The sequence below is a fragment of the Anomalospiza imberbis genome, chromosome Z (genome assembly GCF_031753505.1).
Source record: "Anomalospiza imberbis isolate Cuckoo-Finch-1a 21T00152 chromosome Z, ASM3175350v1, whole genome shotgun sequence".
Taxonomy (NCBI): Eukaryota; Metazoa; Chordata; class Aves; order Passeriformes; family Viduidae; genus Anomalospiza; species Anomalospiza imberbis.
The window spans coordinates 67,273,412-67,417,590 of record NC_089721.1 but is presented as its reverse complement, the minus strand read 5'-3'; the positions used below and the strand labels follow the sequence as shown (position 1 = coordinate 67,417,590).

General features: G+C 40.1%; 1 protein-coding gene and 1 long non-coding RNA gene across 2 annotated transcripts; one reads left to right on the top strand and one right to left on the bottom strand.

The window, feature by feature from the left end:
- The first annotated feature begins 59,695 nt into the window (after positions 1 to 59,695).
- Positions 59,696 to 136,335, top strand: MAP1B (microtubule associated protein 1B). Its single transcript, XM_068177416.1, has 7 exons — positions 59,696 to 60,052; positions 64,660 to 64,761; positions 110,358 to 110,440; positions 114,038 to 114,178; positions 121,072 to 127,618; positions 129,732 to 129,970; positions 131,745 to 136,335. The coding sequence occupies exons 1-7, from the start codon at positions 59,875 to 59,877 to the stop codon at positions 131,898 to 131,900; spliced, it is 7,446 nt and encodes a 2,481-aa protein (XP_068033517.1). The 5' UTR covers positions 59,696 to 59,874; the 3' UTR covers positions 131,901 to 136,335.
- On the bottom strand, positions 83,151 to 87,923 carry LOC137464957 (uncharacterized). The gene is made up of 4 exons (XR_010994502.1): positions 87,776 to 87,923; positions 86,195 to 86,303; positions 84,628 to 84,658; positions 83,151 to 83,801 (listed from the first exon to the last, which is right to left on the bottom strand). It is a non-coding gene; the product is annotated as an uncharacterized lncRNA (long non-coding RNA).
- Positions 136,336 to 144,179: the final 7,844 nt, after the last annotated feature.

The window sequence follows — 144,179 nt, the reverse complement described above, 5'->3', positions numbered from 1 at the left end:
ATTCAGCTTGACTGCTTTGTATGCAATTACCATAAGCACATTAGGCTGGGGTGCTGTATAAATAGCCATGTATGCAGAACTGAGAAATGTTACAAGGCCAAGCATCAGTGCCATCCATCTGAAAATTCATGCTCAAACATTCCCTATTTCCAGTTCCAGACTTACTGATTAGTTAATAACCTGTTCTAAAGTTTACTGTTCTGCAGAGAAAGGAAGCCAGGTCCTGTGCCAGCCATGATCAATCACATAGTGAGGAATGAATGGCTTCACATCAACTGATCTTGTACACAGTACCAGAAGTGAACATCTAGAATTTCAGAGAAGTGGGATTTACTGGGGGAGGACAGCTGGACGTTACCACAGAACTGCAATGTGTTGATGACCTTTACTGGTGCATGGTGGAGAGATCACAGAAAGGAGATCTCTGGGCTGTTTTCTCCCCTAGAAATAGTGTTTCTTATCAATTTATCGAGTGAAAAAAAACCCTTTCTTTTTTGTTTTGAAGGACAGTCGTGTTTATTTAATTGCAGTAAAAAGGTAAAAGACAAATGGAACTGAATATACAATGTTGGAAAAAGACCTAGATAAAAATTTTTTCTGGAGTTGCAGTTTGGGAAAGGTCATGAGATTTTATTTTTGCCTTGGAGAAAGCTATAGCATTGTTAAATGTTTGAAACTGAAGGAATTACTCCTTGTCCCATTGTTCTAGCATCCCATTCACCCAAGAGCAAAGATGGCTCTGGAACCAATTAGTGTGTCATGTTCCAAACCTCCTCCTCCACTGAACAGGAGTGAGAAGCAGCTCAGCCTGCCCTGCCAGCACTCCCCTTGTTGGTGACCTGTTGATGACCTGTTTGATAATAATGCCAGCATACAGGCAGGAAAGAAGGGTGCTGCTGCCCTTATCCTTTTACAAAAAAACTACAAATAGAATCAAAGTAATGTATGAAAGCCTCTTATGAAACCATATTTCATAGGAAGGAGGCTCATAACTAGCTTTTACAGGACAGAAGAGAAATTAACTGAAGTGAAATTTCTTTCTTATTTTATCACAGGTGGCAGGATTTGTGCTATGCTGGAATGATGAGAACCAGAGCTGTTCCTTTGTATAGTAGATCAACTTCATGTGGGAAGTGGATTTTTTTCTGTTGAACTCAACACTGGCAAAACAACAGAGTGTTTGTTCAACAAGACTAAACCCGTGTCTGTTTTCCTGCCCAGAAATATCTCTCACAACTTATCTTGTGCCTGAGGTCAGCATCAGATAACTGAGTCCTTGTCTGTGCCTCACTGTGGTGTGAATGAACAGGCAGGGAGGAAGATTTGCTCCTATTCCCTAAGCTCCCACTGGGAACCTATGCAAAGCAAATGTGTCACATGCCCCTAAGCCCCATGGTGAAATTCTTCACTATTCTTATTTATCTAAGACCCCACTTCATTTCAAAGACCACTCCCACCACTTTCAATAAAAAACAAATACAAGAAGACTATAGCTCTTGTCTTTTAACAGTGCTGCAGTACTGCTGGGGTATAACAAGCATGGCAAAAAAATACAGCATGAGGAAAATATATCAACTGCTTTAGCTGATAATTTTCAAGAAATTTCACCTTTGAATTTTTATATGGACTTTCTTATAGTTATACTGAGTAGCAAATTACTTCTGAGTACATGCTGCAGAGATGTAAAAGCAAAATTTCTTTTTGAACACAACACTTTAGGCAGAACATGTATCTGGATAGAGCTCCCTAATAAAATTCCTCCATTGAGCTACATAAGTAGATAATAACTGTACAGTTCTGAAGCCACTATAGCCTGAATGATGGCTATCTTTTTTTTTATTTTGCAATAACAACAGCAGTATAGAATAAGTCAATGTATAGGTCTTGGGTCCTCTTTGAAGAAATCATGTTGCAGATCACATGCTGTGCCTAACCACAAAAAGTTTGCCCACTTTAGAAGGGGATTGTAAGTAACTTGGCAAAGTGTTGTAAGTCTTTGGAAGCTTGAAAATAGGATGAAAGATCACAGAAATTTTGGAATTCCATGCCTTTCTCATCCTTAATATCATATCCAGTGATCTGGATGAATGGCATCTAGTTGAATGGCAGTCATGTGTTTGCTACACCTGTGAGATAGTCAGCTAGGACTCTGTCTATATGCTTTACTTGCCTGTACATTTTTGCTGGAGGTTACTGTGGAGAAAAGACATCTTGAGGATGGATCAATAAACAGGAAAAGGAAGTAATCAAGTCACGACTTGGCATGTATCCCTAAGCAGTAGTGGCTGGAGAGGTCTTTGCCTCCATTACTAGCCCTTTCTTGTTGCAGAGTGATGTCAAATAATTGCATCAGAGATGCCCTGACACAATTTAGGCTCCTCTCCTCATTGGCTTCTACATGTAGTTTATGGCATCTGCCTTTTGCTCACAGCGAAGGAGACATTACTGTAACTTAGCACCAGCATAAATTGGTATGGCATCCTTGGCCAAGATGCACTCCTCGGAACCTAGACTGCCTGATTTTTCAGTTGAATGTCATCAAAATCCAATTAGTGATCTCATGTTGTCTGAAACACAGGTTCAGTACTGAACTGGGTTCAGTGCTTGATAACAAAGAGCGCGGGGCAGTTCCTATGAACAGCATGTATGCTGATCTGCTAACTAGCACACGTGTTCAGGCAATATGTTTGTTGTACTGTACAGATCAGTTCAGTCTGGCTTCTGGTGTTCTCATTTCTTAGATGATATGTTCACTCGTACAAGGATGGAAATTTCTCTGAGGAGATGGGATTTATCTAAGATGACAAGGCTATTCCTGGGATTTAAAGGGAGATCCAGAGTTCAGGCCAAACCTTTCATTTCAGAAAAAAAAAAAACCCAACAAACAATTATTGACTTTTATGAAGCCATTTCTGCCTTCTTTTTCAACCAATATATCTTTTGCACAGCAAAATGTTATGTTGAACACAGAACTTTTAATTCTGCAGAAGATGGACATTGCTCTGAAATTCTTTGAATACCTCTATACTAGAATGTTCTTCCTCAAAAGTCTGCTGAAAATGCTGTGAAGGCCTCAGGGTTTAAGCCCTCATTTCTAAATGCAATGGAAGTGATAAGCAGTGGACCTTTTAATGGACGAGAGGGAATGTTCCAGACTTCCCTCATTACTATTCAGAGTCTGTTTTGAAAGGTAAGTACATAGTGGCTTGCTGTCCAGAAGGGCACATGCCCTTATTCTCTTGTAAATCTACCCAGGGAGCATTCCACAGGACACCAGCCTGAATTATATTGCTCCTGACAGTGATGTCATAATGAGCAAATACTGAGGTCATCGACAAGAAATGCTGTCAACATGGCACAGCAGTGTTCAGCTTGTAGACCCATGCTTTCCTTGTCTTAAAAAATAAAGACAGCAGAATAACTGCCTTTCAGCTTCACACAATAATTGCATGAGCCTTTGCCTCTGGCTGCAAACAGACAGGGCTCCCTGGATGCCTACCTGGGCCTGGGGCTGCTTCCTCCTCTTGCTGCCAAAGGAGTCAGATGCTTGTGGGGAAAAATGACAGGGGTAGGGGCAGCCTCTGACCCCTGGCAAGGCTGTCTGCAGCCCTGCTGCCTGCACTGCCTTTCCTGGGGTTTCCTCCTGATACTGTTGTTGTCTTATGTCTGCAGGAGTTGAACCCACAGTGACCTGCTTTAGTATTTCCATGTTTCCCTTGTATTTTTGTCCCCCTGAATTTTTCTGAAAAAGAACCTGCTTTGATTTTTCTTTGACATGGCACCTTGCTCTGTAAGTGGCCACTTGTAAAGGTGAAGTTTGCCCTCCAGGACAGACCTCAGCGGTTTTAAAATCTCTTCGCCACAGCATCACACTGTATAAAGTACAGCTGGTAGCAAACACTGCACATCCAGATGTTGCTGGGAAGCCGGCATTGCAATATTCAAAGTCCAGTGAAGCAAAAGCTAAGTGAGGCTGAGCATCTGGGTGGAGAGGTATGGTCATGGGCATAGAGCAGGCTGCACACTGACTGGGTCCCATGAAACGATGGCTGTGCTAAAGAGCAGGGTGCTTGGCTCAGAGAGAAGTGGTTTCCTTGAGGCAAGATATGCCCACAGTAGGAGCAGGAGCTCCAGTGGAGTTCTCCTGTCAGCTTCAGGGACAGCAGAGCAATGGAGGGGGGGCACCATGCAAGAAGAGAGGAATGGGTTTCATCCTGTCTTCCCCTGCCTCTGCCTGGTTTCATTCACAAACAGAGCAAACACGTTTTCTACACAGAGCTGGTCTGCTTGGGATGGGTGGATGTGTCTGCTAAATTTGGGTGGGGTTTTGATCATTATCCCAAAAGGGAGAGGAATTTTCATCATAACTACAAAGCTCAACTCTCTACTGCAAATCAGAGAGAGAGAAGGATCAGCAGACTTTGCAGAAAGTGCATGGTAAACACCATTGGCAGCTGATACCTGGTGAAAATCTTCAGCATCTCCAACTAATCTGCTTTGCATGTTTGAGGTTGCATGTCACAAAACCTACAACGTGGACATTTCAACTACCCACTGCAGTGAACCCAGTTATACTGTTTCCAATACATTTTCAAAGCTATTTTTTACACTGAAGAGATCTGGCCCACCTCCTGCTGTTCTTTGCTTTCCAGCCTTTCCAGCATTTCCTTGCTGCTTCTGTGGCATGAGGGTAAAGTTAATCCTTATTTCTCCTAATGCAAAGCTGGTCCCTGAGCACCCCTGTGTCTCTCCCTGCTTCTGCTGTGTGGTCCTGCTACAGGGCAGGGTACCACTATTTTGATACAGAGGAAAGTTAAAAGCTTTGCCTTCCCTGATGAGTCTGGCATGGCCTGTTGTAACTTTGAGATTGACCTAGGGATGCTCTGAAGGAACAACTCCTTCTGGTAATAAAAATTTACCCTTAATAAAGAGTAAATTTACAGGTAATGAAAAAATTACCCTTAGGGAAAATAAGTGCTAGAATTTGTAGAAGAAACAAGAGTGGATGCATCTCAAGGTTTGTTTCATGCTCTCAGAGGTGCGGGGAAAATGTAGGTCTAGAGAGCAAAGCATACTCTGGCCTCGTGAGATTAGGCATCTCTTACAGAAAAGGGGAACAGCACTTAGCTCGGAACATGCTGTCTGCAGGACTCTGCAGCCTCTGCAATTGAGAAAGTATTTTGCTACCTATGCTAAGAAACACAGTGCTGTGACCACTTTAGTAAAAGTTCCAAAATTAAGCAATTTATATGCGTCGATATGTAAGCATTCCTTATGTAGTGGTGGGACATGTTTCTCTGGAGCTGCAAACTGCATTGCCACCAGCTGTCCCACTGATGTCTCTGCCAGAAGCCACTCACTGCCTCCATCTTTAGGTGAATTAACAAACACAAGCTTGGCAGCATTCTGTTTTATTGGGAGATTTTTTTTCTGCCTTTGACGAGAAAATGACACTACATTATTGAATTGAATTATTGAATATCCTCTCTAAATTTAGCACAGGCACCTAGAGTACTAGTGCTTTACGTTTCTTTGAACTGAGACAAGTCATGTAATTGAGGAGTCACGCCAAAATGAATCTGCTGTTGAAGCAGAAGAATTGAGTGTAACAAATACCCCCATATGCTGGAGAAGCCAAGTCCACTATCTTCCATTCTCCATGTTAGACATAAATTCAGAAAGTCATAGAGAAAAACATGCCATCCATGCATATCTAAAGTCTTGTTGAACTGTTTTGTATACTGTTTCAAATTCTTTAATGAAGAGGCTGAGACAAGAGAAAGATTAGCACTATTTTTGTTTCTGATAGCCTGATATTTCTCACAACATGGTGGGTCACCTGAGACCTCCAGCCAAGGTCAGGGTCTCTGTTTGCTACTTGTTGTACAAACACAGAGTAAGTAACAGCATCTATTCTGACTAGTATACTGTAGGTCAGTCAAAGATGTAGAATGAGAGCACAGTTTTATGGCCAGATATCTGAGGCACAGACGAGTTACTTGCCCAAGGTCACATTGGAAGTCAGCTGGAAGGTGAGGACAAGTGCAGCTTACCACAGTACACATCCAGATCCTCTGGGGAGCACCCAATGAAGGCAAGTGGCCTGTTTTGCCACATCTGCAGTCTTGACTGTAATTTGTGATTCTACACGTGGAAACTGTTTATCAAACATATCCTTTATAAGTACAATGAACAGTATATCTTTGGCTGTTTGTGTGTTCTTGGTTAGTTTGGGGGTTGCTATTTTTGTATTTTCATTCTGAACTACATGATGTGCAAGCAAAATTCTTGGTTTTGCTTTTAAAGCCCAGAGGCCCTTAGCAATGTAAAAAAAAGTTTTATTTCTGTTAGACAACAGCGATGAGTTTGTGGTTATTGACAAACCTGAAGATTTTCTTACAGTCTTGGTGTTTGATGCCTTTCAGGTTAGTAGACAACTGCCCTTAGCGTTGTTAAATCACCCTAATCTGAAGAGAGTGCACAGCACTTCACGAGCCATCCACCTCTTGACATGTTTGATGCCTTCTGAGTGAGGAACAGTCTGCATTCAGTTTCCTGGAGTCTAATGAAAGAAAATATTAAGTATGTTATTTTCTATCAAAATGGGTCAAACATTATGCTGTCAATTACAGAAAAAGGTATGAAACCAGAAAATCATCAGTTCCATTCTTATCAAGAAGGATCTTTCCCACCACCTTATTTACCCAAGGTAATAAAAGGTGACTCCCTGCTGGAGGAAGTCCAGGGGGCTGACATATCTCGAGGGAGGGCAGGCAGGAGTAACCCAACATCATTCATCCTGAGTTGCTTCCAAACAAGCTCCCTTCACTCAAAATTGCATTTCACATTCCTATTTTCCTTCTCACTGGTTGTGCTGTCTGGATGCTGGGACAGGCATTTCTGCTTCATGTCTTTATATTCAATTAGTGAATGCATCTATTGCTGTGTTTATACCTTTTATTTCTCCCTGGCCTTTCCTAGCACTATGATATGATGGTAGAAGCCCCATTTATAAATTTAATAATTTCTAATAAACCCTGTAGGTTTTATTCTCATACAAACTTCGCATAAACATGTAATGTGAAATACCTGGTGTTGAGTTTGGGTAGCTGCTGTATGCAAGGTGCTTACCTTAACAGGGAGGCTTCCTCTGGGGCCCTTTCCCATCACACTGGGAGGAAACTTTTTGTGAAATATTTCTGTTCAATGTGGAAGACTACTTCTGAAGCATACCTAAAGCATGCTGACTGCTAACTGTATCCATGAAGTTAATACCCCTTTCCCTCCTCACCAAGTCTGAAGACCTGATGCCAAAAATGAGTCTATTTATCAACAGTGCAGAGAAACTTGGACCAGTGATGGCACAGCCTGGTGATCTTTTCCAAAATGGCATCAATTCAAAGCCAACACTGCCATGTAGCCCCAAAGGACCTTGGTCCTCTGGGTAGTGAGGTGGATTGCTAGCACAATTGCTTTCTTTCCTTCTCTCTCTTCTTGCTGACATTTCCTTCAAAATTACCTGTTTTCTTCTGGATGTTCAACAGGTAAGACTGAGTGCAATCCTTCTTGCTCGTGATACATTATTAGTCAATGTAATTGGCCCCATAAAGCAGAATCAATCACTGCTCTCCCTTTACCATGTGCTGCTTAAAGAAATATGGTAAATGACCTGATTCCATCTGGTGTGGGTGTTGCTTACGTTTTTTATTGAGGTTCACTATGTAAGACCAATACAGATTTTTTAGACAGTAAATGCAAAAAAATAGGCCATTTCAAAATTGCTGCTTTTCACCATTACTGCTTTATCTTGCTCAATCTTTTGTACTAATATATGCCAGGAAGCATTTTACTTAGTGATGTTACTATTATTAGTTTATAGAAACAGCAGGCATTTCAGACATCTAGCAGGAGCCACCTCAGACCTAGAAAATATGCCAGGTTAAGAAAAGAAAGTCAAGTCTACGTGAATGATGCCCTCACTGAGCAAATCATATATGTAGTGTTTAGGCTGGCATATTTCATTAATATGTTCAGCTGCACAGAAATACCTGTGTGTGCTGAATAACATATACCCATTGGAACAGGCACATCAGCTAACACTACCAGAGTGTACATTCCAAAGGGTTTAAAATTCACAGTCAGGGAGATCTTACTGAAAACTAATTATGCATTTCAGTCTGAGTTTAGTACATAAAGTGTCAGTCTGGAAGAAATTTAGCAAAGGTGAGTGGACCTCCTGCTCTGCTCATAAATAGGTATGTATTCAGTGAAGTACATATTAAACATACCAGTTTACAGGATAAACACTGAAATATCAATCCTTTTGGCTCCATAAAGATAGTGAAAGAAAGATATTTCTGTCTGTCTTAGTCGATTAGTTTGCACAATTGTGACAAATCGGAGAAAATATAGGTGTCAGAAACATATGTACTACATATGTTTGTAAGAATTGGTAGAATTTTTTTAGTCAGTTAGCTTAATATGTACTTACTTAATAAACCATCTATTTTGTATCTCATGTGCCAGACTTCAGAATTGTGTTTAGACATGTAAAAGTACCTGTGCAAGCAGGATCACACTCATGCACATCAATATAAACACACAGACAGATCTAGGTAGATAAATATAATATACTATTTATATTATTAGAAATTATTACCAAATATAATATGGCAGAATGATTGCAATGGCAAACCATAACAGAAATATCCAGTGCATATTATGAAATACAGCAAAAATGTAAATGAGACATTATAGGAAAATCATTAATGTTTTCTATTTCTGTCTTTGGAATATGAATCCTGCGTTGCTCTGGGTCTGTTTTTCCCAAAGGTTAGTGAAGTGTTAATTACAAAGTGAGAGGAGCAATCAGTTTCCTTCAATGGTTTCAAGATTTTATTTTGAAACCATTTTTATTCTGAGCCTCCTAACTACTATCTCCACAATTACCCTCTTCAGTATTGTTCCTTCATGTTTTTTTTGGAAACTGTCTTTTAAGATTAAGAAAGCTTCAGCAAAAGATACTCATTCTGAAGCACTAAAGCAACAAAACATTTCTATCCAAAGAAACACAAAACTGAATCAATTAATGGGCATAAAAAATATAGTAAAAATAGCCTAAAAATAAAAGTGTTTCAAATGAAACTTTCAGGGATTGAGCCCACTATTATTTGTTTAAGCAGTAGATTTGGTGACCAAAATAAGAGCAGAAACAGGCATAGAAATCAAGCCATAGAGATGAATGAAGGAAATATGTATTTCTACAGACCATACATGAGACATTTTTAGCCAGAAATTAGTTTTCTAGCCTAGAAAAGCTCTCCCTCAAAATCTCTAAGTTTAAAATGTACTAACATTTTACAAGAAGAACAATAAACCTTTTCAAAATTTGGGGGGTGGAGGGGGGCAAGGGATGGGGTGGTGGTTGGTGTGGTTTAGTTTTTTGATTTTGTTTGGTTTAGTTTTGTTTTTAATAGGTCATTGAGGTTAATAATTGGGGTAGTCTGGTCCCATGAAAGATGTTACCTATATGATACAACACCTGAGAAGGTGTTGTATCATATAGAGGCAGAAGATGTGATGATTCACATGTGATGTGGAAAATTTTGAGTACAGGAGAGGAAAATGCCCCCAGCATACAAACAGTAACACAGCAATGAACATGCATGTATAGAGTAAATTATGCTATCCCAAGTTTAATCAGTAGCTATGGAAGTTACTGAAGATATGTAACAAAACACTTCAGAGAAAAAAAATTGAATTATTGAAGACATGTTCTAAAAGAAGGCAGGATAATATCAAAAAGCTTTTAATTATTTACACTTTATTGCACTGAGTCTATAAGAGATATGTCATGCTTTGTCTCCTACCTGAGCTATGTAGAGAGAGCAACCACCAAAATAACACCCCCAGAAATTTATCTCCCATCAAATATATGGCTAAATAGATTCCATTCCTCATTTACAAGTGACATTTCACACAGAAGTGACTTACTGAAAAGTAACCTCCTGGGAAAATAGGTTCATGATCACTGATCTGAGTCTGCATAGGCACAGCAGGCAGCTAAAAGGGTGTTATTGAGAAATACATTTTATTATTTAAAGCAAATGAGCTTCATGCCATCTTTGTCATTGTGAAATATAGTACTGTTTCTCTGACGTTTGTTTTCAAGTACTATTCTGATAGCTAGTTAGGCATACTCCATTCTGTAGTATTGGGCTATGATTAATTTGACACAGACAAAATGTTTAATTTTTTTTGTGGATAGCTCTTACACATGCTCTCCCCCCTCATCCCCCACCAACCGTGAGGTAAACCTTACATAATTGCAGCATGTCAGGGATGTTTGGCTTTGCACAGAGAATGGTAGCTCTCATTTGTATTAAGATTACACCCACTTTAATCATCTGCAATACTGATATATTTATGTGTGTGTTTAGATTAGACCAGAGAGCATATTTTTTTCTTTATGAAAAAATTAGAGCCAGGTGTGATATTTTAGTTCTTGCCTGGACTTTAAGTGTTTCTCTTGGCCATTTTCTTCCAGTAAGGTGGATGATTGCCTGGGGGAAATCCTTCTGAAAAGTCAGCACTTGCAGGTATTCTGCCTCCAGTCCTTTGCTCTCGACCAGGTCTTAGGCCCCAGCCCCTCCATTTCCTGATAGTATTTTGGCGATCATGTAGCCTCACTGCCTTGATGGAGGCAGAGTACACAGGGTGTGCTCCTTGCACCTTGGTACACCTTTCTCCAGGAACCCCAGATGGAAGTGCTGGTTCTTTCCTTGATGAAACAAAAATTGAAGTTTTTACTTGAAAGACTAGCAACAAAAATGTATTTGTAAAATAAATTTTAAACCACAATTGTAGCTAGAATTTAAAATGTGTTTAACAGTCGATTAAATAATACTTATCAATGCATGGTGGGGCTGGGTCTTATAGCTGTCTGAGACTACTGCTCTTTTTTGAGTTCATCAGCAAGCTGCTGCCTGGCCTGACAACATAATGCCTGTCAGAGGAGATAAAGGCTGCAATTATCCACATAGATTAGTAAAGCCATGATTTCTGAGAGGTTACCTGTGAGGTATAGCATCCACAACTGATACATAAATTATGCCAAGGACAGACTGATTAGTAATGTATTTTGCACTAGCATGTTGCATCTTCTAAGTTCAAAAGATTGTGAATTCAGTATGAAGGTTTCACACAACTAATGCATGGGTACATGGAATGCTCTTTTCAAAAAAGCAAAAATTTTGTAATTCCATTTTTTTTTTTTATTTACCCCACCAGAATCACAAAATCTAGAGTGCACTTGTCTATTTTTCTTGAGCCATGAAAACCCCAGCCTAAAATTATTTTTAAAAGCCCTGGGATATTCTACTTTAATCAGGCACTTCTTTCAAACAAATCACTTTCACACATTTATAAGTGTGTCTACAGAGGGGCAAGCACATGCTGCCATCCCATGTTTCTAATTTCCCACAACAGGTAACAGTGGAAGTTCCTGAGACCTGGCCATGACTTGTGGATGTCCTTTCCTCATTGCTGCCCCTATTTTCTTTTCTTTCATGTTTTTCAGTGTCCTTTTGTTAGGAGCAATTGCATTTATTTAATAAGCACTGAATTTAGGGAATTTGTTGTAGCCTCCTCAAAGGGGCTGGAGCCCTGATGTATGGAAGCATTGATAAGCCCAAATTCATCCTCAATGACAAAGGTAAATTCATCTTTTAGAAAGGAAATTAAAATCTAAATTTAACTGAAGTCAACAGGAAAAATAATCTGAAGAGACTGTTTAAGTGTTGCAAAATCATTTTCTGAACTGTGTGGAATCTTACTAACATATCTGGGGGGAAAGAAGACCACTGATATGAGATTCTGACCATGAAACATTCACAAAATTTCATCTAATTCAGAAAGATGAAAACACATGAAGACAAGTGTTTAGTGAAAATGGCTTGCTTTCTTTCTGCCCTGGAAACATTTCTGGTGGACTTAAAAACTCAATGTATGCATGTGTCCAGCAAAAGTTTGCATATGTGTGCATGCACACACTGCACACACTCACACATACCTGCTCAAATAAGGACCTGACAGGCTTTCATTTCTAACAGGCAACATCAAGCAGGATACAGAGCAGTTATGACATGTTCATATCTGGCATGCAGGTCCAGGAAGCTGACATGATATTCACATTCTGCTGGACTGGGGAATGAAGGGATTTTTTTTTTTTTCCTGTCTTAAGGAATTGATTTTTTATGGAAGGCTTTTCTCCACTGGGACCATGTGTGCAGTCTATAACATCTAGCATGAGTTCATGCCTGAAAACTACTATCAAGGGTGTTGTATCTTTCTGCTGATGCTCAAGTTTTCCATAAACACAAGTATTGCGATTACCTTTAATTTGAACAGCACCTTTACTTCAGTCAGGGCTGCTACTTCTGCCAAGCAAACACAAAGGTCAATGAGGAGTGTACAGGAATTGCACAATTGTTACAGAAAACTTCATGAGCTTTTGTTGAAGATAAAGTAACATCATGATCTTTTCTCATTATATGTGCCATTTTAGTTGGAAAGATGCTGAGATTTCACAAAGCTGTAAGCGTGTCCAATGCATGCAATAGCCTAGTTCTGCATTTGAGAACAGCCTCCTACACCTTCATCAGCCCTCTGACTATGCATTTCAAACAACACTTTCCAAGATCCCTCTATTCTTCTCCAAAGCTCCCAGCTTTTGAAACTGAAGTAATTAATCTGCTAGGGATCAGTCACTAATAAAATTTTATCAATACCTTTTCATCCCAAATTTTCAAAACCAATAGAAGGTAATAATTTTGCTTCAGCTGTGGCTCTTGAAATTCCCATGCCTGTGAAATATGGACTCCCCTGAGTACTGCCTGGCTAAAGAATTTTGGTTTTTAGAAGTCATGTCAAGACATGTCCCATGCTGATTTAAAAATACAAGAGAAAGATGGCTGTGAATGGTTTCATCTGTGTTCCTAACAAGTTTTAGAGGACTGTGTACATTCCCCCACACCCAATCACTTCTGCAAAAGCATTTTTTTGTGTTTGTCCTGTGTCTGATGAACTTTAGGAAGAAAGTAAGTAACAAAAGCAGAAAACATGCTTGTCAGCAAGTACTGCTTGTATGAAAATAACTCATAATTGTGCTAAATAAATTCCAGTCTCTCAGATTTTTCCTACTGTCCTCTCCAGTGGGCATTATACGATGAAGGCACATCACATACTGGATATCATAGGCATAATACTATGGGGAGTTATGAACCCTGTTTATATGGCCCTGGGTGAGGGTGCACTCAGGGTGCTGTGCAAGGAGAACAAGAGGAACTCTGAGGGTCTAGATGAGACTTAAAGTCCTAAGGCACATGGAAAGATGGACGGAGATGAGTCTGCAAAGAGGAGTCAGCAGTACAGTCTAAGAATTGCCTGCAGTGGTGCAAAGGGTGACTGCCAAGGCCATACAGCAACCAGTGAGGTGAGGCCTCAGTGTTGCAGCTTGCAAACTCAGGATGGGCATCCTACTCCCTAGGAGAGGATGTAGCACTTCACAGAGGGGTCTGCAACCTTACAGTCTTTAAAGGCTTGGCTAGGCAAAGCCCCACCAACCTGTCAAAGATATGGAGAAAGTCCTGCCTCAGACTGTGTATCAGAGGAAAGATCTCCAGGGTGCCATCCCATCTAACACTTCTGTGATTCTTGTATGAACATATGAACCTTGCCACTATGCCACTTCCGACCTTAAACGTACAAGGTATTTCACTTTCTTATTTAAAAATTAAATTCACACATTTTCTGCTTAAATTCACAGATGTTTTCTACCATCGTCAGTGCAGGAAGTATACAGCAAAGGTGCCATAGTTGTGGAGCTGGATTTTAACACTCTGAATGCACCTGAAGACAAATCATGGTACAGCGTAGGTGTAATTTTTCTTCAGAGCAGTGACATACCTGCAGATAGATGCTTCAGTGGCAGAATTCAGTCTGAGAGTTCATCAGGCTGTGACACAAGTTTCTCAAGCAGGAATAAATCTTGTGCTATGCACTAGGGAAGAAGACAATAAGGAAAGAGGACATTATGAAATAATGGAGAAGTGTGTCTCTAACTTCTCACAAATCAGTTTGCTCAAGATTTCTGAGATGCAGAAATTAATCTACAGGGAAAGTGATGAAGCAGGATCACACCAAGCCACAGGTGGAAATACCATAAATATGAGCACAGAGAGAGGATCTATATGTCTATTTATATCTGTCTATCTATCAGTCATCTCACCATGATACTTTTGTAGCAACCTCAAAATTACAGACCATCTAATGCCTGCACCTTGACTGCTAAAAATCACTCTTCTGTCAATCAGCTTTTGCAGCTTCCACCAGCATGAACCCCTTTAATATAAACAAACCATGGTGGTTATCCACATGTGAACCTCTAAATCTGCCTGCTTGTTAATTTACTTTTATAATTTTTATGGGCTTTCTTTCCACAGGAGAGTCCTCTGTGAAGACTTGTTAGCTAAGTTTACAGTGTAGAGAGAGGGAAAATGAGAATAATCACCAGTGGGCAGTATTTCAGTTTCTATAATTAAAGAGGATTAATTAAATTACATTAAATATATGGCATACAAGAATAGCAGTCAGGGTAAGTGACAAGAACAAAATGATGGGAGATGGTCTCTCATTAGCAAAGCAGTGATAAAAGAGAGGAGAAGAATCTAGTGGCAAAGATATAGGAAGTAAAAAGCACCCCTTCAGAGAAGTGTTTGGGTCTAACTTTCCTTTAAGATTGTTACTGTGCAGCCTCCTAAAGTCATTTATTATCAGTTAAAAACCCCTAATCTTCTTTAGATTCTATTTTTGATTATGCTTTTCAGTTACCTCCCAAACTGATGTGGTTGTTTGTTGCCCTCCTTGTTTTCTAGTGTTTCCAGTTTTTATCTTCTTTATCATACTTTCTTTTTTAAAATTAATTTTAAATAAACAAAAAGTTTCCAAACTACATCCGGGTTATCTACTGCCTTTTATCCTTTCCAGTAGGAGTAAATTCAAATCCAATACATTTTCTCTAGGACTTCACCTAAAACCAGCAGGCACCTTGCAATGGAAGGTAACAATCATCATGACTAATATCTATGCATTTTTCATATATAACACGTGAGTTTTTCAACTCCATCTGCATTTAAACATGTAGCATGTCATCACAAATGTCAGCCAGTTTCAAAGGAAATTCCAGAAGAAAAGAAAAAATTCCTTTTTCCCATGCTTTATCTCTGTAGAAGTTATCTCTTGTCTTTTTCCTCCTTATTATTAGCTCTGAAGGAAAGAACATTCTAGACTGATGCTTAGACTTCACACCTTTCTCAGAAAAGTCATCCTATAACCTTTCACAGATTGATACATGTGTGTTCACAGCATCAGGCTTGTTCTACAAAATTTACTGCAATTTGTTCCTAAGTAAAAGTAACCAAGTGACACAAGGACACCTTAGCTTTAACCTTGTTTTTACCCAAAGTTATTCTCTACCCACTACATAATTTTCTCTTTGGCTTTTGGTTACACTTCTTATGTACCCCTGCCTTCATGGCAGGAGCCTGCACAGCCATTACAGGGGTGTCATTGCAATGAGACACCTGCATTTTCTGCATAGTGTGTGCTCTTAAGATAGAATTTCAATATGTGCAAAAAACCACCATCTCAGTTGAAGGGAGTGGACTAAACTCCCTTGCTTTATAAGTGGATGGCTATTTTAGTTCTGGCTGCTGTCACTAAAAGGGTCCAGCAAATGTGTCTCTAAAAATACAGAGATTATTTTTCACCTATAAATAGATGCTTTGAGAAATGAATACAAACCTCAGAGAGATTCTAACAGTCACAGGCACATGTAATGGCTTGCCTGTGGTAGTTGTAAGCTACCTTGCACTTAGAGCAAGCAGTAAGAATGTGCAGCTGGGTGATGGATAACCACTGATGAGCTGCATTTTCTGTGTATGTGGCCTGAGTTTTTTGAGCAAAATAGAGCTACAAGCTTCAGTCAAAGACAGCATGTCAACCCCGTCAGTGAAATGGTGAGGGGCAACTCCACCAGGCCAAGAAGGTTCAGGCCCATAGTATACCCAGACTTTCAAAACCTACATGAAAGTCTGGAATAAGCACAAGGCCAGTGCTTGTCCTCTGGTCCACGGCATCTCCTTTACAGAAAAGGTCAAATAAATCAACCAGTCACAACCTGAACTGTATTTTCAACCCTTGCTGGGGTTTAGAAATATGCACAAATTTTCCTAAGCTTATCTCTCCAAGGTAACAAGCAGTGTTTTCTCCTGAGCAAGACACAGACTCCAAATGGCAGATTAGTATTTGAGAATTTCCTTTTTATTTCTCAAACAACAACAAAACTGCTTAGAAACTAAAAATGCTGCTCATTACAGGAACTGAAATAGCTAAAATTTTAAAAATACACATGCTTGCTATTTTTACACAAAAATGCAGATATGCCAGGAACTCCTAAAAGTGCATGAGGGATTTTGCTAAAACTTGTTGATTTATGTGGAAAGAAATGAAATGGTAAAGCTTTACAAATGCTTCAGATCGATACTGAGCTTGACTTGCTGAGGCCCACAAAGGAAGGTCAGGTTAGAAAAAAACAGGAGCTGCTGAGTCTTCTCTCTGTTGCTAAAGTGCTAGCTCATGTGTTTCTATTAACATCGGTAGTATTTTTAGAAATGTTCCATGTTACTCTTTTCACTTACCCTTTCAAACATATTTGTTTTCTCTTGACCTATTGGCTGAACTGTAGTTACTCTTTTCACCTTTTACAGAAAAAAATACTGACTTGTGGAGATACTGCAGCTTTCCTCTTGATGTCTCCTGTCTGTAAACTTAGGGCAGCTTATCATTAAAAGTGTCTGCTGTCCTTTCTTCTGATTATCACTGTTTCTTAGTCCTTAATGTTTACTAGGCCAATTAATTTTCAGTGTCTTGTCTGGTGCAGTGTGCTCAGATAGGATGTTTTGTGCTTATAAATATTTTAATTAAAGGTTAACTCAAATATCAGGGTTTAACAGCCTCTAGAACTCAATTTACAATATGTCTGACCTGACTAATCATACTGTGGGCTAATTAGCAACATGACAGGCACAGTGCTATTTGGGGGAATGATGGAAGAGGCAGGAGCTCTGTCCTGTGCAGGCAACCCAGTTTATTCAGTGATACTGGGAGAAGCACAGCTTTGCTTGGGGTAGAAGTCAGTGTTGTAAAAGATCAGGTGCAATGAACCTCATAGTTTAGCCTAGTGTCTATGAAAGTTTCCTTCCTGAGCCAGCTTTTGGGATTTTCTTTCAGAAAAACCTCCCTTTCTTTATGGACATATTCTGGATTTATAAAAATCTGGACTTTTTATAGTTTCCCTTAGTTTCTGGACTGAAGACACTATTGCTACATCCACTTGGAAATGAGATGGTTGTTTTGGATTAGGTCTTTGAAAGCATAAAAAGCCAGAAGCAGTCCAAAAAATGTAAATTTGTTTAGAATTAAAAATAGAGTTACTAGGAATGAGGATAGGACATATCTGCTTGTGATGCCTGTGTAATTCCTGATGTCCCCACATGCTGGTTATTCTGCCAAATTCTGTTTCTATGTCTCAACAGGGATATGGCAGAAATTAGAGTAGCCCAATCAGAGGCAGGGGATGACCAGAGGAAGGGCAGCCACTGCCCAAGGAATGAGAGGTTTTCACCTTGGAGACGAGCTGACAGGGTGTTGTTGAGAGGGCTCTGTAGACACTGAAAGACACCGGTATGTGGGCAGAGGAAAAAGAGCTCAATGCCTTTTTAATCACATGCTGTGCCGCAGGAATGCGGCTCTTCATGTGACCTGCAGCTGAGTGTGGAAGCTCCTGGGCACAAGGAGTAGCAGCAGGTAGGTGCTAAATTCCCACAGTAATGTAAAAGGCACTGAGCTTCTCTAAATAAAAGCCACTGGAAGCTGCTAATGACAAACCCAGCCACCCTGGCTGACAACACCCTGTGCTGCCAGTTCCTCCCAGGACAGCTTTCAGGTGCAGCTTCTCAACACACTCACTATGCCCTGCCCTGAGCACTGGATTTTGGTATCTGCCAATGATGGGACACAAGATGAGATGAAGATTTGGTCTAGCCTGGTACAGCACTTGCTATGAAATAATTTATTGAAATTCTATACCTGCTTTGGTTTGGTGTTTCTCAGGAGAAAATGTGTTTTCCAGAGAGAAAGATTTTGTTTCACAAACAAGGCTGTTTCAAAGGACAAAATTAAATAATAGCTGAAACCTCAACGAAATGTTTAGAATTTACTTTTAGTATATTTTTTCCCCAGCATCAGGGAGATGCATTGTAAGTTGATTGGGGCAGTAACTGGAGAGCCCTCATTGCCTGCTTAGTCAGGCAAGTGGGAGGTTTCTGAATTCCCAAGCACTTATGTTGTAAAAGCCTATTAAATACTGTTCTAACACTTCTTAGTAAGAAAGGTTTCTCCACAAAGGACCACAGTTTTTTCAATGAGAAATGGAAACCAACCATTCTCCCTTTAAAGAGCATTTTCAACCTTTTTTCTACATGCACAGTACTAACTAGACTGGTACCAGCTGAACTGCCCCTCAGACATGCAAATATAAAACACAGCCAACATTATACCAACACCTGTGTAAAACACAGAATACAAGATCTATGTTTTTCTCAAAAAAAAATGAACTTAAAGGATAGCCAGTCAAAAATTTTACATTGATTGTAAAAGGGAAAAGAAATCTGTCAAGATAGAAAATCCTGTATTCCCCATGGAATCAAAGTGGCTTTTTGAATTCAGCATACACAAAGAAGATAAGGTTCTAACTCCTGTCACACTGGAGTGAAGGCAGTTTGCTATAAAGAATATTAATGCAGCTATCAAAGATGAAGTGTCATAGAATCATACCAGGCTACCTTTGTAGCAATGGGCGCAGCTCAGGATCTGACATGAAGTGCAGTCAGGGAAGTTGTTGAAAACAGCTGTAGATACTCAAAAACTGTAACTTCCTAGATTTGGCTAAAACTACTCTCAAATTGATAAGAGAAGAGATAAGAGATGGGATCAGATACTCCTATCATCAACAACTTGTTTTCTAAAGGCTTGGTTCAAGGAGGCTGCTATTTTCTTTTTGGAAAATTCCTAAGAGAGGGTGAGAATGGTAAACAGCATCTGCTTCAGTATAGGGACAGACAAGGAGTACTGTACTCCCTGTGGACTACAGCCTGCAATTAAAAGCTTCTGTGGCTGTTGAAGAGGAACTGAAATGGCTATATAGCCTCCCTCCTGTGATGTGACTATACAGAGTACCCTGCTTACACAGATTTTAAGAAACAGAGCCACACATCTTTTAATGGCTGAAGGATACTGCAAGGCTTTTAACTGCGGGCATGCAAACTATTGAGGCTCTTGTTTCTTTACTCATTTGAGATAGGCTGTGGTGGGAGTGCATCCTGTGCTGACAGCAGCAAAGGTCGCTTGAGCAGGCATGGAGCTGACCTAGGAGTCCAAATCTTATGGGATTTGCTGCAGTGAGGGGGTCTGTGGATAAGTCTTCTGCAAACACCATCAGGTTTGAATTCACAGATCAATGATGAAAATCTTGTTGGTGCATGACAAAATTCACTGCTACTGTAAGGGCAGGTGGCCAGCTGTCCACAGAAGCACGAGGCTATAGCCTTGTGAATGAGATTTATGGTCTTAACGTTATGTATTTCTGAACCAAAAATGGATGGCTGCCAATTGCAAAGGGAAGTGAAAGGCCATCCTTCCTAATAGAAGCAGAATTTTCTTCCGGTAACATTTTTGCAAGAATTAATTATGTTTTTCTAGACGAGTTTCTGGGGCAGTTATTTGCTCTTTTGGGAGCCATGCAGAACATTGTGTTACTCTGCTTAATGTCTGAGTACTGATGGTGTTTTATGTTTACATGCATGTAGTCTTTGCTCCAAAGAGCTGACGGGTTTATATGTGAAGAGTGCAAACATTTAGATTTCCTGCTGAAGAAGGACACTCAGCTATAATGTTTCCCAGATATGTTGCGTGACCAGGTCTGTAGTCCTGGTAACTGCTACAGTCTTCTGGCTACCTACAATACCTATTTTTCTTTTATTGTAAATCCCTGTTTCCCTTTTTTGGTGCCTTGTTGAACTTTTTTTTTTTTTTTTTTTTTTTTTTTTTTTTTTTTTTCCTAACATAGCACTTGCTTTGAAATTGTTTTTCTCCACTAAACTTTTCATTTTCACAGCACTGGATGATTTCTAGTTTCTTATCCCTGGCAATGACTACACTTAACTTTTTATATATTTCCAAGACATTTTTACATTAGGTTTTTGGAAGCTCTGTGCTACATTTTCACCTTTGCCAGAGGCCCCTGTTGGGAAGAATCTGTTTGGAGACTCCAGCTCCTTGAAGGAATGTGGCTTTTTCCAACAGGTATCTACCTGTTTCTGGTGGCCACAGAACAGGGACAAACTGTACTTAAGGATTTGTATACTGGACTCTATCACACTGCACTTTGCTTATTGCTAAGAGGTGTGGGGGAAGGTGGAAAACTGGGAAGATAGTGATAATGAGCAGGAGGAGGCCTGATGAAGGAGAGCTGACAGGTGATAATGACTGATATCATTAGAGTATGGATGAGGGAAGAGGAAGGAAATGAGGGAGCATCTGGAGGTGGTCTGATTTTTGCAGCAGCTGAGTATCTGGAGCCATGCTGCTGTTTGTTGCCCGTAAACAAAGAGGCCCCAAGAGAGCACAGCAGCCATTGCTGGTCTTGAGGGCAAATGGTCTCAGGGGAGGAGGAAAGTGGCTGAGCTCTGCAATGCCCTTGGCCCAAGGTCCCAGCAGGGAGGGTTCTCTTTCCCAGGCTTCTCACTGTCTTCTGAGCTTTCCTTAGGCTTGCTGGTTTATCTTTCTCCTGGTGGTATTTCTGTTTACCGTCTGTACTTGTTTCTGACAGGTTGAGCCTTTTGCCTCTTCTTGTGGTGCATAGAGGCTAGCAGCCTGCTCCAGGTATCCAGCCCTCTTCAGGCTGATTCCTGGCACTGTCAACAGAGAAGACTGCAGAGGCTGTCCTGTGGGAGCACTGTGCTGTGCCCAGCCTCTCTCTCAGCCTTCCCCAGCCACCCACTCTGGTCTCTCTAAGAGGTGTGTTACCTCTTAGATGTGGATGGATCTGGAAGTCAGATCTGCAGCTGCTGCTGTCATGATTTTTAAGTAGGCCATAGAAATTAACTTAGTTATTCCTACCTTAAGATCTTAACTCCTGACATATCTTCAAAGGAAAAAAAAAGGAGTTTTGATAAAACATTGAAGTGAGAACATTGGCCTAGAAAATTGCTCTGTTGGTTACTGGTTTTTAAACAGGAAGGTTTTTTTTACTGTGAATTCAGCTGGCTTCTGCTTCTAGCCATTGGATCTTGTTAAGCCCCTGCCTGCTGAAAGCTCTTTGCTCATAGTAATTACCTGCTCATGCAGCAATTCCTGGACAGGGAGCAAGTCACCTCTCAACCTTTTTTGGTTAAATTGACTAGACTGTGCTTCTTCAGTAAATAGCTTCTCCTGGACTTCCTGTCATTCCTCTTGTTTTCCTCTGAACTCTTTTCAGTGTTGCAAAGTGTCCATCACGGTGGTTCCCAACAGAGGTGTGGGATTCCATAGTTTTTGTGCAAATGCCACATATAGTTTTGAAGTACCACATCCCTACTTCTGCTGATAGATCTGTGCTTATTGCTTGTTTTGTTAGGTTTGCTGGAAGGGAAGGGTCAGTGGGTTAACCTGCTTGACTCTGAATCTTTTTGAATCTCGTGCTTCAAAACTATTCCTGTATTTGTGCATCCTATAGCCTTCAATCTGAGACATTATCTATAGATATAATGCAATAAGTTAATATGAAATTGTCTTACCACTGGAATACAGATCTGACAGTAGTTAAAACATCATCTATTCACCAGACTGCTCATTCTGCTTCAACTTACAACTTTTCCAGCTGTATGTTTGTCATCATCTAAATGAAAATACATCAAATAGCATTGGACTGTAAACAGACTCATTTGGCCCATCGGAAATGCCTCCATTTACCACCTGTCTTTGTAACTTCAAGGTCGAACAGCAGGCAGACCTCTGAATATGGATCTGCCAAGCTGATACACAAAGGTATCTGTGGACCAAGTTTATATTCGTGGGTAGGGATTATCCAGTACCTCATTCAAAACTGGTCTGAAAACTCTGCTAAAGTAATGCTTGGTAGAGATCCAGGATCTGCATATTTCTTGATTCATTCCAGTCTTCAGGCCATGGCCAGTTGGCTATGGTTGATTAACAGTAATTTTTCTAGTAGTTAAACAATGAAGTATGCATGGAAACATTATAAGACCTGTGGTGTCTCTGAGGAAGGTATGAATACGGAAATGCTAGCTTCCTAGGCTTGCCTTTCTGTGCAAGACAGAGACACAGTTTAGGGCAGTTGGTCAGATGCCCAACTGATCTGAGCTCCTTGCCTAGCTCTTGGAACTGTTTGCACTCAGATATCTGAGAACACCATTGGTGGTTAGTTCTGTCCCCTCTGCCCTCCAGCTCAACTGTATGGGCATGAAGGACCCAACCTGGCCCCAGGAATGTTTCTCCTTCTGCCTGCCGCTTTCTGCACTGTGCACAGAGGGAGCAGAGGGCAACCTACAACTTTGGGTGAAAGTAAAGGCTTGGTAGCTCTTGCAGAATGAAGCGGTAGAAACTTGCTTTGACACAAGAAGGACAGCTGATGTACTAGAGAGTTTGAGGATGAAGAGGGGCTGGAAAAGATAAACAAGCAGCCATACACATGGTGACAGTATCGTTTGAGGATCAGCAAGGATGCTTGAGCCTGTGTGGCGGAGCAGCAGGACATGAGGCTGAGGGAGCAGGCTGGATTGGTGGAACAGGTTGTTTTGAGCTGAAAGCTGTGTTGAAGGAGTGGAAAACATCCAGAGAATCTAATTAAATTAGCCTGTACTTCTGAATACATAATTATTTATTCATGCAAATATCCCAAGAAACACTTGACAAAAAAAAAAAGGGGGGAGGGGGTGAAAGAGGGAGTCTTTCACTCTGAGAAAAGAGGGAGCCCAGACAGCATATCAGAAACTTCTGACAAAAGTCCTCTATTCCTTTCAGTGAAGAGAAATAAAAGAAAAACCAGATTTGGGAGCTGAGAGGTGAAAATTTGAACAAAGTTCAGTGGGTTTGTGCCATTGAATGATTTATATTTTCTCAGCTCTGTCATGGTGAAGATAATAAAACAGAAATAGGTCACCATGGATTACAGGGAAATGATCACTGGAAGGTTACATGCACTGTGTTTTTCTTAATGTATTTACTGAGCACTTCACTGACTCAAGAGATTTTGCACATATCGTGGCTTTTTGTGATGTTTTACCTTTTATGTGACAGCTCTATTACCTACAAAGTCAATGCAAACAGCTAGTGCTTTTTTCTCTGTAGACACTGAGTTTTGAATTACTGGCCATCAAACTGCGACCTGCTAGACTTTTATGCATGTGATCTCTTCACCTCTCCTTCCCAATGGGCTGTAGATTGACAGTTATTTTTGTACTTAGTTTTACTATACCTATCCTTCACTGTGAGTTCTTCCACAGTGATAAGATGTTGCTACTAAAAATGAAGCTCAAACAGACTGAAATGAGTGAGTCATTTCTCACTTGTGGAAATCAATTTCCAAATAAACCCTACCCTTGTACTCCATTCAATGGTGGAAAAGCAAACCTGAAGAAATAATAATAATTAAAACAACAACAACAAAAACAACAGCAACAAAACCCAACAACAACAAAAACAAAAAATCCCCAACAAACCAAATAAACCAAAAACCCCCACAACAACAAAATCACACACCTACACACAACAAAGCCTAGCTATTTATTGTGCAGTGTATTCTAAATGCAGGAAAAAATACAAATGTCTTATTAAAACATATTCTGTATCTCAGAGGTACCATGAACAGCCATATGATGTGGTAGTTTCTATAGTGACTACTTGCTTTCCTTTGAAAGTTTGCTAAGCAATCAGACAAAACCAGAGCAACCGGCTGTGCTGCTGTGTATTTATTTCCCCCATCATCCCCCAAATATACTGAATACACAGCTTTTCTACCCTTGAATTGGAAATGCCCCTCCCTACAAAATAGCCTTTGTTGCATGAGAGAAAGGAGGGGGAGGTGTCAGAAACAGCTCAGCGTTGCTGTGGAGAGCAGAAAATTAGTCATGTTGCTGCTGAACTGGCTTCTGGCTCGTAGTCTGGCATCTGGCTGGCTCCAGCGGGACCCTCGGTGGGAGCGCTGCCATGCCATCCCTTCCCACGAGGCACCACAGCCATCTCAGCCGCGCTGCCGTCGGAGGCGAATTACCAAGCTGAGTAATGTAAACAACACTAACAGAAGCACAGTGTCACACTTGGGCTTTCTGAAAAACCTCTGGGCTGTGCCGTGGACTGACACAGAGTGCAGTTACTGATCTTGAGAGAGAGATACAATCGGGTAGTTTCAGGGGAAAATAAAAGATGGTGGTTTTTCCTGTTTTTTTTCCCTAAGCCCTTTGTTCTCTTCCAGCATGCTTGCTCTAGTTTAATTTGATAGGTGTTTAACAGCAACACTTTTCTGCTTTGCGATATGAGCACTTCTACGGTGGAGCACTGAGTGAAATCACATTCTTGACTCCTTCTGTAAGTTTTCAGCTGACTTTTATGAATACCTGGTTGAACACTAATTCCTAGAGAACAGAGAATCAGAGGCAGGCTCAGCAGAAGTTCAATTCTTTTTCCTCCCAGTGGCTGCTCCTTTATTAGTAGTGTTCCCCTTGATGTTGCCACTTCACACTTTAAGACCCACCAGACAATTCCCCGTGGCTGATTGACAAGAAGTGAATATAAGCGCTTTAGTCATTGGGAAAAAAACCCAATATACTTGGTCTCCAAAGAAATATGACTCACCTGACAGCACAGACTGCAGTAGCACTGAGTTTAACCTCCCTTCTAAAGCAATACTGTACCAAATATGTCCTGGGTAGTAGAGTAAATAATTCAGCAGTGCATGATTTATTTTATTTTTTCAGTGCTCCTTCTTCTTCCAGAATGGTAGTGAGACAATCCTTATTTCCTATCCTTGAGCTTAGTAAAAATTTCCCCTTCTTCCCTGAATTCTGGATTTATGGCAAACACATTGAGAATTCAGTGCTTAAAACTGAGACATGTTGACTAGACCATCAATTATGTGGCCCTGTTCTCTTGTGTTTAAGGCTTCATGGCTTTTCTGGATGAATATAGCTAGTGATTAAAAGTTTGGGAGATGATTTGGTTTGGAGAAGGGTGCTTTGGGTATCAAACCTGTGAATTTGACACTTGTTCTCTTCAAATACCATAAAAACAAGTTAAATGTCCCAGAAAATTAGCATACAGGTAAAAAGTGTACTCCAAGGAACAGTCAGAGAAAAACATATGCATACCTTTGTTAGTGGTACCTAAAAATAAGTTGGCACGCTGACTGTGAACTGTATTTGTGATAATTATTTTTATTTTTGCTGAATAATGTTCTGGAACTAAAGTGTAGTTATGCTGTGTATAGTTATGCTGTGACTTTGGAAGGACAATCATGGTTTTGATGTATTAATATTCCAATATTGAACAAGACAAAAGCTTTGAAAAGGAAAAATAGTTACTACAGGATGAGTTTTTGACAAGAGAAATATACTCAAAATTGTTGTTCTTAACATACACTGAACTTAGATAATGCTTTCATTAAAAGAAAAAAAAACATGTGCTCGCAAAGGATACCTTAACAGCCTTTAAATTGAGGAGATTGAGTTGTGAATGAGATTATGGTCTCAGTAATTCATCTTCAGTCTGATGTAATATTTTGCTTCTGCACCTGTGACAAATCCAGCTGTTCTAGACACACTTCATAAAGAAACACCATAAATTAACATGATGTCCACAAATAAATACTGAAGAATCAGTGACAAGCTGATAAGAATAGTGGCTGCAGCAGTGCTCCAGAAATTAGGAAAGCAAATTTTAATATCTCACTCTGCCATAGACTGTCTCTGAGACCTTGAACAGACCCTTTAACCTGGGTCAACATGAAGTGATCTGTGGTACATGGTCTGAGCTGCAACACTCTCACTGCCATCCATAGGGCAAGGTCCAAAGTTAGTCTGTACCTGGCAGAAGGTAATTTATATTTGACTGGCTTATCGCCTTCTCAGTGAGGAATATCCTTTATGGATAAGAACAATAATGTTCATGGCTGAGATTCTCAGTATTTGTCAAAGCTGACCTCATTTCCTTCTTTGGGATCAGAATCAAGGTAATGCAAGCTGGCTTTGAAAGTCTAGCTTTACAATGTCATTTGAACATTACTGCTAGCATCAACTGGTTTGTTTGCAAGAGCAACAGAAAATGCCATTCACATTATTTCTGTGATTTCTATATTGTTGATGTAAGAATTTTGGGAAAATAGAAATAAATAATTTCATAGAAAAGTTTTTTAGTTTACTACCTGGCAGGATTTGTTTACAGATTGTAAGTGGATATTCTAAAGAGGAAGTCAGCTATTGAAACGTTTATCACCTCAGCTGATTTCACCTGAGCACTGGAGGATTTTCATGCAGGCTGGAGAGGAGCTTGGAGAAATCTTGCTTTTTTTTTTTTTTTTTTAAGCACAGACAGGGTTTTGTGTGAAACAGCATGTTTATTTCAGAGATCCCCTTCCTGATACATATCCAGTCTTCTCAGGAGACAAGAGCAGTGACAGACCTTGCTGCTGTGACTCATGTGACAGCTCTGTAACCCCTTGCTTTCCACAACCTGGGAGTGAGCTGTCACTCCAGCATTTTCTGTGCTTTTAAGGAGTTGGGTTTCCAGGCTTATTTCCTCCCAAGCCACAGCCTGAGTCCCTCTCACGTAATGTAGTGCTGTCATCTACTAGTCTCAGGCAATTGGTGGATTGGGTTCGTTTTTCTCTTGCTATTTCACCCTGGTTGTGCTGATCAGAAATGCATCTACTTATTTCTAACATGTTAGGGAGGAGTGTCTCCCAAGGTCAAGGGTCTGCTTCATTCCACCTCAGGGTAATGGATCTCCCACTATATTTTCACTTCTTTCATACTCACTTTCAATGAAAACTGAGTTACTTCCCTGTTGTAGAATTGAATTTTAAATTGCCTGCAAGATTTTTTCATCATCTGAAATGAGAAGAAAAAAAAAATTATAACAAGATTTTTCAACTTATTAAATACACCTCTACATGTCACCCAATGCAAATATGGCCTTTCACCAGGGGCATTAAGTTTGCAGCGACCTTACCAGAAGGTCAGATGGGATGCAAAACAGGCAGCACTTGCTTCAGGCAAGGGCAGATGAAGGTTGTATACACTCCCTTGACTGATTTATATCTGGCAGCGGGGAGGAGGATTATTATAAGAGTGCTTTCCTGAGATGCAGGTGGGCTGTTGGGGCCCCTCTGAGGTAATTGCTGTACCATGCTGTATATCACTAGAAGAAGCTTGAGGGCTAAGAGTCATCAAAAGATAAACTGATAAGAGATAGGAGGCACAGTCACTGCTATGAATGTGTAGGTTGTAGGATATGGGACTGGTCTGCAGGTACAAGTACCCAAAGGTATCATGTCCCAAAGCTCTCTTTCCTGAAGTATCACAAGAAAATCTGATACACCTGTTATTAAAGAGACACCCAGGATTATAAAATACTCTGGTTGCAATGACATTTTCCTCATGCAAGTGGTTAAAATGCCCCATTCAAATTAATTCTTAGCATCAGAAAATATGAAAGCAATAGTAATTTTTTTAGATTAGGTGGAAAGATGCAACTGAAAATATCCTGGTAACATAAAAGGAAGTTCCCAAATTCATAATGAAACATTATTTGTCTCAGATGGTAATACTGCCAAAAATTGTTAACACGCTGAATTAGCAAGAATATTTTATAGCTAACTGTTGCTCTCTGTTGATACTTAAATTTTCTGACCAATGATGCAATATTGTCAGGTGTTGTTGGAGATATTAAAAGTTCACCTAGACATGATTCAAGGCAACATGCTGCCCCTGACCCTGCTGGGATCAGGCCTAGAGGACCTCCAGAGGTGCCAGCCAGTCCATAGTATTTTGTGATTCCTTTTTGCCTAGTGCTAAAACTGGTATTAACTACTCCCGTTCCCCTTCTTTCCTTTTCACCCCCTTCACAAAATAAACAGATTTGATAATCATATCTATCTTCTGGGTTTAGTGAGCAATTATAAATTAAATAGAAATTTTGAAGAGGGATAAATAACATTTTAAAATTAGTGCCTAGTCCAGTAGCCAGAGAGTGGATGCTGCTGCCATGGGAAGAGCAACGCTGGAGGGTACTGTGAGGATTTGGTTTATGACCATTCCTCCTGCACAGCAAAATTTCCTGCTTCTCTCTGAAGAGGTGGCTGGAAAGTGGAGGGGAGGCAGAGAAAACTCTCATCCATTCTGATAGCAAGATTTACTGGTTCTTGAGAATATTGCATTTTACAGTGACCTGCCTTTTCCAGTAAATGCAACTTGAATCTGAACCTGGAAAATTTATGATGCTTTTTTAGATCAATACAAGCCTGCCCAGAAGTACATCATATATGCAGTGACCAAAAAATGGATAAAATACAACTTGGGTATTTCAGCTGCAGAGCAAGGAATAATAAATAAGCATTGGAGATGAAGTCTGATTTTGCTATGGAATGATCCAGCTGTTTGAGACATCAAGAAGAGATCACAAAATATGCTATGGCCTACAAGTAATCTTGCGCAACTGCAGAAAAGAATTTGAATGAGAACAACCCAGAAAACCACCCTTTAAAAAAAATCTACATCATTCCTAAGGGAAGACAAGCATTGGTCCTAATAGCACAGCTGAGTTCTGAGAAAGAAATTTCCACATAAACATAAAATTTTCCACATAAAACACATTTTAGAAATCCTGTCCACTACTTATACCTTAATCGATCTTTGCTAGTGGGCCAGTGTAGGTCACTTGCCTAGTCTCTATCATGCTCAAGGCTATAGCTCATGATCTGAGAGGTAAAGGATACCTGTGCCTTCAAGGCAAGTTATATCATAATTATCAATTATGTTTTGTGGTGTTTTCTTTCTTTAGGGAGTGGGGTACAGATGAGAACATCTCCTGAGATGTCCTGCAAATTGTGTGCAGAGTAAGTTACCACAATATAAGACATTAAGCCATTGGACACTCCAAAGGAGTGTCATGAGCATGGTGAAGGGCCTTGAGGTAAACTTGTATGAGGAGCAGCTGAGGTCACCTGGCTTGTTCAGCCCAGAGGACACAGAGGGGAGACTTTACTGCAGTTACAACTTCCACGTGAGGGGAAGAGGAGGGGCAGGCACTGATCTCTTCTCTGTGGTGACCAGTGACAAAACCCAAGGGAATGGCCTGGAGTTGTGTCAGGGGAGGTTTAGGTTGGATATCAGGAAAAGGTTCTTCACCCATAGGGTGGCTGAGCACTGGAACAGCCTCCCTAGGGAAGTGGCCACAGCACCAAACTTGGCAGTTCAAGAAGCCTGTGGGCAATGCTCTTGGGCACATGGTGTGATTCTTGGGGATGGTCCTATGTAGGACCAGGGGCGGGACTGGATGATCCATGTGGGTCCCTTCCAGTTATGCATATTCTGTGATTCTGTGAAGAATTGTGTATATGCAGCCCTCCAGTTCTTAAAATGGTTTTATAAAAAAGATGGAGAGATTTTTTTACATGGGCAGATAGAGATAAGACAAAGAGGAATTTTTTTTAAACTAAAAGAATGGAGATTTGGATTAGATGTTAGGGGGAAATTCTTTACTGTGAAGATTGTAAAGCATGGCAATAGGTTGCCCAGAGACATTGAGAATGCTGCATCCTTGGCAGTGTTCAAGGCCAGGCTGGATGGAGCTCTGAGCACTCTAAACTGCTGGAAAGTGACTCTGCCTGTTGCAGGGGTATTGAAACTAGATTATCTTTGAGGTCCATTCTAACCCAAACCATTCTAAAAATCCCAAGGGCTCTGTACTTTTGAGTTCAATTCTTTTGTTTCAGCAGGGTTTCCTCTCTCTCCTCATCCCTGCTTAACCTTGATCAGCTGGATTACTCAGGTCCTCTAGTAAACTCTGGTAAGCATAGATTGTATATTTTCCTAGTGTGCTAAATTAACTCTGAGTTGTATGGATGACACATAAATGCCATTGTCATTTCCTTCCCTCTGGTTCTTGATTTTTTTCTCCAGAAATATGTTCCAAACATACTGTCAAGCCCTCAAAGCCCTCTAACTTCAGGATCAATAAAGGATCTGACCACTGCCAAGGTCATTAGAACTTGTGTGAATTGTCAGTAATTGGCATATAGCTAGCAGGACAACCTAATACCAGTTCAGTAGCCAGGTATACATAATAAAGCCTGTGCCACTGACTTTTGGCCCATTTTTTTGTGTTTCAGCCCTTTGCCAGTCTTGAAAGCTGTGCCCATTTAGGGGAAGCCATGAGGTTCCCATTCTGCTGCATCCAGAGGAATGAAGATATCCATCTATGGTCTGTAATGGGGGAAATTGCACATGACCTTGTTAGTACACTCTTGCAGAGCATTACCAGTGGGGTGGTGGGTAATAGGAAAAGATTTGCTTAACTGTGATTGCCTTCTACAAATTACTAAATCCCGTTTCATGTTCCACTTAAAATCCTGAAAAACTAAGTGGTGCTCTCAGGTAGAACTTCCTTAGCTCCAAGTCTGGGTGTGAAGAGACCCTCTTAGGAATATCTGCAGCAATATCTGCAACAACAGCATACAAGTAGTCTAATGTTCATCCCATTCTCCTCCTGATAAATCCTTCCCTTTGTCAGAGGCACTGGTGCAAAGCTCATCCTGCCCCTCTGTGAACACAAGATGCATGCATTTTTTAGACTATAGCATTCTTTAGACTGCTGGTAAACAATGCAGATGTAAGATGCTGATTGGTTAGTGTTTAATGGATTGTGGAAATAAAAGCAAAATGGGGTTCTGCCTCTTTTTTGTAACATGCCATGTCCCAGCATTGCAGTGTGGACCTCGCTGCCAAACACTGCTGAGTTCTGGAACTCATCCAGTCCCCATCTGGCTTCTGAAGCACTTCATGCAAGTACCTAGGGCCCACTGAGGAGAACTGTGAAATACTGAGAGAAGTAAAGATATGACAAAAATGACAGAAATGCTTATAGAAGAGACATCAAAAAAAAGTATTAGGGAAGCATCAAGAGAGTCATTCACAACTGGCCTTTTTTTTGTAGATTGGTGAGTGAAATGTGCCTGGAAATCCAAAGGTAAGTAAGGGTCCTGCAGAATAAACTTCTAATCCCAGGAATTTTATAGTTTTCCATCACTACCTCCCCGATACAGCTGCAATGGATTGCAAAGCATTTCACAGATGCCAAGCCTCTGTGATTCAACCCTTTTGCCTGACATTCTCCAAACAAATGGTTCATTTTCAATAAAGGTCATAAGTTAAAGGGAATCAGGAGAGCTATAAAATGAAAATGTATGCTATCTGAAACACTGTGACAGAAGCAATATAGAGGAGATATTGGTAATGCAATGTAAACATTGGATGCAAGTCAAGTAACAAAGATGGAAAAACAGCATTTCAGCCAGCAAAACCCTAAAAGAAGAGCTGGAAGTCTGAAAAAGGGTTTTAAGCTTGTCAGCCTCTGTTTTGCCCCAATGGTTTGAAATTGCAGCAGCAGGGGTTCTTGTTTACAAAGGGTCTCCATACTGCCAGAGACAGTGAAAAGCACCACACACCCATTTTTTGTCATGGACACTTTGAACAGTGAGGCAAATCAGAAGGGAAGGTGTTGCAAGGGCCTTTGTGAGAGTAAGGGTGAAATGCTACGGGATAATAGATAGTGAGCTGAAAATGAGCTTGCAGGCCACTCTTTACAGAGCCAGACCCTCTGCATTTGTTGCTGCTTTGTGATGGAGTGGCATTTCCCCAGGGAATATCACATGTATGTGTATGTGTGTGTGCCCTTGCTTTTCTTATTCAGCTTTCTCAGGAGCAGCCCACAGACGACAGCTGAAAGGCCCTGGTGAAGGTCCTGATTAGTGTCCGAGTTTTAATTGGGGGTACTCACTTGCCAAGGCTAGAGTTTATTTAAAAATTGATCGAAAGATTATTTGCTGCTTATTAGAAATTATTTGCTGTTTTTTAAGGTTTAGACACCATGAAGTGTGCATGAAGACTCAGCTAAAAATGTTTAGTGTAAAATTATTAGTTGCCCTTGGTCTGTAAAAGAATGTCAGCATATCATCAGTTTTACTTCTCCAAATGAATGGTAATTGTGTTTGCTGTGTTTCAGTTGGGATTAGTAATACTTTGTGTTTTCATCCCAAACCAATCTGAATTAGCTTCTCTCTGTCAGTGATTAAACAATTCCCCCATTTCAATAGTGTCGCTTATTGCTTATATATTGGATGAAAACAGAGACTCCCCCTCTTTTTATTTTTGCACATTTCTGCCTCTGAGTCTGAGCTGGTGAGTGGAAAAGGTCAAATGCCAGCAAGATTCAAACTGGTGTTTGAGTTTAAAGGTACATATGATAAACCTTCATTTATATCTGCTTTCATAAAGAATTAGCATTTCTGTATATATGCAAAGGCAAACTAGGAAGTATCTGACAATGAATGTATGAATGTGAATGAATAGATGAATAGATCCACTTACATGCAAAAAATATGTCTGTATGTTTCACATACAGTTTCAGAGGCAGGAGTTTAAAAACTAGTAATGAAAATAGAACCTTAAGGTAGGCAGTAGCAGCAAGAGGATGGAGCCAACTAAAAAGAACTGTAGAGCTGTCATGAAACAATATCTATGGTACCAAAGCTGACTTGCATCAGGGTGAGTGATAGAAAAATTACCATGGGTGGTTCAGTGTGTAATGAATTTCATGTTTTTAATGCTGTGTCAGTGATGGAGTATATTATTACATGGCCAAAGGGGGCTGATATGAACGCTTATTAAGTCTTATGACCCTTCAAGCAAATTCAAGCATCAACATGCCAAATCTGTTACCGAGTGTTATGCTAATCTCCCATTGACTTTTGTGGCAGTTTCCCTTTCAAAGTGATGGCAAAAGGCCAAGGGCTCTGAGGAGGGTGGCAATGTCCCTGTAAATGGACACTATAAATGGAAAAATAAGAAAATTTTGTTAACAATGAACTTTAGGCATGTTGGGATTCAAATTGTTCTGCTGTCTTTTAATGCGCCTTTGTGAGGCATACTGTTGGAAATACTTCAGTTGTAAGACTCTCCAACAATAGAAAGTGAGCAAATCAAGTGCTTCTGAAATGAGAGGAGGAGCATCTGAGAAAACTTTAGAGGGTAGGGCAGGAAATCATACACGTTTTGCTGCATCCAGGCACTGAGTGAAAACTGCCCGGGCAGCTCCTGCTCTGAACTTTTACAGTACAAAATCCCTTATCTTGGAAAATGTTGTAGCATCAGGCTTAAGATCCTCCCGTTTCATTGTTTTTGAAGCTTGTCCTGAGATACTAATTATCTATTGGTTTTGTTTCATGCAAGTGGGGCCTCCATTGCCTTGATTAGCTGATTCAGTAGAGCTCGGGTGCTCCTATCACACATCATGCTTGGGTGGAGGGCATTGTTTCATTATAGATCCACTGTGACTTGCAGTTTCCTATTTTCTTGCATTGCTTCTGAGGGCTGTGTAGCTGATTATTTAAGTGCCCTCTTATTAGCAAACATTCTCTTGTGTTAAGCAAACAGACATCAGCTTTATTAAATACAAATTGCTCTATAAATTTTAGTAATTAGAAAGCCATTAGAAAACATAACAGAAAAAAGTATGTTAAAAAGCTCATTTAGCAAAATGGGAATGTTATAATAATCATTACAAAATGAGAAGAGGTTTGATACATTTTGAAAGTTCCTTATTGACTGAAAACTAATGTTTTGGTGCTCACATTCTCTCTAGAGTAAACATGCAAAGAAATAGAGAGTGGTTGGAAATTATGGTGAAGACACTTAAAAGCGTCTAGTTACGAAACAGAGCAGAGGGGAGAGGAAAGTGGTGCTGAGAGGATATGAAAGATGGATTGAACAAAATTTAAATATCAAACACAGCCAGCCAGAAGGAAACAGCAGAGATGAGAAAGGTGGCACTTATAAAACTTGAGGCTTTCCTGCAGGCAGAGACCAGAGACCAGCTAGGATGCTGCTGGAGCAGAGGGGGTGGTCTGGTCCCTGTGATACATCACAGAGCTCACTTACTTATTTATATGCAAGTGATGAATTCTGCTCCTCTCTGTTGTTAAGTAATGAACAAAGGGACCAGCTCTCACCTGAAATCCACACAGGCCTGTGCAAATATTGTGTCTCCTGTAGTCTTTCAGATCTTAATATTTTTCCCACCCAGGATTTAAAATGAGATTTTTGTTGTTTTGGACATGGAGGAATACCTTAGGGAGTGAACAGTGTCAGAGGCAGGATACCTTTGATTGCTAATAACAGAAAAACTGGAAGCAGCATCTTTGTGCCCTTACATTTTGTGGGACCTTTGTGTAGCCAAAAGGTTTCTTGTGGAGTATAAATTAGCAGTGAAACATATAGGTGGGGCCATTTCTGAAATGTAATAAAAATAGGGGGCCTGAATTATTCAGCTCTGTATTTTGCTTTTGAAGTTAATTGGAAAGCATCATGTTTGCTTACAAAAGCCCTAAAGCTATGAAAATGCAAATGGGGAGCTGGGTTACCACATGCTCTTAAAGACCATTCACTTTCATTGCTCCTATGCAATTGGAAACAAATCTGGGCTACCAAGTTTGGTTATCTGCAGGACCAAGGGATGCTAACATGTTTGTGATCCTTCCAGCTCATTAATGTTTTAGAGGATGCTTCTCTGTGCTTGGAAGAGAATAGCCTTTATAAAAGCTTGGTGGGGTGATAGCGATGTGTGGGTTGGCAGAGGGCAAACTGACCAGGGCAGGACAAGCCCTTTCCTCTGGAAGCCAGCTACCCAAGAAGCCACAAGCCTAGCTCCTCCTGGGAGAGCAGTGTGAGTCCAGTTCTGAAGTCTGAAAACAGGAGCTGTATAAGAGGAAAAATGGCATAATCTGTTACATTTTTAGTCATCATTTTATTTTAAGCAGCTACTAGAAAATATAATTTGAGGGGTTACTCAAAGTATTTGTTTTCTTCTAATACAAATCCAAATAAGTAACTCATGCATTAAATATATTATGACTTTAAAATTTTCCATTAATCCTGTGACAATGCTATTTTCCCTATAGATAAGCTGTTTATTATAATAATTAATAACAATATGCTGAAACCAGAGGTTGGATTTTTTTTACTCCCTTTCTTTCATGAATGTCCAGATATACACTTCTAAAATACCTCTCAAATACTGTTATTCCTATGAAACTTTTACGTGTAGATGAATACATTTAGAAAAACGTGGGGGGTGTGTGTATAGTTGTTCATACACATAGAGATAGCACATGCATGCAGATACACATATTAGTTTCTCTACATAGCACACATATAAAAATACATAAAGAACCACAGTGTAAGTGTACAATGTTTAATTTTAGCTTGGCTAAAACAAAGGCACCCTGATAGGACAGAAAGAGAACCATGAACAAACTACTGTACAGGAAGCAGCAATTTCATCCATGTGCATCAGGCAAATTCTCACTCCTTTTTGAAACACAGTGCTGTGTTGAACATGCAGGTTAGGAGGAGGCAGATGGTGAGTTAAATTGAGATTAAACACAGCTAATCTACATGCACACCCTCTCAGGTTACCCTTGCTTTCATCTTTTCATGCATCTATTCGTTTGGGGCAATTGTTTAATTCTATTATTGGTAGAAATTTGTTGGTCTAGAATACTCCATAGCTCATGGTTTTGTAGGAAGAGCCAGGACGGAGGTCTAGAATACTCCATAGCTCATGGTTTTGTAGGAAGAGCCAGGACGGAGCCAGAGAATGATATTTTCATCTGTGTGAAGTAGTCACTGTTGTTTTCTTTCAGATTTCTGCCACATCCACCACAAAATCATTCACCCTGGAAGTGAGCTAGTGGGTAATAAAACAACACAAATGAATAATGATAGTAATAATTAAGCGTACCTGCATGCAAATGAAGTAAAACTGAATAATTCAACAATAACATATTTTTTTCCCAAGGAAGGTACATGCTTCTAGCCAGGTGGAATATAAACAAAGGCTTGTGGACCTCTGCGTGAGAGTTTCCCTGCTCAATATCGCACAATGGGCTTATTCCTTACATTAAACCATAAACCATAAACCATATTTTCTTTATCCATTTTTCTTTATCTTGAAGACTGGGAAATTAAGAGGTTTATGCTTTTTGTGCGGCTATGATAGGCTGAATTTCACAAGAATTTTTCATTCCCAGTTCTTTTGCAATAGATGTATTCTCTGAACTTTCCCAGATCATGGGGTGGGCAGCATCCCCACAAATATACACATTAAACTAGGAACTGGTTTCATGCCCTTAAAAAAACCCAGGAAAACACTGCTTGGACATGCTAGACTTCCAAATTCCCACTGACCGCTGGGTGCACAGTCCAGGGAGACTGCAATATAAGATGTATCAGGGATCACCTCATGTCATACCTGGCACACTGTTTTTCACACAGTTGGAGTTTCAGCATGGGTGGGGGGAAAAAAGGCTGTTGTCCAGCCTGGTTACAGCTGCAGGATGAGTACAAGGGGGATGGACAGGGGGCTGCACAGCCACTGGGGTCTCCTGTTCTCCCAGACACACATGGGGCTTGTGTGTATGGATGTGTGGTAACACAGATCATGTTTCCGTATCTTCCCCTCCTCAGTCTGTACAGCAAAGGACAAGCCTGACTTCACACACACATCAACTCAGAGGGGGGCAAAAAAGGGATAATCTTGAAAGGCTGTAGAGTAAGATGTGTCTAATACAGAAGATGGATGTGCAGTGGGAAAAAAGTTAATATTGGACTGCTATTTTTCTTACCATTAGAGTCACAATGGAACTATTATAAGTAGGTATACTGCTTATTATAAGTAGGTATACTGCATAAAAATGGAGGCAAATTATCTCAGTTCTGAAGAGTTTTTTTGTTTGTTTTCGGTTTGCATTTTTGTAAATGAGATGGCTTCTGTGCTATAGAAGCCCCTTTGAAGTTAATAAAGCTGTATATAAAAGGCTGGCACACATTTCATTTTAATATGCTATGCTATTCTATATTTACAACCCATATAGCAGGCAGGATGCTGATCTCTTCTCTACCTGTACACATCCAGAATAACTCCACCAGTCAATACATGGCAATGGCTTTCTGACAGCACAGTGCACTCATTTATTTACCAGCTGTCACCCACAAATTGTTGGCCACTTCTAAAATATTGTTTAGCCTTAAGAGCAGCAGGGCCATCCTAGTTAGTTCTGTGTCCTTGGGCCCAGGCTTTGCATATGTGCAATGCTGTACACATGCTTTACATCTCTGGTGGGACCTCTGTACCTACACAGAGCTACTCTGCCAGCTTATCAGCAAGAGCTGCTTCTGGGTACCAGCTCAGCTTGAGCAGCCTGCTCTGGGAGAAACAATCATTTTCAAAGCAAAAACTAAGCACCTGCTGAAGTGCAACCTCCAAAGTGTTGGGTGGGGTTTTTTGGGGGGGAGGGTATTCATGGAAATAGGATGGCACTGAGTAGAAGAGGCTCCCTACCAAAGAAGAAGAGATTTTAACATAGCAGACACTAAATGCATATTATCTTGGTTCATAAGGCCATTATTGTTTGAAGCCCTTAAATTCTGAAAAGCAGAGATCAGCCAGCTCTCCAGAAATCTCAGAGTCAGTTCAGACCCTGCAAGAGTCCCTTTTTAAAAATTCTGACAGATGGATTTTCTCTGCCCTGTATCCTAGATTTTTCTGAACCTCTTCTGGCAGCTCAGTGTAGAATCAGAATAGCATCACAAAGTTGAAACTCAGCACTGTTTCTTATTTCACGAATATAGATTTGACAAATGATGTAGATATTAAGATCAAATCCAGTCTCATCGTGATTCTTTCATGAATCTTCTGACCCGACTGCTACTAAACTTTGAGTATGCAATTAAATAATGCCTGCTCAAGGGATGGGATTAGTAAATAAGTATATGTCAGTCCAATGTAATTTGAAAGCAGTGCCCCATCTCACACTGATGTGATTGGCTGTGAACAATAAGACAGTGACTGTGTTTTTTTCTGTCAGAATAAAGACTGCTCTGTAAATTGGTTTCATTCTAGTGCATCCAACTGCTCCCTGCTTCCTCTTGCATCCACTCAAAAGCAAGTTCTTTTACATAACTCAATAAATAAAAGATCTGGCCAGTATTTTGGAATCCAAACATTTCATTTATTTTCTATTACTTTACTCTAAACACATGTCACAGAAGCTGTAGTTGCTGTGAATCAGTGTGCTGCTACTGAGATATGAAGCATATGTGCCAGTGCCTTGAAAGAAAGCACCACTAATTTGTAGATGTTTTCATTTTGCGAGTTAAAGCATTTTAAAAAATGATGCATTAAATTTAAAAGGTAAATACCATTTATCAGTAGAACACAATATGATCATCCTTTTTGACAGCCAAGTGATATCTCTTATTTATAGGAGGATCATTGTATGCATTCAACTTCTTTTTTTTTTTTTAATTATTGCATTTCCAACATTGCCAGCTGAAGCAGGAATGTGAAACCAGGAAAATTAAGGCCTCTGGGTTTTGGCAAACTACATGAAAGACTTTACTACATTGGTACTGAATAACAAATCATACCACTGAAGAGTCTATTAATGGGCTCCTTTTCAGTGAAAGAAAACAAATCCATAAGATAGCAATTGAAGAAATAAGGAAAAAGGACAAATACAATTGTCTCATAATGGTTCAAATTTATCAAGAAAAATGAACAAATAGCCTGCCTTCTTTCTTAAAAGGAAAGGAAAAAAGGTACCCATAAAGGTAGGGGTATGAAAATGTTCCTTTCCAGGACCTCAGTTCATAAGAGCATGATTGCTGGGTATAAAAATCAAAATTGCAAGGAGTGTCATGCCACAAACAAGAAATTCCATCATCAGCCTCCTGGGATATCATTACACTGATGGAGGACAAAATCAAAATGGTCTGGATAGTTTTTTCAGAGTTGTATTCATGGTATCCATCCAACAACTCCAGCATTACCCAGCATGCAAATTAAAGGGGAGCTGTCAAATATCTCATGGAATCTTATCTCATTGCATCTCACTTTATTTTTTCAAATGTTGAGTGCTGTTGTACACATATATGCAGACAGCAAGCATGCAGACAGCTTTAAACCACATTTTAGCTAGCTCATCCATCACTAGCATATCTTTTTGCTTTTTTTGTAGGGGGGCGGTAGGGTTGGTTCAGTTGAAAAGAAGGAATAATAATTATGAAGGATTTAAGTGAAAGCAAAATGCTGTTCGTGGCATATGCCCCTTGTTTGTAACAGAAGAAGGAATTGAATATTTCTTCTATATTTATATTGTTACTGTAACATAAATTCTATATCCTGTTATATAAAAGCATTAACAACAGAAAGAGAGCTAAGGAGAATCTCCATTCTTTTTTGGATCTGGGGGGAGTTACAGCTCGAATCCTGTATTCAGTTTTGAGCAACTCGCTAGAAGAAAAGAGGTGCTGGAGCATGTCCAGAGAAGGACAATGAAGCTGCGGAAAGGTCTGGAGCACAAGTCCTGTGAAGAGCAGCTGAGGGAGCTGAGGGTATTTAGCCTGGGGAAGAGGACGCTCAGGGCTGGGGTGGGGTGTGAAATGTGACTTACCACACTCTACAATTACCTAAAAGGAGGTTACAGAGACATGGGGGTGAGTCTCTTTTCCTAGGTAACAAGTGATAGGACAAGAGGAAATGGGGTCAAGTTTCACCAGGGGAGGTTTAGATTGTATACTACGAAAAATTCCTGACAGCACTGAAAGTACTGTCAAACATTGGAACAGGCTCCTCAGGGTCGTGGATGAGTCAGTATCTCTGGAGGTATTTAAGATATGTAGATGTGGAGGTTAGAGAGGGATTTGGTTTACCTGAGGACTTTGCAGCATTGGATTTAATAATCTTAAAGGTCTTTTTCAACCCTAACCATCTATGATCATTCTATATATTTTCCACTTTCAGGTGTATTTTTCAGCAATTAGATGTAGACAACTAAATTGCTATTCTTTACATCATGTGTCCTCATAACCAAATACTATTCTTGGAGATATGCTTATTAAAAAGATTGTAAATTTACTGGATTACAGATTACACTGAAAAATACAAGTGAGCAAACATCCATTTAAAACAATATAGAAACCATCTTCATCATTTATCTAATTAAAAAAAAAATCAGTTAATGTCCCTTTGCAATGTCCCTGCCAAACCATTTCCATCTGAAGCAAAATAATGTTATTGATCACCATGTCATCACTCTTATTCTCTAATGGACCTGGAAATAGCTCTGGTCCTCATCTACAGATGTGCTTACCCAAGCCTGAAGCAACTGTTTCAGAAACTCAAATCTGTTACTTCACCAAAGCTGATTCTTTGTCAAAAGTTAATTAATGACAAAAATTGCTGTGCTTTGATTAGGAAAAAATACCCAGTAACTGAAATAATGCAGGATAAGAGATCAGAGTTAGAGATATTATTCCTTCTCTTTTGGGACTGAAAGAGTCCATGACAATACAAAACAAAGAAGCTGTATGGCTCTTGGTTTCTTAATGTCTTGCCTCTTTTTCCTGATCATTTTGGTGGAATTTGGCATGTAATCAATCTTTTAAGTTCAAGATGCTACAATAACATCACCAAAAGAGATATATGGCCCCAAACAGAGTGTTCCCAAGTGAAGGTCTGGGGCTTCATACACTTATTTTTTGGATGAGAGTGTACAGATTTGACATTTTTTTAGCATGTAGGGGGAATTGCATGTAACCCAAGGCTTTGTCTGGAATATTAACCATTACTGAATGATTGGGTTTGGAAAGGATCTTGAAGATCAAATTTGGTTCCAACCCTTCTACTGTGGGCAGAGCCATCTTTTGCTAAACCAGGTTGCCCAAAGCCCCATCCAGCCTGGCCTTGAACACTTCTTGAACACATATCTTTATTGTTGCTGAGTAGCAATGCAATCATGCCATGTCAAAGCTGTGCTGTGCCTCCTTAGGTATGGAGTGAGGGTCACATCCTTTTCTGGGGTTGATCCTTTCCAAGTGGAATTATATTGTGTGCATCATACAGGCTCTGTGTTTCATCAAGAAGATGTTGTAATGATTCTTTCTGTTCTAGCTGCAATAATCCAAATAAAAGCATTCAGTCTAAAAGTGTGTGTGAGCTGTGAAGATACAGGATATTGGGTTTCAGGGAATAATATAAGAGTGTTGGGCCAGAATTTCTAATGTAACTGGGGACTGTTGAAAATTAGAGAGTAAACTATTGTCAGTGTGCAGTAAATGACAAGAACTGTTCTAGCTATAGAGAAAACAAGGAACAAACTTTACTATCAGGTTCTGTGAATGTTTTTTGTCTCTGTGAACGTTCTTTGTCAAAACTCATGGTTTGAATTACCAAGCAAGCCTCTTTTTATGGTCACTTTGCTGTCAGGATTACTTTGATTTTTCTCAGGTGTTGAAACAGGTAACATTCCTTTCTGCTAATAACTACAGGGAAGCTCCTAGCTCCTTGTATCAGGCTTCTCAAAAATCCCTTTGTCCAAGTTCTGTCATAGAAAGATGACACTGAATTAAAAAAAAAAAAGTTTATATTAATTTGGTAATCTTTACTCTTCCCTGAAAATTTATGCTAATTATTTGGCTTTTATTATTTGCACATCACTCTGAATAGAGTATTTATGTTCTCATCTTATTGGTGACCTTACCCTTAGTCTGACTTCTATTTTGCCAGCTTGACATTGCTATCTTCAGAAGTAACTGGGGGCTAATGTCCAATCTCAGACCAATACTCTGGTGAAGGCAATAAAATTTACCACTGTTGTAGCATTTCTAGGAGTTTTTTTTACCAATGTTGAATTCAACTAATAGCACTGAAAAGTTATGACATTTGAAAAATCCCAGGAAAATTGTTAAAGAAATTGGCTCTTGCAGGAGAAAATCTGTAACTCATGGCAAAGTCCTTCTGTCATCTAAAGTATAGGATAATAGGATTTAAATTATCGTCTAGGGTACACCTAGATGCATTCCCCTTAACAGTTCATCTCACAGCAGTGGATGTGTGATCTTTGTATGGATAGATTTTAAGTTGGTTCCTGTGTGAAAAATACAGTGCAGGAAAAGGACTTGGAAGACAATGATAGTCTGTAGGTCATCAAATATTTATATTTTTCAAAACTACAAAACCAGTGATTCACCCTGTGGTACATCAGAAAAAAGCTGGGGCTTGGCTTGTTACACCTTCCAGGCAGTAAGTGGATGCCAACAGTAATCAGCAGTCTGTGGGGAGCTTCTGAGCATGCTTGGTGGAGAAGCTTATTGTTTTCAAAGCCCAGTTTCTATCTTGAGAGAAGGAGGAAGCCGAGTTGTGCTGCATCACTCTCCTTGCAATCTGTTCTGGCACAATTCCCTGCTCTGTGTGAGGGAGTTCAGCCATCCTCCAGCATTGCCTGCAGATAAGAGATAGGACTAATGGAGTCTGAGGACTCAAAGCACAAGAGCAGAAAAAGTGAAAATATTGATGAGTTTTTAGGAGGTGAAGGAATGGAATTTTGTAATAGATAGTGTTCTGTTTTGTACAAGACTGATGCTGGAATGCAATACTAACCTATTTTCATAACAAGGTATGCATTAGAAGTCTCAAGCCTCCGCCCCTCCCCCCCATTTCTCCGATCCAGGTAAAATGCAAGAAAAACAAAAAATGCAAAGGAAATCTTGAATGCTGCTGTTTGAGAAAAGCAATTTTCCTTACCTGCATTAAAGAGACTACTCTGCCTAGCTGAGCTGATTGTTAGCTTTGCTTCATCATCACTGCTGAGCCTTCAGTTGGATGGGGTCCTAGTGCTAAAAACCTGAAACTTCCAGAGAAGGAGCACTTTTGGCAGCAGTTGCTGATGGTATAGCACGTTTCAAGGCAACTTGCTTATAAGCAATCAAAGTGGAAATTTCTTCAGAGCCAGGTGGTACAGACTGTGCTTGTCTTCTGCAGCCACCTGCAGAGCTCTGGTTTTAAACCAGCTTTTAAGGCCATCACACCACCAAGGAGAGCAGCGTAGCAGGAAAATCTTTATTTGTCTTTTTTTTTTTTTTTTTTTTTTTTTTTTTTTTTTTTTTTTTTTTTTCCCAACCCATTCTCGTATTATGTTTCATGGAAAACTTCATGGATAGCATTTTCCCCTAAGGTTACAATAGCAAATTAAAACTAAAGCAGGGGGTTTTCTCTGGGCTCTCCTGTGTTACACATTGTGGCAAACGTTTTGATAAAAAAGAGAAGTCAGGTTGGGCTGCCAACAGTGTAGTTATAGGCTACATTTCTTTTAAGCTGTCAGGGAAGAAAGAAGCAGCATAGCTATTCATGACAGGTCTAAAGCCGGGAAAAGGAGAGTTGTGATAGTTCCACTTATCTTGTCCAGCTTTGCTCTTGGAAACATGGTTCATAAGCCTCTGGTGATGGTGTTTCTATAGAGATGATGCCCTTTGCCATTTGCCCTTTCACTATGCTGTCACCAATTTCCATGAATGAAGTTTGCTCAAAGATTTCTGCTAAGTGTTTTCTCTAAGATGGAGAGTATATAGGGCATTTAAATATATATTTAGACAGCCTCCTTACTAATCATTGCACAGAAGTTTTCTAGGTTTATGATTTCCCAAACATCTTCCATAAGTTTTTCTCTCACACAACTGATTTAAATGACAGGTTAATACTGTACACCTCCACCCTGTGTACAGGCTCACAAACTCTATGCCTGCAGCACTTACCTTTTTTTCTTGCAGCCCAGATATTGATCAGTTATCCCAATTTTTTTTTTAATTTTATTTTATGACAGACCCTATCGTCACCCAGGTGAGAAATCAGATAGCATCTTCTGTCACCGTGTGGTCCCTCTGCTGTAATCCACCAGACCAAGGCTTGTGCAAGAGCAAGCCATTTTTAGACAGCACCTAAACCAGCCTACCAGTTAGCCGGGCAACTGAAATTACCACTGCATGTTTTAAATTCCATTTTGTGTTACAGAAAGTGGCAAAGACTTGTGGAATTCGAGCTCTCTTTCCAGATGGGTTTCAAAGAGTGTGGGACTGCCATGATCACATGTGCCATGTGATCATGGCAGTCTGAATGTCTGTCTGAATTTTATGTTCCAGAGGCAACACTCAAGGCAAAAATGCTTAAAGACCCTTCATTTGTTAAGAACAGAAAATCAGTTTTCTTTCAAATGCCTTATTGGACAGTTAAGTTTAGATGAAACTCAGCAATAAAACTACTGAATAAGTGACAAAGTGTTCATGCTCTTCAGTTCAATTACTGTCCTAGTTCCAGCCAGGACAGGGTTAATTTTTGCAGTAGCCTGGAGGGGGCACATCCAGGACTTTGGGATTATTCTAGACCACTTCACATCATTTCCAAAGGCAGGGGAAAGGGACTCTCTTCTGAGGAGAAGGGGTTCTTTTCTGTCGAGGTAGCATGGCAGAGGAGCAGTGGGGTAACGCTGGCTCCGAGCCAGAGGGAGTAGTTGAGTGGCACTGGTTAGGAGCTGGATGGAGCAGTCGAGGTGGTGTGGCTGTGGTCAGGTCAAGCTCTGCAGTGAGCATTTTGCAAGTGAATCGCTCTCTCTTTTGTACACTTTTTTATTAATATTGTCAGTGTTTTTTTTCTTATCTCATTGCTGTGTCAAATAAATTGTTCTTACCTCAACCCTTTACCTTTTTTTGCCTCCAATTCTTCTCTCCATCCAGTGCAAGAGCGGGGGAGGAGTAAGGGGAGCAAGCAAGAAGCAAGATGATTTGGAGAGTCTCAGTGGAAGCACTAAACTGGGGAGTATCATTCCTAAATCATGACATGCACCAATAATATTCAGTATCTTCTAAGAAACAGTGTCCTGTCATCAGCTGAGCAACCAAAACTACTTCAGCCTTCATGCAAAACTAGTAACTCGGTTACTTGCCATATATAACACAAAATTTAATATGAGAAGCTTAAATTTTTTTTTCAAGTAACTTTTTTTTGGGGGGGGGGCATCTAATTTAGTGTCCTGAATGTTTCAGTATCCTCAGTTCCCACTATAACAAGTGGAGGAAAAGGGATGCTCCTGTTGTGCTTACAGCACCCCAGTTAGCCTTTTGCTCTGAACACCATCTCCTTCTTTCCTGATGATACAGGGAACAGAAATTAGGAAGGATTTATTAGGAGTATATTAAAAAAATATCCTTTATTAGAAATTCAGGTGTCTTTCTTAGAGAACATGACTATGCCCAATACTCCTGGTGCATTTTCAAAGTTAACTTGTAATGGTTATTGTTGGGAAATCCTGATGTGTTCATTACCTAATGTACACAAATGCAATGTTAAGTTAAGCAATACAAAAGACCAATCATTGTGTTCTTAAGGTTGCAATGAAAACAAGAAATGAAGTTATTGTGGTCCAGACTAGAGAAATGCTACAAATTTTAACCTGGCAGTACCTTGAAGCAACAACACCACCACACAAGAATAATCATCCCAGTGAAACAACTGTGATTTTTGCTGTGACTTCATCATGCCCCAGGTTTGTCCCAGTGTAAGCAAAGGCTTGGAAAGGTACACAAACAAATTTGAAAATCGAGGCAATATTTGATTAAACTGGGCATCAGAAGATGAAGTATCCAGACTGAGTGTGGCATCCCGGATTTGGGTGTAGATTAGGGGTTCTAATCTGTGTTACTTAGCCGAGCTCTGTGTACCCCCGCGCACCCCCCGTGTTTCTCCCCACCCCGCAGCAGTCCGCTCCGAGTCTCTCACTGTTGGAGCTTCAGCCCATCACTCCTGTAACCACTCCCGTCCGGAGACTTCAGTGTCTGTCATCCCACAACCCCGTTCGCCCCAGAGCCTGGGGTCCACCCCTGTCGCGTCCCCGTTGGTTGCCGTGGTCCTTGTCATTACCAAGGTGCCTGTCCCCATTGGGTGGGAGGGCTTCTGCTCTCCTTGCCCTGCCCCTGATAAAACACTGTACCTCCTGAAACTCGGGGCCATTTCCCCCCATGCGGGCGCTGGAGGTGGGTCATGACCTCTCCACCACAGCTCTCCGTGGCCATTAAAGACTTTCAGCCTCCCTCATGGGTGAACTGGACATTCCTTCGCCTCTTCACCAACGTCCCTTGCTCGGCGGCGGTAGAAACCATGGCCAGACCCGCCCGGACCACAGAACGAAGCCGTGACCAGGAATGAGTGGTGAACCCGGGTCCCGGAGAGAGGCGGTGCCACTCCAGGCACCGGAGCTGCCTGGGGGCTGGGAGGAAACAACGTAAAGTCACAACTGAGGATATCCCATTTTCTGGAAACATAACCTTTTAAGAGAGTTTAAGTCATTCGACTGAAAAAGTTTTATTAAAAAAAAAAAAAAAAAAGACTAGAAGCTACTCAGATAAATTTACACATATGTACAGAACGAAATGTTAAGCACATTCACAACATCTGGCTCATGCACACCTTATTCCTTAGGCATATCCTATGCCTATACAAAGATGCTGCTTTCTTCCCCTTCCTCCTGAAACACCTGCAGCCAGTCTTAGCTTTTAACAACACCCACAGCTGCATATAGTGCTCTGCCTGCTGACTAAGGGCCTGTTAAGTCTTGGGCCATGTGTTTAACTCAATCAGTCATTAAGGCAGCAGCAGTATTCACCCCTGGTCATTATCACTTAACTCAGTATCAGTTTAGTTACTCAGGAGATGAAATCTTATGCGTGTGATTAGTGTTTGATAACTGCAGATCTGCAAGCCCATCAGATCATTCCCTAACACTATCCATGATAGGTGTAAAAATAATTCTTCCAGGTGGTTCAAAGCAGTTGGCTGTGTGCTTAACAACTCACTGAGGCATTGTGGGATTGCATAATAAAATACTACTTGTCATGTAGTATTTTAATTATTGTTATCAGCTTCCAGAATTTCAGTAAACTGGGCGTACCGCATAATGAATTTATACTAAGCCAGAGGCATTGTATCACAAGTAAAAAGAGAGCTATGCTGCTATATTTTACTGGATATACTATTAAACCAATAGAGTAAACTTTTTACTCTCTCAGGAAAACATAAAAAAACGTGAGTTTAAGGTAGACTTTTCTTCAGCATACCTGGATCTTAAAGTCTGTGCAAATGATAAACTCAAAATATTATAAATTCATTTTGTTAATATTGTCACAGACTGCTTAGAATTTATCTAGAGAGTAGATAAGATGACCCCTCAGGCTAGGAGACTGCAAAAGGAGGATGATCATCCTCTTGTGTTACATAATTTCACTTTCACTCCCTTGCATATGGACATCTCCCTGCTTTTCCAATCAATGTCATCAAGAGCATACTTAAGGTAAAAACCCTTGAACAACTGTGTAACACTAGCAGATTCTTCCTTAAAATCAAGGTATACATGTAGGAAATTGAGCGAAAGAAAATTAATGTAAATGAAAACCTAGAGATAAAGCACTTCTTACTTTGCTCTTCTTGAAGAATTTATATCCAACTTTTCAAACAGCTTTCCATAGCCAAGAAAATCTGTGTTTTATACATGAGAAAACAGAAGAACAGTGAGGGCCAACTATATGATTTAATATAAATACATCTCTGGGACAAAGGTAAAATACATGGTTTCTCTTGGCAGGTGGGCTCCTTTCATTCTTTGAGAATTATTAAAGCTTACACTGCACACTAAAATAATACTTTATCAATTTTTACTGCCAATAACAGCAGAGGACAAATTCAGATCTTGAAAGACAGCTGGTTTTATTCTGGTTTATTTATCAGAAAGATAACTTTATGATAATGTTAATTAAATACTCAGTGCAAACTATTACTATAGATGCATCAACCCAAAATAGCCTAGGCTGGCTTTCAGTATTTATTAGATTCTGGTGTAGATTTGGTTTCCTGCTCATGCTTAGACAAAAAAAAAAAAACAACAAAACAAACAAACAAAACAAACAAACAAACAAACAAAAAAACCAAAAACAAAAAACCCACCAAAAAAACAAAGCCCAACCAAAACAAACCAAGAAAAACAACAAAACAAACAAACCCCAAAAAACACAGCCAACGAACAAAACAACAACAAAAACTCCAAGCAAAACAGAATAAAAACCCTAGGAAAAACTTTCAAATGGGAATTTATGCTGAAGACACAGAAAAACAATTCTCATGGAATGAAAATGTTAGTGGCTACCCTAGTCAGACAGCCCCACTCTGGAGATATGTTAGACATCTGTTGTTAGTTCTTCTGCACTTGCTGCTGCTGCAATAGTGGATGTACAGGCTAAGCCACCAATGACACAATGCAGAGATAGAGGGGGGCAGGGGTCTACAAGCAATCTTGAGAAATTTCTCCCCAAAGATGTACAATTCATGAAGATCACAGTGCACTCAGTCCAGAAATGCTTACTCACAAGAGCATCCCCATTAGTTTTTGGCCTTGGACCCAGAGGATTGTTGGCACTGCTTGAAGAGAAGCTGTCGGGCAGCACGCTGTATAGAAATCCTGTGACATGATGCTGTGCCCTGGCTTTGCACAACTAGTTCCGCTGGTTCCAGCAGGGCCTTCTGTGTCCTTTATAGCTGCAGGGGAATCTTCGGGTGCCCTCTCAGTGCTGACTGCATGGCCACTGCTCTGCTCCATGGGCAACACAGACAACCATGGCTACAAGAAATCATTCTACTTTTTGGAGGGGATGCCAGCACACATCTTAATTTACCCTTTGTGCAATGCCCTGGGTTTTGCAGGACTGAAGGGGAATTGTACCAGAACCAATCTTCTTCCTCCTCTTGCCCAAATGATGAATTCCTTTGCTGTTACTTGCAAGAAGAATGCATGGAAAGAGAAATTATGATATTTAATGTTTGCTTCAATATCTACTGTATCTGTCCAAGTCTCTTCCTACATTGTCTCATCCTTTATTTTTGTAATTACTTTCCAACTTCAATTGACAGTATTATGTCCCTCTTGCTAGTCACCTCTTTGCTTTTACCCTTCTTTTCCTCAGTGGTGACAGTCTGAGAAAAGGAATTAATATGTGTTTTAATATTAGGTTGGACAGCATCTGGGGCATCTTTTTCAGACAAAATAAACATGACTCTTCCTTGATTTTATGTTGTCCTTATTCAGAAACATTTTCTCCTAAAATTATTTCATTGCCTTGATATTTACCCTTTTATGTGCTGGATGCTAGCAACAACTAGAATTGCTGGGCTTTGCCTGCCAGCAATTCTGTTTGGAGCCAGACTGCCATGCTAACCTCCTAACTAGGAATGACAATGGCAAAAAAATCTTACCATCAACCTTGATCATCCTTAACACCCCCAAAAAACAGGGGCATAAAACTTAGACTTCAGAAAATATTCTGAGGAAGAAAATAACTCCTGGTCCATTTTATTATAACTTCATCAGTGTTCTTTGCACTTCATCTCTGTCAGGTTTCACCCCAGCTGGCAACAAAGCCCCACACACCTGCTCATTCACTCCCTCACCAGCATGATGAGGGAGAGAATTGGAAGGGTAAAAGCAAGAAAACTCATGCATTGAGATAAAGATAATTTAGTAGGTAAAGCAAAAGCCTCATGAACAAGCAAAGCAATTAATTCACTGCTTCATAATGCATAACAGTGATTTGGGAAGTGACAAATGCCATAATTTTGAACATATCCTTCATCTTCCCCAGCTTTATATCTTGAGCATGATGCCATATGGTCTGGGATATCACCGTGGTCTGTTGGGGTCAGCTATTCAGCTGTGTCCCCTTCTAACTCCTTCTACACCCCCAGCCCCCTCACTGGTGGGGCAATGCGAGGAGCAGAAAAGACTTTGGCAGAAAGCACTGCTCAGCAATAATGAAAATATCTCTACATTGTCAACACTGTTTTCAGCACAAATCCAAAACACAGCCCCATAGCAGCTACTGTGAAAAAAAAAAAACAACAACAAAACTCTATCTCTGCCAAAACCAGCAATGTCTCCCAATCTTTTCTTCCATTAATTCCTTTTCACAGTACTTTGCACTGTAAGGTGGCTTTAACAGTTTTCTTCTAGATGGAGATTTGCTGGTCCTTCTACCACAGCTTTAATTTAATTTTCTCTAAAAGTGGCCATGGACAGCTGCCTTATGCTCTCTACTGAGTTTGTTACTATCAAATCAAATTGAGACATTAACTGAACCCAAGGAAAATGATGTGACCAAACTGGAAGACTGAGCCTATATCTTGAGATGCCAAAAAAGCAAGAGATAATCAGAGACTCCTCTGGAGATAAGCAAATGTTTTCATTGAATGAATCATCTATAATGACTTTAATACTGTTAAAAATACCATGTATAAATTCAGGAATACAGCAATAAACAATTTTATGACCCACATGTCATAGGGATTTTTTTGAGTGCTTTCTCTCAATGAAAAAAAATCTACTGTGACTGAACCTACTCAACACAAATCATCCAAAGAAAACATACAGAGCTTGTGGTAAGGATATCCAGATAAATAAAACTGTTCCCTCCTATTAGAGAGTCAACACATTGTGGTTTGTGGAACCGGGATTTTCTCATGGAAATATGAAAAAACAGTTCTGACCATGTATTGCCAAAATACAGTGCCTTTGTATTACTCAAAAATGGAGATTGCATTCTATGTATGCAATGTATATCCATTACTTTGCTTGGAAAGGATATATTAATTCATGCCTTTTCACAAAACTGAGTGCAATGGCACTTTGTGTTACCCAGAAATAGCAACATTTCTGTGCTGCTGTGGAAGAAGATGTAAAAAAGTAGTGTTACCAGTATTACTGGGAGGAGAAAGAGGTTTTTCTTGTATTGTTTATGTGTTATACACAAGTATATACTATTGTTCCACATATTGACAATATAATAGCTGCTGTCTCTAAAATACTGAGGATGACTGCAGTAAAATAAGTCAGGCTAATACAAATCTTGCCTTCCTTGAGCTTTGATGAGCTACTGTACCCTTTCAAATTTGGAATTCAAAATGGTTTTGGAACCAGCTATTGTAAAATGCAGGCAAACCCAATGGGAAGAATGATGATGTCAAACTCAATTTCAGAAGGCTGAATGATTTCTTTATTATAACTATGCTAAAATACATTAATATACTATATAAAGGAGGATTCTAAAACTACATGCTACTTTCTCTAACTACCATATCTAACTACTCACAACTCGTGACCCTGTTTGCCAGAGTCCAGTCACAGGTGGATCCAATTGGCCACCAGACTCAAACAATCCTCACCAGAATCCAATCAAGCAATCATCCCAGGTTAACAATTCTCCAAGCACATTCCACATGAGAAAAACAAGGAGCAGAAATAGAAATTGTTTTCTCTTTCTTTCTCTCTATGCACCTTTATGAAAAATCCTGAGAGAGAGAGAAATGTGCTTGCCACGACCAGCATAAGGAGAAGCTGGAAAAAAAACCCCACAACTAAAGAAGTTCAAGCTATCTTAGGGAAAATTGAATGGAATATTTAATAGAATCATAGGATAATCTAACTTGGAAAGGACCCACAAGGAACATTGAATCCAACTTCTGACCCAGCACAGATCAACCTCAAAAACCAGACTATGAATATTTGGAAAAGAACATTTTAACAAATTGCTTCTTTTCTCCATTTTGTAGTGTACTTGGTCATGGATCTATATTCCTGCATTGGAAATCATACTTTTCAGCAATGGCTCTAACATTGCTCTACTACCTTTGCAAATAATAAGAAAGAACAAAATCTCTGTATTTCAAAAATATAACACCACTCTAGAATTACCCAAAGAGGTTATAATGCAATTTCTGGCAATAAGTCTGACAAAAAATCAGGACAATTTTTAGAAGGAAATCATGGCAGACCGTGCCTATCCCATAGCATGGTTCCAGCTCCACAAGGACTTTTGGGGCACTGCCATGGCAAGACTAAAAGGCACATCCCTGGGCACAAAGCAAACACTGATGGTGAGCCCTTATATTAGTACGCCCAATGGTGATGATCTCTGTCCACTCCTGAAAGATGAGCCACTTAGCAAAATGCTCGGCTTACTGAGCTCTCTTGGCACCCCTGCTGTACACCCTCCACTCAGGCCTTTCAGTAAATTCTGCAGTGCAACTATTAGTCAGCACATCCCAACCTACTGCAAAATACCAGTGACTAGGAATGACTTATTAATTTAAAGAGCACCCTTAAATCATCTGTACTTTGCGTCAGCCTATTGGAGTGCCTGGGGCAGACAAATACAGAAAAACTCAGAAAACAAAGGGAAGCAAACAAACAAACAAACAAAAGCAAAAATTATGCTGCAAAATCATACAAATAGTAACATTGCTATTAAGCCAAAATAATAAAGTGCACAGAAGGGGAAAGAAACCAGATGGTCAGTCATGTGGGTGGTCTCCTACAAATTCCAACTCTGGAATTGGTTTTGAGATACATATAAAGTTAAGTTAACCTTTTCTACCATTTATGCTGTTTGAGTATAAAGTTCAATTGGAAAAGTATGAGTCTTTGTGATAGCTGAAACACTTAAAGGACAGCATGATTGTAACAGTAAGACTACAGGCTACATCAGTAGAATGGTTAAAGACTGTTTAGGCAGAATCAGAGTCACAAACTATTATTTTAGGAATAAGACTCATTGTAACTTTTGACATAATAAGAATGCTAGAATGAAAGGCTGCATCAAGTTCCTTGCATGCACAAAAAGTCCTGGGCAAGGGAGCAAAATGATGCACTATTCTGGTTGCAGCTATGCAATGCATGAAATTGCTGCAGCTTTGGAGAGCTGTGATGCCTCCATTGTAGGACCAGGAGGGTCTGTTGGACCTTTCCAGTAGGAAGATGGAGCAGTTCCTCAGATTCCATGTTCAGAAGCCTGTCAGTGGACTGTATGAAATGATGCTTGCCTAAATTTCTTGCTCTCTATTCTCTGTGCAGTAGCAATTTTTCATTTCTATTGTAGTGTGTTTGTATATTGTATTGTATTGTAGTGTGCTTGAGAGAACAGAACCCTAGTAAAATAATAATTTCTAAGGAATTCTAAATCCTACAGAACTAGCAGAGCTGGCAGGTAACCTCTGAAAAGTATTGTAAGGCATGTCTTAAAAAGACATGAAAATATTATGTAAAATATCTACTTGCTGTTTGGTTCCCAAAAGCAGCTTTAGACAATTCAGCTTGGAGAGAAAGCAACAGCATCAACAAAAACAAACAAACAACAACAGCAAAAAAGCCAGAAAAACCCCAAACAAACAAAAACCCCACCCTTTTCTTTGGAACACCTCCATGCGTTTTTGCCACCTGAGTATCTAGGATGGAGCAGCATGTGGCCAACATCTGATATTTTTATATTTTGATATTTTTCATATTCATTGGTATTTTTCTCCTTTGTGCCTGTAGTGATTTAAGGGACTAACAGCTTGGCTGATAGTCCTCCAGCATGGACATGGTGTGCTGCCAAGGCACACCCTGCCCCTGGTTTCGGGCTGCCTGTGGCCAGGCTGAACATGGGGGTCACGGCAGCCAAAAGCCCAGTGCAGGAACTCTCAGCTTCCAGCTGCCCCCAAACTAGGCAGATGATAGTGTACGTATAGTCATTCTAAATCCATGGCTTGATTTGTCTCTCCTCTTAAGTCAAGACTGAGCTCTAAAACTAGCTTGAAAGGAAGCACATGTGGGGACTCTGGACTCTTCAGGTTGGTGTGATAGGAGATAACTTGTATTTTACCCCTAGCACCCAAATGAAATTCTATAACTTGCAGTCCTGCAATAAGAATTAAAACCCTGACAAACTCAGCTCCTGAAACCCTAACTATATCCCACATTGACAGACCATTCTTTCTCTTGTTCAGAAGGGTTGACACCTGAGCCCTGAGCTCAAAGGATGCTCAAAACTACTGCCTGATGCCAACCATTTTGTCTTACCGTTGTTTTTGCAGCTGATGTTTTAATTATCCATCCAGCTTTGTGGTACAATGGGTACCATTGCATTCACTACTTTGATTATCATTTATTGCTGAATTTTAAGCACCATCCTAATTAATAAAAAATACTTAAAACAGCTGTATTTTCCCTCCAACAGTGGAGAAGCAATAATTTTATTTTCATGAAGAGCTACATGTTCTTTTCATAGCAAATGTCAGGATAAAATTATGCAAAATAATTATTTTTTAATTTGTCTCTTTTTAATAGTCCAGTGGAAAATCTTTTTCTTTTCATTTAGTTCTCACTGCAGTTAAATAAAGTACTTCTTTCTTTTTTCAATTCTAATTTTTTTTTCCACAAAAGAAAAAGAGGGAAATTACTCTGATAAAAATAATAAATTTTTCCACTGGGAACTAATGCAAAACGTTACTTGGTGTTATTTTTCTCTCACTTCAAGACAGAAAGCTAAAAGTGAGAACAAATGTTATTTTTAAAAGCAATAGTGTTGCTTTCTTCACTTTTTTTTTAATATGTAACTTCTCCTTTTCTGTGGAGAAACTGGAATGAGTGGGAAATAGATGAAATACCAACTGAAATGGATATTTCACCATAAGCAAATAGAAGCTTTCTCACTTTTGCAAATTAAGAAGTAATCATTAAAATTGAAGTAATATTTTTAAAATACCAGAAATGAATGTTGGTCAAGTCATTTTTATTTTCCATGTAGTTAAAGATGAAGCCTGCCATCCTAAAATGTAAAGTATTTCCTAAGAGTCTCTCATGGAGTCCAAGTTTCTGTCTGCTCATGCAGGTACAGCTCTCTCTGGTGACCCTGGCTATTGCCATATCACTGCTGCAGGAGAAACTCCTCTGGCAGCGCCAGCTTGAAGATGTTAGAGGTGAAGATGCTTCCCTGCTTAAAAAGTGGGTGAAGGCAGGAGGAGTTGCCTTCATGAACCACATGTCCAGGTGTTGGCAGGGAAGGGCTCATGACTAATCACACCATGGCCAGCAGCTACAGGGTGGCACTTCTGCTCTGCTAGGGTCAAGGTAATATGCTGACTGCCCCTCTGGACCTGTGCTGCTGCTGCTGCTGCATGCTCTGCTGAGTTGTCCCAAAGGAACAGTGCACTGAGGAGACTCTGAGACGTAAAGGCTGGACCACATGGGGATGGTAGAGCTTCTGATTGCAGAAAATGGGGGGTGAGGTGGAGTGGGGATATTGAGAATGATGGTCACATTGGGAAGGCATCAGGTAAGGTACACAATGTTATAGGTATTATCTGCTATAGTATTGGTTGCATCAGAAGTAGCCCAGAATGGTGGTGGCCTCCATCCATGGAGATACTCAAACCCCACTGAACACAGCTCTCAGAAACCTATCATCTGATTGAGCAGGGGAATTAGACAAAATGACTTTCAGAGGCCCCTTCCAACCAGCCATTCTGTGAATCTGTCATCGCAAGCCTAGGCTGGCAAATCTCCATCTCTAGAAGTTAGTCCTTCCTTAAGAAATTCTACCAATGGGAGGAACACCCTTCATGACATATTGTGCAATCCTCAGACTGGCATTTCTCTCAATGAAGACACTTCAGTTTCAGTAAAGTTCTTAAACTCAAAAAATCACAGCATATCCTGAGTTGGAAGGGATCCATGATGATCACTGAAGTCCAAATCCTGGCCCTGCACAGGACATCCCAAGAATACACCATGTGCCTGAGTGTTTTGTCTGAACACTTCTTGAACTCTGTCAGGCTGGTGCTGTGACCATTTCCCTGGGGAGCCTGTTCCAGTACCCAGCCACCCTCTGGGTGAAGAACCTTTTTCGAATACGCAACCTAAACCTCCCCTGACACAACTTCATGTAATTCCCTTGGGTTTTGTCACAGGTCACCACAGAGAAGAGATCAGTGTCTGTCCCTGCTCTTCCCCTCATGAGGAAGCTGTAACTGCAATGAGGTCTCCCCTCAGTCTTCTCCAGGCTGAACAGACCAGATGACCTCAGCTGCTCCTCATAAGCAGCTCCCCTCAAGGCCCTTCACCATCCTCATGGCCCTCCTTTGGACACTCTCCAATAGTTTTATATCTCAGTTTTACTGTGGCACCCAGAACTGCCCCCAGCACTTGAGGTGAGGCCACCCCAGTGCAGAACAGAGCAGGACAATCCCCTCCCTTGCCCGGCTGGCCATGCTGTGCCTGATGACTCCAGGACACAGCTAGCCCTCCTGGCTGCCTGACTCACATGTAACCCCAGGTCCACCTCCACAGTGCTGCTCTACAACCTCTTGCTCCCCACTCTGTATGTCAATTGGTCTGAAGCAATCCATATGGATATGTATTTCTTTTATGGTAGGGATGACACTTGACCTGAGACAAAGGGCCAGTCTAAAGGCCTGTACATCACTGAAACTTCATTTAAAATTTGAAGTTTGGACTTGAATGAAACTTGAATATTAGTGGGTAACAAATGGCACATATTACCAAGAAGCATATTTTAAACTTCAAGCACTTTATTTAAACTGCCTCTTTAAAAAATACAACATCTAAAAAATACAGCTTTGTAAATGCTATTTGACCGTATTCAGCTGTGGGACTCCAATTTGGTATTGAACATAATAAAATAACAAAATCAAACCAAGATGATCAAAAGCCAGACAGGTGCGGATCTCAATCACTGTCTCTTTGAAACAGTAAGATATATCCCATAGTCCATGAATGGTGCTGTTTCTTCTACTGAAGCAGCATATCTATGTGATTTAGCTGCAGATAGGCAGGTGATATCACTCTCAAACAGTGAGGGTCACAGGGCACTAAGTCAGCTTTGTGCAGCATATCTGCACATTTCACTCAGCAGTGGACCTGATGCTTCATATTGCAGAATATAAATTAGTTTCCAGATGATGACAAAAAAATCTACCTGATTGAGATACTGACAGGGCAGGACACAGTGGGAATAAGTGGCTATGGAGCTGGGACCCTGCAGCTTCCTCAGAGATACGTTCCAGAGGATAAAGCACCTTTCTTGTCTACCTTCCATCTCAGATGAGACAGCATATGCTTGTGTATAGACAAGGCCAGAGGTCTGCATCCTTTGAAGAGTTTAGCATAAGATCGTTTTTTTCCAAAGACAACCTCTTGTCCTTAGGGTTTTAATGGGTTGATGCATCACCCATCAGAAAACAGTTTGACTGTAACAGTTCATCTCTTATCATACCATGTTCTAACTGCATGTTATTTTACACTGCAGTACGAAATAGAGGACTACCTGAGCAGACTATCCAAATGTAACTGTATCACCTACTTGTATGTGAGCATTTTATTCTCTGACAAAATGCATTCTTTTCAGCTCTTACTTTTCAAATTCACAGGCATCTTTCCAGCTCTGGGTGTTTCCACTTTTCCTTATAATAAGAAAGTGCTAAAAAGCACATACAGTGCCTTTTGAGTACTGGTGTGCATTTCTCTAACTGTCACATTTAACCTGCTGTGCTTGTGAGGCAAGTAACTGTTTTACCTTTATGTCCAGGAACCAGCATCTGTCTATTCTGTAATCAGTTGACAAGACGCCTTGGCAAGCCCCTTCCATGCTTGAGAGACTAGCTGCTCTTGCTGGTGATTGACATAAAGGCATACCCAAACTACAGATTGCAGTGACAGAAGGCTGAGGGTGGCTTTCTCCAGTGGGTACCACGTGGCAAGTCTTGAAGGTATCCATAATTATAATAAATTATTAGGAAGGGGGTTATATAGGAAAAGGCTACAGGGGATGGACATTATTTCTAAGTAGGCATCTACACCATCCCATGACAGGAAACTGATAGGAAACAGCAAAGTCACAGTGGGGCCCAGATTAGCAGGGGTATCCCACGAGGAACACACTGCACCTTTGAATACCTTGCAAATCTTAAAACTGCTGCTAGTTCTTTTGCATCTACACTATTGTATTTGTTCTATCAGCAGGGTCAGCTTCAGTGAAGAATGAGCACTGCTGCTCTTTACCACTGTGTCATCTCAGCTGCCTGACATGGCTGTGAAAACGCTTGTCTGCACTCCACAACCTTTAGAATAACGGCAGCTCAGAAAAAGTCTGCTTTGGATGCAACATCCAAACACACCACACTACGTAAGCCAAGACTCTGAGTGCTGTATTTATGCAGAGGAAGTATTCATATCAAAACCACTAGGTGCTATAGACAGACACAACACTATGGACCAGCACTTATAATGATCCTGTTCTAACCTTTGTGGGTTGAAGCTGTAGCCTCTAGGCTAGTAAGATAGAAAAAATTTAGTAGTGATAACCTGAAATGCATGAGAATTAGTCTACTGTGCCCTGGAACAAAATACAAAGAAGACGAGGCTGATATACTGGTTCATCCAGGCAAGCACTGTGTTCCTAAGCAGTAGGCAGAGAATTTGCACACCCAGAACTGTAAGAAGCTGCAGGCAGAGAAAGTGTCTTCTCAGTCAGGGACAAGGGGTTATCTTAAAAAACAAGCTATAAAAGTTTATATTCTTTCCTATGTCACAGTGAAATTTATCCCACATCACTTGAGCCATATAAACAAGAGGCTTAAGTGTAAATGAGTGGCTTGCTTATGTCAGTAAAGTGAGAGGAACATCCCATTCAGATTTTACTTCTCCATCCCTTGTTAGGGGAGAGTAACACACTTTTCAGACATGGTTATCACTGAGTATTGGGATGTAGATACTAATATCTATGAGAAAAGAAATGAAACCTTTGGTTCTGACATGGTGTAAGTTTTCTGCTATCATTGCTCCCTGGAGATGCTTGAGCCCAGTCAACATTACTTACCAAAGCCCTTGAATTTCTGCAGCTTTGAATAAGCTAAGACTACGGCTTTCAGCATGTTGTCCAAAACCAGTGCTTTCCTGGTGTCATATATCCGTGGGCATTGAATACGTGCAGAAGGACTATGTGTGAAGTAATTTATCAAATGAACTGCTTTTAAATTTAAAAAGCACGAATATTTAGATTGCTGGGTGAGGGTGTGTTTTTCAGTATGACTCAAATTTTGTGGCAGTGGTACAGCAAGATGTAGGAGAGGACAACTGGCTTTGGGCAGTGACACTGCTTTTTCATCCGGTTCTGGAGCGCTGCAGGAGTTCCGATGCTGGCTTTCCCATATGAGCTCCGCAGGTCTGCCAGGCCATCACCTGCGGCTCCTCATCGCCCTGTCTTAAGGGACGGGCCTCGGGGTGACCGGCCGGCAGGGTGACGCCCCAAAAGGGCACGGGGAGCAAGGGACGCGAGGGGAGTGGGCCCAGGGGTCCCACGGCCGGGCCGGGAGCCAGGCGCGGGGCGCACCCCTTGGCGTTGTTCGCCCCCCGCGTCCTTCCTGCTTCCGGGGGCCGCCGCGGGGAGGATTTGCCGCAGATGACATCAGCTGTGGATGCTGGAAAGGCGGCGGCGGCGCGGAGGATGCGCCGGCTCCCCCCCTTCCTCCTCCTCCTCCTCACCAGGTCCCTGCCCTGCACCGTCTCCGTATAAAAGCGCCGCCGCCTCCCCACCCGCCCTCACTCCCTCCTTGCCGCCCGCGGAGCTGCCGCCGAGCTCAGCGCCCCGGAGCCGCGGGGCGGAGGCGATGGCCACCGTAGTGGTGGAAGTGGACTCGGAGCCCTCCTGCAGCATCCCCAACCCGACCTCCACCTCGCCCAGTCTCTCCCACCGCTTCCTAGACAGCAAGTTTTACCTGCTGGTGGTCATTGGTGAGCTGGTGACCGAGGAGCACCTGCGGCGGGCCATCACCAATATCGAGCGAGGTGAGGCGGCGGGAGCTGGGGCGCCGCAAGCAGCGCCGCGACACCCCCCGCCGGCGCCCTGCCCCTCCCTGGGCGCGGCCGGGAGCCGGGATAGCGCCCGACATGCATCCCGCCGTGCCGCGGTCTTCGGCTCTTTATTCCCCGGGGGTCCCGCTGCAATCGCCCACCCACCCATCTTCCCTCGCGGGGTGCGGGCGCTGCGGAGCGGGGCTGCGGAAAGCCGCAGCGAGCCCCCTCCCCGCCATCGCTGGGCGGAGGGGCCGGGTCGGGAGCGCAGCGCCCGCCGCCAAGCCCGTCTGCCCGGAGACACCGGCGGGTGGGCGTGGCAGGGTCCGCACTGCGGTCCCGGTGGCTGCTCGAGGCGGACAAAGGGCGGCTGGGGATGGGCTGGATGGGCTGGGCTGGGGCTGCCGCCCTCAGTCCCCCGTCCCCCACCGCCACGCTAAGCCGGCGGGGTTCGGGGCGTTTTCCCTCTCGGCAGCAGAGGCTGCGCGGGCGGGAGCGCAGCCGCGCCTTTGTGTCTAACTTTGGGCACTGGGACTTTTCTGTCGTCTGGACAATTTTTCAGGACCCAAGTTCTATATACGCGTATATATTCCAATAAAGAAAACCCATATGAGTAACAAGGCTGTTACCCGAGGGCTCAGCCTCGTTATTGTCCGACTGCGGCTCCTCTGACTCTGCGTTTATTTGTCCTTTTCTTAAGACGGCGATGCACCGTGGTATTGCAAGTGAAATGACAGTTTTATAAGTTTTCGTTGTGGTTTCTGATACAATAGATTGCAGTGTATATGCGGAGAGGAGGGAAAAAAAAAAAAAAAACAAAAACAAAAAAACAACGGTATTAGTGGAATAACGCATGAAGAAAATTATTGCCGGACCTTACAGTTGCTTAAACTCAGTTGATAGCTGATTTTATAATATGTATTTTTTGTTCTGGGCTGTTGAAAACAAAGATTTCTGGAACTGCCATTGTTAAGACTGAAGAAGAGATCCCTGAAGGAGGAATTGGTAGCAGCCTTGTCATGTAGGTGTGGTTCAGCAGTCCAGCTAGGATTTCATCTGTGTCTCTATTGTTGCTTTCTCAACCATTGTTGCTTTAGTTGCTTATTTCTCTGAATTCCTTTTCATTACTGTTTGAGGTAAAAGGCATCCTCATCTCAGCTAACAAGTTTCATCATAACCTGTTCATCTTTATTGCTACCATTGTCTCTTGGGGAGAGCTACTGAGGCAGGTGCTTTGTCATTCAGAGCTTCTTCAGTATTACACTTCCTTAACTCTATCTAATTTTCAGTTCAGTTGTGTCAGAAGAGAACTGGCTGCATTTTAATTAAATTGTTAAAGGTTATAAAGCAAATTGCTAAAATTTCTTCCCTCAAGACAGCTAATATCCTCCCTCTGAAGAAATGCTCTCCAGTCCTTTCTTGAATCTCCTATTGTACAGTTGCTGCTGCATAGCTCAGTTGCTGCTGTCTCCTGACACTAAGCATAACACCCACTTACAGGTTTAGGTGTTCAGAGGGAGTGTTTTGCCTTTTAATTAATCATTTTGGATTAGAAGTCACCTTGCTGTTTCTAGTATCAGACCATCTGATTGAGATTTTTGCCTGCTAAGAAAACTCCTTGGTGAAATTTTTAGGTACATTTTTTCTGGATGAATACAGTGGGAGTCTGATGCTTTGTCTATGTGAGGCAATTGCCTGCTCAGCTAATATTTTTCTCTTTGGAAAATCTGCTGTAGTCTGGGAAAAAAAAAAACACTTCTTGCTCCCTTTATTCTCAATAGAGCTTTAAATGCATTGTGATTCTTGATAACTCTGCCTTACTGTCTTCTCTGGTACATCTCCTGAGTACCATCACTGAAAACTGTGGATTCATGCGCCAAACTGCAGAGCAACGTGTCAAAGAAAACATCTGCTGATAACACATCAGTGGTGTGATGCTACGCAACCTGGTGGAATGCAGAGTCATTTCTTAATATATCATGGGGAGGGAATGGTGAGGCAAGGCGCATTTTCAGTAATTACATTTTGGATGTGACTTTGCTAAGGGGGCAATTCTCCAACCCACCGTCCACCAAAAGAGAAGAGGGGAGTGAAGAGGAAGCTTCAAGATTTTTTTCCACTGATTTAGCAGATGCTACTGGGTGTGCCCTCCCTGCTGTCTTATTAGTCCTGTGTCTAGTGGCATTGCACTCCTAAGACTGCAGAAAGAAAAAAATAGCTCCAGTTCAGCCATGTTTACAGCAGTTACGTCCACACTGCTAAGCCATCATTGGATTGACCTTGGATTTTAGTTCCATGTTTGTTCCACCAAAAACCTGATTTAGTGATACAATTCATTTAATACATTTTGCTCTGCTATAATACACATGCATAATTTTTGCATCCAGATTGCTGAATCATGCAGTTGCATATTTTGGATAGTGTACCCAAATTCCAGCTTCAGCTTCTAGGACTGCTGCGTGCATAGGGCATAAAGGCTTTTGTCCCCTTGGCTTTTTTTTTTTTTCCCCTATTTATTTTGTGTTGAGTCCTGTATTTCGGACATTGCCTGGCTCAATCAGGCAATGATTGAGCAATCTTGACTACATCTAATCGGAGCCTTATTCCTACAGCAAATTAGGATTGCATCTAAAGGAGCTAGGGATGGTGGACAAGTCCTTTCATTAGCAGCGTTGATGAATCATAGTCCATGTTAAGAGACCTCCAGAAAGCGTTTAGTTTCTCTGCCCAAGCTTGGTGTCATAGGCCAGGGAGCTGTTTCTCTTCAAGATTCTTGAAGTTCAGCACTCATTCATTCAGTGTATTTCAGCTTTGTTATCAATGTCAGTTTAATAGTTACTGTTTTCATGTGTGTTCTACTTGTATGGTATTATATCATCTTGGTATTCTTGCTCTCAAATATTCCAACACCTGGAAGATATTAAAGCCTCTTTAGATGTATTTTGTCTGCCAAAACTTGTCCCAAAAATGTACCATATGGTCAAGTGCTTTCTGAGAAAACAAAGTAAGGAGACTTGAAGAGTCTTGCTGCTTATGCCTCTGAACAATGATGCGTCAGTCAGGAAGTGGAGGTGGCTGGTTATAGCTCAGTTATTTTTCTCAAGTGGTTATGGAACACACAGGCACACACTGTATTTTCAATTTTTTCTTGAGATTCAAATGGCAGCTACTTAATTGTTGGTAGCATGTTACAGTAAGCTTGCTACTACCTTTACTTGGATGCACTCTTCTTGCAGAGGCTTCAGGCTCTTGAAATGCAGATGTTCATATTTGCATGGAGAACCTACTCAGAGCTGCAATGGGAGACTAGCACTGCAGATCTGGTTTCTCTGCTATTCCTTCTTTTCTCCTCATGCTTCATCCCTGCAACATGCCTTCTGCCATACTAAGTTCTGACATTTCTGCTGCCTTGAAATAGAAAATACATATAGCATGGGAAGTGGCATTGACAGTAACATCCACAGCCTGAAACCCCGAGAGAAGTGTTAATTCTAGACTCATTCTGAGGGGTTGGACACACACCTCTTCAGGCATCTTGTTGTCAAACCCAAAAGTGGTCTAATCCAATAATTCCATGCAAAAGCATGGTCATGTGGGGAGGAGCCACTAGACACTTCCTCACCAGCAGTCTATTTTATGTTTGCCAGTTCATTTGTGTAGATGTAATGATGTTTTTTTTAGGACAAAAAATGAGTGCAATTTTGTTTTTCAAAATTGCAGCAGTGCCTAGACTTGTAGTGTTACCGCCTGCTCATTATTGCAAAAGTAGAAAATTTTCAGAATAATTCAATTTTTTTCAAAACACAATTATATAAAAATCTGAAGTATATTGTACTTTTTTTTCAAATTGTTCATTGAAATCTTATGGAAGAAAACTATAACCTTGTCTGTTGGCTGCAATGACTTTTTTTCCTGGTTGAATTTCAGTCCTTAAAAATTTACTTTGGAATAATATATTTTTTGGTCATAAAAGTGTCGAGTGGTTCACTTTTTAAGTAGCTGGGGAAAAACAGTAGGGAACAGATGTGTAGTTTGGTTTAAAAAAAAAATGATCAAGCACAGCATTTTCAAATTTCAGAACCAGAGTTCTGACGCTTCATAAATAAAAGATCATTTAAATTTCAATTTAAATTATGGTATGCTTCAAAGATACTGAATGAAGAAGTCAGCAATTTAATACTTTATATTTAAATATTAATTAGCATCATGCTAGGTAATGCTGTCTTTTTCTTCTCAAAAGGGCAACATGACTGAAATGTCCTCTGAGTGATTCACTCTTCTGCTTTTGTAAATCTGAATGTTAGGATTTTAAAGTCATGTCAGGGACATTGGTAACTTACTGTGAAGTGGCTACTACTGCAGTTCTCAAGCTGGGGCCTTAAAGAATGGTCACCCTTTGAAAGGCAGATTGTCTTTTTCTGATTCCTGTCAGAATTCTTCTGAGTGCATTTTGAAAAATAGCTTTGTGCCTTGGAAGAAATTTAGGCTGGGCTTGGAATTTAGAAATATGCAAATAGCTTGAATGCAAATAGAAAAGTACTCGGTTAAAATTTACAGTGCTCATGTGTCAAGCTACATGTGTTTTGTGTTTTGAATTTTAGGAATCCGATCATGGGACACAAACTTGGTCGAGTGCAACTTGGATCAAGAACTGAAACTTTTTGTGTCTCGCCATTCAGCTCGATTCTCTCCTGAAGTTCGAGGTGAGTTTAAGAACAGAACTGCTAAATTACACTCTGAAATTTCCTGGCTCATTAGTTTTAGGGCCTTCTTAAAGTTAAGAAAATTTATCTTTTGATTGAACAGTTTCTTCATGTGGCACCAATCTAGAAGTCCAGTGACGGAAGCGTATTATGGTAGGTGGTGTACATTCAAAACAATAACTGGAAAGGTTAGCTCTATAGTTGGACAGAGCCAGAGCTGATGTCACTGTTGCATTACTGCAGCTCAAGTCCTGTATTTCTTCCCAAAGGATGTGAACTTAGTTATCTTTCTTGGTATGTGAAGCTGAGTTATGATGAGTCTGCCTTCACTCCTAGGAACTTTCTTTGGCTTGTATGAAGAAATCAAAAATGTATAGGGCCAGTGAGACTAAATCTCTTTTGCTGCCTTTTTTCCAAGCCCATTCTTCCTTAAGAGTATTCATTCAATAAATTGAAACTTTTGTTTCCAGTTTTGTGAAGTGTAAAATTTGGGTTTGTTCTGGTTTCATGAGAATCAAGTGTCTGGTAAGTTTTCTAAAATCTCACTACTCTTAATACCGTTGCTGAATGAGTATGGATGAATTTAATCAGGTTTCTCATATGAACATATATGACCTTTTCAAAGGAGTAGAGGTTTCTGATTGGTGAAATCATTGTGGCTATACACATGTTGAGTGCTGTCATACAGTACAACCTACTACTGACAAGTGTTAAAGATTCCAGCTTCTGAAACATATCTCATGTGTGGTAAAAAAGGGCTATGAAATTTTGTATCATGCTACTAAATCAACTTCCTGAGGTCAGTTGATATACATTTTTGACAAAGAGACCCTGATGCCTTGCTAGCTTGACAGCATTGACCTGATGGTTTTAAATAATCTACAAAAATGTCCTCCCTAATTTTTCCTTCTTGCAACATATGTTAGAGCAGTTTTTCCTGTATCTCCCCATATCTAGAGAGAGTTAAGCACTGCCAGGGTTAAGAAAAAATTATATACTTCTATGATTTGTCCTCTGGTTTGAAAACCAACATAACTAATAAAACAATCCACAGCATGAAGACTTTTGAGTAAAGACATGTAGCCCCTTATTTATCTGGATGTAAACTAGGGCCTACAATACTTGTCTTTCATTTCATTTTAAATGTCATGAAGCCAATTCAACTTCTCAGTGACATTTGTTGCTTTGCTATATAGAGAGGGAATTTAAGAAATGCAAAAGGCAGTGCATTCCGTTTTTGGCATATCTTTGTTTTACTTTAAAACCCTAAGGATCCTATGTTGCTCCTGTAGCAAAAATATTACAGCATGACTAGTATTTTTACTGCCTCTTTTAGATGATACATTCTAATACCAGTGCGTGTATTAAAATAATAAATAAGATTGTGCACTCCTTTTTCAGCAGAAAGAATGTAGAATTGTTTAGGAATTTTTCTCTGGGAATTGTATTTTTGATTGATTTTTTTCCCCTTGTTTGTCTAGACTTCGCTGTTTAATCTGTCATTGTGTTGAATTCTAGCTTAATTGCATGTGACTGGAACTCATCAACATCTCTGACAAGCAGAAATGAATGTGTTTTTCACTACTGTTCAGTCTTTAAGCAATAAACTGCCAAAATCTGTGTTTAAAAAGCATTAAGTGAGCCTGAAACTTGAATAAGGCAATATCAAGGGATAAAGCTGTTTTGATCAACTTCTCATCTAAAATTTTGTGGAGAAGTGCATTTGTACCTCCAGAATCCCACTGTACACATCAGAGAATTATTTTACTTTCTTTCTGCTGTTCTCTGATGTTGAATTTTGTATGAGGCTCCTTTGTATCCTCTCTGCTGTTTGGCAGAGAGAAGGCTTTTTTGTTGCCACATTCCAATAAGATGTCAGAATGTTTACTTTGTTACAGCACCCAAATATTAAATTTTGGGGGTTCAACTACTAAAACTGTGGACTTTCAAAGAGATGATTGTAAGTATGTATTCCTTTGTGGTCCTAAACTCAGAAATGTAATTTGGTAGCTAGGTGACCTTTTGGCCAAAGGAAGTATTCATCCAAGGTGATGGGATTGCCTGTGGAATGTAAGTAAACAACCTTTTTTCTTCAGCCCTTTGAGTCTGAAGTCTCTGTGCAGCTTACATATAGGAAAAGTTCACTCTTGAGGAAGGCTCCTGGTTTTCTCAGGTCCAACTCCTGGCTGACTGGAGTCGGTTTGATTATCATGTTTAATTATGGTAATTGCAGTGGTGGCTCAGTGCATGCTTGTGTGCTTCTCAGAACAGCTTGAGGATATCGACAGCAGCAGTGTGAAGGGCAGCAATCTTTCTGAAAAAGGAAACTTGGAGGAAACGGGGCCAATCCTGTCCCCATGCCATACGCCTATGATGTCAAAAAAAAGATGTGTAAGACATTGTTTGTCAAAGCATTTGTGTATTTTCACGTAAAGAATTTAAGGTCAGATGCTTCTCCCTGTGTAGTGAATAGCAATGTAGATACTGGTACTGAAGGGAGCATGATTAGATCCCAAGACTATTTTTGTGTTCTTTTCAAGGGGATAGGTTGTTACGGTAGTATTTGTGCACATTGTATTCAGCTGTTGGGCAATTTGAGTGATTTGTGATTCCTGAAAAATAAGATTCAGAATGGAAATGCCTGCAGATTTTTTCTGCTACCTTGTAAAGCAGCTGAGTTAGCAGACTCCATAATAATAATAGATCTTGGAGAGGTGATGCTGCCAGGTGATGCTGGTGAAAAATGAGTAACACAACTAATTAAATGGTTGCCATGACAACAGGCAACATGACTTTAAAGGGGTATTCCAGTGGTGCCTCTGTTTTCTTTGTTATGTATTGATAACTTCCATCTTATGGTAATATGAAAAGAACAAAAAAAAAAGGCAAAAAATGTACAAGCTGGAAAAGGAAATGTGCATCTGGTAGTGAGGCAGAACAAGTCTTGGAAAGAGCTCATTTGAAATTGCAGCTGTACCTACCAATCTTTGCTTAATTAACAAGAAAGTTTCAGCTGCATAAAGCAGCGTCACAAAAAACCATGTTTTTGGGTGGGGTAGGATGAAGCTGTTGAGGGCCCTTCTGTAAGACTTGTACACTTGTATTTTATCTGTCAGTTTCCATCTGGAGACACTTAACTGCTGCATTTGTGCATATTCAAGCCTTTGTCTAGATATAATCCATTTTATTTAAATAGTTGTTCACCCCCAACCTTCTAATAAATACTGCTTAAGATATGCACTGTGGCTACTTTGTACTTTGTCCTGTGGTTATCAAGAACATCTATGCATTTCCTATCTGAATAGTACCAGGAGGTCTCCTGTTGCCCATTAGCCAGTGCAGATGCCAACTTCTGACTTAAGTGAGTCCTTCCTTACCTGTGCCTAGGACTATTTTATTGCCAACCTTCCTGCAGCCAAAGGGGATCTTGGCAAAGTGCAAGACATGTTTTATTTCCTCTTGACAACTACCTGCATCAGAAGCAGCAGTGGGCTTGCCTCCTTCAGGCTTCCTGAAAAGTCTTTGCTTTATGATACTGTCATTTTTCCATAAAGCCTTAACAACTTCCCTTCTGACAGTTACCATTTCAAAAGTTACTGTTTCAGGCTTGTAACCTGAGGAGAATTTTTGGATCTGGGAATTTTTGTCATCAATGTGCACAGCTCCATACTTCAACAAAGTGGTGTATAGTCCCATTTCCTTTGTCAAAGCAGACCTAAAACCAGTTAACATCACAACTAGTAGCTTGCCATGTGAATTTGTGGGTCACTAATAAAATCCTTAACAGCATGGGTTTTGTGCTGATTTACTTGAAAACTGCATTTCATCAAAATTCCTCAAGTCAGGACATAGATACTTTAGCTAAAACTATCATTTGAAAGGAAAGGAAAAGAGACAGGAAGTTGAGACCAGATTTTTCAGGTGCTATCGGAGTGCCCTAACCTCCCTCCTAGGAACTAATTTTGCTTAAGATCTGAGGTGGCCTGGTATGCACATTTAGGGACATGCTACAAATAGGATTCTTCAGGTATTTAGAGGCTGTGATGATAGCTGGGGTAGCTACTGAGTGGGATCATTTTAGCTCATTATATGTTTAGGGAAGTTAATTTAGTTGGCTACTAGACTTGCTTTGTGTCTCAAAGTGCGCATTGAAAGAAAATGGAGGCAGAATTGAAAGGGTAATTGAGCTGACTCATGCTGCAGTGGCTGAAAACGGTGTCCCTGCAGGGTGACCTGCAGCTGCCAGTGGTCCAGGGCTGCAGCCTTGGGGCTGCCCAGCAGCACAAAGCCAGGAGCCCCTGGGTCCTGTTGGAGGTTGTTGATGGGAACATATGCACTGGACTGCTCCTGAGCTTTTTGTGGGGAGATGCTAGGATTTTGGTGGTTCAGGAGAGGATTACAGTGGAATAGCCTATGTGTTTGGATACAAGAATTATCAAAGCCTTCTTTTCTTAGTACTTATTTAAAATTCTAGAGATGTTCTAATAAGTCTCTTTATCATCTTTTTTACAGTGCATAAGTTGTTGCATTTATGTGACAATCATTTTGGCATTGACTTCCATTTCTGCTTTTTTTAGGAAAGATCTCAAGGAAAATTAGCATGCATTTGCATTGCTGCCAAAACACTGTACCTGCTGATGTTAAACTGTTAGTGTGAATCAGCAAAATTAGTGAGAGGTTATTTTGAATGCCTTGTATCAAAATTAAATACAACAAGTTCAATTGTCATAGAATAGCCCCTGTTTTATGGGAACAGGTTTTGGCTTGTGTGAGGCAGCTACCAAAGGCACGGGATTAAGTAAGATATGAATAATGATAGCATTTTTATGAAATTTGAATACCCATTCCTCTTTATTAGAATGAAAATTAGGCATACCTGATATGCTTATTATATTCACAGGTATACTCAGAAAGATTACTTTGTTAAGGGTTATCTGATAGAATTATAATTCTTAATATGTTGCTTGTTAGATTCCTCAATCTTTTTTGTAATATTTTGTCTATATGGGATTTCTGAAACGGAAAATTTCAACAGTATTTTATTTCTGACCTCTGCCTAGTATCATTTACAGATGACCTACCTCTCATCTCTTCTATCATGGATTTATGATAAATATGTAACCAAAATATCATTGCCACTTTTAAAATCTAATTTCTTTTTGTCATGTGCAATGCTTTTGTCAGATGTTTGTTTTTCTTAATTTTGTTAAGACTTACGTACTTTACCTTTGTGGAATTTGTTACTTTCTCATTTAATTTATCAGTTACTTGAGAGAAATATTAAAGGTTTTAATTGGACTTTATAATGAGAAGAGACTTGATCCAAAGGCCTCTGAAATAATTGAATTGGATTTTGGATTAGAGAAAGTACCATCTAGTATTTTGAAGTTAGAACAAAGACAAAAATACCCCATAATTAGCAAAAAAGTGAACATTTTATCTTCTTTCTTGAAAGATAAAAATATTACTTAATTTGAAGTGAATTGCCTACCACTATATTCAGAAATAGAACCAAGTAAGAAGAGTTGAGACACTCCCTGTCTCCAGACTGGGTGGAATGGGGAGCTCATGTTTACTCCCACTGCCATCTGTAGAATGAGAGTTGACACTGTGGCTACTGATTTCAACCTTGCAAGTGCTCCAGCTGTCATCTGCCTTATAGAGACAGGTACAAGAGGTGCATCCACGCTGGCTGTCAATCTGTGTGATTCTGACTGCCAGGAGTATTCCACAGTACCTCACAGCCCCTCTGAGTAGGCAAGTTAAGCACTGCAGTCAGTCCCAAATAGATAGCTGGATAATTCTGTAAGAAAGGTGCATGTTTTTGCATCAGCTCCCCAGATGGTCCCACCAAAAAGGCAAGATGGTTAGTTTGGCGTTGTGGTTGCTGGTGGTAATCTGTTCCTAGAGCTGAGAAGAAAAGCAGTGCTCCTGGTAACCTGGATTTACAAATTTAAATCTGTTTGTGATTCAAAACCAGTTGCTGATAAAATAAAAAATTGAGTGTAAAAAATTGTATTAAAATAATAACCAATTCATAAACAAACTAGTGTGAATTTCAGTATTGTTTTGGTGTTGCAATTTTATGTATTTTAGTACTTCAAAGCCTGTCTGTAATGGTGAGCTGAGTCACCGTCCTGTGTCCCTCTGCCCCTGTCGCATGCATAGCTATGTGTGGGACTTTATGCCCATCTGCAACTCTGGAAAATTCGGGGTGTTATTTAAAACAAGCAATCAACCTCACAAAAGAACCCTCCAAAGCAAAACAAAACAAAAACCCTCTTGCAAAAGATTAGCCATATTATTAGACTGTATAATTTCTGAGTGATTCTAAGGATCTATGCAGATTTTAACCTGGAAGTCAACTCCTCACTGTCGAAGGCTGCCTTTGGGAGCTGGGCCAGTGTTATGGCAGTTGTAGCTCTTGTGATTAAGAGACTGATCCCAGCTTTGGCTCCCAGGTGCTGAGTAATGACTAAGCTTTCCCACATCTTGTGAGCTCTTTATGGTGGATTGAGTATCTCCCCCACACTTGAGAGACTGGAAAGAACAAAAGTCAGGAAATTCACTGGTCCAGATACAGCTGAATCAATAGGTGAAGATAAAACCAAAGAAACAATCAAAACTGAACCAACTAGAGCAGTGAAGAAAATTGCTCAGCACCTCACACAGGCAAAATAATGCCCAACCAGTCTCAAAACAGCCCCCACCTTAGTAACTAAAAACCCCACCTTCCTCCTCTACTCTAACTTTTGTTGCTGATCATGATATTGCATGCAAGTATTTGTGTACCGGTCAGATTTTTTTTTTTTTTTTTTGCTGACACCACTGTTTAACTTCTTAAAGTAAAGGGGATGGAATTTGACGGAGCCCTAAGAGAAGCCAACTACAGGAGTCTTGCTTCCGATCTTTAGGCCTGGAAACAGCACACATCCTGTCATGGGTATATGGCCCTCCAGCATGCTTTCTTAAGCTCAGTCTGTGTCCTGTAGTTTTCCCACTCTTCTAGAACTTGCACAGAACTTGGAAAAACTTTAAAAAATATATGTATCTTTTGTATGTGGCCAGTACTTTAAACAGATATAGAAAGCAAGCCTTCAGGAGTAAAAATGCAGGTGTTGGAGTAGTGGTTGCTGCTGCTGCCTAAAATCTGTCCCCCACAAGCCTCTCCTGTGGAAAAGCAAGTTGGGATAACCTCCAGGCAATGCAGTCAGACCCTCACTCAACACTCACTGCAGCTGGCTCAGCAATAGAGGCAAGAAAGGCTCTTTTTGCAGGGTTTTATTCCAGCGAAGGATATCACATCTAGCTGAAGGGAACCCAGCAAGGTAAAAAAGAGGGTGACCATGTGGAGGAGACAGCTTAAGAAGGGGAAGGGGTGAGGGGTGGACCCAAGGGCTGGGCAGAGGGGTTTGGTCTCCAGGGAAAGGGGGGTGGCCACCAGGGATACCAATTCAGTGAGAGGACAGGGAAAGGAGAAATCAGGGGAAGTTATGCAGGGGAAGCTGTGGCACAGAAGTCCAAATGGGAGACTGCTTTTCCCCCAGGAGGACTGACCTGGGAATTGACCGAGGTGGGAGAGTTCATGAGATGCTACAACTCCCCCTTTTTTTCTTACTAAGAAGACCTCCCCAATGGACTTCTGCATGCCCTTAACTAGACAGGGAAACATAACAGGATGCTTGGGGGTGATGAGTTGATCTGTGCGTTTGAGAAAATAGATGTGTGTAACTTTAACAACCCCACTTACCTTCCCCTCTTATCCCCTCAGTTTTACTGAGTAGAAAAGGGGTGGGAAAACAGGGGGAGATAACAGGTAGCAAACTAAAAAGTGCTAAAGCCAACAACAAAAAAAAAAGGGGGGGGGGGGTGGTAACTGCAAATAATGAGTGAATAAAATTCAACAGAGAGTCTTCTGTCTTCAGGAGCAGCAGAGGATCATCTTCTTCTGTGAGGGACCTTTGTGTATACAGTCTTTTTCTTTCTCTTCCTCCATGCTGCCCAAGTTTGGTCTCTTTCCTGTCTCTGAGGTTCTGGGGAAGTGTCTCTGGGAGCTACGGTTGATGATTCAATGAACAGTTTGACATTCTTGCAGGGGATACACCTGGGGCCAGATTCTGTGGACATGCAAGCATATCCTCTCCCCCACGTTTCTAATGGAAATGGACCATTAGTATTTGTAATTTTGTGAAGGAATTATTTAAAAAGTTGATAACATAGAGAGCTTTACATAATCTTTCTACATTTCATAGTGTTTCAACTCCCCCACGCTGCTGGTCAAGGACTTTCTAGAATGTGCGGTGAGCTCTCTCTACAATGGATTGCCCTGTTGGTGAGTGGGGAATGGCAGTGGTGTGTTTCACTCCCCATTGGTCTAGGAACTGTTTGAAATTTTTGGAGGTGTAAGCAGGACCATTATCTGTTTTGATAGCTTGGGGGATGCCTAGTGTGGAAAATGCTAGAAGAAAGTGTTTGGCAATATCTTTGGCCTTTTCTCCTGAGTGGGCAGATGCGAATACAGCCCCGGAGAATGTATCTATAGACACATGTATGTATTTTAGTCTCCCAAAAGGTGCATATTGTGTGACATCTGTTTGCCACAGTGGTAAACTTTCGAGGCCTCAGGGGTTAACCCCGGCCCCCGTAGAGGGCAACGCAAACTCTTGGCAATTGGGGCAGGAGCCTACGATTGCTCTTGCCTGTTCCCTTGTGATTTTAAACATCTGGACAAGGGCTGGCACATTTTGGTGGAAAAACTGATGGCTCAGTTTGGCCTGATTGAAAATGTCTGTTAGGGTGGTCTGCACTGCCATGGCTAGGAGATCTGCTCTCTGGTTGCTGCGCAGGGGGGACAGGGTAGGGAGGGGGAATAGGGTCGGAAGAGGGGATGGGAGAGCCAGATGAAGGGGCTGGAATGTAAGAAGGGGCGGCTGTGGGGGGAGGAGCAACCAAGGGGAAGGGGGAACCCGACACAGGGCGGGGAGCTCAGGGATTGGGGCAACAACAGGGGGAAGGACTGCGGCAGGGGGAGGGGGGATCACTGGCAGGAGGAAACTCGACGTGGGGGCGGCAATGGGGGTGGAAACCGCACGAGTGGGAGCGGTACCTGCTGCAGGAATGGGGTTCTGAGGTAGTGTGGGGGAATGGAAGGGTGGAAACCGCACGAGTGGGAGCGGTACCTGCTGCAGGAATGGGGTTCTGAGGTAGTGTGGGGGAATGGAAGGGAGGAGGAGGATCCCAGACATCGCCACCAACATGAGTGCCTGGGGTGGGAGATCTTAAAATGCAGGATTTGGCCATGTGGCCGACGCCATCTTGTTCTATAGCAGTCAAGGTCAGACGTGGGTAGAGGGTTTTAGGAGAGAGGGTTTGGAAAGAACCCAGACTAGCATGGCCAGTACTAGTCAGGAAAAGGAATGGGAGGGGACTGGAGGAGGCAGAAGGCAGGTAGCTCTTCTGTGCCTGTTTTAGGCAGTTTCCATCTCCAGACCTATCCTGGGGGGATGGGGGAGAAGGGTCAGGGGGGTTGGGAAACAAAGGTAGGGATACAGAGCTTTTAGAATCTTTAGAACCCTCTCCCAAAGCTTGAATCACCTTATAAATGGAGTGAAAAAGTGGATAGAACTTGCCAACCTGAAAATCACCTTCAGTCTGGAGTTGATACATTGTTTTTGCTACATTATCCCAGAACTCAACAGACAGAGCTGACTCAGCTGTAGCACCCAGAAAGAACTTGAAGCGCCAGAGAAAAAGAACCCGGAGATCACCCTTTGAGAAGTTAACATTATATTTAAGAAGGAGATTAGAAACTTGGGGAGAAAATTTCTTTCTCCTCAATGGAGAATTTGGTCCCCATTAAGCCCTCTGCCTCCTAAGAGATAAAAGAAAGGAAAAAAAATACAAAAAGGTGACAGTCACCGGGCTATACTCACCACCTCGGTGTGTCAGAAAAATATACTTTCAGAGGAGGTTTTGTTAATTAGACCGGTCCTCAAAGCTTCGAGGGTTGTTGGCCACCCCCAGAGAAATCCCCCAGAAAATTGCTGGTTTTTCTCTCAGGGAACTGGAACAGTGGCTGTGACTTAGAATCTAGAGGAGATCCAATGGAGAAGCTTTCAAAAGTCTCAAGGTCTGCCCCACATTGGATGCCAATTAAAAATGCAGGTGTTGGAGTAGTGGTTGCTGCTGCTGCCTAAAATCTGTCCCCCACAAGCCTCTCCTGTGGAAAAGCAAGTTGAGATAACCTCCAGGCAATGCAGTCAGACCCTCACTCAACACTCACTGCAGCTGGCTCAGCAATAGAGGCAAGAAAGGCTCTTTTTGCAGGGTTTTATTCCAGCGAAGGATATCACATCTGGCTGAAGGGAATCCAGCAAGGTAAAAGAGGGCGACCACGTGGAGGAAACAGTTTAAAAAGGGGGAGGGGTGAGGGGTGGACCCAAGGGCTGGGCGGAGGGGTTTGGTCTCCAGGGAAAGGGGGGTGGCCACCAGGGATATCAATTCAGTGAGAGGACAGGGAAAGGAGATAACAGGGGAAGCTGTGGCACAGAAGTCCAAATGGGAGACTGTTTTTCTCCCCAGTAGAACTGACTGTATGGTGAGTAGTTACTGCTGTTGCCAGGGCCAAGGACTTGAGAATTGACTGAGGTGGGAGAGTTCATGGGGTGCTACACAGGATTTTCCTGGGGTAGGACTTAATGCTTGTCTCAAACTAATAATTTAATGACATTGCTCATAATAATTTATATAGTGCTATTGATTTTTTCAAACCTAGTATTACTAGCTGCAAAACTCAAATTCTAAAAGTTCATTAGACATGGAAGATTTAAATATTTTTCAATACTAATTAGGCTTTTGTATATTTACCATTTCCCAGCAATTTTATATATTTTAATCTTCCTGTCTACTGTTTCAGTAATCTTTTTATGTTTCAATCTGGTATCTTATCTGTCTATCTATCTAAATAAAACCTACTACTTAAAAAGTAGAGATGGGAGTCTATGATCATAGCACCATATCAATGGCCTAGATAGTTTGGATGCACCGACTGTATTCTTCAAGACTCCCTTGTGAGAATACTTGCTTTGCACCTAACAACCCTCTGTACCTATTAAAGCCTGTAATTATAACAAGAATCACATTTTGTCTTCAGCTTCGGTGGGATAGTGTCATTGTATGTCAAGCAGTGGATTATCATGTGAAAGGAGATTTTGCCAACATACTCGTTTTGTGATGAATAGCAGGATCTTAAAGTATTAATCTGTTAGGAGCTGTTGAGTGGGGGAAGCTCATTTACTGGGTTGTGCTAATTGGTGTGGGTTGTGGGTTCTCCACAGCCATTTGTAGACAGTAATCAGAGGAAGGAGACTAAGAACACCAAGCCAGCAGATTTCCTCAACATTATAGACTTACTGTTCAGACTCTTGAACAGTATAATGCAACCATTCATTAGACCCCTGCATACCTAAAAAGGCATTATTTTCATTTTTGGACTGTTTCATGGGCTGTGTGCTCCCTTTGTAATTAAATTGCTTTAAATTGAATGTATATTCTGGGCCAAGGAATCAGCTTCTTGCAGAAAATCTGGAAAACTCTTAAAGATTCACTTTATTTTGTGTGTCTCTACATTTTTGAGTTTCATACAGCATGTTACATACTTGAAGAGTTGATGCTCCTCTGACTTTCATTCCTAACTGGAGTATGTTTTCATGCAGTGTCGGGAGACAGCTGGAAATCTATGTAATTACCTGTGTCCTCATGCATTCCTAGAGTGCTCTGAGAATCCAGTGAGTTTTTAACACAGTCCCCATGTTAACACAGTCCCTGTGTTAAAAACAGGGTAGCTCTTGACGGTAGCAGTTGTGTGTTGTATTCAGCGTGTTATATTCAGGGCAATATTTCAATCCTGGCAGATTTAACACTTTTTGCCTTCATGTCTGGACTTTTAGTCACAAAAAAACCCCGAGGGACAATGTTAAAAGAAGGGAGCACCCTAAGATCTTTCTTTCACAATTGGAAGTGAAAGAGTGGTATGCAAGGCAGTCCTTGTAGAGCTAGCATGACAGCCACAGATGAGCTGGTACCTCCACCCAGGAGAGTGCAGCCCCAGACCTGTCCCTTGAAGAAGAATGATCTCACCTGTGATGGGCCTCTCAAAAGTTCCATCAGGAAAGTCTCACTCTACTGCCTTGTTTCAAAGTCAGCTTTGGTATCCCTGCAAGGGCAGTTTTTGCATGGACACAGCATAGATCAAAGGCTTTATTCTGTGACACTAACATTTAAAACTACTTTTCTTATTTTCCTTTTTTTTTTCATTTCTTAAGCTGATTTTAAACCTTGTATTCTATTCCCTTATTTCCTGAAACGAGTGAAATGCTGTTTTCAAATTAGTAGATGTTTTCAAGACTTGAGAGAAGCTTGTGTTCATCCAAGATGACACTTATCTTCCTTTACCCATGCTCTTCCTCTTGGAGCCTTTCTATATGTCAGAGTAAGTAGTGGAAACTTATTGGTAAAATGTGAATGGCAACTTGTCAGTTTTGGACCTTCCAGGTGCGCTGCCTTTCTGGGGCTGCACCGCAGCTGACAATAAATAAATGTGTGCTTTCTGAGAGATGAGTTTATGAAAAGCTGTGGTCAGGGATGACTCTGCTCACAAATTATGTTTTGTAGGCTTTTTTTTTTTTTTGTTCCTGACTTCCCTCTGCTATTAAATATGTTGGAGTGGACATCTGTCCCTTCCAACTTTTTGTTGGTTTTTCTTTTGAGCAGATGGACACCTCTTTGTCAGTGATTGTTAACTTAGTCTAAGCAATAATCAAATTAAATTTAGACCAAAGTCCTTGCTGAACCCCACCAAATCTTACTCCCATGTACTGCCCCATGTTTCTGACTGGCTTGCAAAGATGGGACACTCTCAGGAAACACTAGGCCAATGTTAGACCGGTTGGTTTTTACTAGATAGTTTAGGTAACTTGGTTGTTGGCTGTGGAACTGGACACAATAAAACACTTCATCAATTATCACTGAGGGAAAAAAAAAGAGAAAGAAAAGGTGTTTTCAACTCAGCAGAGAAAGTTCTGAAACCAGCAGAGATGTGGCTTCTGTGGATCTGCCTTGCTGTAGTCCTGTGACAACAGTCACTGTATTGTAAGTGGAGTTACCAGACAGGTATTGTCCACTGTTTGTGATCAAATCACAAATTGGCCACAGAAAGCTTGGAATCACACTTGCTCTAGGTGATGGCACACTAGCAAATAGATTCACTGCTGAGTTTGATTTTTTGGTTTTTTTCAATTTTTACTGTAGAGATTTAGACTTTCCATGTTCTCACCAAATAGTTCATAAATTCTTGAGAATTACTTTTGAGATCCTGTGAAATAGCAGAATCACAGAATCATAGAAGTTGATGAGTTGGAAGGGAGCTACAAGGATCACCGAGTCCAACTCCTGTCCTTGCATAGGACACTCAAGGAGCCACACACACCTTATGCCCAAGAACATTGTCCAAAAACTTTTTGAACTTTATGAGGCTGATGCTGTGGCTACTTCCCTGGGAAGCCTGTTCCAGTGCCCAGCCACCCTCTGTGTGAAAAACATTTTCTTCATATCCAATGTAAACCTCCCCTGACTCAGCTTCATGTCGCTTCCTTGAGTCCTGTCACTTGTCATGAGAGTGAAGAGATGAGAGCCCATCCCTCTGATTCCCTATCACAAGGATGTTGAAGACCACACTGGGGCCTCCCCTCACTCTAGCCTTCTCCAGGTTGAAGAGCCAAGTGTCCTCAGCTGGTCTTCATATGTCTTCCTCTCCAGAAAAACAAGAAAGTACAAGCAATCTCAGTGTTTCAGCCCTATTCATATTTTCTTATTATGTATGATGTCTTTTAGATCATTACTATTTTCAGAAGTCAGTCTTTTCCAGTGCAAAATAAAGGTGTAATACTCTTCTGGTTCAAAATCCTAAGTTTCTATGTAAAATTCATCATATCATGCAGGTAGGTAAAGCTAGTTAGTTGAAAAAAAACCCTTCAACTAGCAGTTAAAAAAAAAAAGAAAGAAAAAAAACAAACAAAAAAACCCACAACCAAACAAACCAAAACCAAACAACTGATCATGTTTCTTAACCTTTCCCATTTTTGGAAGTTGCCTTACAACGAATTGTGATCCCTCATGCTTCTTTTACCAGCAGATGGCATTCTCAATGCCCATGCCCACTGCTGTGCAGTAAATGATCACATTCTAAAGTCAGTGTGAATACTTCTGCAGTGTTTTTATGTCTTAGTTCTTAATCTGAGACATATGTTTCTTTTTTTCTCTGAGATCTTTCTGGGAGTTTAAATTTCAGAGACTTAAGCACTGTTGACTGTGAAAGATGAATCCTTCAATGTGAAATGAGCTCAGCAAACTTCAGATATCTCAGTGTCAATGAAAGAAAAGCTCATTCAGGTCAAGAACTTTCTCAGGTTGAAGACCACAGATAGTGATCATTTTATGAAAAGGCTTAACATTAACTTTGCAGAGCTAGCAGGGAAAAAAAAAAGCAAGATCATTACACACAGCTAGATTTGTGCATAAATTAACACATCTCTAGATACAGATAAGAAAATCAGCCTGACAGATCGTGTATTCTCTATATTTTTTGATATCTCCAAGAGGCCTGAGCTTTTCCTGTTTAGAAGCTGCAATATAAGACCTGGAGTAGTGTCTTTCTCTCTCTCTCTCAGAGCACAGCATGGAATAAAAGACCTGAGACCTAAGCGAGTAGAGTCTGACTCCCTTGTCAAGTTTAGTATATCTCAATTTTTTTCCCTGTCTCAGTCTGTGCTATGACTTTCTGTTAGGAATATAGGAGTGCAGTAGCAGGTAATTTGACAAAGCAAATCAGTATTGTCTGTCTAAAAATACTTGTAAGTGTTCGTACAAGTTAAGTCCCAGTGTGGCATTTTTCCTTTCTCAGAGATGGAAAACAAAAATCACAGCTTTCTAAGTGACTGTAGAACACATATCATATATCATGAATCAAGAGACCTGAAATTTACTTCTTAATTTTGCTCCTGAACTATGTAAAGACTGAAAGTGGCAGTCATACTCAGATGTTGTGGATGACCCATAACTTGGATTATTAAATTGCAGTAATGTAATGGCATTTAATTCTTTTTGTCTTGCTTCAGCTTTCCATCAAGGCCAGTTGTACCAGTAGGGAATCTAATGTCCATGATTTATGCAGTGTGGTCTTCATTAAAATTCAAAATGAGGACACCAACTCTCTTCAAGTAAGCTAGTAAGATACTAGCCAGATGTTAAATGTAAACACTAAAGGGATCATTGAAATAGATTTGAAAATAACAGTAATAGAGATGGAAAGCTGAGATTAGCCATTTGCGAAATTGTGTAACTCCTTCAGATTTCTGAGTAGTATTAAAAAAAGAACACATGAGAATCTTTTTATTAAACAACACCTGTATACATTTGCATGGGCAAAATCTTTTCATATATGCAAATACTGGTAAATGGACAATCAAATACTTTTCATCTCATTTAATTGTGGTGGAGTAACAGGGCTCTCGATGCTTACTGAAAGCAGCTCTTTGTTACCACTCATTAAAAAAAAGCCACAACCCAAACAACAACAACAACAACAAACCAGAAAATGCCCAAAACCATAGACAGCAGTTTGTCTTATTGTGATTACTAAAAAACACTTCAACAAATTGTCATTTTAAATGACTGTAAATTATGAGGAATTTTACTGAAAACAGACAGGTCTCTCTGGATCTACCCTGTTAGGTGTTAAGACAGCATTGGACTGCTGTTGAAGAATTGCAGTTTGTAGATCCTAGGAATGCTTGTGAAGAACTGCAGTTTGTAGATCCCATCAATAGAGGGTTTGAGGGAAATGGCTGTGGGAGCTATGGTTTGTAACAGGTTTCTACATGTAGTAACACGCAACACTGCTGGGTTGCTGTGACACCACTTGAAATAAAGTATAGCAGTTCTCTCCTATGGTATCCTTGCCAATCTGCATGGAGCTGGAAATAAATTGACTTCTATTAGACTTAAACCTCTGTAGGAAGCTGAGTGTCTCTACAAAAACTATAAACCAAGCTGGTGAAATACTGTCTGCCATCTTTAACAAAGCTTCTTGTCAAGTGGGAGTGAAATGCTTTTAATTGCTGCCATGTGGTTGTGGAAGTTGTGTTTTGTGATTGCTAAAACATTTTTGCCAGGTCTAAATCCAGGAATGCTTATAAGGTAAAAGTTAAAATGTCATGGGGAAATCAAGTAAATGACATTTTGATAAGCCCTCTGAGTTTGGCTTAATGATTGACACAACCTTCAGATCCCAAGGCAAGAGAAGTGGCAAGGAGTAGTCTTTTGCCTTTTGTCACCTCTGTTGAGCCTCCCCCTCCCTCTGCATGGTTGCTTATCTCATGGCTGCGGGTTAATTAGGAGAATTTGAGGCTGAGGATGTGGAAGAGAATTTAAATTGCATCTGTATGGATTACAATCTGGTGGAGTTCATTAGCATGCAGGCACAGTTCCTGTGCCTTTCTGCCTCTCTGCCCAGAGCTTGCAACTTCTAGGCATTTCCACACTCCCTCAGATCTGTTGTGCCTTTTGGGCCTGGCCTGCATTTTCATATTAGCACACTTTAATTAGGAAAGGAGAGATTGCTGTGACTCCAGAATGATCTATGGTTGTGATAGATCAATATTTATGACAGAGCTTATTTTTCGAAGAAATGTCTGCTCTGTTGGACAGGGTTACTCATTCAGAGGTTTTAGAGCCATTTAAGAAACAATTAAATTCTCTCTGGTGGGAAATGGAATATTAAAAACGGTTACCATTGACTGACCATATATTCTCTCTAGTTTCATTTGCATTCCTCTGCTTTGCTATTCTTATCTGATACTTAGGTTTGATAGAGGGAGTTTGGTTTGGGTACTGCTGCCCTTGCAGTGCTGCGGAGCATAGTGGGAGGAGGTGAAATGGGTCAAGGCATTGGCTAAAAATTATCAAGCCCAAATGTAAGTATACATAGCTGTAGAGTAATTTGCAAGCACTGTGCCGGGAAGAAGTTTCTACATAATTCCATTAAATTTATTCTGATTATCCAAATTTTATATGAAAGGTGAGTGTGACATAATTTAGTATTCTAAACACTTATGTGAGTGGCCAGGTTTACAGGGGCCATACAATAAATGCCAAATGAGGAGAGCTTGCATGACCAGGGCATTGTTCATTCTCTTTTCATGAATTTTCTTCTCAAATTAATTTTAGTGTTTTCTACAAGGGAAGCAATTTTTCCTTTTGGGAGCATGTTAGAATAATATGCAAATTCTGCTAATTTTTGAACATTTACAAAGGTCTTGAAACAGAAGCCATAAATCAAAACTTTTTAGCAGAAAATGTCAAAGTGAAAGGTTTAAAGTTTTGTGCTTTTTCCTTACATATGGCTTTATTTAATGTATGTTTGTAATACTATATAGTAGAAATATTTCTATTTTTAAATTTGTATTTCTCCAGTTAATGAGTTATGAACTACACAGTAATGTAACTTTGTGTAAGTGTAACCATCTCAAAAAAATAAATTTTTTGGAAAATCATAATCAAAGTCATATATGTTCATTAATACATATGAGTATCATATGTAAAGATCATAATCAGAAAACCAAAAAGTATGATCATAATCAGATCATAGTTTTAAAAGATCATAAATCAGAAAGTTACAAAGTATACTCAAACTGGCAGATACATCTGATTTGACTAGCACAGAATAGATTAATCTCTCTTTTCTTTGCTGGAGCCTTCAAATATAAACTGAATTTGTAGCAAGTCTTGTGTGTGAAATTTTCTCTTTTGGAAATCAGTCAGAAATTTGCACTTGATCCCAATGAAGGCAATGTCAACCCTTCCATTGTTTATTTCTCTTCTCCATAAGTAAGTACTTTTGTCTTAAACTAAGAAAGAATATTTGTGCACCTCTTATGCACAGATATTGTGCACAAGAGGTGTACAAATATTTCCTTGCACCTACTTGTGCACCTCTACAACTTAGAATTATCATCAGTTATAGGTCCATTCATTGACATCTAATAAAAGCTCTCCTTTTAGTGTAATTCCCTTTGAAAATTAAGTGTGCCAAACTTAAAATGTATAATGGTTCATATAGAGAAGATGAAAATACTGCAACTCTGCCTATAACACACAAGAACAGAATCTTCCAGTGGGAATCTAATGGCAACATTTATATTTCTTTAGACAAAAGAAAATATTAAAAATCATGACACTTGTATTACCCAAAATATATACTGCCTTGTTTTAATCTTTGGGGGTAAAAATGCAACTATGTTGTTACTGTGTTCCTTAAACATGCCTTTGTGCTGTTTTTCTTCAAATTATTATGGTGACTTTAAAAGAGTACTTGAATTATGTTCATTTAATACTGGGAGGGTTACATGTCTCACCAGTGCCAACACTTTGTCATTGTAATGAAGCACAGTTCACAAGTGCCTGTAATTACACAGCCTGTGTGCAATCAGCAAGATTTCTAAAGGGAGTCTATCACATCTATAAGAACACCTTCTTCATTGCACAGTCTTAATTTCACCTGACATAATGCCAGCCAGGGCACAAATTTTCTGCAGAAAGCAGGACACTATCCTAGTCTCCTTTAGACTAAAAAAGATGGAAAATTAAATTATTATAAATCTGCTTCTAACTGTGTTAACAAATTATTACATCATGTAGATGAACCTGCTGTAGATCTTATATATTTCTTTTATTGTTGTAGCAATTTACTCTGTTAGGCATGAAAAATGTTTTTGATAACCCATGTTGATCATACTTGCTAATGAACCAATACCTACATTTACTGCACTTAAACATATATCTTCAGAACATACAATGTTAGAGGGTTGCTAATGAGCTCAACAGTAATTGAAGACACTAATTAATTTAATCAGGGTTATTTTGCCTGCCAAAGTATAGGAGGATGGATGCTGCCACTGGAAGATGCTGGAGCATGTAACCTGTGGCTGTGTATTTATGGAAAAAAATGGTTGTCAGTCTGTTTCAGAAACTGGTAATGCAAAATGTTTTAAAGTTATAAAGGCAGTAGATATTTAGTACCTTACTCAGATCAATTTACTATGAAGCAGCATGACACTTTGTGCTGTGAATCTTAATAATGCCCAGAGGCCTTCACATGAAAATTGCTCATTTAATTTTCACTGGATTACTTTTTTCATTTAAACAACAATAATAATGTTAAGTGCAGAGCTTAAATAACTTATAAAGGTCCTTTCACAATATTTTTAACCTAATTTTGAAATACTAATATTTTTGAAATGCAGCTTCACATTTCAAAGATAAAGTTAATTTTATTTTTTGTGGGCCTTATGTGGAAAGCTCATTGTTATTAGTTCTCTTAGTCCAGCCAGAGCAGTGTCCTTACCAGCAAAGCATATAGGACATTTTTTAAAGGAAAACTTCTCTCAATTCAGCAGCTTGAAAGAAAGAGGACAATAAACACAACTTGCACTATGTTAGTGATTTCCAATGTCAAAAAAAGGGACCCAAAACAACACTTAGATCTATGTGGTTGGAAACCAGACACGTAAAAGATATACTTTGTCATTGAGATGGATATTGCTAATGGAATTGCCTGTGACAGCTTTGTCTGCCAGATAATGAATAGATCAGCTCTAGCACAGTCTCTCAGGCTGCAGACACCATCCTCTCAGGCAGAGTAGGAGTAATGCATTAGTGACAGCAGTTCTCAAGGGAGCAATGATGGAGACTGAGGAATATATCAAGGGGGAGATCAGTGGTAAACAGACAGACTAGATGGCTTTTACTCACCTTCTATGCCATCTCTGGATGTCCCCCCTGGCTATAAAAGAATGAAATGGCAGAAATTTACTGTCATATCATTCACTTCTGCCTGGGCTGAAAGAATGTCCTTCAGTTCCTTAAGGTTTAATTATGTCCAGTTTTTGTGGCTGCTGCTGGAAGAAGCCCTGAAGAGGAAGGGAGGCTTTTGTTTTTCTTTTTTTTTTTTCCTTCATTTTCTGCCTGTTAGTGTGCTCTTTCCATCAAAATGCATCCAGGCACCAATACATGGGGCTGGAGCTGTGTTCTGCTCAGACCTTTTGTGGTACTTGCTCTTACCTTCTGACAGGCTCAAGCACTGAATGAATCCCCTAAGGTGGGGATGGCCAGAGACTTCCTCGGTTTTCACAGCTACCATCTGCTTTCTTGCTCTCCCAGTTGTAAGTACAGAACACAGAAGCCAAAGTAGACACAGGCATTAAATTGAGAGCCAAGTTTGCTAACTACTTTTCTGCATTTTCTGATTGAAAATCATCAAGGTAAGGCTGCAAGAAAAGAGTTCCAATCACTCTGGATGTTGCAAAGAAGGGTTGGATTTGTTTCTTGTACAACTTTGTTTTGAGATGGCTTTTGAAACAAGATCATCCCAAAGTGCTGGATTTGGTACATCCATCCACTCTGCAGTCAGCCCTAGAAGAGAATAACTCTAACGCTGACTGAGAGAAGGAGAAGCAGGTGATATGGGAGACTAGAGGAAACTTTCTTTTCCCTGGCTTACTCAAGGCTTACTGAATGTCTTGAGGCTTTATTCATTACTAGCAAACACAGTTTTATTGATTTTATCAAAGCGCAGTGTAACTAGTATGGCCTTAATTTTACTTTTTTTTTATTTTTTTGAAGACAGTAAAAAAAATCAATCAAGACTTTTTAAAAGCCCATTATTTTCTTACATCAGCCCAAAGGAAATCTTGCTATCTCCAAAGTAATATTATTTTTCCCCTGGAGACAGTTCTTATTAATAGTCTATGCTGAAATTCAGACTTGGAAATAGCTTTTGTGTTCTCATGAAAAGAAAAAAGTGGATTATATACTTCATGTTATGTGTCATTTTCAAACATTAATTTGCGATTAATCAGTGCTAAAGAAGAATTCTTGCAGAGCTTAAACCTTGAATTTTACCAGGTGAGTGGCTCTTCACTACTCAGACAACTTGTTCAGATCAGTCATCAGCAAAAAAAAATACATGAGGATGGAGAGAGGTTCATCATTATTGTGTTTCTTTACAGTTGGGTTTGGGGTTTTTTTTCTTATCTCATTCCATTGTTAACATCTCCCTTCTACAGCATGTACCTGATAACTGGGAATAAATTGCAGCAAATCTTGACATGATCACATACTTCAGGACATTAAATAATCTGTTTAATTACAAAGATATATGCATTTGTTAACAAAGTAATAAAATGCACAAATATGGAATCAGTCCCCAAGTGGGAGACCGTATGTGCACAGGAATTCTTAGGCTGCATAAACAGTTGGCAGTTTGTACATGTATGTATCATTTGCATAAATGATACAGGGGCCAAAGTTGACACAAGACCCTTGTGAAAAATTATTTTAGTATTAAATTTTCTTCCTATTTAATGAAGCATAGGAGATGGGAAGCCATGTCTTTGTGCCTTATATTAACAGATCTCCCTTCTGAGTTTCTGTAGAAAGAAAGCTGAGAAAATTTTCATTCATATCAGAGGAACTCGTATAGCCCATATATTATCAAATATGACTAGTCAGTGCTGCTGCAAGCCATTCTATCTAAAGATAATTCTGCTGCTGCCACACTGGTTATGTGGCCCATATGGTTGTGTGGACCACAGCATAGCCCATACTAACAGAGATGAAGGCATAGACAAGAGCTGACTTCCCTCATGGAGCATCCAGGTGTGCCCTTGTTCTGGATGGATGAGTCAGGGAATCAGAGAGCCCCTGGTGTATGCTTGATTTGTTGGAAACCCTTGTTCCCTTTGTCACACTTGATTGGACTTGCTCATATATTTTTTATGTTACTCCACATCTTTTGAGGGTTTCCCATCTAGTTAGACTCTAGGCCCATCAGCATAAGAAATACATAATTGTCATAAAGACCACTGATTACTGTAAAGGCCAGAACTAGATGATTCACAGGAAATTTTAAAACTAAGTGGGGTAATTTTAAATGAGACTTTATTTTTATTGTATTTAGAGAAGAAACAAAAACAATTTGAGCACTAGAAAGGTAGCTGAAAACCAGTGTTTTTGTGAACTTTAATTTTGCATTTTGAAATGGTACTATAGACTTTTGACTTCTCATATTTTTTTCCTAAGGGAAGCAAATTACTGTAGTCAAATGATAAAACACTCAGAACAAGCTTGCAAATAAAAACCCTGATAATATCTTGTATCTGAACTCTTGGGCCATTCCCATGATATGGTTATGACCTAGCTTTGACAGGTACACTACAAATGATCTTAGAATGTCAGATGGATTCTGATTAGAAATATAGCCAGATCCCAGGAGGAAGTAAAACAAAACAAATTTTTTTTTGTTAGGAAATTATATTATGTTTGTATCCAATCTGTTGATTTCCTTTGCTAGACCACTTCATGTATGTTGCCATGGATCCAGATGTTATACTTGTTCCTGCTCTGCACAGAAAGCAGAGATGGCAGCTCATGGTAGACCCACATGCAAGCCTTATTTAAACTATTTAACTAATTGCTATACAAGGTTGCCAGGATTTTTTTAGAAGAATTGTACAGAAATATGATCCTGAGTGAACATGAGATAACAATGTAAGAAACTCAGCTACTTCTCATCAGATTTGAGCTCCAAACCTTTGACAGCTCTATTGTCCTTCTCTGGAGCTGCTCCAGCACCTCAGTGTCTTTCTTACCATGAAGGGACCAGAACTGAACACAGGATTTGAGGTGTGGCCCCACCAGCACTGAGTACAGGGGGGCAATCCCTGCCCTGCTCCTGCTGGCCACACTATTGCTGGTACAGGCCAGGATGCCATTGGCCTTCTTGGCCACCTGGGCACTGCTGGCTCATGTTCAGCTGCTGTCACCAGCACCCCTATGTTCTTTTCCTGTCATTCTGCCCCAGCCTGTAGTGCTTCCTGGAGTTGTGACTGAAAAGGATTACCTGGCAATTTGCCTTGTTGAACTTCACACCACTGGCCTCAGCACATCAATCCAGACTGTCCAGATGTCTTTGTAGAGCTTTCACAGCCTCCAGTGGAGCAAAACTCCCATCCAACCTGGTGTCATCCACTAACTGACTTGAGGGTGTACTCAATCCCCTTGTCCAGATCAGTTATAAAGATATTAAACAGGACTGGCCCCAGTACTGAGCCCTGGGAATACCATTCGTGACCAGCTACCAGCTGGATGTAACTCCCTGCACCACCACTCTTTGGGCCTGGCCATACAAGTGGTTCTTTACCCAGAGAACAGAGCAGCCATCCAAGCCACAAGCAGACAGTTTCTCCAGAAGAATTCTGTGGGAAATGGTGTCAGAAGATTCGCTGAAGTCCAGGTAGACAGCATCCATGGCCTTTCCCTCATCCACTAAGTGGGATACTTTGTTACAGAAGGAGATCAAGTTAGACAAGCCCATTCCTTGGGGCACATTCCTTGGTTGGCTCCCTCACCAGCTGCTCCATTATCTTCCACACCCTCCAGGAACCTCCTAGGCTGTTTTGTCTCTGTTGTGTTGCATTTCCAACAGATATCCATAAATTTGATGTTCCCCATAAGAACAAGGGTCAGTGATTCTCCTAGCTGCTTATAGAATATTTCATCTGCTTCTTAATCTTGGCTGGGGGTCTATAACAGACTCCCCAGGATATCTGCTGTGTTGGCTTTCCCCTGATTCTTACCCATAAACATGGAACCCTACTGTGACCATCATTAAGCCCAATATAATCAAAACACTTCCTAACTGCAACGCTATTCAAAAGCCTCTCCTTCCTTGCCTATCCCTCCTGAAGTGTTTATAGCCATCCATTACAGCATTCCAGTTTCACAAGTTGATGTTAATCTGTAGGACTTGTTGCCTTTTTTCCTCTGTTGACCCTCAAGGTGTCCGAGGACTAGACTAATCATTGGTTGCCAGTAGCACTTGAGATGGTATTGCAAAAACTTGAGATGTCAGAAGTAACAGTATTCACCCTTAGGGATAAGAGTAGAAGTCTGACCAGGCAGCTTCTTTATATTTAGCAAGTCCCTTTGTCTAGTCTTGTAAAATATTTGTTACGCATTTATTTTTGTGTCAGTTGATAAGCTCTGTGTGGTACAAAAGGAGATCACAAAAGACAGGCATTAATAAAGTCAGACATGCTAGGAGGTAAGAGAGGGAAGCGAAATAGCTCTCCTTTTCATCTTTCACTTGTCCTTAAGTTGTCACTGGGTAAGTATCCAATATGATTGGATTTGTCCTCAACAGCAGAAGAGAGCACAAACTAGAAGGTAACATTTGTGGACCAAAGAAGGGTGCAAATCTGGGTTCTAATTTGCACATACACTTAGAGAAATAAGCCATGTGAGTTTAAAGGTAGTGCTTTAAAATAATTAGCACTTTCACAAACATTTTTCATTAAAATGCTTTTTCAACATTAACCTAAGGCACAATAAAATGCTAATACATGGGATGAATAGGTATGAAATCAAGATATTTTCTTCTTAAACACTTATAATTACTTTATTATAAAAATTATACCTATAACTTTAGTGAAGTTCTACTACTACATGGTTAGGTCTACTTCTGAACTTCTTATTCAGGTGGCTCATTCCATAGACATAGAATTTGGCTCGATCCTGTCCTTCAAAGATGTTAATACTTGCTTGTATTTTCATGTTTGCGTTTTTTTTTACAGAGATATAAAAAAAAGCACTTTTAAGTATGCAGCTTTTTAAACTTTCCCTCTGTCTTCCACTTTGTTGAGAAGAGCTTGAATGAGATGGTTAAAAAGAACATACACATCAACAGGTGCCTGGGCCTAAATTAGTAGAATTAGACCTAGGCATTTAATTTCACTTGGCTTTAAGCATTCTACTGAAATACTGTTTCTTCTTTCAGCTGTTACCAACAGCTCTTAATCCATCTGATGGTATAACCAGAGAGTTTATGCTTGGGTGACCACTGTACACATAGGTTGTAGAACTTAGTTCACAGGGGCTGTTTGGTTGATAAAGACATTCTCAAGCAGTATTTTTGGGCCTCTTGCTAAGTACAGGCTAAACATGGGATATGAACCTACTGTTGCTGTGCCAATTTACATGGGATGGAATCTGTGCCATGGGGGAAATTTCTATGTAACTTGCAATGGGATATAGAAGTATATGAGAGAGGATGAACAATTTATGTCTGAATTCACAATATTAGACCAAGAACAAAATCACAATTAACTTATTCTTAAAGTAAGAAGAAAATTCATATTGTGGTGCACAGTGGACATCTTAGTTTGTTTAAAATCTGTCAAGTTCCTTTAGGCTTGCTAATGAGCCAGTTATAATACCTTTGGCAGTGTGAAAAATCCTATCTTTTGATCTTGTAAGACACATTTTCTAGACTGTTGTTTTTAATTAATCCAGTGAGTTTTCCCACTTCATTGAAATCAGTGAAGAAAATGTGTGCTGTCTAAAGGCCAGTTGGATCTGCCTTTGTTGCTGTGCGCTGTCGTGGCATGCTGGGCAGCGACAGCAGGGGCGCGACCTTCCTCCCGTGAGCTCGTGCTATTCCCAGTTATTGCTTGGTCCAGCGCAGGAACAGATAACAACGACATGGGACTTGGGGTAGTACTGGATGGATTTATTAGGTCCACGGCCTGGGACCCCAAGATAAAACTTAGGGGGTTTGCAGAGGTTTTTTATAGGGGGAGTGGTATAGGGCAACCAACCAATGAGGGCATGGCAGGGGAGGGATCTAGGGCAGGACTAACATTCTATAAACCTATCAGGGAGAGCAGGGGAGGGGGATAATACAAAGTAACAAATGGGGTATCAAATACTACAAGATAGACAAGTAACACTCTGGAAAAAGGGGTAGGGATAGGGAGGATTGCCAACTTGGGAGGGAGGAAGTTAGGGAAGGGTTTGGGGAGATTGGCAACTCAGAAGGGGAGGAGATTAGGGAGGAGAATAGTGGGCAAACACAAACTTAAAGCAAAAACCACACCACAGCATGCCTTCATTCTGCAATTTAGGATGTTTCTTTGGTTTCTGGCATGTGATAGATGGTACATGAGAAATGTACAGAGTCAAGTTATTTCTGTATAAATACTGAAGGAGGAGATTCTGCCCGTCTACTCTACTCTGGTGAGATTCCACATGGAGTGCTGCATCCAGCTCTGAGGTCCTCGGTACAAGAAGGGCATTTCTTGGCAATTTTTATTGGAACAGCCTTTTGGAAACAAGGGCAGAGGAGGTCATCAAGATGACCAGAGGAATAGAACACCTCTCTTGTGAGGAAGGGTTGAAAGAATTGGGTTTGTTCAGCCCGGAAAAGAAAAGGCTTCGGGATGACCTAATTGAGGCCTCCCAGTACCTGCAAAAAAAGATGGAGAGGAACTTTTCACAAGAGGATGGGGAATGCAAAAGCACAAGACAATGGGGAATGGATTCAAACTAGCAGAGAGTAGGTTTAGATTAAATATTGTTAGGAAGATCTTTGCTGTGAGAGAGCGGAACAGGTTACCCAGAGAACTTGTAGATGTCCCTTCCAACCCAAACCATTCTGATTCTATAATCTTACATCCTTCTATGATTCTATGAGCTTATCTTCTGTCGTACTTCTATTATGTTTATTGCAAATAATGTACAATAGTTATAACTGGAACAAAGATCCAGTTGCATAGGAAGTTATAAAATGCAAGTATTACCTAAACACTCATTAAACAACATTACAAACAGAAATGTAAACAGTAAACAGACATTGCCTTATTTGAAGTGAAGCTGTTTGACAACTTTTTTCACAGCACCCAGAAAACTGTAACAAAAACTAGCAAACATATTAGCAAGAGAGATTCTAAGTAGGACGAAAATAAATTGCTTATTGACAGGAATTCATTTGTGGCACACAAACTATTCTGCAAGATGTCAAGAGATGCTCTGTGGACAGAACCTTGATTTTGTGTCTTACTGAGTCACCACACTTCCATGTGCATCCAGATACCTTTGTAAGACATCTATGGAAAGATGAGATGAGTCCCTGCGGGATCTAGCAATCCTTTGAACTTTCTCTATCAAGGACCAAAATATAAAATAGTAACCTTGGTACTGCCACTTTCTGCAAAGATTATTTATCTAGTACTATGTCAGGTCTGAAGAGGGGAAGAAAAGGGAAGACAAGGAAAGGACTAATGCTGAAGTATTTCTACTAAGGGCATGCTGAAGAACCCAGAGGTCCATTAAGAAACAAAGTACTCTTGCTATTAGTGTCCCAGCCATCAGCTTTAGAGGTCTGATGTCATACCCACAGGATCAGTGTGGCCAATTCAAATCCCAGTGCTCCCTCACTGCCCTGCTCACCAGAGAATAGTTGTGATTTGGAGTTTTTTGTCAGAAACATTATTTAGTATTTAGATATGATATATATCATTTGGAGGTACAGAAGGGCATGGATGACAGTGCTGCTTGGAAGTAGGGGAGAATGAACAAGATTAAATGTTAGACACTTGAGACTGTTAGGGGGAATTCTCTCTGACTTCCCTGCCTTTTCCATTCCCTGCAGAATTTGGATTTATAGCTGCCTTCAGTTTCTCTGTTATATCTGACACTAGCTTCCTAAGTAAGTTTTCAGATTGTGTATCGATGCAAATGAGAAATGACCTAAAGGATATGGCAGTAGGGCTTAGATAGGTGTAAGTCTGGGAACTGTGAATCAAATTTCTAGTCAGGAAATGCAGACTTTTATAGCATGTGAAACATAAAGCAGCATAAGATACTGGGGGAAGAAAATGGAAAGAGTTAGTTAGCCTCAGTTTCTTTTCTATTATACTATTTTTGGAATAATATCTTAAAGTATTTAAGGTAGGCTTTAATTACATCGGTGATTACCTATTAAAAACTAGGTTACCACCATCTGTAGAAGTTTTTAAATTACAGTTTTTGACAGATAAGTACTGTTGGTCTCAACTGATGTCATACTCAGTATTAGGAACTGTGCAGTCTTACCAAGTTTTCAGTCTTTCAGTATACCAGCAGCTGATTCAGAATAAAAAAGATATTCCTTTTCTCTGTAGAACTTCAGTTTGTTTTGTAGTTCATTGCTTCCATTGATTCTGTTTGAAATGCAAATAATGACAGAAATGGTAGGCCAGCAGCTGCAGCTGTGAGACACTCACTCCAAATGTAAATGTGGCACACACTGGGACTAGCCCCCTGTCCTTGTGGCCTGGAGGGGTTTTGTCAGGAATAAAACAAGCAAGTGCTCCCAGGAGCTCAGGGAGCAAGCTGGAAGGCACACTTGAAGGAAACTAAAAGCATAATTTTGGCCTTTGTTACTGAAAATAAAGATTGCAAAGCTGCTCAAATGTTTTAGCTAAACATATTTTAATTGAAAATGACCTTTCAATAGAATTCACATTTTGATAAATTGTCTTGTTTTTCTTTTTGTGCAGGATTTTTCAGATGCAAGCAAACATGTAAAATCTTACCTCTTTTTTTGTTGACCCCACAATTTCCAAATAGAAATGGCGTAAAAAATTAATTCAATATAAAAGTTTTTACCAAAGAAGCATAAGACTGGCTATATCAGGGACATTTTCACAAAGGTGTCCTTTCCCTTAGTGTATTCCAGAATGGGGTAAAAGGAGGAAAGTCTCCACAGCTGAGGCATGAGCACTTATCCTGGCCATAAGTAGAAGCGACAGCTGTAGCCAGATTGTGCTGATACTGCCCATGTCCTCTCTGCTGGGGGACTGACAGAGAATGACTGACTGGTAGAGAATATCCTGGATGTTTCCTTAGCCTCAACACACCTAATGCATGCTGGACTCATGGGCAGCTCATGCTGCTTTTGTGTTACTTGTTTATATTGCATGTCTGTGTCAGTTCACTTACCTCTCATGTGAGTTCTTGCCTGTGAAAATTACAATTTGGACAGAAAGGAGGCAAGGATCTAGAAGAGAAATGAATGAGTGAAGAATTGAGAGCAGTTTTGTAATTAATCAGCACAAATATATTCAACATTTTGTGATGCTGGTGGTGTAAAGGAGATAAAATTCCATGGTGTGAAGTGGGACAGGATAACTCATCCTCATCAAAGGTCAGAGAGCCAAACCTGCCCAGGAGATGTGATTTCTTAATGCTTTCCTATTTCTTTTCAAGCCACCAGGAACTGCATGTATCCAGCAGTGAATTTGGCCAAGTGAAGACAGATCCTTGCAAGCCATCAGACGCTACTTCGATGGTGCAATTCATGTGACCAGTGTTCACATCTTGGGTTTATGGACAGGATAAGATTCAAACACTGGAATTAAGTTGCTCAGAGCCAGAATTAAGATCTTTCGTGTTTCGTGTGGCAGTAGAATTTACTGCCACACAAATTGTGGAGATATACTGCAATCTGTAATTTAAATTAACCTATTGTTTAATCTATTATCTGATGATGAGATAAGAAATGAATGTTTTTCTTGGAGACGAAAATAACAGAAAGAAGGACACTATAGTAACTGTAAGTATGCATATGGATGAAGAATGGCATATACAGTAAGTCTGATAATAGTGGAGTAGATAGTACCCATATACTATCTGAAATGGGTAGGAAAAATGTGAGCATATTAATGTTGGCGTAGATCAACATACAGAGAAAATGAGAGTGAAGCACCATCTCATAGGTATGTTAATACACAGAAGTCAAATGAGGGAAAAGAGAACTGCATCATTGTAATTAGAACCTAACGTCAGCTACTAATTGATTTTTTGCTCATGAATATATCCTTCCCATGCACTTGGTGTGCATATACAATTCATGTGACTTGAAAACTGACATAGGCTCTGAAGATATAAATGAGCCCTTGATGCTTTAAGAACTCTCATCTGACTCCGTTGAATATTATAAGGTGTTTCTGGGAGTTTCTGGCATTAAATGAAATATTGCAATGCCAATTGAATTCTCAGTATCCCTGAGTAAATGAAAGCAATTAATAGAATTCAAAGGAAAGTTGCATGGGATGTTTTATAAATATTTTGAAATAAGAGCAAACATACTGAGTCTTGATGATATAAATATAAGTCCTCATGCTTTCACCTCTGTGAACAACAGGGATTTTTTTAAGTTTCAGATCAAAATCTAATACTCATGAATACTAAATACATTAAATCTATAAACAATGAAAGCTATTCCAAAGAACATGTGGTTTTGTTTTATAACAAACAGTCCAAGGACAGTCTGCAAATAAGTGTGCCAGTTTTCTGGAGATTCTTTCATATTATTTTTTTATTCTTTATCATATAAAAGAGGAACCTTTCCCTCAGCTGTAAATGTCATTATGAGGGTTTTATTGATGTATAAATCAAATATTAGTGTCAGGATCTAATATTCATTCCAGACAATATTTTTGCTTGGAATCTGATTGGACTATATTCCATGCTTCATTGTCACCTAAATTAAAAACAGCACAGGCAGTTTCTCACATTATTTGGAGAAAAAAGGCCAAAGAAGATCTGTTGGAAATCCAGCAATCTTGCTGACATGCTCAAGGTGTCAATTAAGGGATGATAGGAGGGGGTCAGAGGCATTGTTTTGAAATCTAAATCTGATTTATTCATACCCTAAAGCACTGGAAAGCGTGGGTCTGGCCCAACAGGTTTTTCCTGGTAGCAATGGGGAAGTAAATTCACCTCAGCAAATCTGCTGATTGTCACAGAGGATGGGTCCCAAAACTGGGGTGCAACTTCCCTGTAGATTCCCAATGTAAACTACCCTGAGAGTACCAAAGACCTCTCTTGTCTGAGTGGTACCTGCTGTCATCAAGGGTGATCTTAGTGTGTTTCTAAAATCCCCATGACATGCAGATGAGTAAATAGGTACTTTTCTGGTTCTGTCCTGTTAACTGGGTGTATACAAGCAGCTTTAGGATAAGCACTGAATGTTTCCAGCACTGCAGTCCTAGTGAAAGGATAAATATATATTTTTTTTTTCATTTTCTCTTTCTTAGCTATGTGCAAAGAATATATATGGAAATAATAAATATATATTTCTTTATGGAAATATACCATCTCCTTCCTCATGTCTACCAGCAGTCATATTCAGTTTTAACTTTAGCATTCATAAAAAATGAATGAAATTTTGCCCAGTGACCTATTAAAAACTGAGTAGCAGCATATGGGATTTAGCCACCTGGCTAGGCTTATGTGGGGACAGCCACTGTAACCAATGGCTCTTTTTATTATCACTGGGGATTTATATTTTCTGGGTGTTTAAAAATCAGCTGTTTCAGTGCCAGTTATTTTGCAACTGAGGAAAGTACAGGTTATCTGGGTTGGGTGAGGTTTACATCAGCCTAGGTAGGACTGCATAGAAGTGAGGGGAGTAGGATATGGAGCACATCCTGTGAACTAGAAACTGAATGACAGTAATTTTATGTATCAGCTGAGGATAAAACAAAACCTGAATAAAAACCTGTGCCGTGACTGTACTTTGAAGAAGAGATCTCCAGAAATGGCCATTAGGTTAAGAAAGGCAGGCGATACAGAATACTCAGGTAGCACAGTGAAATCTCACCCTTTGAGTAAAAGGTGATGTTTCCTTGTGCCCTGCCACCTCCACACACTTAGTGCATACTCTTCACTGTAAGACAGATAGAACTTGAGGCACATGCATTCTGAATTTGTACCGTGCTTGACTGCCCTAATGCTGCTTTTAGATTTGACTTCCTTTATTTGCTGTGTATTCATCTGTTCTTGGAAAGTACACAATGGTATACCATCATGTCTGAGCCAGGAAGATTTTCTAGAGGTCTCCTTCAAAGCATGGTGAAATGGATCTCCTTTTGTGCATGCCTATCCAAGTCCACACTATTAAATCCTCAAATCCTTTTAATATCATTATGGAGACTTGCCAAATGCTGGAAAGTTCCTACTTTTGCCATTTTAAATTCTGCAGAATTTTCAAGGGGAAAGCCTGCAGGAATTTTTGAGACTTAGATAAATCATAATGCAGATATTTGTTACTGATAGATAATTTATACTTTAAATTTTTCCACAAGACTACAATTTATCTACCAAATACCGCATATTCTCAATCTCAACGATGTGAGAGCTGAGCATTTTTTCAGTGTTATGTGGATTTTGTCCTCTAAGAAACTCCCAAGACCTGTTCTTTTTTTTCAGGTGCAGTCTGTGCACAGAGGCAAAGGCAAAGCCTGAAGCTTGCTGGGGAGAGGGCCCAAAAACTGTTCTAAATCCTCTGATTTAAATAGAAACTTTTTATCTCCAGTATCCACTCTGTATTGCTCAGGAGATACCACTTAAATAAATTGTCAGTGTCCTTATGAAATATCCAGGTGGAATATGGATACAATACATCTTTTAACACACACAAAATGAAAGAACTGTATTTTAATTGCTGTCCTCATTGCTGTATGCCTGTATCAGAACATCAGCTCTATTAAAAATACTCTCCCAACACATTTAAAGATTCTAGTTTTGACACTTAGAAATGTGTCATCTTGGCAGTGCTTTGCTGGAGGCTGCTTGGTGTCAATTGCCAGATGTAATTAGAAATCTGAAATTTGTTTAAAAGTTGGTGATCGCCATTCTTTGTGCTTTAACCCTAAGTTTTCTAGGTTTCAAATACAAAAACGGCAGTTGCCAGAGGTAATTTTTTTTCACAGCATGATGTGTCTTCTGTATGAAGAAACCAGCTTTAATTATTCAGTTGGTGCTTGCAAACAATTGCTTAGTGACTGTGTCCTTCCTGTTCAAATCTGCAGTAAAACTCATTTGCTAGGTCACTGGCTGATTTAAATCAACATGACCCTGCTGTTTAATTGGTATACACTAAGAAAATCTAGTTAAAAATACCTCTATAAATTTTATTCTTATCTTCTATAATACTTACAGACATGACAATGCTGATCAATAAAAGTGACATCTCATGTGTTTTTCAGTATGCTAGTTTCTCTTTTACAGATGTCTTTATTTTCACTGATAGTTCTCATGAAAAGTACTTAAAATCAGCGCTGCAGCAATTTCACTTTTGGAAAGGATAGGTGAAGCTGATCATGTAATCATTTGGCAACTCAAGAAGACAAGCCTATGTGAAGTTTGCCCTGGAAAGCATTACGATATATTAATTCATAACTAAAAATCTTTGTATTTGAATCCATGAATCTTTAAAAAACCCCCGTTTTTTCACAAAGCTCTGTCCTTCACTTAAAAATATTCAAACTGAAAATAAAAACACATGTTCTCAGTGGGAGAGAAAATGTAAGGAGACTAGAGCCATAGCAGCTTACAGATTAGTCTCCCAAGAAGAGCCTGATCTTGGCATGTGTTGTGGAAGCAGCTTTCTAGTTAACCAGGCACCAGGTGGTCACCTATGGTTGATCTAAGAACCAAACACTGCCACAAATGCTATTAGTAGTGTGTAATGAGATTAATTCCCCATAGTATTTGCAATATCCTTGAGGGTTTTTTTTCACTGAAGCAGCACAGGGCTGATAGACACCCCTTAGACAATGAAAGAGTTTAATCTTTCATTGTTGTATGCACATAATTCTCATTGGTATTAACAGGAGTTAAGCACAAACAAAAAGGGAAGAATAAACATTGGAAGTTTAAGCAATCTCAGTATGCTAGCGGTTTCCAAGGGTTTCATAAAGGACCAGGCCAAAATTGTATGACGATTCCTACTGGGTAATATTAAGTATTTTCAGAGATCTGTGTTTTTGAGGCATAAAGGTGATTAGAGGTTCCAAAATAGCAATGAAGGTTTAGTAAAAGATAAGAAGACTTAGCTGCAAGAGACAGAACATAAGGCAGAGCTCATATTTAATTAAATGTTTTGCTTTCTGTGACAGAGTGAGATTTTGCTTTTTTTAATTTTAAAGTAACTAGTTTTGCTATGTGTTGAGTATTGTTATAGCCTCTCTGGAAGTTAGGTGGATCTTTATCAGGTTGGAGAGGACACAGTTCTCCACAGCAGTTCTTGCATATACAAGTGTTCTGTTTCCTCCTGTAAATGCTGTGGCTGCTTAAGCAAAAAGGATCCTCCCATTAAGGTCTGCAACAGTAGTCATCTCCTCCTCAGCTCAGAGGCTGCCTGAGCTATTTCTGGGGGCATTACTTCTTCCTAAGAAAAAGATTTAACAAGTTAAACATTTGAAAATTAAAATAAGTGTTTCCAGAGCTAGATATGTTCCTCACTCGCCTTTCTGTACAGAATTTGGTATAGGGAGAGGATACAGGGCCAGTAAAGAAATAAATCATTCAAGCTGATTCTTGACTGGCCTCTGGAATCACTCCGCTTTGTCATTTAGAAGGCCAGTTTTTGCTGTCACACTTGCTGGATCATTGATTTCTGGTTTCCAAGTCCTCTGACTTCTGTTGGTGGCTATTTTTTTCTTGTATCAGTGGATGTGGGTTAAACGATTTCTTGTTCATGCATTGCTTTTTGTTGGTACAGTTTCAACCACTGATAAGGGTAATGGGTTGGTGAAATTTTAAGAGGTTTGCTATGAAAAGACATTGCCTTTGCAATGTAATGTTTGAATCTGGGTTTGTATTTCCTGAAGATACATGCTGATTTTTTTTTTGATGAACAAAAAGCCTCTCCCTGGTTTTGATAATCTCATTAGAGGATAGTATTGTCTTTTTCTGCTTTATAATATAGTTCAATTTGTTGTACTTAAGCACATCATCCAAAAATTGAAGGCTGGAAGGACTACTTTATGGCTTGTTTTATTTCTAGAAATGAAACCCAAAAGAATGTTCCCTTTGTGCTGAAATAGGTGTGCCTTCTCATTTTCTTCTCTGTAAAATCTAGCATTAATTAATATTATTTGCCTATATTGTACAAAGAGACAATCAATTTCATATTATATTTACAGTTTGTATAAAATCATCAGAGTGAAGGATTGCACGTATCTAGTAAAGAATCAGTGGAGGAAGGGGTTTGGAGGTTTTTAAGAGGTTTTCTCTTGTCTCTGCCTTGGGGTGGAACAGTTGCTCTGCTCTTTCAGACCAGGGAAGCATTTGCTGCTAGAAAGGGATAGTGAATTTAATCCAGAAGTTGATTAGCAAAATTGTTTATATGTGAAGCAGAATAAAAGCTTTGGGCAAGTTTTGCTGTAGAGCTGGGAAGCCAGGTGGTTGCCAGAGGAAAAGCTTATACCTGGTTCTCATTAAAGGCCTACAAACAGAGCATATTGTTACATTTTGTAGTGGTTGTAGAGACTCAGGGATATTCCACAGCTGGCAAATTAGCTGACAGTAATGCTCCATTTAATAGAATGCCTGTTTGCTAAAATGCACAAAAATAAACCCAAGTATAAAAAAAATACAACTTTTCCACTGTAATACGGCTGTGATGATTCTATGATTTGTTCAGGGAACAGCAATAAAGTTGTGATGTTACTTGAGAAAGAAGAACTTCACAGTTCTGCAAATAGCACCACTAGTTAAATTATGTTTAATGAGATATTTTGACAAACAACATAGGGGTTTTCTGATACATGATAAACATTACAGTACAGGGATCAAGGGTGGATTATTAACTGTGGGTTTTTTTTCCCAAGAAAATATACTGATTCACAGACCATAGGAAAATTCGAACATAAGTCATCTTAAAATACTGCAAAGTGTCTAATAAGTTATGCAAGGCTCCTGGAACAGCCTTAGTGCTTGCAAACAGATCTGTCATTCATTATTCATGGACTGTCAAGGTGAGGAAATCCTCTCTGATTTGAACTGGGAGGAAGAATAAAAATTATATCTAAATTGAGAAATTTTAATAAATACATGGCCAAAAAAACATCCTCTAGGGAAGGAATGGATTCCCTATGTGTGAAGCCCTTATAGGTTGTATTGACTTGTCAGATTTTTAACAGGAATGGCAGATGAACTTAAAACTTAATTGTATGTAAGGTAATGATACCAAGAGCCAGAAATATTCTCCAGGGGATTTTAATTGGAGCTTTGGGTTTGGCTTCAGCTGCTATAGTGATGAAAACCCATTAGTATGAATGCTGCAGCAATTTAGAAACATTAGCAGAAACCTTCTGAAGTGATCAAAATTCAGATACTTCTCCCTAAGGAGATGCAAAAGACTAAAAATGTACTCAGATAGAGATGTCTGGGAAGTGGAAAGGCAAACTTCTGAAATAATTTTTTTCTGAAATACTTATTTCAGTATTTATCCCTTTGCAACACATTTTAAGTTTACGTCATAGTTTTCCTGATGCTGCTGTGCTCCATTTTCCTTATGAAGGTGGGAGTTGCAGTGAAGTGCAAGGAAGCATCTGCAGAGTGTGCTGCAGAGGAAAGGAGAAAGCTTCCCACCCCTGGCAGTCAGGATGTTGTGGGCGGAACTGTAGAGCCAGCCACTGCAGCACAGGGAGGTAAAGTGAAAGGATGTAGAAAGAAAAGGTTTTAATAATGGCAACATTTGAAGGAAATAAAATAAATTTAACTGAGGTTGTTGTGTATTCTTTTGAAATATAGGAAGGGTCTTGGCTACTTGGTTAAATATCAGTAAGGAGAACCATAATTGCTGATGTTTCCTATCTTGATTTCAAAAGAAGATCTTTAAAATCAAAGAACCTTTTCCATTCCTCAGAGGCAATATTCCTAAGGAGTACACTTGGATTTGAGATAAAGGCTAAGCTAGTTAATGGAGATTGGCATAATCGTACTTTGTGTTAAGAAATAATTAAAATAAGTCAAATAATTTTGTTGGTTGGGCTTGTTTTTTTTTTTTTTTTTCCCATAAAAAGCAGCCCTTGGAAAAAGTGCCAAGCATGTTTGGTGCAAAAAACCTGCTTAGCATCTTTAACAGCCCAGTAAAAAGTTTTGTCTGTAACGTGAATATACTGATCACTTGGTATAAGAAAAGAGCACTTAAGCTTCTAACCAGTACTGTGAATTATGAAATATGATGTGTTTAATAAGCCATGAAGTATGAGATAGGGGTATTGAGAAAGAAGTAGCATTTTTCCTAAGTAAGATTTTATTTGGCTATTTGACAATTGAGATGTGAGAGATACCTTTTCTAAATAACTGACCAAAGTTAAATATCACATTGCAGGAACTATTTTAAATAAATTAGACTGGGAAGTGGCTTGCTCTGCTCAGGATTATTTTAATTCTTAGCTCCAAGATGCTTTCCAGAAGTTAAAGAAGAAATTTTCCTTCTTTCTAGAGAGAGAGGGCTGTGGAAGAGGTCTAATGTTGCGCACTTCTCCTTCTCTCCCTGGTTAGTAACCCTCCCAAATGCAGTTTGAGTTGAGGACTTTTATTGACCTTCAGGACTCATGAGTCAGCTCTGCATTACTGCAGTCTCCCATCACGGTGTGTTGGCTGCCAGTTTCTATGCAGTACTAGGGCACTGTGCTGTGCTGCTGAAAAATAAATTTCCAGACTGGTTCTGCAGTGCATCCTAGAGCAATGCTGTTTTCTATGTAATTTAGATTTAAGGATAGGAGAGCAATTAATGAGAGATAATGAAAAAGCCTAAAAATATAGGGCTGACCATGGTATATATGCCATTAATTTACTATCTTCCTCTTAAGAGCTTCTTAAGATTATTACTTCTGTAATCTAGAGATATATAACTCAAGACAAATGCTGAGCAAGAATCTTACATTTATCTACCTGCCTGCCTCAATTTTGTGACATGCAAAATCTGCAAGAGAAAAAGACAAAATTGCTTGGCTTTTGTCTAGATAGTCCCAGACAAATTCCTCGCAAAGTTCACTGGATGTTGTTTTCTGTTGCTGTTTGAAGCTAGTGTTTCAAGATCTGCAGTGATAACATCGTTGGCGTTAAATAATATCGATATCTTAACAGTCAGGGAAGTAGTTTATGGGAGAATTTCAGCTATGGGAAGTAGCTAACAGGGTCCATTAAATAAAAAATCCATTATGTGTAGCTTAATTTTTAAAATATTCCATATTCTCGAAAACATGAAATTGTGACATACTTGCAGAACCAAAAGGATTGTCAAGGTACAGCACTCTAGTTGGCTTCTAAAGTTTCGTGTTTCTGTTTCCAGATGACCTTGGAAATTGTTTCCCTATATGTATTTTATTGGGATTAAAATTCTGTCACACTTATCAGATCTGTTCTAAAGGTAAAATAAATTATAATTGTTTAGAGATCACAGTGTCTACAGAGTTATATCTACAAAACCAGTATGTAGAAATATTCTACAACACAATTAAGATATGTATTTCAAGGAAGCCATTCTGAAACTGTGAATATTTTAGAGGAAGATCTTAAATTTTAATTATCTGGAGCATTAATAAGCGCTATATTTTGCCTTGAAAATAATGGAAAATGCTATATAATTCATATAGAAAGGATCAAAGGGCAAAGCAATTATAAATTGAGCAGTCCTCTAGCATCTCTGAAACTGCGTGTTTCAAGGTTGGAGGAATGATTGATGATGGAGATAGTGGCTTCAGGTAAATGAATTTGTGGTGTAAGCCCATGTCAGACACTTGAGTTGGAAAGAGGTGTTGTCTTCTCAAAGCTACACTGACTACAGCCATGATGTTGGTTAAAGCAGTTCTTGACTAGGAATATATAAATACCCATCACTCTTTCTTCCCTTTCTGCCCTGGTGTTAAACTACTCTGTTCTCTAAACACTCATTTTTTTCCTCTTTCTGTAATCATAGAAGATGATTTCTTGGATTAGGATCATAAAGCTGCACACTCCTTTTGGAAAGCGTAATTCCAGGTGTTCCAGTTCATATTTATGTCCTGTGCGTACTGTCTTCTTGCTGAAATCACAGTGCTGCTAAATACTTGAGTACAAGGCTACTGGGATTTAAGCTTTGCTTGTCATGCAAATTGTACGTTACACAGGTCAATGGAAGAAGAGAAAATAGAGAGTTCAAAGACAGCCATGCAAGGCTGTGGCATTATATGAAAAAGCAAAGACTGTTGCTGGGGTTCTGTTGTCTCTACAACTGGTTAGGATATTGCATAATTTCCTCAGAAAGATAAAATCTTATGTATTGGGAATAATTGGTTTTCATAGGATAGATCAGGAATGTTTGATTTCTTAATCCAAGAAGTACTCCAAACAATCAAAGATTGCCACTCATTTCACAAAGAGGCTGGTCTTTTTTCCCATTGGTAGTGCATTTTAATGCTCCACAGCAATAACTTGTTTCTGAACTCATTGAACAAATTGATGCTGTTGACTGACAATTTGGTATATTTTTTCTTAAGCAAAGTCGAGGGTTAACCCATTTATTGGGCCTTGGATTACACTACTGTTGCAAGTTCAGCATATAAGGAGCAAGTGGGGTTTTTTTTGACTCTGATTTTATGGAGGTCTTCAGAAGTATTGATTTTAAATTTCACTTCCATCCAGAGACTCAGTGAAATCAGTAATGAAATCCCTAGGCTACTTGGTTCAATTTTCCCTCTTTTGGGACATAAATATATTTTAGTAGACATTAAAATTATTATATGTAAACTTTTCTTGTTATTTTACTTAGACTTATTTGCTTCAATGTTTCAGGGTAGTCTTTGATTTTTAATGCTTTAGAAGTTCTTCATAGTGTCCTGAAATTGTAAAATATCGAGAATTATGTGAGAAATACCATTTTCTGAAGGTGAAAAATGAGAGTTGAGAGTACGAATTTGCCCAACACTAACAGGTGGGAGTGAAAGGGCAGTTTGTTTCTACTTGATAAATGGCTGTATTTTGACAGCAGATTAGATGTCACACAAAGTTGGCAGACATGGAAGAAATTAATATTTAGTGTGAAAAAATGATACAATTAGTCTGTTGATCAACAGGGTGTGAAAAAGGTGAGGTAATGTCTTGGATTAATTTCAGGATATTTCAGGGCAAATGGTTGCAGAGCAGTGAGGTCCCTGCAATCACTTGCAGTTCTTGCAACAGGTCCTAGCACAGCTCAGTTCATAAGTCTGCAAGTATTAAAGATTAAAGTTTAAGGCAGAAAATATGAATCCACCTATGAAAATCAGTGCAAACAGGTCAACTTGCATTCTCTCACTGCTGTCTAAGAGTCCTGAGCAAGGATTGGTGCACTGGGTTTGTGTACAGTAACTGGAGGCTGAATCTTTCAGTCACTGTTCAGACTACATAATCATCTTCTGTCTAGCCTCCCACTTTCAGGACACTGTTATTATCTGGAGGTGTAAACCCAAATGAGATATGACAGATAAGGATTTACCCAAAAACAAAAATGAAATTGTATGCAACGGGCTTTATTTCATTAAATAAATGTGAGCTTAAAAATGAAAAAATACCATACAGGAAAATACAATACAATACAATTGTAAAAATACAATACAATGTAGGATATTGCCTCTCAGGACTTGTAGTCAATAAATTGTTCAAAATCAGATGTGGGTAGAAAAAATGTTTAACTATCACTGGGTTGCAGCTGAACTGAAATTCAAATATCAATTCCATTTATGTGGGGAGAGAGAGAAAATAAACTAGAGATTTATGCTTTCTGGATGTTCACAGTACTCAATATTCCAGCTGATCAGATGCAAGGAAGATTAAACTGACTTTGCAGAGATAACACATAATTCCCTATAAAAAGCATGTAACATGAGATATGAATCTGAACCTACCATCATGTCCCGAGCAAGCAGGTTTAAATGATGGCAAGGAAAACAGTCACATTCTCTAGTTCTTTACAATGAAAAATGAGAGTGTTGTTCTTACAAATCTTTGTCGCCATCACAGGGCTCAGCAATTTTAACTCATTATTAGATTTGTTCACTGCTGTCACATCACCTTGGAATGCTAGAGGGATTTTATTTTCACCTAGAAATACATAAAATATTTTGATATTTGTGCATATATAGGAGTTATAGCTGGAAAAAAAATATTATACCTTCCTTGCTGACAGCCTAAATTTAAGAAGCCATGGGGCTGAATTGAGCCCTGGAGGCAGTGAATCCATCTTCTCTGGCATAAATGAAGTTATTCCTGTGTTATGCACGCCCCATTGTGTCAGCTAGTTACAAGACTGAATGATTACCCTCCACAGTCCCTGGCATCACCTGCAGGGATTTCAGACCTTCCTGGAAGGAGCTTTCTGAAGTCCTGTTCTTGTAGTCCAGTGCCTGGATATTAGACAGCTTGTTTAATTAGACATCAGATCTGCAAATAATTTTCTTCTTACTTGCAGATACAGAACTCTGGAGTTCTACAGCATCAGAATTTGCTTTGGTGACTCTGTAAAATCACTACCTTGCTCAGTGGTTCAGCAGCTCAGTGGTTGGACACTTACCTATTGCTCCAGCTTGCAGTTTAGTTCAGCAGGAAGCTTAGCATGCTTTGGTATCCCTTTCTCAACAAAGAAGGTGAAGAAGACGAAGTGTTCCATATAATTTATGTAAAATCTCTTCAGATAATTGATAGTCTGCTATAAAAGGGTATCTTGTTCCTTTCTCTATGGTCTGAAATTGTTGTTGCAATGTACTGCCTCCAGGCAGACAGGATATTTGGGGCTAGTCACAATTACAGTATTATTTGACAATTTATACCCATTGATCTTTGCACTGAAAACAAGGAAAAATAGATTTATTCAGTTAGTAGAAGACACAGCAACCATCAGATGACCAGTTGTCCAGACTCTGAATACTCTGTTGATAATATAGAACAACCACAAAGAGCCCAAAGTTAATACATCTGTTTTTGGAAGAAAAATTTGAAGTGCAGACTAGAAATAGCAGATGAAATAGTGAGCAGTTTGAAGTTACTTAAAATGTAGGAGTTATTAGATTACTGTGCAAGGGATATGATAAACTTCCAAAAAACTTCATAAGACATGGTAAATCTGAAACAGATTGTAGTTGAGATGATTCTTGAACATCAATTATTGCTTCCCAGCACACTGGCTGACATGTTCCAATACTGTCTTTCAAGAGGCTAAGCTTTCCTTGGAATTTTAGGGATGGATGTTTTATGGTTCATTTTAGAGGATTTCTCCCCTCAATGTCTGGAAATTCCTCCACAAGACCAGGGGCAGCTGGGGGGACCTGGCCATTGAAGGTACTTGCAAGTGCAGAGCACTGCAGGTTTCTAGCTGCAGAGAGGTCACTGCATATTCATGGTGTGTGGGAAGTTCCAATGACCAACCTTGCAAGCTGTGCCATCTGTCAATACCACCCAGCACGGTGGCTGACGTAACACAGCCACAGTCATGTCTTCTGGTGATGAAATGAGACTTTGAAGTTCTTTACAATGAAAAATGAAAGATGTTTAAAGTTGCCAGAGAAATGTGTTTGAATGCCAGATCAGGTGTCAAACAGTTGCCATCTTCCGGGAGCAGGCATATTTCCTTTCACCCTTTCTGCCAAGAATTACCACAGGAAGGATTTGCCTTCTTCGTCTGTGTTTACTTTGTGCAGGAATTGTATTGATAGGGAGCAAGTGAATGTTGATGCTTACCTGCAGCAACAGGAGAAGATGGTGGAAACCCCTCTAATGAGTAGCCTGTTACAGCGGGCACACCCATGGGCTGGGTTGCACAGGCATGCCCTGGAAAAAGTGAGTCAGTAGTGACTCTTGGTTAAACAAAACTTAAATGAGGACTTGATTTCTTTCCCTTGCCATTCATTTGCACTTTGTTTTTGCACAATTTAGTCACAAACAGTGACTATGTTAAATTTGCACAAATTTAACATAGTCACTGTTAAAAGTGTCCCTCATGTTCATGCTGCTTGATTGGACTGAAAAAAAAAATACTGGGTAAGTTAAGAAAACTGTTCTGTCACTTTTCTAGGAAATGTGACTAACACTGTCTCCATCTCAATAATCACACAATAAATGTCATTGATATTTGGATGAGTAGGGGGGCATTAGGATCCTATGGGCATAGAAACTGGATTGACGAGTGCAATTTTAAGCAATTTTCACATGCTGTTTAATTCTCTCTGATCTTGTTCTGAATCAAACAGCTGCCAGACTCTTTGCTCGTATCAGTTTTTAATTTGAAGCTTTAATTAATAGTCAAAAGATAGGCAGATACTTGGATTTCTTCCAAACACAAATAATATTTATATATTAAAGTCCTTAGAAGGGGCTTTGACTTGCTTACTAGAAACTGTAAGCAGGTAAAATCTATCTACCCAACCACTTTCATGCAATGTGGAAGTTTCTTCCTTTCTTCCTCTGTCAAATCACAGAAATGATCTGTCATGTGTAGAGAGAGGCTACAAAAGTCCACTAAAGCAATCCCAGATGTACACAAGTCTCAAGTTCTCCCACTCCCATCTGTAATTTAGTAAGTCAGAGTCTCTTACCAGTTTATGAGATGCTGTTGCTGCTCTCTGCTCCCACACTGTTCTAATTAATTTTGGTCTGATAAAACTATTCCCATGGGAGACTATCCTTCATTCCAGCTGAACATCTCAGGATATCAATCTGGGCAGCAAGCCTGTGTTACTCTTACAAAATTGCAAATAGTTTTTCAAAGTTTTTCCTATTTGTCAAGCAGTGACATGGGACCATGTACTGACATCAGCAAGTTGCTGCAAACTTCCCGGGTGTTCCTGGGATGGGAGCCCTCACAGTGACTCACACCCTGCCAGCACAGGGTCCCCACCCTGTATGGTAATCAGTAACATGTTTATCCCAAGGAGTTGAAGAGGGAGACAGTCACACATGCATCTCTGAGTGGGCACCGTGCACGTGGTGCAGACAACTTGCCCACCTCTGGAGATCAGTCTCGGGGCCTGTGAAACCACACAAACACTAGAGCAAGGTGTCTGGTAGGATGTAAGTAACCACCACTGGTGTTGGTCAGCAGGAGCTGTGACTCCTCAGGTAAAATGCTTCCCAGCTACACAGACACACAACTTGGAGCAGCTTCAGTTAAATCGCAAGTATGTGCTTTGAGCCCAATGAAAGCTGTACATTTTTGTCTGACTCTGCATGTGGCATTTTTTTTCTACCTGTGTTTAATGTGTTACTGTGTTCATTCGGCTTAGTCTAGCCTAAAGCAAAGTATGTGCTCAGTGTCACAAACTATTAAGCAAGAAATTTCAGTGTCCTCTAAAGGGTTTCTTTCGTTTCCTTAATGATAGGATTCAATAAACTCTGCATAATCTCTTAGTTGAAGGGAAAACTAACAAACAACTAAAATATCAGAGCACAGAGCATCTTCTGAAGATGTTTTATTGGATGTTTTATTGACTGCATCTTTATATGTGCATTTCTGATAGGCAAGGAAGCAAAACTTTTAAAAGAAATTGAGTTGCAAAGGGTAATAGCAGAATTGGGTGTTGCAGAGGGAGTGAGACCTGCCCTCTTCCCCTTTTGTAATACATATTTTTTATCCTTCTTTCAAGGAACTATAGCAGAAAGAATATATGTTAGGAAAAATAGGTTTATTCAAACAAAGTAGATATTTATCCCTAAGTTTCTAGGCACTGTCATCCACAAGAGAATAGATTACAACCCTATCTCACATTTTACTTGAGAGCACTATTTTCCTTCTCCATCACTTTCTGTCATGTGGTCGTAAGCTCACATGCTTATAAATGTAGAGATTCCCCAGAGCAACAGTGACAGATGCAGCATAGTGGAAGCTCAGGGGACAAGGAGGAGGAATAAGGCAGGACTGGTGCAGGCAGGTCAGTGATGAAGGAAGAGGGCATCCCTGGGACAGGTAGGGCAGCACCCAGCCTGCCCCAGCTAGGGACACTGGGAATGGCTGACTGCCCTTTCTCTCACACAATGCTCTCAGGCATGTGGAGCTCCTTTCAGCCTAACTGTCCTCAGCCTTGTTAATTTATGTCACTTTACAGGGGAGGTTTTCTAAGCTGGCAAATAGGTTTGTGTCCCATACTCCCTTTTAAGCCTAATTAATTATTTTAATTGATTAATACTGTACCAAGCAGTTTGCTCAGAAGGGACAGCTCTTCTGGTTTTTTGGACTGATTACGAGTCTGGATTTCTGAATGACAATCCAGTGCTAATTAATTCTCACAGAAAGAGACCCTGATGAGAACTTGCCAATTAGCATAAGGCGGAGGGGGGGAGGAGGGGGAATCAACAGTCCTATATTGTTTTTCTGGCATTCACTCCCAGTCAGATGAATATCAATATTAAATACAGAGACAAACTAAGTATGAAAGCCAGTAGGCTGTGAGGCTGCTCCAAACTTGTCCAGACTTTACTAAATCAGGATCTAGATGTTAATTGTATGCCCTGTCACTCTTGTTGCTTGACATTGCTTGCTACAGCTTTTGTAAGCAGGAGTGAGATAAAGTAGGGCAGCATGGCAGTGTTCCAGTGTTGATCAATACCAGTGGAAGGCTGAAGTGAGCATTTTGGCAGCATAGGTTCTAGTTTGTCAGGGCCAGATGAGCAGCTGATGATGGTTACTCCCTTACCTGCACCAGCTCTGTGAGAACAAGGTGTGTTATGGGTACTCCTTCAGATAGGTCAGCCAGAGGGCTGTCACACAGTGAGATATACAGCAAACTCATGGAAAGTCCTGGTCTGTACTGCAACAGTTGAATTTAATTTTTCTTTTTTCCTCTCTGCACTTGCAGGTCAGAAGATTCTTCACCACAGAAGTGATGTCTTAGAAACCGTAGTCCTCATCAATCCCTCAGATGAAGCAGTTAGTACTGAGGTAAGAAAGAAATACTTTGTTGAACATGTCATGAAAGCTCCACTAAGTAGACATGATGAGGGCACTGAGGCAGGTGTAGTTGAGGTGATTATGGAGTATCAGTCACTGCCTGTCAGCTTAGAGACTGACAACCTCAAATACTATTTTTCAAAGTCTTAGCAGACGATGAGAACAAGTCTTGACTGTGAATGAAAGCATATATTTGGAATAAATATAATGAAAAATGTCACCTATCCCTTGATCTTTTCCCTGGTTTCCCAGACTCCTAACAAATTGTCAGAAGGATGCAACAGAAACACGCCTCTGATTCCAGTGTTCCTTTTCTCATAATGGAGTTCCTTTTCTCTTGATGGAGTGGAGGCTGCTGTGGTTTAGTTGGGGTTTTTTTGGTTTTTTTTTTGGTGTGGGGTTTTTTTTTTTGGTTTTTTTTTTTTTTTTTTTTTTTTTGCTTTGCCATTGTTTGGTAGCTCTAGATGCTTATTTTACATATGAAGAAAGTGTCTGAATTACCAGCTCTGTGATGGTGACTCTAGGTTGATCTGTCCTTCAAAAAGCATGTGACATGATTAGTGAACCCTAGAGAGTGCCCATAAGAGGACTGCCAATTCCACATGAACTCAGCAGAGTCAAAGAACTGATTGTGTAGCTCAAAGACAAAATTGATTTATTTAGCTAGTGAGAAGGTTGAAATAATAGGGATAATTGCATTGCTGGTCTGTGCTGGGAAGCACTGCCACAGTCTAATTTCTTTTGGGAAATAAAGCAGTTCTGCTGGTGGTCACTGGTGAAAAAACTATTTTGCTCTCAATTGTTAAATGAAGTTGAACACAAACAGAAGAAAGGACTCCAAAACAAACAAAGTTTATGAACCTGTAGAAGTTTAAAAGCCACCTTAGTCAATGGGAACTTACTAAAATACAGTGCATGAAAATCTCTTACAAGCCATTAGAGGTGCTTGGTGAGGACAAGGGGGTCACCAGGATATCAACTCTATGCATTCATTCTGAGTAAAAAGCCATCAAATGTGTGCATGTGTGAAGGGGTGGAAGAGATGAAAAACTGCCAACAGCCAGGAAATGCTATTTCTGTTACTGTTGCTTGTCGTTCCTTTTATGGATGACTACATGGAAGAAAATGATCTGACACCCATTAATGATTTCTGAACCCTGGGCTTACTCTGTTGGCTCTGGAAGATGTTTGGCTATGTTACTGTAAATTTCATCTCACAAGATTGTGGGAGGTGATCTTTGCTTTCATCCTGCCAAACTGGTCACAGTCAGACAGATGAGATTTTACTTGGCTGGCTAAGCAAGGCTCTGAATAGACACAAATCAGAAAGAGACAATCAAAAAGAGGTGTCAGAATTAAATCCAGAGGTTGGAGTAGACATTCTTTGTTTGCTATGGCAAATAGAAAACTTAATTTCATATATCAGAGATTTCCATGGAGGATCTGAGGGAGACAGAGATATACCATGAAGCTGTGACTTCACCAGATGAGGAACTGGAATCTATTCACTCAGGAAAAAAACAAAACACACAAAGAAACAAAACAAAACAAAAAAGTAAGTAAAACAACAGCATAAAAAAGAAAGCCAAGCCAAACAAGCCAAAAAAAAAAATACAATATGCCTGGTAACCTGGCTGTTAATAGCCTTACCTGGTGGTAGTCCACACATGATGGTGCCCAAAGCTCCTGTCATGTCCTGTCAAATGCCAAACACCTCCCATGAGAAAGAGGCACAAAGGGAGAGAGATTGTTGTTTCCTGAAGAAAACCCCGATGAACATTTACTTCCTTTTTAGGAAGTCCCCACTCCATTGCTTTAATGTTCCTGTGACTATACCATGTCATATGTACCATATCTTGGGAAACCACTGATCTGCTGATGTGCTGGTCTCTGTTCACACTCCATCTTAATCTCTGTTTTGACTAAGCCTACATCTTGCTGTGCACTTCCTTCAACAAGTTTTGAATTTAACCAGCAGTTAAACTGAATGGAATCATCACCTTGCAGTATTTCTTCTACAATTAAGTGGTCTTGAAATTAGGAGACAAATTTCTGGTCATCCTTCAAAAAACCTTATTTGTAACCAGACACAGAATTTATGTGTCTCTTAAGGTCTTCCATGTGTATACATTATTATCTGTAATCTGCAAATATTTATTTATTTACTTTCTTGGCATAGTTTGCTAACTCTGCAGAATGTACTTTATTGTCAATTAATAAAATAAGTTGAAGGGGAATTATATGACAAATATCAGTGATTCACAAGTCAGGAAGTAGTTTTACAGTTGGAAAACCTGATGAGTTTACACAAAAGTTGTCAGACTGATAAGCACTGCTGGCATCAACAAAAGAAATCTTAAAACAGGAAGCCAGTTCTGATACAATTTTAATAGAGTGAAAACAGAGAAGATTTGAGTAATGCATATCAGACAAATGTTTGCACTTATCTATATTTTTGTATGAAATAGAAATATGTACACTAAATCAATGCATGATATTTCTGAATTTATAATTATTTAGTGCAATTAGTGACCAGCATTAGTCCTACATTTAATTAAAGGAACTTTTTGCTGCTCAGTATCAGGGTCATTTATTTCATAAAATAACAGTGAAGACATGGTAGAATTGGGATATTTTTTGAGATACATACTCTCCAGTGTGTGTTTCCTCATTGTACTGGGAACATGAGTTATTCAGCAGAGATTCAGGTTAAGCCTCCCTGGCTCAGCCTCCTGGCATTCACATGAGTTATTTAGAAAAATGGATTGCTTAACAATCAATATAAACCTTGGAAAGAATATCTTGCTAGGAGAGCTGAGCTGATTGTGTCATCTCCATGGAGATGGAGCTTGGTGCATTATCATGTGGAGTTGTCCCAGATGGACTCTGCTCATTTGCTCAGTTAGTTTAATATGTGGATAGCCTAATTCTGAAATCACTGTTCTGGTTTGATTTAATTCTTCCTTAATAGAGGAATTAGTGCACTTGAAATTCGTAGTTTATCATAGACTGAGTTGGTATTTCAGTGTTCGGTAAGACTTTTGAAGTATTTGCAAAGCATTCTCTCAACAATATAGAATCTTACACAGGTTTTGTTTGTCCTAAATTTAGAATATATTGCTTTCTCTTAGCATGCACATAAATCTCCCCCTTGGGAGTGGTAAGAAAGAACAATTAGTAGCTGTAGTAAGGGTCAAGTAAAGTAACAAGCATGTGCTTGTAAGTAGTTTACCAAGGTTGTCCTGATACAATTCTGTAAAAGTATACCAAGAACTATACTATGAATAAGTTTGTTGTTAAAATAATGATTTCTTCATTCAAGTTGTATTCTGTTCTGCTCCTTGCTGTTTTTTCCATGTCATTAATTATTCGTCAGACCTTCTTTCTAACTGCATCTTGCCCCTCCTTTTTTTTCATGTTTTCCCCTTTCTCATTGTCTTTTGTAAACAGTATAACTCCATAATGCTTTGGGAGTCCTGTTCCAGAGACTGGTTGTAAATCAGGAGAGATAAAGTGTGTGTTCTCAGTGGACTATTGAAACACATGGTCACTCATATATTATTGATGTATTTCTCTTCTTCACTCTAGGTGCGCTTAATGATCACAGATGCTGCAAGGCACAAGCTCCTGGTTCTAACTGGTCAGTGTTTTGAAAATACAGGAGAACTCATTCTTCAGTCAGGGTCCTTCTCCTTCCAGAACTTCATTGAGATCTTCACAGATCAAGAGGTATGTTTAGAAAAGTGTCTTCCATGCATTGTTACATGCTGGCAGAGATTTCTAGAAGACTAAAAGTCTAAAACTCTGTCTTCTTAGAGTTACCATAGGCAGCCTGGTGCTGCTGCTCTTTACTCTTCATTATAGGCTTTCTTGCAAAACATTTATTTATTTTACTTTAGATTTAATGTAAATTGCCTAACAAAATAATTAAATATTAATTTGGGAAATTAAATTACAACTTTTGGAAAGAAAAAATCAAGGAGACAGTGGAAGGAGATAGTGCTGTGTTTAAAATACACAAGTTGCTAATCTAAAGTGCACATACCAAGTAGTTGAATTGAACTTGACACCAGGTTCTTGCCTGTGGCTAATTACCAAGTGGCATTAGTAAGACAGAGGGTAGTTATTAGAATAACTGTATTTTTTTGCACCATTTACCTACTTTACTTTTTTATAGTAGTGTCTAAAATATGGCCAGTGACTCTGTAAAACTTGTTGGTTTTACACACCAAAATGATAAGTATTAAATATACCAGTATATACCATTTGTTTCATGAGTTGTTACTTTGCTCTCTTCCTTAATGTACTCTGTCTGAAAGCTCCTGTAGGGCAGGAATCCATAGTAAACAAGCTGTCATACTTAATTTAGCTGCCATGTAAAGTATATATTTAAATAAACTGTATGTCTGCATCCATACAAATTTAGTTTCCACTATTAATTAGAAGCATGTCAGTAGACTGAGGTTTGAAAGTTCAGCATTGAAATGGCATCGTTTACGTGAGCTCTAGTTTGACCTTACTGTATCCATATAATCTATTTTCAAAGCCTCTTTGTTCAGCAAATGGCTGGGGAAAGACCTGGATTCCTGCTCTCTGAGCCAGTCCTGGCACCTAAAATTCACTGGCACTTCTCAGAGTTACTTTTCTATGAAATTACAAACTCAAGTTCCTTATGTCTGCCTAATTAGTGACACATAATTACTTTATGACTACAAGAAAAACTAGGGGCAAATGCTACCATTACCATTAGGAAACAAAATTATTGCTTGGAAAGTGGAAGGATGGGGGTTGGCCATGAGTTGCAGATGCTGTGGGATTGCTGTAGTGGTGGGTGTTCAGGGCACACTCCCATGGGGAATGAATAACGCTCATTTGGCTCATCTCTGTGGCTGGCAGTGTGCGCACCAGACAGCTGGTATGGCTCTCAGCAAGTGTTGGCTGCTAGCCTATTGTTTCTGAAGCCTTGGGGTCTCAGTGTGTCTGCAAGCTCTCACAAAACCAAAGAAAGATTATGTTTGTCATACTGCAGTTCATGTGTAAAAGCTTTTTTAAAAATTGAAAAAAAAATAGGAAAAAAGGTCTAGAAAAAGTGGCTACTGGTTTTCTATGTGGTAACAAGATGAAAGAATTACTGTGCTGTCCCGATCCTAGTGGACTTGGCAGTGCCAGATTTAGAGTTGGACTCAATGATCTTAAGGGTCTTTGGCAACCTAAACAATTCTATGATTCTATGACCATAAAAGTTGGGAGTAAGTGTTTCTGGCCTCTGCCCATTTTTACTTCACTGTAAACCTGAACTAAGGTCAAGGAATGTGCTTGCAAATAAGTAAATACACTTCGGGAGATACTTATATAAAGTCTAATTCAGAAATCTATCTCTAGCATGCAGAAGTCTCTTCAGGAAAAGCCTGAAATCAGGATTTTCAATTTATCCTATGTGGGAAGGTGTAAAATGTCCCATTCCCCTGCTTCTGCAACAACAGCTAGAACGGGGAGGTCTTTTGTTGTACCGTTGTGATTCAGGGTATGAAGTAATAACCACGTTTTCTCTGAGCAGCCAACTTACTGTTTGTCTTCACTAGCTGTGACACCTTTAAAACCCAAGCATTCCTCAACAGATGTCTCTCAATGCTTAAAAAAGTTTATTCAGGTTTACAGGTATATTTCTTTGCTCACACAGTGGTTTAGAATTTGGAGAAGAAGAGTGACTACATCTTTGTGTTACTGTCTATCCCTAGTGTTACCATTTGAAATTCAAATCTATTGATAATTTTTTCTGAGGCATGACTGAATTTGCTATTCTTAACAGATACAGTCTGTGCCTGTAATAAACTTTCTTTAATTTTTCATTAGCCCTGCTTCCAGTGGCTTAACACTGTCTGCATTATGCATGCCAACTTTAAGGAGCAAAAAAGTCAGAATTTAGATGTATGAAGCAGAAATCCAAATGTGGTATAATATAAACTGGAGAGGACTCACCCCAAACCTTGACACATTATATTCATTAGCCCAGTATGTTGTCATATAATTTTTTTTTATCTAGACAGAAAATTGGCCCTTTATGGGAAACAGTCTGTATTCCAGTTGTATTTCCTTGTGCATGCAACAGACTTGGATTTATTTATTCAGAGGAAATTATTTTTTGTTACATTTGGCTCTCCCTAATAATGTGTTTTCAACCCTGATCAGAGACATATCATAAGGAGTACTCTTGAGAATCTAAATCCATTTCAAAGCTGTCACCCGTGCTGCCCCTCTTTTCTTAATTCTGCAATAAACAACAGTAATGGTTCCCCTAGTGTCCTTCTCTTTCGACCTTTTCATCCTTTTCTCCATTTTTTCTTTCTACTTTGTTTTTCATTTGCAGTCATTCAGATAGGGCCATATCTGACATATGGGTGAGACCTATTTATACTCCTGTCAAATGGTTTAGATACTCAAAAACAATGATACAGGAAGGTAGAAAATATTTATTTTGGGCTTTATCACTTGGTTGTACTGGTATTTTTAAAACAGCCACTGCATCTTTGTTGAGTTCTATGCTTGGGAAATACTAAAAAATAAGTTACATAACACAAAGAAAAAAGTGAGACCTGCACACAGAGTGGCCAAAGAGATACAACACAATCGAACATCATTAATCTTTTATATATTAATTTCCTCTGTTGATACAGCTTGTGGTCCAAGAACTCCCAGTTATTCTGTTGTAGTGTTATCTATATCATCCTTATGAAAATTGTTCCTCATTCTTGAATTGACAACTAAATCTCTGCAAAGAAGGCTATGGTATTTTGCATGATGATGTGCTGGCAGATATTCCACTGACATTTTATATCTGAATTACTTTTTTATAGAAGTTTTGTGGTCTCTTTGTTAAGGGCAAATAGAACAGAAATAAGCTACATTTAACTGAATTGTCAGTTAAAAAAAGTCAACTGAAAGTATCTGTGGGACTGAGATAAGGTAAAATATGTCATACTTTTTCAAGTTTGTTTACTTATCTGGGACCTTCAAATACTGGTTTTTAGTTCAGAACCCTGGAATAAAAAATGGCTCTTTGTACTGTGGCATGGAAATTCGTATTTTCTGTGCCTTTATTGCAGCAGTTGGTTTTGGTCCCAGAATGTTAAGTAATACTTAAATACTCAAAATTAATAGAATTACTCTAGATTTCAAATTTTGTGGTCCATGAATTTTAAATCAAACTAGTGACAAGAGCATTTTTAACCCTGTCTTTTTTCCTTGATCTTTCTTTGGCTCTAGACCTTGGAATATCAGAAGTACAAAACTTAGAATCATAGATTCATAGAATTGTTAAGGTTGGAAAAGACAAATTCACAGAATTGTTTGGGTTGGAAAAGATTTCAAAGATCATGAAGTCCAGCTCTTACCCAACACTTCCAAATTCACCACTAAACTATACCCCCAAGCACCACGTCTACAGACCATAAATACCTGCAGGGATGGTGACTCAACCACTTCCCTGGGCAGCCTGTTTCAGTGTTTGACAACCCATTTGGGGAAGAAATTTTCCCTCTTACCCAATCTGAACTTCCTCCGGTGGAATTTGAGACCATTTCTTGTCATCCTGTTATTTGTTGCTTCTGAGAACAGACCAAGCCCAAACCTGGCTACAGCCTCCTTTCAGGCATTTGCAGAGAGCAATAAGCCTCCTTTTTTCCAGGCTAAACAACCTCAGCTCACTCAGCCACTCCTTGTCAGACTTGTCCTCCAGGCCCTTCACCAGCTCTGTCGCCTTTCTCTTGACATGCTCAAGCTCATCTGTGTCTTCCTTGGAGAGAGGGGCCCAAAAACTTTCAGTTATTTCCATTTCTGAAGTATTAACTCATTTCTTAATCAGAAAATCACAGAATCATTAAGGTTAGACGGGATGTCTGGAGATTATCCAGTCCAAGCCCCCTGCCAGGGCAGGGTCACCCAGAGCAGTTGATACAGAAACACGTCCAAGTGGATTTTGAATATCTCCAGAGACTTCACAGCCTCCCTGGGCAGCCTGTTCCAGTGTTTTGCCATCCTCAGCATAAAGAGGTTCTTCCTCGTTTTGAAGTGGATTTTAGCTTATGGCCATTGCTCCTTGTCCTGTCACTGGCTACCACTGAAAAGAGTCTGGCACCATCTTCTTGACACCTGCCTTTGAGATATTTAATAAGTATTGACAAGAACACCTCTTAGACTTCTCTGGACTAAACAGGCCCACCTCCCATGTTCTCACCTCCTAAGAAACATGTTTCAGTCCCATCATCATCTCTGTAGCTTCTGCTGGACCCTCTGTAGCTCTTTGTCTTTCATGATCTGTGGAGACCAGAACTGAAAACAGCACTCCAGGTGTCATCTCACTAAGGCTGAGTAGAGATCATCTCCCTCAACCGGCTGGCTACACTCTTCCTGATTGAAGGAATGGTGTTGGATTTTCAGGAATGGTATGCCCTAGGGATATAATTTACCATCTTGGCCACGGGGACACATTGCTGGCGAATAGTCAACTTGTCATCCACCAAGATTCTCAGGTCATTCTCTGTAGAGGTACTTCCCAGCAGTTCAGCCTCCAGTCTGTTACTAGTACTTAGGGTTATACCTCCCCAGGTGCAGAACTCTATATTTGCCTTTGTTGAACTTCATTCTCTGCACCCAGTTCTCCAGCCTTTTGAGGTCATGCTGAATGGCAGCCCAGCCTTCAGGTGTATCAGCCACTCCCCACAGTACCATCAGCAAACTTGCTCAGGGTTCATTCCATCCCTTCATTCAGGTTGTCAATAAACAGTTTGACTATGACTGGATTCTCCTCAGCTGATCACAACTATCTGAGCTCTGCCATTCAGCCAGTCCTTGATCCACCTCATTGTCTATTCATCTAACCCACATCTCCTGAGCTTACTTATGAGGATGTTATGGGAAATGGTGTCCAAATCCTTGCTGAAGTGGAGGCAGACAACATCCACTGCTCTCCCCTCATTGACCCGTCCTGCTCTGCCATCATAGAAGGCTGTCAGATTGGTCAGCATGATTTCCCCTTGGGAAATCCTTGCTGACTGCTCCTGATGACCTTATTTTCTTTTATTTGCTTGGTGATGATCTCCAGAATGATCTGTTCCATCACCTTTCAAGGAGTGGAAGTGAGGCTGACTGGCCAGTAGTTTCTGGGTCCTTTTTCTTCCCATTTTTAAATACAGGAGTAGCACTGGCTTTCCTCCAGTCATCAGTCATCATCCACCTCTTCTTTTCTTCATGATTTTTTAAAGAATGTCTTAGCAACATCTGCCAGCTACCTCAGGACGTGTGGGTGCATCTCATCAGGACCCATGGATTTATGGATGTTATGTCTGCCCAGCTGATCTCTAATGCAACTGTTACAACCAAGAAAACTCTTCCTTTTCTCCAGCCTCCCTTATCTCCAAGATCTGAGGGCTGGACTCAGCAGTAAAGACTGAGGCAAAGAAGGCATTCAGTTATTCCACCTTCTCTAAGTCTTCCATGACCAGGAGACCAATCTGATTTATCAGTCACCCCACATTTTCCTTATTCTTCCTTTGGCTGCTGATGTACTTTTCAAGTCCTTCTTGCTGTCCTTGATGGCCCTTACCAGACTCAATTCTAGGTGGGCCTTGACCTTCCTTGTTACATCCCTGCATATTCTGACAATGTTCCTATAGTTCTTCCATGTGGTCTGTGCCTTTTTCCACATTCCATAAATTTCTTCCTTCCATTTGAGATTCACTAGAAGCTCCCTGCTTATCCCTGCAGGTCTTCTGACCCCTTTGGCTGATTTGTTGCTCATAGGAATACACTGGTCTTGAGCTTGAAGGAAGGATGCTTGAATACTGACCAGCTCTCTTGAAGCCCCATATTTTCCAGAACCCCAAAGCATGGAATTCTTCCAAGTAGTCTTTGAAGAGGTCTAAGTTCAGGATTCTAGTCCTGCTTACTGCTTTGCTTCCTCACAAGATTCTGAGTTCCACCATCTCATGATCACTGTTCTGAAAAACTCTTCTGCAGCCACTCTTGATAAATCTGGGAGCAATAGTGGCTTTTCAGGAGCTAGCCCACAGAAAGACCTGCACAAACAGTGGTGTGGTGGGATATATTCCATGAGAGAAGTAGAAAGGATGGCAACTGCCCCTGGGAGGATGCTGGCCTCCTCTGTGTTGCAGTTGCTCTCTGCCTGTTAAGAGGTTGTACTTTGTCCTTTAGATACTTGGCTGTCTCTTCTGGATGGACTGGACCAGCTGGGAGACTCATGAGCCCATGGTAGACATACAGTGGCAGCTCAGGCTGCATTTTCCCCACAGGCCTCATACCCTCTCAGTATAATAGTACCATCCTTCTATAAAGTATAGAAGAGGGAAGGGGGAACCTTGTATCCTGTTGTCCTTTGGGCAGTACTGACCAGAAGTAAGATCCTCCTTTGTATTAAAAAAAAATAAGACAGTAAAATAATTGTGATACCAGGTTACTTTAGCATCTAGAACTGGGACTCACCAGTGCAGAACCAAATGAAAAAGGTTTTATCTATCTAATCAGGAAATATGTGTTGACATTAATTGTCATTAAAAAAATAAATGTGTATGCATCTTCTTGTGTTTTTGTTTGTTTTATAACCCTAGATTGGTGAATTGTTGAGCACCACACACCCTGCCAACAAAGCCAGCCTAACTCTTTTCTGCCCTGAGGAAGGGGACTGGAAAAACTCCAACCTTGACAGACACAACCTTCAAGACTTCATTAACATTAAACTTAATTCAGCTTCCATATTGCCTGAGATGGAAGGACTCTCTGAATTCACAGAGTATCTGTCAGAATCAGTAGAAGTGCCATCGCCTTTTGACATTTTGGAACCTCCAACCTCAGGAGGTTTCTTGAAGCTCTCCAAACCCTGCTGTTACATTTTCCCAGGGGGAAGAGGGGACTCTGCATTGTTTGCCGTGAATGGATTCAATATGCTTATCAATGGAGGATCCGAAAGAAAATCTTGTTTTTGGAAACTTATCCGGCACTTGGACAGGGTAGATTCCATTCTGCTCACTCACATCGGAGATGACAATCTGCCAGGAATCAATAGCATGCTTCAGCGAAAGATAGCTGAACTAGAAGAGGAACAGTCTCAAGGGTCTACTACCAACAGTGACTGGATGAAAAATCTAATCTCACCTGATTTAGGAGTTGTGTTCCTTAATGTACCTGAGAACCTGAAGAACCTGGATCCTAATTTTAGAGTAAAAAGGAGTGTAGAAGAAGCTTGTTTTACTCTCCAGTATTTAAATAAATTGTCTATGAAACCAGAACCTCTCTTCAGAAATACAGGAAATACCATTGACCCTATCATTTTATTTCAGAAAATGGGAGTTGGCAAACTTGAGATGTATGTGCTTAATCCTGTCAAAAATAGCAAAGAGATGCAATATTTTATGCAGCAGTGGATTGGTACTAACAAAGATAAAGCTGAATTCCTGCTACCAAATGGCCAAGAGCTAGACATTCCATTATCCTATTTCACCTCTGTCTCATCCCTGATTGTGTGGCATCCAGCTAATCCTGCAGAAAAAATAATCCGAGTTCTCTTTCCTGGAAACAGCACCCAGTATAATATTCTAGAGGGACTAGAAAAACTCAAACACTTGGACTTCCTTAAACAACCAATGGTTACACAAAAAGACCTAACTGGGAACATTGCGAGTCCAGCTGTGAAACAAGCGAAATTGAAACAACGAACAGATAGCAAGGAGAGTCTGAAGCCTGCTGCAAAGACACCACCAAATAAGCCTGTCAGAAAGGAATCTAAGGAAGAAACACCAGAGCCTGTGAAGCCTAGTCCAGTACCAGAAAAGCCTCAGAAGCTGGAAAGCAAAGAAAAAGTTCCAGTTAAAAAAGAAAAACCAACAAAAGTAGAGGCCAAACCAATAGTGGTGGAAAAAGACATAGCAAGTAAGGAAGAACAACTAGTGAAATCTGAAATACCTGAAAAACAAAGTACAGATGTAAAACCGAAAATGTCAAAGGAAAAGACGGTGAAAAAGGAAGTCAAACCAAAACCCGAAGAAAAGAAAGAGGACAAAGAAAAACCAAAGAAAGAGGTTTCTAAAAGAGAAGAGAAAACACCCATCAAAAAAGAGGAAAAACCAAAAAAAGACGAGATCAAGAAAGAAGTTAAGAAAGAGGTAAAAAAGGAAGAGAAGAAGGAAACTAAGAAGGAAATAAAGAAAGAAGCTTCAACAAAAGAAGCTAAAAAAGAAGCTAAAAAAGAAGAGAAGAAGGAAATAAAGAAGGAAGACAAAGAAGCCAAAAAGGACATCAAGAAGGTTCCTAAAGAAACAAAGAAGACAGCTACTCCTTCAAATGAAGCCAAAAAAACAGCGGCAAAGCCTAAACCACAAAAGAAGGAGGAACCTGCTAAAAAAGAAGCAATACCTGCTGGAAAGCCAAAGGAAAAAGTAAAAGTAAAAAGTGTGAAGAAGGACCTCAAAGTCAGTGGAGCACAAGCTGCCCTTGCAGCAGTTGGAGCCACAGCTGTAGCAGCTGCAGAAATTACAGCCGGTGGAAAGGAGCTTGAAGCAGAGAGATCCCTTATGTCTTCACCAGAGGATTTAACAAAGGATTTTGAGGAATTAAAAGCTGAAGAAGCAGAAACAATAAAAGAAACAAAATCTCAAGTTGCACTTATAAAGGATGATCTGAAATTCACTGGTACAGTACAAAAAGATACCTTTGAAGTACAAAAAGAAAAGTTGGATAATGAAGGGCCTGCTGAGTCATCTGATGAAGGCATAACTACCACAGAAGCTGAGGGGGAGTGTGAACAGACACCAGAAGAATTGGAATCTGTGGAAAAACACAAAGTTGATGACAATGAAAAGTTTGAAGATGAGGGAACTGGCTTGGAAGAATCATCTGAAGCAGATTATGAAGAAAAGGCAGAGACAGAAGAAGCTGAAGAACGAGATGAAAATGAAGTAGAAAAAACACAACTGGATACCACAAAACCATATATGGAAGAACCAATAAAAATTCCAGGTGGCTCAGAAAAAATATTAACTCAAGTAGATACTAACATAAAAGATGAAAAGTATATTGAAAAGGCAGATTATGAGACATCCGATGAACGAGCTGAAGAAGACAGGGAAGAAGCAATAGAAAAGGCAGAAACTGAAGAGACTGAAGAAGATGAGGAAGACAAAGCAGAAGACATCATAGATGATGAAGAAACTGAAAAAACGGAAGCCGAAGAAGATTACGTGATGGCTGTGGTAGACAAAGCTGCAGAATCTGGTGAAGCCGAGGATAAGTATGGCTTACTCATAATTACACCAACTAAACAGTCAGAGTCTCAGTCTCCAGGGATTGAACCAGCTTCTTCTATCCATGATGAGACACTACCTGGTGGTTCAGAGAGTGAAGCCACTGTTTCTGATGAAGAAAATAGAGAAGATCAACCTGAGGAATTCACTGCTACTTCAGGTTACACACAGTCTACCATTGAAATATCCAGTGAACCAACTCCAATGGATGAAATGTCAACACCCCGAGATGTCATGAGTGATGAAACTAACAATGAGGAAAGCGAGTCACCCTCTCAGGAGTATGTGAACATTACCAAGCATGAGATATCACTGTACTCTCAAGAGTTCAGCAGAGCTAAACTTTCTCCACTTCCAGATGCTTTTAATGGGTTATCTGAAGGATCCAAAACAGAGGCCACAGAAGGTAAGGATTATAATGCCTCAGCTTCCACCATCTCACCACCCTCTTCATTAGAAGAAGACAAATTCTGCAAATCTGCATTCCAAGATGTATACCAGCAAAGAGAAAGTGAAATCCAAGGCACTGACAAATTAGAAATCAAAGAACCCTATCAAGAAGATGGTGGAAAACATAGTTCAGCCAAGAGTCCAGCTGACAGTTTGTCCCCTCCATCGCCTGTTGCCAAAACACCACTGAGTGAACGCAGTGTGAATTTTTCGCTCACTCCCAATGAAATCAAGGTTCCTTCTGAGTCTGTCCCCACTGCTAAATTGCCTGATGTACACCAAGAAGTTGCTGAAGAGCACTGTGCAAGCCCTGAAGATAAAACATTAGAAGTAGCATCTCCATCACAGTCTGCTGCTGGTAGTGCTGGCCACACACCTTATTATCAGTCTCCCACTGATGAAAAGTCCAGTCAGCTTCCCTCTGAAACCAGTGAAAAGTCAACAGAAGCTCCTGTTAGCTTTGAGTTTAGTGAAGTCAAAGATGAGTCTGTGAAATGCAGAATAAGCCCTATGGATGAGCCCGTACCAGATTCAGAATCTCCTATTGAAAAGGTTCTCTCGCCTCTGCGGAGTCCTCCACTGATAGGTTCAGAGACCACTTACGATACATTTTTGAGTGCTGATTTAAAGTCCCCCACCAGAGATTATGGAAGTCCTTCTGAGGGGAAACCTGAAAAAGACAAATCACCTGTTCAGATGAGCCCAGCTTCTGAAGCAAGCTCTGTGGGCCTCTTCCAAGAAAAACAAGATGAAAAAAGCATGGAATTTATGGTAATTAAGGAAGGCTTGAGCTTGGAAAGGAAAATGGAGGATACAGAACCCAGCAGCTCCCAGTCTTCACTGGTCTTGGATGAGCGGAAGTTAGCAGGTGATCTCTCACCAACTCAAATAGATATCAGTCAGCTTGGTTCTTTAAAAGAAGATACCAAAATGTCAATTTCTGAAGGTACTGTCTCTGACAAGTCTGCAACTCCCGTTGATGAGGTTGTTGCGGAAGACACCTATTCCCATATAGAAGGAGTAGCTTCTGTCTCTACAGCATCTGTTGCCACTAGTTCATTTCCAGAACCAACTACTGATGATGTATCTCCTTCTTTGCATGCTGAGGTTGGTTCTCCCCACTCTACTGAAGTCGATGATTCCCTTTCAGTATCAGTTGTACAAACACCAACAACTTTTCAGGAGACAGAAATGTCTCCATCTAAAGAAGAGTGCCCAAGGCCTATGTCAATTTCTCCACCAGATTTCTCACCTAAAACTGCAAAATCAAGAACACCAGTACTTGATCACAGATCTCCTGAACAGTCAGCTATGTCAGTAGAATATGGTCGGGAGTCACCTAAGCAGTCCTTAGCAATGGATTTTAGTAGGCAGTCTTCAGAATATCCTGCTGTAGGCACTAGTGTGCACCATATCTCTGAAAACGGACCAACAGAAGTAGATTATAGCCCTTCCGATATACAAGAGTCTCACTTTGCACAGAAGATTTCACCTGTGGAACAGTCATCTTACTCTCAAGAGAAAGATATTTCAGAAATTATTTCAGTTTCTCAAATTGAAGCTTCATCCTCAACTTCATCAGCTCATACACCTTCCCAGGTAGCTTCACCACTGCCAGAGGAAACTTTTTCAGGTGGTGTCCCACCCAGAGAGATGTCACTGCATTCTTCTTTTACCTCAGAAAAGGTACAGAGCCTGGGAGAAAAGCTGTCACCAAAATCTGACCTGTCTCCACTAACTCCAAGGGAAACTTCTCCCCTGTATTCTCCTACTTTTCCAGATTCACCTCCTGCAATCACAGAAGCAGTGTCAGGTAGTCACACACCTTTGTTGGCACAGCGAGTGTCTTCTGTCACAGCCTTTGGTTATCAGGAACCCCTATCAAAGCACAGTCCAGAGCCTTTACTCAGCCCAGATAAAGAAGATTCAGAGAAAAGCAGCAGGTCACCAGAAGAACTTAGTTATTCATATGAGGCCAGAGAGAAAACTATGAGGTCACCAGAGAATATCAGCTATTCCTATGAGGCAGTTGGAAAATCTACTAGATCACCTCAAGGCATGGATTATTCCTATGAGACAAGCAGAATAACTACTAGGTCTCCTGAGACCACAGATTATTCCTATGAGATAACCAGGAATTCTACTAGATCACCCGAGGGTACAGACTATTCATATGAGATAATGGCAAAAAATATGAGGTCATCTGAGGTCACAGATTATTCTTATCAGGTAACAGGGAAAACCACCAGGTCACCAGGGGCCACAGATTATTCTTATGAGACAGCTGGGAAAACTGCCAAATCACCTGAAGCCACAGATTATTCCTATGAGTTAACTGGGAGAGCTACCAGATCACCCGATACTATGGATTATTCCTATGAGACAACAAGGAAAACCTCTAAGTCACCAGAAGCTGTTGGCTACTGCTATGAGACAACTGGGAGAACCACCAGGTCATCAGAGGCCATGACTTACTCTTATGAGACAACTGAGAAAGCCTCCAGTTCACCTGAAGCCACAGATTACTCATTTGAGACAACTGGGAGAGCTACCACTGGGAGGTCACCTGAAGCTACCAGAAATTCCTACGAAGCAAGTGCACATTTTACTCCAAGCAAATCATTAGCAGAATCCCGTCAAGATGTTGACTTATGCCTTGTATCCTCTTGTGAATATAAGCATCCCAAAACTGAACTTTCACCTTCATTTATCAACCCAAATCCCCTTGAGTGGTTTGCAAGTGAAGAACAGTCTCAAAATCAAGAGAAGCCATTAACTCAGTCTGGGGGAGCTCAGCCTCCTTCTGGGGGAAAGCAGCAAGGGCGGCAGTGTGATGAAACTCCTCCCACATCTGTGAGCGAGTCTGCCCCATCTCAGACCGATTCGGATGTTCCCCCGGAGACTGAGGAATGCCCTTCCATCACTGCAGATGCTAACATTGACTCAGAAGATGAGTCAGAAACCATTCCAACGGACAAGACAATTACATACAAACACATTGATCCACCACCTCTCCCAATGCAGGATCGCAGCCCTTCCCCCAGGCATCCTGATGTTACCATGGTTGATCCAGAGGCTCTGCCAGTTGAACAGAATTTAGGTAAACCTTTGAAGAAGGACCTCAAAGAAAAGACAAAGACAAAAAAGCAGGGTACTAAGACCAAGTCATCTTCTCCTGTTAAAAAAAGTGATGGTAAATCAAAACAAGTAGCTTCACCAAAGCCAGCTACAAAAGAATCTTTAGACAAAATTTCCAGAACAGCTTCTCCAAAAAAGAAGGAATCTGTAGAGAAGACAACCAAAAATATCTCTAATCCAGAGATAAAGTCTCGAGTGGAAGAGAAAGATAAGGATACCAAGAATGCAGCGAATACAACAACATCCAAGTCGGCAAAGACTGCAACCACAGGTAAAGACAAGTAACAATGCCCTGGTGTTATGATTTTCTTAGTTGCTGCAGTGTTGTTAGTTTGCCATTATATCAGCTGAGAGTGTGGCTTGTGGCATATCCTCAGAGAAAGTTCAGGTTTTAAGTACAAATGCAGCATGTAAATGCTACATTTAAATGTCTGAAAGTCACTAGTTTTACTTTTATAACCTGAGAAATTTTATGTTAGTTTGCCCAGAGAGTACATAAAATAGAAAGAATTTAATACAAGCTGTCTAAACAGTTAACCACTTAATAGAATTGAAAGTACCACTTTTGTAGGTGAAGTAAAATCAGTGGCAAGGCAAACCCTTTTATTCATTGTGAGAAATAAGTAGATACAATTCTCTTTAACATAAATTAATACAATTTAATATTGTGGGAGGCAAAGTCACTATCTCTCTTTGGATGCTCTTATTACTTTGCTGGATTGATTTTAAAAGCAGCATTTAAAAAGATTTAACATTAGTAAAAGCATTTTGAGTGAAGTAAGCATGTACATCACATAATCTGGTCTTATGCCATCACTGATGACTAAACATACAGAAAGTTAATGTAATTTTGAATGTCTGTTACACATTCTAAGTAGCAAAAAAAAGTGCATTAGATTACTGAAGGAGGTATTGTGCTAATCTGTTGTTTCCAGCAGACCTTGTTAGGGACTGTTTGGGGGATACTTTTATTTTTCTGCTGTAAGGACTGATGTTCTGTTGAAAACTTCTTTAAAGGAGCAGTTCTAGGATTCAGCACGAACAAACCAGCATTCAGCTGTCCTTAGGTTCCCTGTTTCTGGTAGTTCCTTTCTCACACCATCATTTGCATCTCCCTGTTAGAAGACACATTTTAAAGCAGCAATGCTGCTTTAATTTGCTGCATTTCTGCAGCACTTCAGCTCTATATTGAAGTCATTAGGCACACTTCTCAGGTATGTGCTGGAATAACTTGTAATGACGTGAAATTGTAAAAATATAGCAACAAGTATCTTAATCAGTGTTGGTATGCAAAATTATAAAAGACATCAGAGATTTTTTTTATCACCTAAGATGATAAAATATTTTGTGACAAAACCCATAGCAAAACCACTCTAAATCAGGAAATCTTATCACTTCATTTGGCATTTTACCCTGTGGTGAGTGTTAGAACATGCTAGACAACTATAAGGAAGTTTCCTGGCCTTGCAATATTTGACCCTAAATTAATCATATTGCTCAGATAATTGTTTACCACACTTAATCAACATGAGAGAGCTAATAAACCATAAATGTTGATCATCTAGGTAAAATTACTGGCTGAAGCCCGATTTTTACTTTACATCATGATTTTAGAGCAAAAGATGTGATTTTTTTATGTAATAGTTTTCATGTGTTTACATGTTGCACTGCATTTTGACTAAAGCTCTTCTTCTTGGAACAAGTACTGTATATACTATTTACAGCAGCAAAGAAACACTTCCCCCTACTTTTTGTGATAAGTGGCTAATTCATGTATGCAGATAAGGACACAGCAGGCAGACAAATACTCGACTCTGTACACTGAATTGCTTTGCAACTTCCTCCTTCCAAGTTCCTCCTTGACCCTCTTTGTGCTCACGTGTGGTAGCTTCCTGATGCATCTGTAAGGCAGCCTGAGCATATCAATTGCTATCATGTCTTGCTATGTACCTCAGAATTCAGGACAGCTTCAAATTTTCATGGCTTCCTGTGTGATACTAGACTTTATAATCAGTCATACCCTAGACTTTCAAAAAGCTGCACTTCTTCATCAGGAAAATAATAGCACCATTTACTGAATGATAATTCAGTAATCACAGCCCTGCATAGTAATTGTTGGATAATATAGTATATTACTGGAAAAAGTTCAGCAAAATTTTTGTTATGTGGTAGTGATTTTTTATAGTTTTATATAGTTCCAGTTTTTCAGGTTTTTCCTCCCATTACAATCATTATTGGGGTACAACAAAACTGTAACATACATAATATGTACAAGAGTAATTCCATAATTGGTCACATCTCACCTCAGTGGTAATAAAAATAATTAATAAATGCATGCTTTTAACCAGCCTGTCATATATTCTTTTGTTGTTTGATTTCCAAAGGACCTGGGAATACTAAGGTGGCAAAATCTACAGCAGTGCCTCCAGGACCTCCAGTGTATTTGGATCTGGTGTACATTCCCAACCACAGCAACAGCAAGAATGTTGATGTTGAGTTTTTCAAGAGGGTGCGGTCATCCTACTATGTGGTGAGCGGGAATGATGCTGCGGCCGAGGAGCCAAGTAGGGCTGTTCTGGACTCCCTGCTGGAGGGCAAGGCACAGTGGGAGAGTAACATGCAGGTAGGCTCTTCATTTCTATCTCAACCTAGAAATCTAACCTTTCTCAGCTATGAGAAACTGGAGAACTTCTGGCATGGATGATGGCTGCCAGAGAATGGGGCCCTGTCTTGGTTTGAAAGACGGGAGTCTGACAAGGAAGGCAGGAACTACCTTTGGAATGGAGAATATGGTGAGAGGAAAAAGGACCTGCACCCAACACCTTTTACTCAGACCAATTCTCCCACTATCTCTGTCCTTCCCAGACAAACCACCAGGTAAAAAGAGAGAGTAGCTAGCTACACTCTTCCCCTCAGGTGTGGCAACGTCTTTTGCCTCTTTTAAGTACCTCATCCTTATTGTCTCCTACCAAAACACATGGGAGAAAATTCCTTGAGAGAAAGAAACAAAAGGAAGAATCCTAAACCCCAGCAGGCCCGCACACTGGGCACCAGTGAAACCATTGATGATGTGTGAAGCACAAAGCTGCACTGCACTCCCTTCAGACCAATTTCTGGTTTTCAAAACAGCTGAGAGCTGGCTTATAGGGCCAGCTGGCCGTCTCATAATTTTATTACACCACATATATGATCTAAGTTTGGCATTGTTGCAGTTTTAAGTAGGGAAGAACTGTTTCACACTTTATGTACTCCACACTTTATGGAGTACATGCATTTGGAAACTTCATGTGCCTTTCCATTATGATGCATAGTGAACAAAATATTTCTGTATAATCTGAAGAGTTATCAGTGCAGATTACAACCTTATATTTCTCTTGAAAACTGCATCTCAGCACTGTGAGAAACAAGCCTCACTCTTCAACATTTTTAAAAGTTTAATAAGGGATAAAAGGGACAGTAAACAGCAATGGGTGCATAGCCATAGCTAGAGGCACACCAGCTAATCATAACAAGTCTTCTTAAATACTTTTTCATGGCATGGTCAAATACATATTCCTAAAGATTAAACATATTGAAACATTTCTTGAAACTTCTTCACATATTCCAGAAATTCTTTAGCTTGGTCTGACCCCTGACCCATCTTTTTAGAATAAGTGCAGTAATCATGGATGTGATTTTGAGAGTCGTGTTTCATTTCTGTGGTTTCAGCAGGCAATAGTGATAGTCAAAGGGTCAGTGGCAGGGGTCTTTATATCTGTTCTTCAAATGTTATCTGACCATGCAGACCATTTTAGCTATTTCCACAAGTATTTTAAATCAACATCAGCTATTTCACAAAATCATCTGTTATTCTCACTTCTGTCAGTTAGTTACAAAAATAAAGGCATTAGTTATAATTCCACAATTACAGTTACTTCTGCAAAAGTTAACACATAGCATCCACTTTAGTATTTTGTGAAAGCCTAAACTACAATTTATGTTTATCACACTAAAATATACAAGTTACATAGGGACCAAGGCACTGGCCACAATAAACTGACAAATTATACTATATTAAATGCATTTTAAAAGTGATTAAAATTGTATGATATCAAAATCAGGGAGATTAATAATGATTTGCAAAAGCCAATACATAATAGCAAAAGCCAACAACTACATATTTATAACAGCACCTTACAAAACCAACATTTTATTTTGATAAATCTTATTTTCAGTCATTCTGCCTTACCTATGTGTTGATTCCTTTTTATTCGTCCATTTATTCAAGTATTTATTGCATAAAAATTCACTCTTTCCAAAAGGGAAACACACTTGTTGGCTGGGGCTTCTTGAAAAGACATTTTGCATATCAACTCTTTCTGTGGTGCATTCAATAGGACTTTTTTTTTGTGTTGCAGGTGACTTTAATCCCAACCCATGATTCAGAAGTGATGAGAGAATGGTATCAAGAGACCCATGAGAAACAGCAGGATCTCAACATCATGGTTTTGGCAAGCAGCAGCACTGTTGTTATGCAAGATGAATCTTTTCCTGCATGCAAGATTGAACTGTAAGAACAAGACCGTGCATCACAAGATTCAACTTTGTTTCCAGAAATTCTTCAATTTGAAAACACCTTTCCTGAAAATTCAAGTCATCTATTTCAACTGCTGAACTATATACCTGCCAAATGCTATACTGTGTCACAGTGATGCAAGTCACTAATATTTTTCAGTCTTTGTTGGTTGCTAAGGGAAATAACAGTCTTCCCATTGTAGAGTACAAATTACTGCGAAAATACAGATCCAGTTGCATCAACATTTTGAAACCATGCACTAGCAACCCCAATTGACTTTTGTCAGGTAGAGGCATTTGCCCTCTAAAGAAACACAAAGTGAGAAAGAGAAAGAGGGGTAGGAGGAGAAAGTAGTATATTTTTAGGTCTGCATTAGTCTCATGGCAATAGATGTATCACTTACTACAGTCTGCTTATGTTCTCACATGAGAAGAAAGTTTTAAATTTTTATCAATATGAGCTATCACTATGGGGATCCTTTTTTAAATAATTATGTTAGCTCAAACATAAAAAGAAAGAGAACATGGCTAGGAAGGGATGTATGACCTAATCACTCATCAGCAGCTTTTCACTTTAATTAGAACTCTGCATACTGACACACCATAACAAGCATAGGCCAAATATGCATGTAGCCTGCACCCCATCCAGAAGTCTAAAACCTTTCTGAAAACATGCAGAATTGGTGGTCTAAGGCATGCTTCCAGCGAAAGCCCGCTCACTCCAGCCAGAACTGACCAGTCCACATGCTTGAACACCCATGTCCACTGTCAATTAACTGAAGCAAAATACCAAAGCGGTTGGGAATACACACAGTAGACAACTTGCCTTAGAAAGTGACTTGAATGTACAAAGAAACTTGATGCACTTATTTTTTAATGCTGAGACAGCAAATTTATAAAACATCTGTGTAGGATCATAGTTGCACCAGTAAAGAAGCGTGAATGTGCATGTGTGGTATTAGGAACTTATCTGACTGGTCAAGTGGTTTGGTGCTCTGAATTACACATATTAGTTATGTGAACACTTCATAGATGCACCTGGACAGCTCAACAAGGCAAGATGAGCTTTTTTTGAAGGCTCCTTTCATACTGTGGAAGCAAGATTGAAGTGGTGTCCAGTCTCAGAGTTATAAAACTTGGTAAAACATTCAGAATGATTGAAAAGGTGAGCCTGTACAGTATTCAGCCTTCCTTTGTCTTACCTGATTTTATTTGTTTATTTTAAGAGTAAACATGGGAACAAATGTACAAAAGCCTTTCTTTTTAGTGCTGTATGAACTTTTAATACATAATTTGTAACAAACATTTTCATTTACAGGTAAATGCAAAGAAAAAATTTTTTCCGGTGAAGGCATTCTTTTTAGTAGTTTTTTTAAGATAAATGAGTAGTGATGTTTAAGATTCTATTGAGAATGGATATTGAGGTAAAATTTAGTGAAAACAGTCAACTGTCAATACCTTTTTCAGGAGACAGGTATGGAAGGATACCCTCATAAAATTATTCTGTTGATGATGACAGAAAGTGGGATTTGAGAAGTTGATTGCCCAATACTTAAAAGGTTGTAACCTACATGAAAAAGGATAGAACAAGCAATAAACTTAAATAAGTCCCTTCTCTTCCCATTTCCTTCCCTTCCTTTCCCTCCTCTTTGCCTTTGCTTTCCTCTTTCCTCTATTCTTTCCTTTTCTCCTCCTCTTTCCTTTACTTCTCTCTCCTCCTCTCATTTCCTCCTTTTTTTCTCTTTCACTTCCTTTCCCCTTCCTTTCCTTGCCTCTTCCTTTACTATTCTTTTTTTCTTCCTTTCCTTTCCTTCTTTATGTCTCCCTTCTTTTCCTTCTCTAGGCTGCTTGCAGAGGAACAGCACCACTGCTCTGTGATTTAAGACAGTTTGGATTTTTTAGTCTCAGAAATTTTACCCCAATTTAAATGATCTTGTTGTATTGCAGAAGGTCTGCAAATCTGAATTTGAGAAGCTGTAACGGCCCACAGCACAGGCTTATGTGCTGATTGTATGAATCACCATTATGGCTGGTATTAAGTTTTACAATGTAGTGAATTATGACCTCATTTTATTTTCTCTACTTATAATTTATTTCAATTTTACATTGTTAGGATATTTTTGTTTAATAGGTGTAAGTTTGCACTCCTAATTTTTATGAGGGTTTTTTAATACTGGTTTAGGGTCTTGTAAATGTGGGCTTCTCATGCCCATTTAATGCTGTGAATTACTGTTTGTCAGTGGTTGGGGTTTTGATTTATTTTCAATGTCTTCTCTTTTTTTAGGTTTCTCTAGCAATGCTATTTTATTTATTGCTATACCTTTTCAGTAGTTAAGAATAACTCAGAGTGACTATGGCACAAAAGGCAGATGGAAATGTATTGTGAAAACAAGCATGTTTCTGGGCTCATATCATTCACTTAAGAATGCTTTTGTAATACGTAGTCTACAAAGATATGGGGTATCTTTGCAGACTATGTTGTATAATTTTGCAGCTATGTTCTGCAAAATTTTTGGCAGAACAGTTGTACTGTTTCTACAATTCTTTCTGATTTGTCTATTTTATTATCTAGGTCAGAATTCAAACCTTTTGAGTGGGTGGGAACAGATTTTCTGATTTTCTGACAACACCTGAAATGGTTTGGTAGAAAATTAAGTACAGCAGTGGTTTTGTGACTAATCTCACTTATGCCACTTACTCCTGTGAATCAGGAGCAATTTTACTACTGTCAGGGAAGTTACAGTCATCTGATCCTACTGTATATTAAATTGGAATCAAGCCTTAAATATGCCCAAGCAAGTTTATGATGGCTGAAGCATTTGTTTTACTTCTGAAATAATAATGATAATTAGACAGTTACATGTACATTTGCTTTTTTTGCTGCTACAAGAATACTAAAACCCTGGTCTGGCTATTCTGAGGTATTGTAATACCTGTTCCATCCACTCCCTTCCAAATGGCAATGGCACCTAGATTCAACACAGCGATGAGCTCCTCCACTGGCCCCTCTTGCCCTTAATGACTTTCCTGCCTGTGGATTTAATCTACCTGTGCTAATCCTAGTACTACACAACTAGTTTAGTGTAACAGTCATCAAAATGTACTGTGTACATTAACGATGAGTGCTGTTGATCAGCATAGATTTCTAGGAGCATGGTTTGTTATTGATTACTCTAATTGTAAAGATTCAATACCTGAGTGCAAAGAACACTCCATTTCAATGATGGTATTACCCATAACAACATTCCCAGTCATGATCTTTATGCTATTAATATAATGCTTCATATAATTCAATGAAGAATTAACTTTGGGGATCCCATCCCACTCTTGAACTTCGACAGGGCCTCTCTTGCATGCCTTTTCAAAGTCCTGTGGTGGGCCTGACTCATTGACCTCTATTTTCACCCCATCTTTCATAGAAATCACTTTTGATTTTTTTTTTACTTATTTTACATACTGTGGTGAATGGAGATAACTGTGTATATGAATGTTGGGTTTTTTTTTAATTGTCTATGATAGCTTATGCATTTTAGGAGAGTTCTGGTACTCTTTTACTAAGATTTAATAAATTTGTTAATTGAATTTTCAATCCCTCTCAACACAAGCAAATGAGTTCCAAAGAGCACTTGCTGTGCATTTGGAGCATTTCTGTCATATGCTTCTCTTTGTTCATCTGTCGCCAGAGGTTCTTGCTCAGTAATTATGTTTTTGAGAGAAACAGTAATTTTCTTGGTCTGGATTTACTAGAATATGAAAAAATATAATGTTTACACTTGAAAGAAAAGCTTTCATCTTTTCACTTAATAATTGAACAAAACACTAAAATCAACTATGGGTAAGCATTTCTTAGAATGCAATTATATTATTCACCTGGTTTAAAAATGTTTCCTATTTAAAATTTAAAAAAAAAGCAAAAACTCTCATTTGTTGTGACTTTACAAAAATTCCTTTAAAAATAAGTGTAACTAAATAAAACAATGGCATAAAATATAGAAATAAACAAATTTAAGGAGCAGCTTCTCTCTACTAGGCTAACTAAGAGCTCCAGAAGGCAGGAGCTACCTCTTCAAGACTGGGCTGTAATCTCAATGTAAAAGACAAAATCTAAAATATGCTTTCACGCATTGCATGCAGCCATTATCTTCCAAACTATGGAAAGAAAGTCTTGTGGCTGGCTGAGAAGCACCTCACACACCTCCTCTCTCTTGTTCTGAATGGTGTTTGTGTCAGTCTGCAGCTGTGTATGGTATTATGTCTTATAATCCTGCATCACTTCTATTCTATCCAGTCATATCTAATGTAGAAAATTAGTTTCCAGTGAAAGTAATATGTAGTGCTTTTATGATATTTGTGTGCAATATCCCCTCTTCCATTGAGGATATTTGATGTAAAGGAATCAAACTCAGTTCCACAATAAAATACAAAAGTGGTAAAGTGGTGTTGACATGTTTCTTGTCTTTGTGTATGTATGTATTTTTAAGTTCTCCCTTTCTCTCAGTCATGATTACCTAGTCTATGGGGCTTTTTTCTGAAGATCAGTGATTATTTTAATGCCAGACAAACCCCAATCTTTCTTTAGAAACTGGAAAATAAATGTGGAAGGATACTTTTATCTTGTGATGTGAAACATATACCATGTACCATGACATGGCTTCTCTTTGTTGTTCTCATTCCTGTATTCCTCAGCAGAATGAGAAAACACCTCATCTTCAGTAAGTACACAGTCACAGATGATGCCAAATAAAGTTACATCAAACTGAGCCCACCATGAGGTCTTTTCAAAGTTGTAGCAGTTCAACAAGAGTATGTAGCTTGTCTTCAGCAGTCATGGACCTTTTCTGACCATTACTGCCTATTCATCTGGTTAGAGGGGACAGAGCATGTGGGGAAGCTGAGCCCTCAGTTCAGTTTTTTGCTCTATAAATGTTAGAATTCCTCTACTGCTGTTGAGGGATGCTGTAACATCAGGCTTTCTGCCTTTGTGTAGTTGCTTTCTGCTGCAATGCCTGCTGTACTGAGGTGCAGCAGTCAATGGTGATGGCATGAAAGCAGGTAAAGGCTGGGGCAGCAAAATGCAAGGGGTGCTCACTCCCAGGAGAAGAAGAGGTCCTGTGGGATTTCCTTCACCCTCAGACAGCAGTTTTCTTTTGCAGACCCTTATTCATCTCCAAAGTCCAAGGGTTTATTTCTAGCTTCTTGTGACAATAAGAAATGCTGTACTTGGCTTGAGCATGGTGAAATAGGGAAAGATGATGACTAGATGAGGGAAGTCAGGTGCTGCAAATCTTATGTCCTAAGTATAATTCTGCATATGTGTACATCAAGGTTTTCCAAGCTTTGTGGTAGAGTAACTGATGCTACTTAAAATATATTAAAATGATTCTGCAAAGAAGACAAGGTCAAGTTTCAATCCCAGTCATTTACTTGCAGCTGCATATCAAAGTTCTGGATTTGCATAGGTGTAACAGGGGCCAGGCCTGCCTGGTGTGTGGTGTTTGGCTTGCTGCTTCTAGATGCCACATGAGAGCTCCTTTCTTCAACATGGCTTAACAAATTCAACCAGCTTATGAAGTATTATTTCAATTTTCATGGGAACATGATGGTTCATCATATCTTTTCCATCTATCAAAAATGGGGGATCCTAGAACAGTAGACTTAATTCTTGATTTCTAGTGTTCTGTGGATGGGAGGAAATTTTAGCTTTTCCTTGTTCCCAGTGTCTTCGTTTGAAAAGACAGATGCTTGCTAAGGAAGGCAAGAGCCTCCCTTGGAATGGAAAATGTAAACCCCCCCCTCCCCTCTGAATTATTATAATTTTGAAATTAAGGGGTTCTCAGGCAAAAATATGGGAGTAGGAATAACAGTTCTTTATTAAGAAAAAAAATAAATGCAGTAATACAAAACAGCACTGACAGAATCAGAATACGACCTGATACCCTGTGGGTCAGGGTGCTGGTAGCAGTCCCATTAAATGGTGGCTGCAGTCCTCCTGGAGTGACAGATGTGAATCTGTTGAAACAATGAGCCTATAGAAAGGGAGTACATTTCCTCTGAAGGTCCAGTGGTGGTGTAGATGGGCCTGGTCTTCCTGTGGGAATCCAGGGGGAAAAGGCTGCCTGTGGTGTTCCAAAACTCAGATTATATCCAGGTAGGAATGCTTGTCTCCTCCCCTTGGGCACAGCATCTCACAATGGGGTGCTGTAATTTTATCAGTCATGCAGTGAGACTCAATGGCCTGTTAACAGAAGATATTTCCCAGAGGGAGGATTGGTTGTGGAAGAGATAAAGAAAACTGCCCCACCTGGTTTTAACAGGTGGCCCAATTAAGAGAAGATAACTGCCCCACCTCAAACAGATGGGAATAGAACACACATCCCCGGCCACATCTTGCATTTGCAACCTAAGACACCCAGGATGTGGCAAAAAAGAGGTGTTTAGGGGTCTCTGATTAACAGCTACAGTGACATGCCATAGATCCAGTTTGTGCCCAACATTGCAACAAAACTCCTTGGCTTTCTAAAGCATCTCTGGGCCCATAAGCATCGCCCATGTCCTTCATTCAGCAAGCAGGTTTTGACCAATGCCTGCTGTTGTAGTCACTATTCATCTTCCACAGATGTGACTAGTCTGCAGTAGCATGTACCATCCTCTTTTGTGATGTGTGTACCTTCTTTGACACTGTCTCCCACAGCACACTCCTGGAAAAGCTGGCAGCCTGCGGCTTGGACAGGTGCACCTGTTGCTATGAACTGGCTGGATGGCTGGGCCCAGAGAGTGGTGGTGAATGGTGCTGCATTCACTTGTGCTCTAGTGATGTCCCACAGGGATCAGTGTGGGGGCCCAGTATTTTTATTGATGATCTTGATGAGGGGGTCGAGTCTACCATGATCAAATTTGCAGATTATACCAAGCTGGAAGCAAGTTGGTCAATCTGTTGGAGGGTACAAGGGCACTGCAGAAGGACCTGGACAGGCTGGATTGATGGGCAGAAACTAACAATATGAAGTTTAACAGAACCAGGATCTGGGTCTTGCACTTTGGCCACAACAACCTCCAGGCTGTGGACAGAATGGCTGGAGAGTGGCCAGGCAGAAAGGGGCCTGGGGGTGCTGGTGACAGCAGCTGAACATGAGCCAGTAGTGCCCAGGTGGCCAAGAAGGCCAGTGGCATCCTGGCCTGTACCAACAATAGTGCAGCCAGCAGCAGCAGGGCAGAGATTGTCCTCCTGGACTCAGGACTGGTGAGGCTGCACCTCAAATCCTGTGTCCAGTTCTGGGCCCCTCAATTGAGGAAGGACATTGAGGCACTGGAGCATGTCCAGAGAAGGTCAGTAAGGCTGATGAAGGGTCTGGAGCTCAAGCCCTGTGAGGAGAAGCTGAGGGACCTGAGATTGTTTAGCCTGGAGAAGAGGAGCTCAAGAGTGAGTTGATCCCTCTCTACAACTCCCTGAAGGGAGGGTGTAGCCAGGTGGGAGCTGGGCTCTTTTCCCAGGCATCTAGTGACAGGGAAAGAGGACATAGTCCTAAACTACATCATGGGAGGTTTAGGTTGGACATTAAAAGGCATTTCTTCACAGAAAGGGTGATTGGGCATTGGAATTCCCAGGGAACTGGTGGGGTCGCTGTCCCTGGTGGTGTTCAAAAAAAGACTGGATGTGGCACATAGTGCCATTGTCTAGTGGACAAAATGGTATTAGGTCATCATTGGACTTGCTAATCCCAAAGCCTATTTCTCAAATCTTTTCCAGCCTAGTTAGTTCTGTGATTCTGTGATTCAGATTCAGCCCAAAACTACCAGAAGCTGCATAATGCTGACTGCCCTCATGATAGCAGGAGATTTGCTGTTTTTTTGACTGCTATGGTCAGCATCATTTCCACCAGATAAAAAATCCAGAAGAAAACTACAGAACTAATTCAGCAGGCACTATAGTCTGCACAAGCATTTTTTGCTGGTCCTCATGGATCATTACCACCTGCTTCTCTGCACTTCAACAATTCCTGCATTACCAGCCCCAGTATAAATTGCTGGCAAGGTGGAGGTTGACTGTGTATCTGATGCCAGCTTCACTGCCAAAACAATTGCATGTCATGATTTACACATCATACTGCAGATTGGTCCATCACCTGTGCTTGTGAATCACACAGAAAAGATAATTGATATATCCTGTATTATGTCCTAATACAAACAAAGCTAAACATATATAACAATGCCTATATGCACTAGAGTTGCATCGTCTGTACCTGTTAAGGTCCAGAAAATAATTTTGATTGAGCTTTTACAAACCTCATGTTATTTTACCTCTGCTCACCTGTGTTACTTCCCTAACAGCTGAAGGTAAACTGAACCACCAAGCCAATTAAATACTTAATATGAACCCTCCTCAACAGTGCAAGTCAGTATACCCAGACAGAGTTTACCGTTTCCAAAGATGAAATTATACCAGGAGTTACCGTGTGTAATGATCAGAACAGGCTTGAAAATTTCTTTGCCCAGATCACTTAAGGGAGGAATTGTCATGATTTGCAATAGTAAGATATATTGAAAGCTGAATTTTGTCCTGCGCTTGTCACTGGGGCTCTAACTCTAAGGTTATTTCTGTGCCTGGGGCACTTTCAATTTGGAATGGGTAGAGTGGACTTGAGTTCATCAGAAAGGTTTAAGAGTAGTACAACTCAGTATTATGCAATTGCTAGCTGAGTTCAGTGACAACTCTGATTTCTGTAGGGACACTGATGCAGAGTACGTGGTACAGTTTTCTACCACATTCTGCATCTAAAGTTACTTTTGAATTAATGATTTATCACTAATTTTTGACCTATACTTCATTCTCCATGGTTTTATTGTGAGAGAGTCACGGTCACAAGTTCAGGATGTCAGCAGTACAGCAGTAGCTTCTCTTCTACAACTGAAAAGCCTTTTCCTCATTTCAATAGTTCCTATCATTAAATGTCTGGAAAGGTATATTTAACTCTACTCTCCACAGATGTGCTCAAATATTCAAATATACTTTGGAGGGCCGAATTGTAGTTTGTACATAAACTGACCCAGGAACCTCAGCAAAAGTGGATGCTGTTTAGCAAAGAACATCTTGCATCCATCTAAATCAGTGGTGCAACTCCCTTTTGTAGCTGTCAACTCCAGCTTCCTGAGGAGGCAGGGGAAGTGAGGACACTTGCTAACCTGTGCCCCAGGCTGTCTTCCATCTGTCTCAACAGCACAGTGATGACTGCTCAGGTCAGAAATCGCCTCATACCAGCCAACCTTCACCCAAAGCTGACAAGCATCATTGTCTTAGTCCTATTGTTTAAGGGTGACCAGGGAACCCTGGGATGGGCAGGCAAGCAGCTGGGACAGGCCACTTAGGGAAGGAACAGGTGCCTGACACCAGCACTGTGTGTAGGACACAACATATGACCCGTTCTGAAAGCATCTTGTAACCTTATCTTGGCAAGGTCAGGTGTTACCACAAATAGGGCCCATCTGTGAAAAGCTTCTGGCAACATTTATTTGAGCTGCAAGGGTATAAATATGTAATTTTCTTCTTATGAATAATGGATAATGACCTTCAGTGCTTTGCTGGAACTGTTCTGCCAGTAACACTCAAGGGAGGAAGAGTTACATATTCACTTGTCTCAGGAGCAGCATATTTGGTGTTTGAATTGGGATGCTGCTTTTTTTCTCTTAAGAGCAGCCAAATTCTTTACCAACATACCAAGTAGGCTTTGTGTTTGTATTGGCCTCTGTTTCTTTTGGCTAATATTGTTGAAGGGTCTCTCCTAGACTTAGGAAAACATGGGAGAGCTGTTAACATTGTTTGGCATGTACAAGTCTGGCAATGCTGTACCACGCACACTACCACAGTCAGGTATTATTTGGGCTGCTCATCACAGCTCAGTGACTATGCAAGCCAATGTACTACTGCTTATAGCAATGGGAGATTTCCTCCTGCCCTTAGCAATAAAAACTCCAGGAGTAGGGAAATTATTCAAAAACTTGCAAGAAGAAAGATGCACTACTGTGATTCAGAACTATACTGACAAGGGAGAAACTGCAATAGCTTTAATCATAATCACAGCTGCAGTCAAACAAAAACAGGATGTGAAGGAACATTTCTAGGAGAGATATTCCAAAAATAGAAGCTAGTGTTACTACTAAGAAAGATTTTGGTCTGTCCCGTCCAGGAAATATTTAGCCAGTACTATTCACATATAGACACGTCTAGACAGCTGTCTGAAACAGGACAGCAAGAACCAGAAATGCTTCCAAAAGCTTGAGAGCATCCTAGTGAGAAAGTGCTCATTGACTAAGTTGTGAGCTTGCATCAAACATCAAGAACCAGGGAGCAGGGCTGGATGAATCAGAGCTTTTTGTGTTTGTAGAGCACAAAGCTGTTTTTTTATATGCATATATATATACACATCCACACTCTTCCCTTAGCATCAGAGCTCACATTTAAGCAGCAGCAGATCAAAAGAAGCTGTATGACTTCCCTGCCCCTCCTCCTTTTAAATGTAGACAGCTGCATCGCAGCAGGCAATGGTGAACACAGCAGAGCACACATGGCTGCAGGCATCTGGACAGAAAGGCTTTTGACTACTTAGGGCCCAGTTTCACTCCTAGGTGCTGCTTCAAACTTATTTTTTAAGAGTAATTCAGCAAGCAGTTAAAAAAACAGGTTCTGTGTGCAACATGATTTATGCAAATAATCAAGTCTTAGATTTCCTAGGGTGGGAAGGAGAAAAGCAGGTAAGTTAAGCCAAATTAGTTGACATTCTGCTGATTTTTCATGTTGTTGCATTCAGTACAGAGCTACTCTATGTGTCTTCCTGGGGAAGATTAGCATATGCCTGAACAGCACTGGTCTCTGAATTAGCCTGTCTCACAACTTGTCTTACTGTTGACCTTGCTCAAAGCTAGCAGGTAGGAGAGAGAAAGCACCAAAGAGGAGAGTACCTTCTTCCCCTCCCTTAAGCTTCATTTGCTAATACATGTTTTGAGTGTCTTGAGATTCAGCTGTACCCATGATCCTCAAACCTCAGGGTGCCCAAGCACATGGTACCCCAAGCTGCTTGCACAAATGAGATGTGGCTGTGGGGCAGAGACATGGCTAGCCTCCTTGGAGAAGGAGAACAAATAAATGTGAGATGATACATAGGAAGAACTTGAAGGGAATCACAGGTGAGATCAAAAGGAAGCAGCAATGAGGATTGCTGGAGAATTCAGGAGGGTGCAGATACACGTACTGGACATGTAAGGATTTGCTAGGGGTGAAAACAGTTGGCTAGACAAAACATTAGAAACTGGTTGCTGTTGAGACCATGGTGAAACCTATGGTGGGGAGGAACAGGACAGTAGCTACTGGACCATAGAGAAATACTTAGCTGGGGCCTAAGGGGAAGAAGGTCCCTAGGGTGCAGTTGGTCCAGCTGGTCAGTGTCAAATGTGGCATCTCACTCAGGGTGATACCAAGGGGACAGATGAATGAGAGGGTTTGGCTTTTGATTTAAGTCACAAATAATCTGGATCCTCTGCTTGGGATCTTGGTCTTGGGTTTGATGTCCTTCATCTGGCCCCATTAATCTGATTTGCTGCCTGCAAAGCATTTTGCAAAGAAATACCCTTCTCCCAAGGGCAGAGGGGGATATGGGAGGAGACTAAGGATAAGGAAGAGAAAGGTTGTATCTACTAGCTTAAGTTTATGCTTTAAACTGTGGTCAGAAGATTCCAACCCACGTGCCTGGAGTAAAACAAAGATGCAACCTATAATATCCATTAGCAGGCTACTCAGAGCTCACAGGAAGGTTTTTTTTCTCTCCTATTGCTGTAATAGTTAAGTCAAAATAAATGGGAAGGAGGGGTAGTTGTGGGGGAAGTGAAGCCAACCCTGTGAGACAGCAGGGACAGAGCAGCTGGCAGTTTGCTGGAGCTCAATTAGCATTAGCAGCCTGGTGTATCTACCAGCAGGCTGAGAGAGGGAGGGTGGAGGTGCTCACAGAAACAGGCTCCTTGTGCTGCCAAGAGGCCAACAATAACCATGGAGAAATGTGTAAAATTGTAGTGTAATGAAGATCCCAAGAGCTGACCTGTAAAGAGAACCTCATACAGGAATATGGATGCAGGAGTAATCACAAAACCTTTGGAGCTACGGCCCATGTTCTTAAACTGAAGAACTGAAATAGTGGTCAGGGAAGGGACACTACATTCGCTTGTGTCAATTAGGAGTGACTATGATCTCTTTAAAACCACCAGTTTTAAGGAAATTGTTCTTAAGAGTGTAT

Bases quoted from the DNA above. Each gene is read 5' to 3' on its own strand.
- MAP1B (XM_068177416.1), top strand. From the start codon at position 59,875: ATGGCCACCGTAGTGGTGGAAGTGGACTCGGAGCCCTCCTGCAGCATC. The intron at 114,179-121,071 runs GTATGTTTAGAA...TTATAACCCTAG, and splicing joins AGATCTTCACAGATCAAGAG to ATTGGTGAATTGTTGAGCAC. The intron at 127,619-129,731 runs GTAAAGACAAGT...TGATTTCCAAAG, and splicing joins GGCAAAGACTGCAACCACAG to GACCTGGGAATACTAAGGTG.